Raw genomic sequence first — 136,040 nt, forward strand, 5'->3', positions numbered from 1 at the left:
AATTGTTTATTTCAGTATGCAATAAAGAAAGAAGCAAAATCCTAAAATTCAATTACCCCAAAAGCCATCATGTAACCCTAAACTCACCTGGTCAGGGTGGCTACTACCAGAGGCAGGAAGATAGTGAACAAAAGGCCAGCCTGGGCAATTTAGTGAGACCCTTGGCTCATAAAAACAATCCTCCCAAACACACACACACACACACACACACACACACACACACACACCAAACCTTGAACCCAAGAATTCACTGAAAGCACATTTTTTTGAATTGCCCTTCCTTGACAATTCCAGGCATCCCGTATAGAAATGAGCCCATCTCTTCAGGGGCAGATAGAACCTAATGGCTTTGAACAAAGCCCACCCTGTTATTACCAGTTCATCCCTGAACCTAGTTTAGTTTTCTAGTCTGGAAGAACAGCATCTACTTCTCAGAGCTGGAGTGGGGGTGGAGTGTCACATGACATAATGCACTTTTAGCACCCACCGCCAGCACCCACCCCATTCGTTTGTTATAACTCGGGTACATTTCTTCCTCTCCTAAGCAGAGAGCTGTTCACCTTGGTTAATGACCTTAGACCTTGGACCACTCAGCCACTAATAAACCAAGGAGAAACCCAGCCTGTGCCAGGCCTAGAAATGTCCACCCCCGCCCCCACCCCCTTTAAGACAGGCCGGAATTCTGTTGGTTGATAAATGAGAAGAGCTGAGAAGCCGCTGCGATGACTGTTCCGAGAATCTGATTTGGGAGAAGGCGAATCTCCAGGAGCACCATGGCGATGCTTTGGGAAAGCGGGCCAGCCTACCTGCCTGAAGGAGGACTAGAGAGAGGGGGGATGGCAGAGAGAAATGCTTAAGGGAGATGGCCTGGAGGTGCCCAAAGAGGAACATTTGAAAAGGAAAACAGAGGCCGCATCTCGGGAAGACATCTCCGCGGTGAGTGACATTAAAAGAAGGATTGCGCTTCCCGGGGATACGGATATTGGACCAAAGGCGAAGGACAAAGGTGGGGTATCCAAACTAAGACCGAGCCGCGTAAGCTGTGGGGGATACCCAGGCTGCCCAGGGCTGACGCGGGGCTGGCTAGCGAGGACCGGAAGGCGGGGGTTAAGGGGACACCCACACGGAAGGCGGTGGGGGTCGGGAGCCGGCTGCGGAGCAGCCACCGCGTTGGCCCCGGGGAAGGTCAACGACCCAGGACCGGGAAGCTGTGGGGAGAACCGAGAGGGGCCGCGGTTGCCATGGCGCCGGGCGGGGAGGGGGCGACTCGGGCCCCGCCCCGAGCCCCGCGGGGCCGCGGGTTCCAGATGGTCCCCGGCCTCCCGCGGGAGCCGGCGGCCTGCGGCAGGGGGAGGCTATTGTCCTCCTTCCGCGGCGCCGCAGTCCCGCCGCTCGCGCCCGCGCGCCGCCGCCACGCGCCCGGCCGCCGCCGCCGATCCCGCGCGCCCCCCGCGCCGCTCGCGCCCCGTGACAGCGCCCGCCCGCTGTGCGCCCGCGGCCGGCAGCCACCGGCCGCCGCCCGCAACCGCCCCACGCGGCCGGGCTGCGGGCGCGGCGACGACCGGTGCGTCCCCGTCCGCCGCGCTCCCGCCCGCCCCGCCGGCGCTCCGCACACAGGTAGGTGCCGGCGCCCCGGCCCGCTTTGTCCCGGCCGGCGAGGAGGCGCGCTTTGTGCAGCCGCGTGCCGGCGGCGGGGTCGGGGTCCGGGTGGGTTCCAGGGAGTCGGGAAGGAAGGATGCGGCGCCTGGCCCTGAATCCTGCGGGATACTGGGGACAGGATGCACAGTGTCATGTGCCAGCAGCCAGGTACCAGTGTGAGGACGGTGGGGGTCGAGACTGGGGGGCGCGGGCCTTTCAAGAGCCAAGAGAAGAGTCTGGAAGAGTTGGGGCTTGACAGACGCGCTGATGGATAGGGGTCGGATGGCGCGGAGCGTGTCTGACAGCGCAGGCAGTTCTCCTGCTGAGGCTCCGCAGGCTGACTAGCCGGCGCCGGTCCGGATGCCGAGGACGCGCTTGGCTGGCTCTGTCCCGCGTCTGCAGGCAGTCGTCTCCCTCCCTTATTGAGGGCTCGCTCTGGAGCCGCGTGGGCTTCTCCTGACCCCTTGGGTGCCAGCTCCACGTAGGCTCCCTCGCAGTGTGTGGAAGAGGGGGACACGTTGGCGGCGGCGACCACCTGGCACTTGCAAAGGCTGAAGGAAGCCTCTTCTTTGGAGCTATGGGGAAGCGTCTTGTAAGGTTTTTCGGGGGCCGGGACATTTACAGGGTTGTGGAGTCGGCCTGTCATACAACTACCCAGGGAGGCGTCCTGGCTGGGCCATTCTACCTCCAGCACCACTGTCCATACCACCATCCACTCTGGCAGTGACTAACTTTGCCCTATTAACCTCATGACATTGCTCCTTGTCTGAGATGCAGGCTTGCCCCTGTTCTAACCTGCTACAGGCTGTCTCAGCGGGTTGTTTCTCAGCAGCTTCCCCCTGAGAGCAGCCACAACTCCAACACTGAAAGCTGGCAGATGCCGGCATCTTCCTTGAAGAAGAGGGCGGACTGAGTTCCAAATCTGTATCTTAGCTGGAGGTGTGAGGTAACCTCTTGGCACATTCAGGAGAGCAAAGAATTAGTGAAGGAAAGCTAAAATGGAGCTTTCTGCATCCCATGGAGAAAATGATGTAAACCCAGGATTGGGGAAGGGAGTGAAAGACTCTAAATGACTCTGCAGGAGAGAGTCAAAATTCAGACCCTCTTTAGTCCAGACTCTAAATTCTTCAGAGCAGAGTGAGTCCTGACCTGGGAAATGGTTGGGGGTTTTTGTCTTTCCTGCCTTCCTCCTCTTCTCTGCCCTGGGAACATCTATCTATCTCTTGCCTCCCTCAGAGCCCTGGGTTTCATTGTGATTTCTTTCTCCTTTTTCTGCCAGTTCACCCTTTATACTTTGAAATCAAATAAGATTTTTACTTTGCCAAAGTCCCCATCTCTTCTAATCTATTATTCATCCTGCTGTCATTTATTCCTTTCTGTCTTTCCCTGGCTGCTCCAGCCCTGTCCTCCTTCAGCACTTCTGTGATTCGCTGTGTCAGGGCATCTGCTCAGTTTTGTTAGCTCTAGAGCCCACTCCATCTTCAATCTCCTTCTCATGGATGGGGCTCTAGAGGGGATGTTATATTGGAATTTAGCATGGGATGGGGCCTGAACACACCTAGAAACTAAATCTAGTCACACTCACCCCTGAAAATGTGTCTTCTCAGTTCTCGTAGCTCCCCTAACCAATTCCAGCTGCTTGTCATCCTAGGACAAGAGTGACCCTCAAAGTGTGCTCTCTATGCCAGCAGCTTTAATGTCACCTGGGAACAGGTTAGAAATGCAAATTCCCCATCTCTGGATCAGAAACTTGGGGTAGGGGGAACCATTCAGTAACTGGACCCTCCATTCTAGGTAACTGTGATTCCCGTGAGTTTTGAGAATCCTGGTCCTCCATAGAGCTCAACCCCGAAAGTACTCCAGTTGAGGATCAGCTTTTGCACCCCGGTTTTCATTCTTTCCATGATCCTTTCTCCATCCCTAAGAAAGACATTAATTGGATGGCCAAAAAATAAATAAATAAATCGTACTCAATTCATTCAATGTCTCTTTATTGAATACCTATTCTGCTGGGCCCCCCAAACAAAAAGAAGTTAAGACCCAGCCCTCAATGAGTTAAAATTGGAGCCAGCAGAGAGAAACATAAACAACTGATATAATGTGATAAACGCAGCCATAGCTGCAGCTGAAATGCTGTGCGGAGCACAGAATTGGACCCATCAACTGTCTCTGAGAGAGGAAAAGAGTTAAGCAGAAGCAGGATAAGGTGAGAGGAAGAATTAGAGTACAAGATAGCTTCTAGCCTGGGGGCAGGATTTCTAGCTTTATACACCAGCTAAAACGAGAGAAGAGGGGGAGGGAAGACAGCTGCCCTAGAAGCCCCACATGTACCCAGCTGAGCAGAGTGTGCATCCCACAGTGCTTGGGTGTAAGTTCCCGCAGCACCCCAAGCCTGCATCTGGCGGAAGTTGACATTGTTCTGACACTAACAATATAAGCTACTTGGGCCCAGCTAGAGGTCAGTGGCTAAGAATAAGGGATTGGACAAATTGTAATCTGGATTAGTTGCTGCACCACCCTATTGCCAGAGTTCAGGAATCCTCTGAGAAGAGGGTATAGGGAGAGACGGGGGGTTATGAGGCTGGGGGAGCTCCCCAGCAGCCTATGAGCATAGAGTCTCAGGTCACAGGCAAGGAATGGTGCTCTATGAATGGTGCCAGTGAAAGGGAACCAGAGCAGGATCTGGGTAGGAGAAATTCAAACAGAAAACTATAGGAATCTGGAGATGGCAGCCGGGGACACTGACAGAGAACATATTGTTCAAAAAACTCGGAGGCTGCAGAGTTGGAATGCTCAGAGAACGCAATTTTCAAGGCGCAGAGACAGGGCCTCAGAGCCACAGTGATGAACAGCATTCTCAGGAAGTCTCTGGAGTTACAGCACAATGCTACTAAGGAGATCTCTGACCCCCCATAGTGCTGTCTTGGTTCCTTATCCATATCATGGCATTCTTGGAAACTCAGGTTGCAAAGCACAGATGTCCCTGACTGAACTTTGACAGGAGGAGGTTCCAGTTTCAGGTTTTCTCCCCCAAATGATGGGATTCCACAGAGAATTTGTACCAGCCAGGCCTCCCCTGGAAGGTCTGAATCCTATGCCTGGACCCTGGTAGGTCCTTGGAAGGACCAAGTTGGGTCACCAAAAACAAGCAAGAACAGTGCGTGTTTGGGTTCATGAGGCTTTTGGAGGTCTGGGGAACACACTGGCTTAGAGACAGCAGTCAAAAACTTGCTTCCCTTAAGTGTCTGCTCTTTGTGGAGTACAAAGACACGTGATAATGGTTTGAAAACCTCAGGGGCCTTCAGGGGCCAGGAGGGTAACATAAATATGTAAATCATATTTGCACAGGAGCAAAAGGGAATGGTGAGGTCTGTGGAGAAGGTAGAACCAATCCCACCTGAAAGAATCCAAAATCAGTTATTTTAAAGCCAATGTTGGCCAAACAAAACACTCCTGGGGACTGGCTTCAGTGAGTTTGTGACTCCTGGTAAGAGGGACAAGGTCATATACACTGACCCTCAGGGGTCTTCAGATGTTGGTGTTTTTGTGTAAGGGTCTCTGCATGGGTTGAGAGCTGGAAGTCCCCTTCCCAGAGCTAAGTGTGACAGTGGCTGCTGGTCGGAATTCCCTAACCTGAAGGGCTGGGACGGGACTGCTTTGCCATCCAGCAACTAAGAGTGTTAGGTGACTAGCTCAGGTCGTGCCTGGCCCACAGTGCTCTTTGCTCGGGGTGATTCACCTCTGCCCTGGAATTTACTTTTATATAAATATTTACAGAGCAAATCCAGAAGAATCTGTTGGGGGAAATGATGGGGCAGGAGTCCTAGGCCTAATGGAAATTAAGTTCCCTGTTCTGCTACAGGGATTGAAAAGCCCCAATTGAGGGACCTTAGACCTGAGCTCCCTCACACCTCATTAAGGCTACTCCCAGGGAAATCCTGATGTGCAAGGAAAGGGGAGGGGCTGGCAGCCCTGCCCTTCAAGCAGGTCAGGTTCAGCTTCGTGGAACCAGGTAATGATAGAAGCCAAGTTCTGCCTTTGCGTGCCCTTGGGAACAAACCTTCCCAGCCACCCCAGTCTCACTACCCATTCCTTTTTCCTTCCCCAAACCACAGAAGAGGTTCTCCTTACCTCCTTCCTTCCCAGAACCAGAGATGGCCAAGTTCACAGCCCTGGTCCCAGGAAGTAGAGCTCAGGATTAAAATGTCTTCATATTCAAGAGGTACTAGAAAAATGAGAAATGTAGAATTTGGCATTTTGTTAAAGTTACAGACACCGTTCCCCCACCCCCCACCACCATTCTCTTGAATGGCTGCCGAGCGTCATGTTACACAAGAACTTTGAACAATACTCATTAAATTAAAAAAAAAAAAAAAAAAGTCCCCAGCAACTGATCCCATGCTCATTTGTTAGGTTTGAGGACAAAATGTGTTTGGTTAAGGTCATAAATAATGCTGGCAGCATACATGATCCAGGTTTCCCAGCCAGGCCCTAGAGTGCTGTGGTGAGTGCTAATAACCCACCACACTAATAGGCTCCAGGTCGGTCAGAGAACCTGTAAATCTCTATCTCAGAGACTGTAATTAAGAGAAAGAATTTTGCTTCCAAACCTTGGTGGTGCCAGGTGCCATGGCACATGCCTGTAATCCCAGCAATTTAGGAGGCTGAGACAGGAGGACCATGAGTTCAAGGCTAGTCTCAGCAACTTGGCAAGACCTTCAGCAACTTAGTAAGACCCTGTCTCAAAATAAAAAATAAAAAATGGCCGAGGGTGTGACTCAGTGGTTAAGCACCCCTGGGTTCAATCCCCAGTACCAAAAAACAAAAAAATCCACTAATAACAAAACAACCCTTGGTGGTCCTTTCAGCTGTGTGACCTTGAACCAGTGGCTTATTTCTGTGGTGCTGCTTCCTCATCTATGAAATGGGGACAGCCATGGACCCTGGCCCCACTGGGGGTTGTGATGAGGAGATGCATGTGAACAGCAGGAGCATGTAGCACAGCTGACATTCATGGAGCACATATTAAGCATTCTTTATAGCAAACAAAAGGATATAAAGGGAGAGAACTGTACTGTGTCCTTCTTTGAACTCCGAGGTACTTGGTCCCTACTTGCCTATCAGCTCATCAGTCCATCTAGAGGATCTGTGGTAGATGTGGTAGACCAGAGCAGAAGCTGGGTCTCTCCATCTTCAGTAGCCTACAGGAGGCAGAAGGCTCAGAACAGGAGAAGTGGGGAGGGAAGAACTCTACTTTCCACTCATTACTACCCAAGGGGACTCACACCCGCTGTCTGCCTCACACCACTCCACACACTGCCATTCTGACACATGCTAAGCTCAGGGCCACCTTCAGCCCCCAGCTCTGCCCTGCCCTCCCTCGGCTGAGCCCTTGAAGCCCTTCCTGTCTACCCTGTGCAGACTCGTGTGCTACCCTCCTGCCTCCCTCCACAGGCCATCTGCCATGTTCAGTCTCTCCACATTCCTGTCCCTCATGGTGGCTTCCCCTCTCCCCCTGGGGACCAATTTTCACAAACTAAAACAAACAACCCACCCCTGGCCTTGAGGAGAGCAATGGCAGAGCTAGGGAAGGAAGGACACGATGAGGATGAGGTCCAGAGGCCCGGAGATGCCCTTCACCAGCTTCATCTTCTTGCAGGAGCAGGAAGCCACCCACCACCATGAGCAGCACTCTGTCACCCACAGACTTCGACAGCTTGGAAATCCAGGGCCAGTACAGTGACATCAACAACCGCTGGGACCTGCCCGACTCAGACTGGGACAATGACAGCAGCTCGGCTCGCCTTTTTGAGAGGTCTCGAATCAAGGCCCTGGCAGGTGAGGTCAGGGGAAGACCATTGGAGGTGCTGAGGAGACTGGAGGAGGCTGGTCCCAAGCGGGTGGTGGAGAGTCCTTCACCCCTATGGGAAGACCTCACTTTTTAAGTTGCTGCACTAAGTGGGAAACCCAGAATAGCCCACCAGGCCCCTGGTCCCCAAATCCAGCCTCAAGAGCAAACTTCCTGCAATCCAGAACCTTCCGCAGCCTCCCTTACCCCAGCCCCAGAGATGCCAGCGGAGCTGACCCCTGGACTTGCTCCACTGACTCAACAGCTGCCTTCACTGGCCTGGGCCCTGGGTCATGTCCCTTCCTCCTTTTGCACTCTCACCGTCACTCTGTCTCCGCCCCCACATCCCTGCCTTTCATTGCCTTCCTTGATTTCCACTGTCATTTCCCATTCCTGTTCTCCCTCCCGGCCGCCATCCTCTCTGCACCCTCCCCACCTGTTCCTTCCACCTGCCACCTGTTACTCCCATTATTTCATCTACCTGTTTCCGGAAGCAGGTCCTCTCCCACTGCAGTCTTGTCCGAAGCCCATTCTCCAGGGTTTGCTCTCCACCCACCTGGGTCCCTGCCCTTCCCTGCGGCCAGGGCTCTCCCTTTCGGTGGCTCTGAGCACAAACAAACTCGTTCAGCGGGCCTCCCTGCGTTCTGGGGGAGGAGTTGTCATGGCAACAGTGTGGCTGCCACCTGACACCACCAGCGGCTGGCGTGGGGCTGAGTCACCCACACACCCCTAGGCCACCCACCCAGTCTGGCTCCCCTCTTCCATCCCTCCCTTGTCATTGCCCAGCCCAGTCCAGTGAGAAGTCAGGACTACTCCTAAGAGGTGGCGCCCCAGTGGGTGGCTGCGGAGAGAAGAGATACTGAGGCTGAGGTTCCCAAACCTGGCGGAATGCTTTATCCAGGAACTATTGTCACAGGCTCCCAAGCTCCTCCCTGGCAACAGTGAATCTTTGGCCATATGGGCCATAACTGAGGCTTTTTAAAAACTCCCCAAATAGCTGGGCACCATGGTGCAGGCCTGTAATCCCAGTGACTCAGGAGACCCAGGCAGGAGAATTGCAAGTTTGAGATCAGCCCCAGCAACTTAGCCAGACTCCGTCTCAAAATAAAAAATAAAAAGGTCTGGGGATGTGACTTAGGGGTTGAGTCTCACTGGGTTAAATCCCCAATACCCTCCCAAATCTCCCCACATAGTTCTTCTCAGCCAACGCAGCATCAGTCTAAGGATCCCTGTGTGGTGGCCATTGGTTCTGAAGACCTGGACCCTTTTCCCTTTTGGCAGGGTCTTTGGCTGGCTGTTGAAACTGTCATACCAATGCTTCTCTATCTCAGAGAAAACAGAGGTGTGGGATATGGAAAATGTCCCCTCTTTGAGGGAAAGTGTACCTGGAACCCTAGTTTTTGGTTCATGATTCTCTACTACTGCCATGGTATCTGCACACAGCGCGTGTGCGCACACCAACCAGGACTCTTACCGTATCTGTAATGACACATGCCTCCCAGGACTGTCATGGTGTCTGTGCATGGTCCACAGGCCAACCTGTATGATCGTGATAACTGGGTGCACAGGACATGTGCCACCCGGAACTCTGACCATGTCTGTGTACACACCACCCAATATCGTCCTAACACCTGTGCCCTCGAGACCTGTGCCCCCAGGACTGTTATGAGTCTGTCTGTGCACATAGGCGAGCCACTTGGTGCTCTTTATCTCTCCACTACACGGGTGATGCCCTGAAGAGGCGGCTCCCTATGGCTGTGCTGGTGCACTCTGTGCCTCACACCCCCAGGTGCTCAAGAATACTAAAAGGAAGGCGATGGGGGAGGGGCGAGTGTATGAAGCCCAGGAAGAGGCAGGAAGGAGATGTGGTGGACAGCCCAGCAGTGAGGCGGCACTGGGGACTGGGACATTGGCTGAGGAGAGCCCTCGTGGGCAAGGAAGGGGCTGGAACCATAGATGAAGCTAACTCCCTAGTGGCGAGGACCCTAGCCATACCTATTAGCACAGCTGGGGGCTTGGCTTCTTCCAGGATCTCCTTGTTTCCAGGTTTCTGTTTTTCTGCTTTCTGAGCTAAGATCAAAGCGGGCGTCCTGGAGAGGGACCGCCCAGGGTCACCGGAGAGGGGCCTGCTTGCAGCCCCTGCAGACGGCTTGCTCTGGGGGCCTCTCTCGCGGGTCTTCCCAGTCTTGGGCAACCTGGGGCTGACGGGCAGGTCTCCCGGCGCTGGCAGCTCCCTCCTCCGCCCCCGCGGGCCTGGCCCTGCCGCAGCCCGGCTCCGCCCCGCAGCCTCCCGCCCCTCCCCCGCCACGGTCCGACCTGTTTGTCGGGAGCTGCTGGTGTCTCCTCTCGCCGCAGCCAGGTGTGCCCCGCTCACTGGTTTCAGGAGCTCAGGCATCCCGTAACTCCTTTTTCCCACTCCTTGAAACTCCCAGCATCCTTGAATCCCCGCCACCAGGGACGGCAGCCTCCCGGGACCCCAGGCCCAGGCTCCAGGGGACAGACACTTGCCAGCTGCGAGGCGCAGGGGAGCATGGACTCTGGGCCGCGGGCTGTGTAGGGGCAGCGGGCGGCATGAGCGGGAACGCAGTGGGCAGGGTGCACGGGAACGGCCTGAACGGGGCCGAAGAGCTTTACTACGAGGCTGTGGAAGGGTCTCAGAACCCGGGGGGCCTCCTGCTCTCACCGGCTGCCTTCATCAACCCTGCTCAGTATGCCAGCGTGTTGGAAGGACGCTTCAAACAGCTCCAAGGTGAGTGCCCCCAGGCAGAGTGGAGCCGGTGTGCGAGAGGGGACTAGGGCAGGGGGAACAGCCTGGGCCCAGGAGCTGGAGCCCGCACTTTCTGTGACTCAGATGTTTGTGTTGGGAGACAACGTGACCAGCCCTAGAGGGAATCATTACAAGTGGCCAGAAACTCCAGAGATGTAGACGGAATTGGGAAAGGTTTGGACCCACTGGGAAGGACCATGTGGGGTAGTGGGGGTTGGAGGTTGACCTTGAGGGCCCCACTGGGTGCAAAGGTAAAGAGGATGGAAGGAGCCCTAGGTCAGTGCCAGCAACGGAAGCCTCAGCAGGTTCAGGCAGCTGGCCTCCCAGGGTTTGGCCATGCTCCCCCAGTTAGGGAAGACAGGGAGTGGGCCAGAGGCGCAGAATCTAGAGCTCCTCTGTTTCCATGGGCTTCTGAGTGGGCATCTGAATGTGTGTGAGGGGGCGTGTGTGGAAACTGGGTGTGTGTCAAAGGAGAGGTTGGTAGGTAGAAGTCTGAACAGGCATGTCCGTCCTGGCGCACACATTTAAATATATTTCTGGCAGTCTCTGTTTCATGGTGTGAGTGTGTGTGTGTGTGTGTGTGTGTGTGTGTGTCTAGGGATGCTATAGGCATTTTGTGACGTATGCTTTGGGACTTGGCATTGCCCATGTTTCTAGCCATCACTGTTTCCATGTCTTCCCCTTTTATTCTACCTGTGTGCTAAAGTGGCCTCACCCCACCGTGCCTGATAGCAGGGCAGTCCCTGCTGGATCCAGTCATGGCAGGATGATCTGGGCCATCCCCAGCTTAGGCAGAGCCTGTAGACTCTGAATGGTGTCCAGAGGCACCCTTGGTTCCACAGGTGTTCTGGAGCATCCCACGCGGTCATTAGGACCCCAGGTTTGGCACAGGTACAGGGGCTGGAGGTGAGAAAGACAGGAATAGACATGGGTGTGTTGCTGTTCTGTGGGTGAGGTGCACAGGAATGTGAGATTAAGGGATGAGTCTTTTCAGTTTCTGAGATGCTGGTGCTGAGATGGGAACAAAGGTGACTTTTCACGCCAGGCCACTTGGGCTAGGTTCTCACACTGGGTTCTTGGAGGAGAACTGGCAGGAATCATAGCCACCAGACAGCTTCCCAAAGGCCTGAACCTCTTTCTTCCCTTGGCAAAATTCTTAATTTTCATTTTTCTTTTGGTACTGGAAATTTAACCCGGGCCTGCTCTGCCACTGAGCTACATCCCCAGCCCTTTTTGTTTTTTATTTTGAAACAGGGTCTTACTAAGTTGCTTAGGGCCTTGCTAAATTGCTGAGGCTGTCTTTGAACCTGCAATCCTCCTGCCTCACCCTCCTGAGCCACTGGGATTACAGGTGTGCACCCCGCGCCCTGCTAATTCTCATTTTTCTATGGAACCTGACAGCATCCCCTGACCAGGAGCCATCCTGTGGGCCAAGCAGCAGGACTTTTTCTATTTCTTTTTTTTTTTAAATCGGCACCTAACTCGGCCTGCCTGCCTCCCTTGTTTTGGAGAGCTCCCCAACTTGCAAGGTCTTGATTCTCAATCTTGGGATGTTGGTGTCCTGGGACTAGGTGCCCTGCAGCCAACTGGGTGACCCCACCCCAGAAGTAGAGTGGCCCATCCTTTCTGTCCATGATCTAAGGACAGTGAGCTGAGGAGGCCCGCAACCTCTCCACTGTCAAGTCCTAATGACCACTTGGTAGGGCCGCTGCTGTAATTTCAGACCACGCCCTCTGCTTTGTTCCTTTATGGCAGCTCCTTACCAGGAAGCCAGCTGTGCCAGGCACCCACTAGGTTTCCCATACTAGTATCTCATTTAACCAACATGATGAGTGTTAAAGTAGATAGTAGCTTGCCCATTTTACAGGTGGGGAAGTTGATGGGTGGAGTAGCCTGCCTAGTGTTCCCCCACTGTTACGTGAAGGAGCCCAATCCCAGCCCCTCCGTGGACAGTTTCTTTTCTCTTTCTCCTCAGAGCCTGCTTTCTGTCTCTCCTTTTTTTTTGTTTTTTACTTTGCTTATGAGCTCATTCCAAATTCCTCACTTCCCACCTGACTTCCTACTCCCCCCCCACACACACACAACTGGTATTTAGAAGCAGGCATACCGTACTCAAAGGATAGAAATGACCCCACGTTGCCACCACAGATGAGCGAGAAGCCGTGCAGAAGAAAACCTTCACCAAGTGGGTGAACTCGCACTTGGCCCGGGTGACGTGTCGGGTGGGAGACCTGTACAGCGACCTCCGGGATGGGCGCAACCTCTTGAGGCTCCTGGAGGTGCTCTCGGGAGAGACACTGGTAAGCTGCGATCATGGGGGTGGGGATCAGCAACTGACCAAAGGGACAAGCCACAGGAGGGGCCCCTAGAGAGACGAGCCACAGCAGGGCAGAGCACAGGGAGCCCCTCTGCCCAGAGGATGGTTCCGCTCCAGGAGGCTTTGCTGCGTGGATTTCACAGGGGCCTTGCTGCGCAGAGCCAGGAACAGTAGCCCCATTGAAAACACTTCTTCTCCCACCCACTCTGGGTGCAATTAATTCCCTTGGGAATCTTAATCTGCCCAAGCCTCATCTATTACCTTAGCGTCAGCTCCTTGACCTTTGCCCCGGCCCTGAGGCTGTCCCTGTGTTCCTGAGGGAGGACATGGGAAGGTGTGCCCAGCACGGCCCTGGGAAGGCTGGGGAGGAAGGAGGAGACCCGCAGCCCCATGCCACTGTGCCACCTCCCCACTGTCCCCCAACAGCCAAAGCCTACCAAGGGCCGCATGAGGATCCACTGCTTGGAGAATGTAGACAAGGCTCTGCAGTTTCTGAAGGAGCAAAAAGTGCACTTGGAAAACATGGGCTCCCATGACATCGTGGATGGGAACCACCGACTGACCCTTGGGCTGGTCTGGACCATCATCCTTCGGTTCCAGGTACCCTCGAAGGTTTTCCTCAGTGAGCGGACCAAGCACCTGTTCTGCACCTGGAACAGTTAAAGCTGGTCCGTGATAAGTTCAAAAATGGAGTGTCAGGAACCTGGCCCAGAGTTGGCCAATGCAGCCACATCTGTGTGCCAGATCAGGGGACTCGCCTTGTTATACAGGGGAGAGACAGTTTGGAGTAGCCCAACTCCCTGTGGCAAAGTTCCCCAGAGCCTGCTCTGTGTGCTGGTCATGTGCCTTGGGACCCCAGGGTGGTTCACAGGGGATTAGGAACTTATAAACTGGTCCGTCATTGCAGAGAGTTTGAAAGTTTGAGAACCACAGGAAAGGTCTGGCCTCCTCCTCCATGGGCTTATGTCCCAGTGTCATCTCAACTCTCCTGGTCACACCTGACCTCTCTGCCTCTTCTAGCCCTAAGCAGAGTTCTGTCGGCTTCACCTTTGAAAGCAGATCTCAGAAAATGTCCACTGATCTGCCCTCAGCTCCCCACCCGGAAGAACCAGCTCTCTTCGCAGGCACTTGTACTCACCGGCTTCCCACCCCTCCTGCTGCCGTAAATTCCTCAGACCCAATGGTTCATGTCACTTGCCCAGGCTGAAAGGGCCCTAGGCTCTGTCCCTTCACCTGTATGATGGCAGTCTAACAAGTCTTTTCCTGCCATTTCTGAGTGTCTCTGATAACGCCAGGTGCCCCTGTCCAGGGAGTGAGGTCCCTGCATTTCTTCCTTTTTAGATCCAAGACATCAGTGTGGAGACAGAAGACAACAAGGAGAAGAAGTCAGCCAAGGACGCCCTGCTGCTCTGGTGCCAGATGAAGACCGCAGGGTGAGGAGGCCCTGGGCATGTGGCAGTGGAGGGCCAGGTGCTTTGAGGCTGTGCATCAAAGGAAGGACGGGCTGTGGGATCCACAACCTGGAACTGTCGTCCTTCCCTTCCAGACCAGGGCTCGGCCCCACTCTCCACTTTTCCCTTTTTCCAGGTATCCCAATGTTAATGTGCACAACTTCACCACCAGCTGGAGGGATGGACTGGCCTTTAATGCTATCGTACACAAACATCGGTAAGACCGGTTTGCAAGCACGTGGGTTAATGACCCAAGGGACACATAGGTAGGCCAAAGGTGATGAGATGAGCTCACCACAGCTGTAAGGAACAAGTGTACAAAGAGGAACTGGAACGTGGGAGCATCGTGCTCCACCAAGAACTTATGTTAGAAGTAGGGGGTGCTATGGGGGAGGGTGGGAGCAGTGGAGATTTGGTTTGGGTTACTCCCTTTTTTTTTTTTTTTTCTGGTACTGAGGATTGAACCCAGGGATACTTAATCACTGAGCCACATTCGCAGCTCTTTTTTATATTTTATTTAGAGACAGGGTCTTGCTGAGTTGCTAAGTGCCTTGCTAAGTTGCTGAGGCTGGCTTTGAACCCACAATCCTCCTGCCTCAGCCTCTGGAGCTACCGAGATTACAGGCATGTGCCTCCGCGCCCAGCTGCAGTGTTCCCTTCTAGACAAAATTGAGTTGGACTCTTAGGGATAAAGGGGAACAGACTGACTTTTCCTCTTTGGGGATCTCATGTGCTTTTCTTTTAATTTTTAGTGTAGATGGACACAATACCTTTATTTTATTTATTTATTTTATGTGGTGCTGAGGATGGAACCCAGTGCCTCACACGTGCCAGGCAAGCACTCTACCACTGAGCTACAGCCCCCAGCCCTCATGTGCTTTTGATATCTTCTATCTCCCCCTGCCCCAGGCCAGACCTGCTGGATTTTGAGTCCTTGAAGAAATGCAATGCACACTACAATCTGCAGAATGCTTTCAATCTGGCTGAAAAGGAGCTGGGATTGACCAAGCTGCTGGATCCTGAAGGTGGGGCAGAGGCAGAAGGCTGGGCTGGGGAGGGGAGGACGTGGAGCAGCTACCCGTGGTATGGGGTTTCTTGGGGCAGGGGAATGAAAATGTTCTGGAACTATGTAGTCAACAATGATGGCCCAACCTTGTGAATATACTGAAAACCACTGAGCTGTGTAAAAAGATGAATTTATGGTATGAAAATTATATCTCAAAAAAAAAAAAAAGTCTGGAGGAAGAAAGGGATTTCTGCAGAAGAAAGATCCCAGGGCTCTTGGGCTCCATCCCAGCTCCTGCGTAGAGAAGCTCTGTGACTGAGAGCTAGTCCTCGTGGTTTCTAGGGGCCCTTCTTATTCTAAAATTCTAGGGTTCTAACTTAAGCTACATGAGCTTGAGGTTCCACTGAGAACTGGCCCCTGGTCAGCTGCCCCTCTGGACTGGCTCCTGTGCTTCTGCTCAGAAATTTGATGAGATCAGTGATGGCCACTCGGCTCTTCCTTTGTACCTGGTGTAGCACTGCACTTGACATGTTTTAATTAATCAAATCCTTACGACAACCCTTGGAAGCCCATACCATTATCATCTTCAGTTTAAGAAAGAGAAAGAACACGGAGCCTATAAAGGTTGAGCACCTGGCTAAGGCCGTGTGGCTGGTGGAGCTGAGATCTGACTTCCAGCAGCCTGGCTCCAGGGCCAGTTTCCTCAGCTGCCTTTGGCAGAGCAGAGAGCAGTCTGGTGCAGCCAGAAAGGGGAGCAGGGAGGGGCCAAGCACCTGCCTGTTGGAAGAGCTCCAAACCTCGCTGGGCAGGTTTGGGTCTTGGTCACTTTCTCCTGCTTCCCACCCCACCTGTGGCCCCATCTCCTGAGCGCTCTTAGTCCAGCATGGTGACATCACCGTCAGTTACCTAGAGACAGAAGTAGGCTGAATTGAGTTCCCTGGAGAGCTTTTGAGAAGCACATGGTTGTGTCCTGCAACTTCCGAGATGACGTCAGTGGCTCCTGCCTGCCTGCGAGTTTTCAGAAGCAGTCAAGGGGCTTCCAGTCTCATAGTCTGACCTTTGGGAAGGATGAAATCTGGCCTAACTAAAGGAGCCCAGGGATTTCAAGTCACGGTCAGCCTTGCTCAGGTGGTGGAAGCTGTTTCTGCTTGAGGGACTCTCGCCGTTGGGTGGCCCATCGCTGAGGTTTGGGACTTAGACTGGAAACAAGGGTGGCCATGTCCCAGGACAGGGCTAGGCACTGGCCTCCGTGCGTGTCTACTGCGCAGCATCCCAGGTCCAGGAGGCTTAGTCTTATGTCCCACTGCCCCAGAATCTGTTGGCTTCTTAGACATCTTTCCAGCCTGCAAGCCCAGGCTCTGACCTCAAATGGCAAGCTCTTTCTTTTCTAGTGTTTCTTCTCTCAAGCAACTAGTTTTCATGTCCAGTGGGCATGCTGGGAAGAAGCACGCTTTGGCTTCTAGGTTGTGTACACTGTTTGAAGGGCCTGTCCTTGTCTAGGAGAGGGGGAAAAGGTGAGCTTTTCTCAGCCTTTTTAGTCTGAACAGTGGAGGTGTCACTTTGCTTGTAAGGGAGCTGAAGACATGCCCGCCATGGAGGGTTGGGAGGCCTGGGCACAGTGCAAGTGGCTCAGGTTTGGGGCCTGCTTCCAGGAGGCAGGTTTCTGAAGCCCACCTGACCTGAGTATTCCCATTTCTCAGATGTGAATGTGGACCAACCAGATGAGAAATCCATCATAACCTATGTGGCTACCTACTACCACTACTTCTCCAAGATGAAGGCCCTGGCTGTGGAAGGCAAAAGAATTGGCAAGGTACTGCTCACCGTGAGACAGGAGGTGGAAAGGCCACAAGAGGCCTGGCCCAGGGGTCTTATTCCCCGAAAGCAGGGGCAAAGTGGAATTGCAGGACTGTGCCAGGGACCCCCACTGGCAAGAACCCTATGTCCTTGTCTCCTGTGGTGCAGGTGCTGGACCACGCCATGGAGGCGGAGCGCCTGGTGGAGAAGTATGAGTCTCTGGCCTCTGAACTGCTACAGTGGATCGAGCAAACCATCGTGACCCTCAATGACAGGCAGTTGGCCAACTCCCTGAGCGGTGTCCAGAACCAGCTGCAATCCTTCAATTCCTACCGCACCGTGGAGAAGCCGCCCAAGTAAGTGCCCCCCAGGTCCCACCCTGCCAGGGCATGCGTGCCCTGAGCTGTGCCCACGTGAGAGGAAGCCTCATTTACGAGTGGCCTTATGGGAGGGACGTTTGGCAGTACATGAACTCAGGAGGCTCATTTCCCCCAGCTCAGCGCCAGAATCATACAAACGACATAGTTGCTCCAAAGTAAAAATTCTCAATCATGAGCCATTTTTAAAAATCTGTGCTGCGGAAATGCTCACCACAGTGTGTCGAGTCATTGGGACAGGTGTTGCAGCACCCCAGTCCCCCCGCAGGGAAACGCGCCACGACCTGACAGGCAGGTCACACCCAGCAGCACGGGGGTGACTGGTGAATGAGCATCACAGAGGTTCCTATCATTTATATATTTTAGCAATTAACTGTTTTCATGTGTGGAATTGCTATTAGGTGATTCTATATGGTACATGCTAAAACTTATGGTTTTTTTTTCTGTTTATCATTAAGCCCTCTTTTAATTAATGTGTCAGCTCCAAAACTAATTTTCATTGAGAAAATAATTGTTTCTGTATAGTCCAGGGATTGATTTAAGGTGTGCCTTTGCCCGGAGAATTCTGGATACGAAACAAAGATGTAACTTCAAGGATGTTCACGAGCATGACCTTTGTAAAAGAAAAATAAGTCAGGAAGTCTAGCATGGTAACACACACCTGTAATCCCAGCGATGGGGGAGGCTGAGGCAGGAAGATTGCAAGTCTGAGACCAGCCTCAGCAACTTAGCAAGGCTGTGGCTCCAAATTTTTTAAAAATCAGAGGGACTGGGGTCAGAGAGCACCCTTGTGTTCAATCCCCAGTACTGCAAAAGGTAGGGAGGACAGGGCAAGTCACAAGGCAATCACTGAAAATAGTATTGAACAAATGTATTTAATGACATAAAAAGATATTAATGAGAAATAATCGAAGAAGCAGGCTATAGGAATTCTTTGTGGACCACAGAAAACAAAATGCTAAGTGTCCAGCTTCCAAGCACCTGAGTTCAAATCTTGGCTCTGCTACTGAGCCGTTGTGTTGGGCAACCTCTTTGGCCTCTCTGTGTCTCAGCTTTCTCTTCTGTAAAATGGGGATAATTGAGAGAATGTAGACTATGGAAAGAGAGAAGCAAGTTAGTGCTTGCCAGGTGCTGGGAGCCTGCCCAACTTACAGCAAGAGAGTCCTGGTCTTGTTAGCTGTGGATACACCGGGACTCTGTGGAAAACAAAAATTAACAATCATGTACAAAGGGGTCACAGTGGTCATCATTTCTGTGTGGCTTTTGTTGCTCTAAAACAATGTTTTTGGGTTTACCGGTTTGTTCTGGCTTTCACACAAAGGCGTGTGTTGCTTTTATGACAAGAAAAGCAACCTAGGTCACTCCATGTTGTAGTTGAGTCCTCACAGGCCCCTAGTGGCCCTTGCCTCTGACCCCAGTTTGGTCCCTCCTCAGGTTCACTGAGAAAGGGAATTTGGAGGTGCTGCTCTTCACCATCCAGAGCAAGCTACGGGCCAACAACCAGAAGGTCTACACGCCCCGCGAGGGCCGGCTGATCTCTGACATCAACAAGGTCTGTAGGCACCCTGTTGTCACTCAGGGGGCCATCCTCGGCAGCCCAGGCCCAGAGCCCTCTTGACCTCCACCAAGCCCTACCACCCTAACTGAATACTCCACCTCACTGTGCCCACCCTGAGACATGACTCTTGGTGCATCCTCTTAAACATCTTGCCCAGTTCCTCTTCCTCTGACTGTCCCTATAGGGTCATGTAAGGAATTATACTCCAAGTCCCTTGTCTTATTCAACAGGTCCCCAACTCACTATTTCTACTTTCTATTTCATTTTTTCACAAACAACACATAGAAGATGAATAAAAGTAAAACAAAGTTTGCCCACACTCCCACCACTGCAAACAAATCAAGCAGTTTCCAGTGATTTCCCTCCAGCCCTGGTGCAGAAGCAGGCATAGTTATTGTGAGGTTTCCCAGCACGTCCGGCGCTCCTGTTTCTCCATACCACCACACACAGGCAGGCGCCTCGCGGACCACATTCCATGGGTCTGCTGGACGCGGGACTTACCTGTGCCCCTGCCCCTCCTCTCTGACCCTCCCCACCCTGGCTCTGATGCACTGATCCTGTCCCCACCATGCAGGCCTGGGAGCGGCTGGAGAAAGCAGAGCATGAGCGGGAACTGGCCCTGCGCACGGAGCTGATCCGCCAGGAGAAGCTGGAGCAGCTGGCCGCCCGCTTCGACCGCAAGGCCGCCATGCGGGAGACCTGGCTCAGTGAGAACCAGCGTCTTGTGTCCCAGGTAGGAAACCAGGGCCTCCAGGGACATCCAGGCTGGTGGGTTGAAATGGAAGGGAGACAGTGATGAGTAAGGAGCCCTGCAAGGTGGGGAGATGATCAAACACGAAATCCATCGCACAGGTGGACAGACCGAGAAACTCAGGAGCAGCCAGGCACAGTGGCACATGCCTGTAGTCCCAGCAATTTGGGAAGCTCAAGCAGGAAGATCACAAACAAGTATGAGACCAGCTTCAGCAATTAAGCACGACCCTGTCTCAAAATAAAAAACAAAAAGGACGCCCCTGAGTTCAATCCCCAGTCAGAACAAGCAGGCAAGAGACAGACTCAGGTCCAGGGGCCAGGAGCTCAAGCAGGAGAAAAGATCGTGGGATAGGGGGAAAGGAAACTGAGAGCCACCTCCAGGGGCTGGCATCTTGCAGCCGGGCGCTCTGGGAGGCAGCCGGGGCCAGCAGAGGTTCTGTCCTTTGGTTCCCAGACTTCCCCTCTCGCCTCTCTGCCACAGGACAACTTTGGGCTGGAACTGGCTGCGGTTGAGGCAGCAGTGCGGAAGCACGAAGCCATTGAGACCGACATCGTGGCCTACAGCGGCCGGGTGCAGGCAGTGGATGCTGTGGCTGCCGAGCTGGCCGCCGAGCGCTACCACGATATCAAGCGTATCGCTGCTCGGCAGCACAATGTGGCTCGGCTCTGGGACTTCTTGAGGCAGATGGTGGCTGCGCGTCGGGAGCGGCTCCTCCTCAACCTGGAGCTGCAGAAAGTGCTTCAGGACCTGCTCTACCTCATGGACTGGATGGAAGAGATGAAGGTAACGGCCGGCGCTAGTGGTGGGACTCCAGTGGTTGAAATCGTGGAGGTGCTGAGATGGCCTGAGTAGATAAAGCGGGGAGCGGCCGGCTCACTAGGTCAAGGAGTTTGAATTTTATTCAAAATAACATGGAGCACTTAGTGATTCAAAGGTTCTGAGAGAGGGAGAGATGCGATTCTGCCTTACCTGTTAAAAGGGTCCCTTGGGCTACTATGTGGAGAAGGCCGTGGGCAGCCAGAGTGGGAGCACGGAGACCAGTTAGAGTTGTTGCAGTCTTCTGTGCCATAGGTGGCCCTAAGGAAGGGCCTAGGAGAGGCACTGAAGGGAGCTGGGCTGCTGGGGCAGAGCAGTGACAATAGGAGGGTGTGTGTCTGTGATTCTGGGGCTAAGGAAATGAGTCACAGCAAAGATTCCAGGAGCAGAATTTGCATAAAGGCCGTTCCATGGGAGGGTGCCTAAACAGAACCGTGGTGCGTCCCTGCATGTGGGTGTGAGCAGGTATGCTCGCCTGGGTGCAACACCTGGAACCACCCAAAGAGGTTGGAAGGGAGACCCCGGGAGGTTGGCACGTGTGCCTGACTGGCAGCGAACAAGAAGGCTCTCAGACGGGCACCAGCATGCTGCGTGTTCCGGCAGGGGCGGCTGCAGTCTCAGGACCTGGGCAAGCACCTGGCTGGAGTGGAGGACCTGCTGCAGCTGCACGAGCTGGTGGAGGCCGACATCGCCGTGCAGGCTGAGAGGGTGCGGGCTGTGAGCGCCTCTGCCCTGCGCTTCTGCGACCCAGGGAAAGGTGAGAACCAGAGGGGAAGGTCCTGGAGATGACAGGGCTGGGAAGGGCAACATTAAGAGCAGAGGCAGAAGACTAGGAAAAGCTGGGGACAGGAGAGCTGATGGTGGATGCTGGGTGAGGAGCTGGAGCCAGGGAGGGGGTCGGGGATTTGTCACCAAGGTGGGTGCAGAGGATCCAGAGCTCTGGAACCCCACATGACTATTTTCAGAGTACAGACCATGTGACCCGCAGCTGGTGTCAGAGCGGGTGTCTACCCTGGAGCGGAGCTATGAGGCCCTGTGTGAGTTGGCAGCGGCTCGCAGGGCTCGTCTGGAGGAATCACGGCGCCTCTGGCGGTTCCTCTGGGAAGTGGGAGAGGCTGAGGCCTGGGTGCGGGAGCAGCAGCACCTCCTGGCCTCAGCTGACACTGGCAGGGACCTGACCGGTGTCCTCCGCCTGCTCAACAAGCACACGGCTTTGCGGGGTGAGATGAGTGGCCGGCTGGGGCCCCTGAAGCTCACCCTGGAACAGGGCCAGCAGTTGGTTGCAGAGGGCCATCCTGGAGCCAGCCAGGCTGCTGCCCGTGCAGCCGAGCTCCAGGCACAGTGGGAGCGGCTGGAGGCCCTGGCCGAGGAACGGGCCCAGCAGCTTGCTCAGGCTGCCAGCCTCTACCAGTTCCAAGCCGACGCAAACGACATGGAGGCCTGGTTGGTGGATGCCCTGCGCCTAGTGTCCAGCCCTGAGCTGGGGCACGACGAGTTCTCCACACAGGCCCTGGCCAGGCAGCACCGAGCCCTGGAGGAGGAGATCCGAGGCCACCGACCCACCCTGGAGGCCTTGAAGGAACAGGCTGTGGCCCTGCCTCCCGCACTGAGCCACACGCCCGAGGTGCAGGGCAGGGTGCCTACACTGGAGCGGCAGTACGAGGAGCTGCAGGCACGGGCGGGCGAGCGTGCTCGGGCCCTGGAAGCAGCCCTGGCACTCTACACCATGCTCAGCGAGGCTGGGGCCTGTGGGCTCTGGGTGGAGGAGAAGGAGCAGTGGCTCAACGGGCTGACCCTGCCTGAGCGCCTGGAGGACCTCGAGGTGGTACAGCAGAGGTAGGGCCTGCAGCTGCCTCGGACCCCCTTGCCTGTGAGCTGGGGCCAGGGTGAGAGGTGGCCACTCCCACCATAAAGCTGCCCACTGCACCTCACCGAGCCTTAATCACATCCTTCTGTCTTAATGGTTGTCTTTTCTAAGTTTTAATGATAATGTTAAACATAACAAAAGTAGACAACATTTCACAACAAAACCCTTCCACCCATTCCCAGGGTCCAACGATGTCAATATGGTGCTCATTTTGATTCACTCCCTTTTTTAAAAAATTATTCCCGGTTATTTCACATGTAGTCTTCAGGACACATCCTTTAAGAAAGAGGAGGAAAAGCCAGGCTTAGAAGCACACACCTTTAATCCCAGCAACTCAGGAGGCTGAGTCAGTAGGGTTACAAGTTCAAAACCAGCCTCAGCAACTTAGGGAAAACCTGTCTCAAAATAAAAAAAAAATAAAAAGGGTTGAGGATGTAGCTCAGTGGTAGAGCACTCCTGGGTTCAATCTCTAATGCTGGGGGGATAAAAAATAAAAAGGAGAGAGAACCCTTACATAAAAATATATTTTTTTAAATTAAATATGGAATTATAATATATATTATAATATAATAATATTATTGACTCGTTTAGGCAGAACCTCTCATGATGTTCACAGAATAATATCTTAAAATCATTTTGAAGAGAATTTTCTTATAGAACCTCAGTACCATTATTACTTAGAACAAAATGAGCAATTACTTGATATCACCTACCATTAGTCCATAATCAAATTTCCTGACGGTTTAAAAAAATATAATTAAACTTTTTTTTTTTTTTTAAGTTTTCAAGATATCCTATTAGAGGTTTTGATAAACTACAACCCTTAGGCCAAACCCAGCCTGCTCCCCGTTTTTTTTGGTAAAGCTTTGCTGGGCAGAGCCATGCCCACAGACAAGAGTGATCCTGTCTGTAGTGACCCTTATCACTACTTCCCCAGAGCTGAGGAGCTGGGACAGACACAGTGACTCTCAGACCTAAAATGTTACTGCCTGGCCCTTTACAGAATAATCCTGCAGACCTGCCCCACTATAAAATATCCCTGAGAGAAGTTAAGAGTTCACGTCTTTGTCACTTAGACACATGCTTTTGGTTGTCATTTCATTTTTTATTGGTGGGGTGGGGCTTGGGTTGGGGGCTAAAGGGTGAGCCCTAAGAGAGTAAGTGAACCTCTGTTAAAGGTCTATCCCTCACCATCTTTTTGAACAACCCCAGAGAGGAGAGTTTCTCCCCTGAGAACCTTGTAGGCAAAGCATCGCAGGGACAGAGCCCTGTGTTGAAGGGAGGCAGTTCTGCAGGCATCTAAGGGAGGTGGCCTGGGGCCTCTCTGCCTCCCATCCTCATGCTCTGCTTGTTTACCCACTCAGGTTTGAGACCCTAGAGCCGGAAATGAATGCCCTGGCAGTGCGAATTACTGCTGTGAATGACATAGCTGAGCAGTTGCTAAAGGCCAACCCTCCAGGGAAGGACCGGATTCTCAACACTCAGAAGCAGCTCAACAACAGGTGGGCTGGGGATGTCAGCCCTGGACACTGAGGGAGAAGGAAGCAGCTGGAGATGGTGCTTCAAAGAGGGTTTGGCAGGGCCTGGGAGGGGGCTAAACACAAGGGGAAGGACAAGCCTGGAATGTGTTGGGGAGGATAAATAGAAAAAAGGATGAAATGGGATCAAAGTGGTCCCAGGAGGCTGAGGATTGGATGGGGAACAATCAAAAAGAGAAGGAGGCAAGGGAATGATGGGGAGCAACCTTCTTACAAAGGCAGAAGTGGGTGGGTGTGCACCATGTGGGGAGAAGCAGGGGTACCCCAGATGTACCTGGCCAGCCAGGGAAGTTGAGCAGCTCTACATGCTACTCCCTCCCCCTACTCAGGTGGCAGCAGTTTCGGTCCCTGGCAGATGGCAAGAAGGCAGCTCTGACATCAGCCCTGAGCATCCAGAACTACCACCTAGAGTGCACGGAGACCCAGGCCTGGATGAGAGAGAAGACCAAGGTTATCGAGTCCACCCAGGGCCTGGGTAATGATCTGGCCGGGGTACTGGCCCTGCAGCGGAAGCTGGCTGGCACTGAGCGAGACCTGGAGGCCATCGCCGCTCGGGTGGGTGAACTGACCCGAGAGGCCAATGCCTTGGCTGCTGGCCATCCGGCCCAAGCCCCTGCCATCAACACCCGGCTTGGGGAGGTACAGGCCGGCTGGGAGGACCTGCGAGCCACTATGCGGCGAAGAGAGGAGTCCTTGGGTGAGGCACGGAGGCTGCAGGACTTCCTGCGCAGCTTGGATGACTTCCAAGCTTGGCTAGGTCGCACGCAGACCGCTGTGGCCTCCGAAGAAGGGCCGGCTACCCTGCCTGAGGCTGAGGCCCTCTTGGCCCAACACGCAGGCCTACGGGGAGAAGTGGAGCGTGCCCAAAGCGAGTATAGCCGCCTGCGGGCCTTGGGCGAGGAGGTGACCCGCGACCAGGCAGATCCCCAGTGCCTCTTCCTACGGCAGCGGCTGGAAGCCCTGGGAACCGGCTGGGAGGAGCTGGGCCGCATGTGGGAGAGCCGGCAAGGCCGCCTGGCCCAGGCTCATGGCTTCCAGGGATTCCTACGGGATGCTCGCCAGGCTGAGGGCGTGCTCAGCAGCCAGGTGAGAGGCCAGGGGACAAGGTCCCACCCAGGAAGAATAGGAAAATAGGGACCAGGGGATGTGTGAGGAAGAGGATAGTGTCAGCGGGTGGAGTAGTTGAGGAAATAACACAGGCAGGAAGGAGTGGGAAAAAAATGATAAACAAAACTTACCAAAGCTGACTTTAGATGACACAGAAAGCGTGGCAAGTCATGTGACTATTTTAAAATCAAATCAGTTGCTACAAGTAAGGTCGAACAGGATTTGGGCCCCAGCTCAGCTCCCTTGGAACTTTCTCGGGTCCCCCAAGTTAGTGATACCCCCCTTCATCTTCAGAGCCATCTGGCTACTCCACCCTTGCTGAGGCTGGCCACCCTTTCATCTGTGTCCCTGGCTGGGTCTGAGGGATGGAATCTGTATGCTTTGAGAAGTGAGCTTGCTCCCTGCTCCCTGCTCCCACACAGGAGTATGTTCTATCTCACACGGAGATGCCAGGGACACTCCAGGCTGCTGATGCTGCCATTAAAAAGCTGGAAGACTTCATGAGCACCATGGATGCCAATGGGGAACGCATCCGTGGGCTCCTGGAGGCTGGGCGTCAGCTGGTGTCAGAGGGCAACATCCACGCCGAGAAGATCCAGGAGAAGGCAGACTCCATCGAGAGCAGGTGGGATGAGGCCGGCGGGTAAATGAGGGGTCTGAGAGAGAAATCAGTGGAACAGAGCGGTCTCAGAGATGGAGATGTGGCATGGGAGACCTGACAGGTGGCAGGAGATAGGGGGCTGACAGCAAAGTAATAGAGGGGGAGAACAGGGTGGTGGGAGAGGGACTGGATCAGGAGCTGGGATGGTCTGCCTCCTGCACACTTGGGCAAAATAGAGCCTACTAGGTGGCAGGCCTGGAAACGTGATACCTGCCTGGGGTGTCTGGTGGGGTTTCTGGGAGGCTTATCCATACAGGAAGAGGACTGAAGCCTCTAGGTTACTTAAAGGCCACATCCTCTCACAGCAAGGCCTAGGGTTCACAAGCACTGTCATTACAGACACAGGAAGAATCAAGAAGCCGTGCAGCAGCTTCTGGGCCGCCTGAGGGACAACCGAGAGCAGCAGCACTTCTTGCAAGACTGTCATGAGGTGAGGCACCCAGGTCCCCGCAGCACCTCTAGCCATCCACCCCTTTCCCTGAGCCTGGTGTAAGAGCATCGCAGGGTTGCTGGAGCCTGCAAACACTTTCATGGCCTCTTCCTGAGTCTTTCACATCTCCTGGTCCCCTCGTCCCTTTCTCTCCCCCCCTCCAAAATGCCCCCTACCTTCTCCATCCTGGCCTGTGCTTGCTCCAGCTGAAACTCTGGATTGACGAGAAGATGCTGACAGCTCAGGATGTGTCCTATGATGAGGCCCGCAACTTGCACACCAAGTGGCAGAAGCACCAGGCATTCATGGCCGAGCTAGCCGCCAACAAGGACTGGCTGGACAAGGTGGACAAGGTGAGTGGCGTGACAGGAGCAGCAAGAAGTGAGCATCTGGGGCCGCCTCAGGCAGTGTCCTTTCAGCGGTGCAGGCCACAGTCCAGGCTGCAGGCCTAGCTCCAGGCCATGGTTTTCAGAATTAGAGTTCATGGGTTTCTGGAGTCACACTACTGAAGTGGCAAGTTGTGTTCTAGGAAATAAAATGTCTTTGGGCTGTGGGAGACAGTGATTTCAGAGCTTTGAGAAAGCCCAGCTTAGTAGGGTACCAGGCTATAGCCTTGGCTTAAAGCCATAACTGTTCCTGGGTCCAGAGCAGATGGCTGTCTTCATCAGTACTCTGCAGACACTCTGTGAAGGACCAGAAAGTGAATATGTCAGGCTTTGTGGGCCATATGGTTTTGCTGCAACTACTTGTCTCTGCCATTGTGGTGCAAAAGCAGTCATAGAGAATACATGAATGAATGAGCATGGCTGTCTCCCAATAAAACTTTATATAAATAGGCAGTGGCCAGACTTGGCCCACCCACCATGGTTCGCCAGTCCTTGCTTTTGAGGATTGCTGTTCCTGATACTTGGTCTCCCACCCAGCTCTTCTAGAATAACTTTATTTCTACTCAGCAAATATTCTTGGGGACCATTGTGTGTGCTCAGCACACTGCTATGCTGCCTGGAATATAAAAAGACACCTTCCCTCCCACAAGGGCATGATGGCTGGGGAGAGGAAACCAGGGTGTTTTCAGTGTTTCCATTTGTTCAGCAAATATGTGCTTGCTGCTGCTGTACAAGATGCCACTGCAGGCTCCACCCTCAAGGAACAATACTGTGGCCAGGATATAGAGATGTATATTCAAACAGCTGAATCAAATCCAGAGCAGATTTTGTTGAGTGCCATATGAGAGTCCAGTAAAGTCTGGGGGCTAAAGAAAGAGGAGATTTGGGGATTCTGGAAGCAGGAGCAAGCCAGGACAGTCTGTGAAGGATGAGCGAATGAGGACAAGCCAAGACATTGAAGGAAAGATGTTGTTAGGTAGAGAAAAGAGTGTGAACAGAAAACCAGAGGTGTAGAAGGGGCACCTTTGTGGACAAGGAGGAAATGGGGCAGGAGTGCAGAATGTGTGAAGGGGCTGGTGGAAGCAAAGGCGAGAAGAGCACGTTTGGCCAGGTCAGGAAAAGCCCCGGTTCCTGGATGTGGAGTGTGACCCAGAGCTACCCAAGCAGTGCTAGCCTTTGACACCTTCTCCTTGACAGTGTTAGAGGCCTGAAGGGAGTGTCTGCCTTGTGTTCCCAGAAGCCAACCTTGAAATCAGGATTCTAGTGCAGGACACTTTCAGGGCAGGTGGTCCCAGGAAGCACTGGTAGGGGAATGAGGAGAAGCAATGGAAGGTCAACCTTCTGGACAGGGTACTTTGGGTCGGGGTATAGCCCAGGGGTAGAGTACGTGCTTAGCATGCTTGAAGTTCAAACCCAGGTATGAAAGAGAGGGTGAGGAGGAGGAAAGGAAGGGAAGGGAGGAAAGGAAAGAAGGAAGAAGGGAAGGAAGGAGAGGAAGTCCTCAACCAAAAGGCAGGGAGTGGGGAGACCAGGTAGGACTTGCTCGCTCCAGTTCAAGTGAGGAGTAACAAGTGGAGAAACATGGAATGAGAGCAAATAACCCAAGTTCATGTGCAGCATAGCAGCAGAAGCCATGAGCACCAGGAAAGATTACAATGGCTTCTTAACTGAAGTGAGGTTTGAGCAGAACTGGGAGGAGGAGCCGGTTTAACCAGAAGCGAGGACTGTGCAGTGAAGAAGGGGCCTCTAGAAGCCTATGCTAATGAGCTTACGTGAGGACCTAGAATGATCGTCCATACTTCAGGTACCTGGTCTGCCATTGGCCTATAACATTCAGTGATGTCTAATTCTTTTTTTTTTTTAACATTTATTTTTTAGTAAGAGGTGGACACAATATTTTATTTTTATGTGGTGCTGAGGGTCGAACCCAGGGCCTCACACATGCTAGGCAAGTGCTCTACCTCAGAGCCACCCAGTGGTGTCTAATTCTAATTCTGGCACTTACACCTTCTTTGTCTTGCCACCTAGGAAGGGCGAGAGCTGACCCTTGAGAAGCCAGAACTGAAAGCGCTGGTGTCAGAAAAGCTGGGGGACCTGCACAGGCGCTGGGATGAGCTGGAGACCACCACCCAGGCCAAGGCCCGCAGCCTCTTTGATGCCAACCGTGCTGAACTGTTTGCCCAAAGCTGCTCGGCGCTGGAGAGCTGGCTAGAGAGCCTGCAGGCCCAGCTGCACTCCGATGACTATGGCAAGGATCTGACCAGCGTCAACATTTTGCTCAAGAAGCAGCAGGTGTGCTGTGGGCCTTCAAGGGGGGAGGGTGAACTGGAGAAGAAAGGAGGAAGTGTCTTTGGATCTTGAGATTGGGAGATCATTCTAAGGCCTGCTGCATGATATCTTTTGGTATTTCTCAAGCTGCTGGGATTATAGGCATGTGCCACTGCGCCCAGCTCTCAGAGTGATTTCTTCAGGCCAACCATGTCAGAATCTCCAGGAGCGAGTTAATGGTCAGAGGAAAGTCAGGAGACAGACTGAACAGGGAAACTTTTGTAAAAAGACGTGTTTCTTAGTAAAAGGTGGATAACATTTTTTTTTTTTTTTTTTGGTACCAGGGATTGAACTCAGGGGCACTTACCCATTGAGCCACATCCCCAGCCCTTTTTTGTATTTTATTTAGAGATAGGGTCTCACTGAGTTGCTTAGGGCCTTGCTGAGTTGCTGAAGCTGGCTTTGAATTCAAGATCCTCCTGCCTCAGCCTCCCAAGCCATTGTGATTACAGGCATGTGTCAATGCGCCTGGCAAAAGGTGGCTAACTACTGAAGATGTTTCTTAGTCTACTTTCTGTTTCTATAACAGGATACCTGAGGTTGGGTAATTTATAAAACATAGAAGTTTATCTTGGCACATGGTTCTAGAAGTCAAGAGTATGGCGCCAGCATCTGTTCAGCTTCTGGTGAGGGCCTCAAGCTGCATTATTGATGGCAGAACAGAAAGGAAGTGATTTCATGTGAAAGAGACAAAACACAAGGGACAGCCTTACTTTATAACAACCTGCTCTTGTGGTAACTAATTTAGCCCCACAAGAACTGTGTGAGTGCACCTTAATGACCTCTTATAAGTGCCTCTACCTCTCAATACTATTAAAACTGGGGATCAAATTTCAACATGCGTTTTGGAGGGCATAAACCACATCTAAACCTACAGGTGTAAAGAGGACTGTACAGCAGGGGTCAGAAAACTTTTTTTGTAAAAGGCCAAATAATAAATATTTTGACTTTGTGAATCAGATTGTTTCTGTCACACTATTAAATTCTGACCTTGTAGGACCAAAAATAAATAAATAAATAAATAAAGGCTCAGACTGTATTACAATAAAACTTTATTTACAAAATAGGTAGTAGGCTGTATTTGCTGATCCCTGTTCTTAAGAATCCTAGAATAGCTAGGTGTGGTGTCACAGACCCATAAACCCAGATATTTGGGAGACAAGGCTGGAAGATATAAAGTTTGAGACCAGCCTTGGGAAACTCAGCAAGACCCTGTCTCAAAATAAAAACTAAAAAAAAGGTAAAGTATCTCAGTGGTTGAGTGCCTCTGGGTTCAACCACACAGCTGAATTTCAGATCTCTTTGGAGAGCCAAAGTGAATAGACTAGAAATTTGCTGGGGTGTCATGGGCCAAAGCAGGTCTGCATCTAGCAAGCCCAGGCTGGCCAGCAGGGAACTACCCTGGGAGTGCCAGCAAAACTTGCTGGAGGAACAGAGTCACAGGATCTCTTGCACACTGTAAGCAGTTTTGCTGTAGGAGACAGAAGTAACCTGGAAGAGAGGCCCTTCCTGTACTGAGTTGTAGCATCCCTCCAGCGGCCTCTACTGACAAGGCCTGGTATTGCACCACCTGGCATAGGAGAGATGTTGACTGGGTCCATCCAGTTCCAACATAACACAGCAGGGAAAATGTGGATTTACAACTGAAGTGGATTTGGGACAGACGATTCCACCTGACAATTCATAACAGACACAGTTATCACACAACCTGGATTCCTCCATATATCAAAGTTCAAGATCAATCTAGGCCACAAAAGGATGGACTTCCTGGAGTAAGACCTGGGGATGAGAAATCGTAATTGGAGACTAGTGTCTCCTCTGAGTTTGAAGGTGGAAATGTGGCATTTACATTCCCTTCCTCCTCCTCATTTGCAGATGCTGGAACGGGAGATGGCTGTGAGAGAGAAGGAGGTGGAGGCAATCCAGGCCCAAGCAAAGGCACTGGCCCAGGAAGACCAGGGTGCAGGGGAGGTGGAGAGGACCTCAAGAGCTGTGGAAGAGAAGTTCAGGGCCCTGTGCGAGCCCATGAAGGAGCGCTGCCAGCGCCTGCATGCCTCTCGTGAGCAGCACCAGTTCCACCGGGATGTGGAGGATGAGATTGTGAGTCCCTGGGGCTGGGCCTGAGAGCATCTTCATCTTGGCAAGCTGCCCCTGCCATGTGGCACTCCAGCCTCCTTCCTGGCTTCTGGGGAGATGCCAGCAGTGCTCTGTTCCCTCTTCCCTTCAGCACTGAGAACATCCCCTCTAAAGATACTTGGGGATGTCCTCTAGATCCCTTTGTCCTGAAGCCAGAGATGACCATTCCCTACACACACACACACACACACACACACACACTCTCACACTCACATCTGTAACTGTAGGTATCCCCACTCTCCTGTCCCCCATGCTGACTCTTCCCTCTGCACCTCCACTGACGTCCTCTTTCTCATCCAGTTATGGGTGACAGAGCGGCTGCCCATGGCCAGCTCCATGGAACATGGCAAGGACCTGCCTAGTGTTCAGCTTCTCATGAAGAAAAACCAGGTGAGGCAGAGGCTGAGGGCAAAAGAAAAGTTCCCAAGAGTCTCCCCACACTTGGACATTTGTTTCTCTAAGAAGGGGTTTCTCTGGCCCCTCCCTGACACTGTGTCTCCCCAGATGTCAGTGGTTTGCTTTTCCCCAAGGGTAGGTTCTCTTGGAGGATTGAAGGGACATCGTCACCATCCTGTCCTGGGGAGAGGGAAATGAGAGGGCTCTGGAAGGAAGAGAGGGAAGAGGGTGAAGGGGGTGCTTGAAGTTGTACAGGTCGGAGGGTGTGGAGGCTCCACGTTCCCTTTGCAAGCCTTATAGTGTCCTCTTCTATGACGGGGACAGACCCTGCAGAAAGAGATCCAAGGCCACGAGCCCCGGATTGCTGACCTCACAGAGCGGCAGCGGACTCTGGGCACAGCAGCAGCAGGCCCCGAGCTGGCCCAGCTCCAAGAAATGTGGAAACGCCTGAGCCACGAACTGGAGCTTCGGGGGAAGCGATTGGAGGAGGCCCTGAGGGCCCAGCAGTTCTACCGCGATGCTGCAGAGGCCGAGGCCTGGATGGGTGAGCAGGAGCTGCACCTGCTGGGCCAGGAGAAAGCCAAGGTGAGAGCCGGGGCTGAGTCGGCTTGGCTGATTCTTTTCACTGCCAGCCTCCCCACCCGCCCCCTACTGCCTGAGGCCCACTGTCCCTTCTCCAGGATGAGCTGAGTGCCCAGGCAGAGGTGAAGAAACACCAGGTGTTGGAACAAGCCCTGGCTGACTACGCCCAGACCATCCACCAGCTGGCAGCCAGCAGCCAAGACATGATTGACCATGACCACCCAGAGAGGTGAGCCCCTAGGAGGTAAAGGGGCCCATCCCCTGGAGGAGAGGGAACTGGTTTTCTGAAGGTACTGGAGTGTGGTGCCTCTGTACTGTGCATGTACAGAACATTCTAGAAAGCTGGAGAAGCCTGGACTTGATGAGCAGTTGGGGGCCTAGAGGGACAGGGCTCAGAACAAGCCGGGCATCAGAGCAGCCATGTCTCCTAAACCCTGAGGTGCCTTCGTCATTCCCTCCAGCACGAGGATATCAATCCGCCAGGCCCAGGTGGACAAGCTGTATGCCAGCCTGAAAGAACTGGCTGGAGAGCGGCGCGAGCGCCTGCAGGAGCACCTCCGGCTGTGCCAACTCCGTCGTGAGTTGGATGACCTGGAGCAGTGGATCCAGGAGCGTGAGGTGGTGGCGGCCTCCCACGAGCTGGGCCAGGACTACGAACATGTGACTGTGAGTGTGGGGAGGATGCCAAGAAGGGACCAGGACCCAGGGGAGACGGGCCTGGACCTGGGCAGAGCATGGAGGGGCAGGGACACAGGGCCAGGCAGAGCAGCTGCCATCTCCTGGATTTTAAGGTTTATAATTGGAAGAATTGTGCGGAAAGAGGAACATGGGGCCAAGTGTGGGCAAGGATAGAAAGGAAGTTAATTACCAATCAGGCCTGTGCCATCTTGTGCCACATGACAGACTGCATCATCTTAGCCCTCTTAGTTTGTGTGGTGCATTTGTCAGGATGTGTCCTTGTTGAGTGGCACACACTGAACAGGTGGGTGGGAAGCTGCTGCAACTGCTTGTTGACTCGAGCTGGCACACCTGACACAGGGAAGAGAAGTGGGTCCCCAGTTTGGGGGAAGAGGACCCACTCCATCAGTCAGGAACCTCTTCCCTCAGTGTCACACCTTGTCCCTTCAACTGCTTCCTCCATCAGATGCTCCGGGACAAATTCCGCGAGTTCTCTCGGGACACAAGCACCATCGGTCAGGAGCGTGTGGATAGCGCCAACACACTGGCCAATGGGCTCATTGCGGGGGGCCATGCCGCACGGGCCACCGTAGCTGAGTGGAAGGACAGTCTCAATGAGGCCTGGGCTGACCTGCTCGAGCTGCTGGACACACGGGGTCAAGTGCTGGCCGCTGCCTACGAGCTGCAGCGCTTCCTGCACGGGGCCCGCCAAGCCCTGGCACGGGTGCAGCACAAGCAGCAGCAGCTTCCAGATGGGACCGGCCGTGACCTCAATGCTGCTGAGGCCCTGCAGCGCCGACACTGTGCCTATGAGCACGACATCCAGGCCCTCAGCGCCCAGGTCTGAGCCAAGCCGAGGAGGTGGGGAAGGCTGAGGGGAGACTGTAGGAGATGGGAGCAAGGGGGTGTCCTAGTTGCTGGGATGGATCTCAAGAAATGCAGGAGGATGGCCCCTCTGGAGGGCCATTCACAGATGAAGTTAGAATCATTCCAGGAAAACATCCCAGCCAAGCAACATCTAGCCACCATATTCACTGACTTCTTCACAAGCCTCCATGAGGGCCATGACATTTTTAGGTGGTCTTGATGGCTGGACTATTCTTGCTGCCTGTTGGTACCACCCAGACTACAGCTCTAGATCCAGTGAAATAAGCATGAATTCTTCCTTCATCTATTATACAGCCAGTCAGCCCCACCAAATCCCTTCTGCAGGCTCATCGTAGCTACCTATGAGGTCCCTCACATCCAGAACAGGCCTTCGAAAGCTCTACTGGCCAGTGGCCCCCTTTAGAGCCCCACCTCCTGGGCTAAGCCCAGGCCCTTAAATGAGATGCACCAGAGCAGCATTCGGCCAGGCATCTGCCTTCATCTTTCTCGCCCCACCCCTACCCCATTCCTCCCCTTCCTTTGGCTAGTGAAATGGGCAGGAGGTAGCAGCTAGGTCCAAGGGAGGCTGCAGCTCCTTCAAGTCTCTCTGCTCTGCCTGACTCTCAGTTGGGACCCTACAGGTCCAGCAGGTGCAGGATGATGGCCAGCGACTCCAGAAGGCCTATGCTGGAGATAAGGCTGAGGAGATTGGCCGCCATATGCAGGCTGTAGCCGAGGCCTGGGCCCAGCTTCAGGGAAGCTCTGCTGCACGCCGCCAGCTGCTGCTGGACACCACAGACAAGTTCCGTTTCTTCAAGGCTGTCAGGGAGCTGATGCTGTGGATGGACGGCATTAATGTGCAGATGGATGCCCAGGAGCGGCCCCGGTGAGACACCCAGTAGCCTCTATGGCTCCTGTGGGCTGGTGGCTGTGATGGGACTGGGAGCAGTAGGAGAAGATACTGTGTCTGTATCCTCCCAGGGACGTGTCCTCTGCAGACCTGGTCATCAAGAACCAACAAGGCATCAAAGCAGAGATTGAGGCCAGAGCAGACCGTTTCTCCTCCTGCATCGACATGGGGCAGGAGCTGCTGGCCAGGAGCCACTACGCAGCCGAGGAGGTGGGTGAGGCCTGGTGGGGGTGGGCCAGCCTCACCAAGCAGAGCTCAGTGCTGATTTTTTCGGAGTCTTCCTACTTCCTCTTATTCTTTTTCTGCAAGAACTCTTTCACTCTCTGTCCCCTTGGTGCTGTTCAGAGAGTTCTCATATCCCATCCTTCCTCTAGATCTACCAACCTCTTGACATCAGAAATCACTAGTTTCCCTCAGTGAACCCCTGAGGACTCTGGAAAGGCCCTACTGGGTGCTGACTCTCGTCTCTGTCCCCCAGATCTCAGAGAAGCTGTCTCAGCTGCAAGCCCGGCGCCAGGAGACAGCTGACAAGTGGCAGGAAAAGATGGACTGGCTCCAGCTTGGTGAGCCTCTGCGGAGAACCAGGCCAGGACAGGGGGATGGGAGAGATCAAGAACCCTGGGTGTGAAACTCCAGGCACCCACCCTTGGCAACATCTGGCAGTGCTCTGGGGCAGTGGCTTTCTCTGTGCCCTCTCTGACCAGCCAACTCTCTGCAACCCCTAATCCTGGCAGTTTTGGAGGTGCTCATGTTCGGGAGAGATGCAGGGATGGCAGAGGCCTGGCTGTGCAGTCAAGAGCCACTGGTGCGGAGCGCAGAGCTGGGCTGCACGGTGGATGAAGTGGAGAGCCTCATCAAGCGGCATGAAGCCTTTCAGAAGGCAGCGGTGGCTTGGGAAGAGCGTTTCAGCGCACTGGAGAAGCTCACTGCGGTGAGGGCTCTGGGCCCCTGGGCGCCTACTCCCTGGCCCAGACCCATCCTCTCTCTGCCTGAGAAGACAGTTCTTCTCTTCCCTCTGATCAGCACCTCCTGTGCGTGAGCTGAGAGTGCCCCATGACACCACAGCCTTCATTTCCCCCAGAGGATGCTAAGACCCCCATCTCCCCTGTTGCTCCTTGTCCCCACCTTCTTGTCAGATTTCTCTTCTCCCTCCTTCCAGTTTCAGACCAGAGCTAAGACATTTCAACTTCCCTTGTGCCCTGCTCCTCTTAAATGAGCCTTCTTCACACTGACCTCAGCATTTCTTGACAGCTGGAAGAGCGGGAGAGGGAGAGGAAGAGACAGAGGGAGGAGGAGGAACGGAGGAAACAGCCCCCTGCTCCGGAGCCCACAGCCTGTTTGCCCAAAGGAGACGTGGTGGACAGCCAGACAGCTCCTGATGCTGCCTGGGACGGGTGAGAGCCAGGACACCTGGGCCAGCAGGATGAGGCTAAGCCCAAGCAAGCTAGGAACTAATTCTGTGTCATCTTTGGCTGTTCCAGAACCCATCCACGCCTGCCACCATCCACACAGGTGCCCAGCGTTAATGGGGTCTGCACAGATGCTGAGTCCTCACAGGTAACCCTGTCCCCAAGCGTCCCCATCAACCCTGCCTACCTCACACACCCTCTCACAGCTTCTTGTCCTTGCAGCTCCTGTTGGAACAACAGAGACCTGAGCAGGGTAGCCTCCCAGAAGGGCCTGTGAGTCCCCCTGCAGGTGTGGGTATAGATACCTGAGATGAAGGGCTAAAAAGGGGGGCAAGGAGTCTGAGGATGGGAGAGGGCAGAGACTCAAGGAAATTTGAGGCAGCCAGGGAGTTTCACAACCCACTGAGGAGACACCTTCCATCTCATCCTGTTTTCCCCCGCAGGGATCTGGTGCAGGGGATGAGGCCAATGGGCCACGGGGAGACAGGCAGACACGGCCCCGCGGCCCAGCTGCTCCTGTGATGCCCCAGAGCAGATCGTCTGAGTCAGCCCATGTTGCCACCTTGCCCACTCGAGGCCCAGAGCTCTCTGCCCAGGAGCAGATGGAGGGAATGCTCTGCCGCAAACAGGAGATGGAGGCCTTCGGCAAAAAGGCTGCCAACAGGTACACAGCCTGGCCGTGCAGTGCCTGTGGCCTCTCAGGTTCCTGCATCTGGGGAGGCGTCCTGGAGGGGATGTTTCTGGAGGCAGGAAAGTTATTCAGAATGGGGCACTTCATAGGACTGTGACCTTTGGAAAAGGGATGGGGCTCAGGACCACTATGGCCCTTAGGGAACAGCCTGAGGGGGTAAAGACAGGAGAGGAACTTCAAGTTCTAGGACATCCAAGGGGACCCCAGAATGTAGGTCCCACCCACGCCAGTCCATTTGACCATCTGGCCTTCTGACTGGCACAATGTCCCACCCAGATCCTGGCAGAACGTGTACTGTGTCCTGCGGCGTGGGAGCCTTGGCTTTTACAAGGATTCGAAAGCAGCCAGTGCAGGAGTGCCATACCATGGAGAAGTGCCTGTCAGCCTGGCCAGGGCCCAGGGCAGTGTGGCCTTCGATTATCGAAAGCGCAAACATGTCTTCAAGCTGGGGTAGGAACTGCACTGTGCTCTCAGGATGGGAGGAGGAGTCAGGAGTGACACAGGTGGGCCCAGTGGGAGCGGTCACCTGTTAAGAAGTACAGGAATAGAGCTGCCAAGCCAGGACTTTGGGGACACCTGTGCATGAGGGAGAGGCAGGGATTGTACCGCACACTAAGGAGGGGGTGGGTGGGGTGGGGGATAGGTGGGTAATGGGGGGGGTTAAGACACAGGCTGATGACTGATGATGTCAAGTTAAAAAGCCATCCTGGTGAGAAACCCCAAGGCAGCATGCCGGCACTGCTCTGCCTCAGGGACCTTCAGAGGCATGGCTCTGCCTGGCAGCAAGCAGCTGGCAAGGCCTAGGATGGAAGCGAGCTCACCCTGGCCCTCTGCAGGCATTCAGAAAGGATTTGGTTTTGCACATCTGCAAAAATCTGGGAATCTGAAAATGTGCAATACCTGTAGATACGGCTCTGGGGGCTGCCTGGATGTTCTCCAGTTCCTCTTGGGTGATGACTGAACTCTAACATGCACTGACCTGGCACATACAGATTCTCATCTCTGCTCTGTGACTTTTCTCTCTCAACAGCTTACAGGATGGAAAAGAATATTTGTTCCAGGCCAAGGATGAGGTAAGATTTCCCCTCCCACCCACATGTTCCTGGAGGAAAAAATCCTGCAGTAGCAGATTTCCTTCCTTCCCTCCCCTCTCTTTTTCCTTGTCCACCTCTCTTGTTCTTTATAATAACCTAGCCCATGACATGCCCACTGGTTGTCTAGGAGGCCCACACCAAAACATGATCTCCAAGATGAAATAGTTACTTTTTTGCCTTTTCCTTTCACATTTCTCTGCTGTCTGCCACCAACAGCCCCCACATAGGGTCCTTGAGGCTGAGATGTTGTCTCCCTGTCACCACAGGCAGAGATGAGCTCGTGGCTGCGGGTGGTGAATGCGGCCATTACTGCTGCATCCTCGGCCTCTGGAGAGCCAGAAGAGCCAGCGGTGCCCAGTGCCACTCGTGGCATGACTCGGGCCATGACCATGCCCCCAGTGTCACCAGCAGGGGCTGAGGGGCCTGTCGTGCTGCGCAGCAAGGACGGCAGAGAACGGGAGCGAGAAAAACGTTTCAGCTTCTTCAAGAAGAACAAGTAGATAGGGGGACAAGACTCCCAGGTCAGCTCCCTCCCTCTGTTCAGGAAACTGCCAGGGACTGTTGACAGGGACCACCCTTTTGTCAGGACAACTGCCTGCTGCTAGGGTCTGTTGCCAAGGTCAGCCCATCACCAGGAACTGTCACTGGGGACAAGCCAATGTTCCCAAGAACAACCTTCTCTTCTATTTAATTCCAGACTGGTGGTGGGACTCGGGCAACCCCCAATCCCACTCCTCCCATCCCCTTCTCCCTTCTTCCCCAGACTTATGGTCCCATCCCCCCAGCACAGTGCGGATAGCACTGCATCCCGGACATAGGCCATGTGGGACGCGGCTGCCCCACCTCAGGGTCGTTCTCTTACCACAACTAGGGCGCACTGTCCACCACTGGTTCCTTGCCCCTGGGGACCAGCCAGGAACCTCTCAGAGCTGAAGCAGGCCCCAGGGGCAGGAGCGCCAGATGATGGAGTCGGAGGCGCTGCAGCTGTCCCTTCCCATCCTGCCTCACCCTCTGACTCAAGTGGCCATTTTATCTTCAGTTGCTCTCAGTGGCTTCCAGGTGTGGGTTGTTCAGGGGCAGCCACAGCCTTGATTCTGGCCAAGGAGGTGATTAAACGGCTCAGCTTCTCTCACTGCCTCTGGGTGTCTTTGCTTTCCTGACCACAGCCTCTGTGCCTAAGTCCATGTTCCTCTCTTAGGCTCTGATCTCCTGCATGCCACATTTCCACTCTGGTCCCCACCTCCAAGCCCTCAAAGAACCATATGGTTCCGAGAGCCTCCCTAGCAGGTCAGGATGATGCTAACAAGCAGTATTTCTGTCAAAACACAACATTCTTCACTCATGAGTCTCTCAACTCTCTTGACCACAGCCCTGATGGTGGGCAAGGGGTCCTCTGTTCTCTGCCCTGTGACTTTTATCTCCCAACAGTTTAAGGGATGAGCACAGAGGGTGACTACCGACCCCATGCCTATTTCCTCCCCAGAGAGCTTAAGCAAGGATCAAAGGAGTAGCAGTTCCTAATCCACTTGCCATGAGGTACACCCTAAGCATGTAAATAAAAAACACACACAGGACCATATAGTCTAGATCCAGCCAAGTATCTTAAAAAGAGCAGGCAGCTTCTCCCTTGACTCTGGCTTGGCAATTGGAGGTTGCAGGGCAACCGCATTTGACTCCAGATGTTGACAGCAGCCACTCCTTGCTGACCTCCTGCAGAAAAAAACCTGTGTTCTTGCATTGTTTTCTCTACACAAACAACCATCTTTCAGGAAAACTTCCCTATCTTTAGCATAATTGGTTAGGAGCCTGAGCAGACCCCTGACTGAATAACATCAGTTAAGACAGACAGGTAATGTGCAGTCCTAGGACTAGCACAGCACAGTCCCGGACTGAGCTGCAAACATGAGATCTGGTGGACCAGATAACCCACATGATAATTATCCCTTTCTATTAAGAAAGGGAGGTTCAGTCTTCCTTGGTAAACATGTGGGGATATATATATAACTGCAAGAGCATGTCCTGGGACTAAATGTGTAGTGCTGCTCTGTTATTCCATTTAGTCCCAGGACATGCTCTTGCAGTTTTATATAGAGCAGCACTACACAGAGACCGTCTTTTGTGCTTCAAGCACAGTGGTAAAACCTCCACTGTGTGAAGGAGACAGTCACACAGTATGAGTGCTCAGGGAACCTGGATATATGTACCCCAAAGCAGCAAACCAATCGTTGGAAATTTTTACACGGGGGAGAAGAATTAATGGAGAAATGATCATTTGAATGTAAAACATAAGTGTAAACAGGGCAATTGAAGTGACCCCTAAAGAACATTATTGTTCATGGAAAGGTAAGATGGAAAATGTGGTCTGAGAATCATCTGCACACACCTGGCAGCTGAAGCTATTTGAGAGCATAATTCAGTAAGGACGGGTTGGAGAAGAGGGTAAGCCAAGGGTCAGGGAGAGACTTTGAGCTGTGGGTGGAGGAAAGGCAAAGTTCTAGGAAAGAGAACAGGTGGAATGGGGCAGTAAAGGATTCAAGACAAGTCAAAGCAAAAAAAAAAAAAAGCAAACAAAAAAAACCATCAAGGCAGGCAATGGGAATATGGACAGATCAAAATGGATGAATTCTCTAGAGATCAACATGTCTGCATTCTTACTAACCACCACCTGCAAGGGTGGACCTGAATGATCCAATATGGCAGCCACCAGCCACATGGCCACTGAGCACTTGTAGTGAATACAAGCCAAGATGTGCTGCAAGTCCAAAATGCTCACTGGATTTCAAGGACTTCAGGGGAATTTTTTTAAATCTCATTTTTATATGTTGAAATGATGAGTCAAAATATCATTAAAGTGGATTTCAAACTTTGGCTTTAGTCTTTTTGATGTGTTTACTGAAATTTTTCTGCTATTTCATGTTTATTTATTTATTTATGGTGGTGCTGGGGATTGAACCTAGGGCTTTGTGCATGCTAGGGAAGTGTCACACCACTGAGCTACATCACCAGCCCTATTGGACATTTATATTTTCTATTATTATTATTATTATTATTAGTCATTGAAGTGCTAAGAATGGCACCTGGGGCCTCATGCATCCTAGGCAAGCACTGTACTACCGAGCAACACCCAAGCCCTTTTAAAATTACTTATGTGGCTCACATTATATTTCTGTTGGACTGCATTTCTCTAAATGGATTATAGACCTCACTATGAAAGGTAAAAAAAATTAAAACACTGTTAATAGAAGAAAATGCAGAATATCTTTGTGATTTGGGGGTAGAAAAGACATGAAACTTCAAAAACAAATTTTTTTAAGATAAAAATTGATTTCATAAAAAAATAATTTTTGACCGATGAAGGACACTGTGGCCAAAGTTAACATGGTGAAATGAGAAGATTTTTTAAACCAATGCAGAGCAACATCCAGAAATATGCAAGAAAATCCTACACATCAACAACAAAAAAGAGACTGCAATCTGAGACACAGACAAAAGACACAGAAAATTCATGAGAATTTTCTTAAAAATTCTTAAAATCATTAGTAACCAGACAAATGCTAATCAAAGCAACAAAGAACTATGGCTACTGAGCACTTGTAATGAATACAAGCCAAGATGTGCTGTGAGTCCAAAATCCTGGCAAAAATTAGGAACCCAGATAATGTCAAACATTATGGCAGAAACAGAAATAACAGGGCCCCTTGTGCCCTGCTGGAGGAAGGGTATACCAGCACAGCTTTTCCAGAGAACAACTTGGCACTACATAGACAAGCTACTTTTCTGTATACTCACCAAGCATTGCAGCAATATCCCCCCACACACTACCATGAGAATTAGGGCACACACATAAGGATGTTAATTAAAACCTTGTTCATAATGATGGGGAGCAGAGGCAGTATTCTATATCCAGAGATGGTAGATAAAATGTGTGGCTGCACAGCATGGAGTATTACTTAGGAGTTAGATATCACATAGTATAGATTGCTTAATGGAGAAAAATAAGAAACAGTGAGCTATACACACATAATTTACATAATTTATGCAAATATACAATGGGTGAACTTTGCTTAGGTCCATATTAGAAGAGGCCAACTGTGAAAAGACATTTGTTAACAATCTAGGCAAAACTTGAATACAAATATAATTAACACAGCATATGGGCTCAGTAGGTAGTGTGCTTGCCTAGAGTATATAAGCCCTGGCTTGATCCCCAGCATCAAAAAAAGTGCTGATGTTCTAAATTAGAAGCAGATAATGAGGTGCTTATGGGGAAATTAGCATTATATCTTGATATTTGTTTCAAAATACTCCAGGGGAGGGGAATAAAAGGAAAGGCTGCTTGAAATAAGATCAGCAAAATGTTGATAATGCCAAAGCTGGATAAAGTGTCCAGAGGAGTTCATTAACCTATTATCTGTACATTTGCACTTTTTTGACAATTTCTTCAACAAAAAGTTTTTGAAAAATAAAAAAAAACATGAATGAAAAATGTCTTCCAAGAGCACAAAGTAATATACATTAAACTTATTAGAATTGTTGCCTATGGAGGAATGAGAATGGAGATAAAAGGGAATAAATTTAAAAATGGGGGCAAGGTAAGGGAAGGAGATGGAATGGTACAGTCAGCTAAGAGAATAAACAGTGTTAAGAACACAGAGGAGACTGGGCATGGTGGTATGCACATGTAATCCCAGATACTCTGGAGGCTGAGGCAGGAGGATTGCAAATTTGAGACCAGCTTCAGCAATTCAGCAAGACTCTGTTTCAAAATAAAATCTTAGAAAGGGCTAGAGATATGGCTTAGTCTTTTCCTAGCATGTGTGATGGTCTAGTTTCAATTCCCATATGATAGTCAATTCTTCCTCACTGGGACCAAAATATCTGACAAGAACAATTTAGAGGAAGAAAAGTTTATTTTGGCACACAGTTTCAGAGTTCTTAGTCTTAGGTAAGCTGACTCCACTATTGTGGCCCTGAGGTGAGGCATTGTGGCAGAAGGGTATGTGGAAGGAAAGCCACTCACCTCATAGTAGCCAGGAAGCAGCAAGAAAGAGACAGAAGCCAAGGGGACAAGATGATTACATTTTGAGACTACTTCCTCCAATCACACCCTGCCTGCTTATAGTTATCACACAGCACAGTAGTAATATTTTCATTATTAATCCATCAAATGAACTAATCGACTGCTTAGGTCACAGCTCTCAAAATCTAATCATTTCACTCTGAACATTGCTACATTGTCTCCTGAGCTTTTGGGGGACACCTCATAGTCAAATCACAGCACTCAGTACCAAAACACACACATACAAACACCATACAAGGAAAGGGATGGTGAGTGAAATGAACGTTTTAGAAGGATGAAAGTTACTAAGGAAATATTAGCTTCAGAAACCTCAGAAAATTGGAGAATTGGAGTGAACAGAATCCAAAAGACACTATATGAAGTTTCAGACTATCTCGAGAAGTCTCTTCTGGAGCATCAGTGGAAAAGGAGAAGGGAAGGAGACAGGTAAATAGAATTTACCTGAAATAGCTTTTGCTAATATGGAAGATAATAATAATAATTATTATTATTAGTCTAATAATTAAAATTATAATAATAATTATTATTATTAGATTAATGAAAGCTGTTTCAGAAATGGTGAAGGAAGCTTCTAGAGATGTCCAAAAGTAAAAAGTCTGAATACAGAGAGAAACTGGAAATGTCCAGAGAAAAGGGAAAGGGACAGGAGAGGTAAATAGAATTAGCTGGGAGCCAAGTACCAGTATGGGTTATTAAAATTGTAAAGACAGTGCATCTTCGGAAATGGCTGGGAAACAAAAAGAATTCAGTGAAGCAAACATAATCAAGTAGTTGGGTGGAGGAGGGCAACTGAGAGAATTTGTGCCTTGAAAGTATCAGAGAAGCTGTTACGGAGACTCCACAGTGAAAAATGGTGATTGACAAGCACCCGGCACCTCTACTCTGAGATAAATTCAACCCATCAATCTCCATAAATGTCTCTGCTTTGTTGGAGGATGACAGAGAACCCACCTAATAGCTTCCCTTTTGCCACCAGGAGGTGCCCTTAGACCGCAGCTGAATTTTGAATGCCAGAAAGTCAGTCGGGAGACTCACAGTTACCTTCCTCCAGTATCTCGGTGAGGACTTGGAGACCTGTCCCACCCTAAAGCAAGGAATTTGTCTCGTTCTCTGTACCAAGTATTCTTTTGGCGTGTCCACCACCAACGACACACATTTTGAGCTTATACTCTGGCCAGAGAGAGAAAACCAGCCACGTATATAGATGAATAAATTGTAGTTTGGGTAGATACACCTCCTAGTCCTCTCCCAGCTCTATCGCAGATCATCTTTCTGTTCCTTGGTTCTGTTTTCTCACTAATGAATAACTCGTTTGCAATTAAAAAAAAATTTAATTGTTTAAAGCGCTACAAAAAAATAAAAGTCAAGGTTTGCTGTGTTTCTGAAATGTTGCCCCCAGCTGCTATAAAAACGGACCAGCCCACTAAGTAACCCCCTTCTAGAGGACCCGGTGAGATAACCCTTTGTCATCAGCAACCCCTCTGCAAGGGCCCAATAGCGCGACCCATTGTGATGGCTAGCGACTCCCCCGAGCTTCTGAGTTTACCCACACAGTGGTTGCGTCCCGAGCCCTTCTGACGCGGAGCTGCGACCCCCTCCCAGGGCGGTGATTGGCTAGCCGGGGCTGGGGGCTGACTGACCTCGGACCCGCAGCGCCGTCCCCTGCTGGCCCCGCCCCCGAGCCGGGCGACCATTTGTGTGCGGCCGCGGGATTGGTCGCCCGGCTCCCGCGAGGGGGAGGGGAGGAGGCCGCGCGCACCCGCGCGTGCGTGAGCTGGCGCGCGAGAAAGGGCCCGGTCGCGCCGAGGCTCGAGCGGCCGTCGCCATTTTGTCGGGTTCTCTCTGACGCGGGAGCCGCCGCCACCGCCGCCGCCACCGGGAGGTACGAGGGGGTCGTGTGGGTGTGCGGGGAGCCGGGGGCGGGCGGGCCGGGCCTCTTGCGGACGGGCTTTGGGCTCCTGGTGGCGCTGTGGGCAGCCCCGGGAAGACAACGAGGGGAGGCGGGGCCGGACGGAGGGGGCGGGGCCGGGGTCGGGCCGAGTCTTTGTTGGGTGAGGAAGGCGGAGGTCGGGCCGCAGCCGGGGTCCTGGTTTGGCCCCAAGCGGGCCTTTTATCTTAGAGCGTGTGGGAAGGCGATATCGTGCAGTGCAGAGGTACACAGATTTCCCTCCAAAACCGTGTCACCCGGGACACTCGGGTGCCTCTTGCCTACGCTTGCTTTTTCCTCGCTGTTTAGACATGCAGCTCCAACCCGCCTCCTCTCCGGGAGATGCACTGTGTTGTGCATGCTGACCTCCGACCTCCTATTTGCTTGTCACTCGTACCTCGCAATGCTCATTGTCAAACCTTCCCGCCTCCCTCGAGGAAGAATAATGAACTTCTCTGGGAGGGTCTTGAAGGTGCCTAGAACTTTGGAGGATTAAACAGAAATGTTGCAGTGCACTTGAATTTCCCACGCATCCGACTTTTGAAATCTTGTTTCTTCTCTTCCAGGCTCTTGTCAGGATGGTGAAGCTGTTCATTGGAAACCTGCCCCGGGAGGCCACAGAGCAAGAGATCCGCTCACTCTTCGAGCAATATGGGAAGGTGCTGGAATGTGACATCATCAAGAACTACGGCTTTGTGCACATAGAGGACAAGACGGCGGCCGAGGATGCCATACGCAACCTGCACCACTACAAGCTGCATGGGGTGAACATCAATGTGGAAGCCAGCAAAAACAAGAGCAAAGCTTCAACCAAGTTACATGTGGGCAACATCAGTCCCACTTGTACCAACCAAGAGCTTCGGGCCAAGTTTGAGGAGTATGGCCCAGTTATCGAATGTGACATCGTGAAAGATTATGCCTTTGTACACATGGAGCGGGCAGAGGATGCAGTCGAAGCCATCAGGGGCCTTGACAACACAGAGTTTCAAGGTGAACTGCTTTGGGGCCTGGGTGGCAGAGCTTAGTGGGGTCTAGCTCAAGACAGGTGCAAGAACAAGACCATGGGGCTGGCAGGATCTTTTTAACTGGAAATGATAGATTATGTCTACTGCTCTTAAGCATAACTTACTCTTGGGGAAGCAGAACACTTCCCTTGTTCATGTTTGCTGACATATTCCTCAACAGCTGTGTAGGACCACAAAGTGAGGGTCATTTATTCTCTGGTCTTCATTAATTCAAATGCTGATGAAACTGTTTGCTGGGGAGAGGGGAGGATAAAGGTCTGTGACTTATCTACTTATTTTGTTATGCCTAAGAAGCCTTTGGTTTGAGGGTTTAAATGCTTAGGGTTTATATTCCACTGCCTTAGGTGAGGGGTAGTGAAGAGGAAAAGGTAGAGGAAGCCCTATATTATAAATCTGAGTTGTGAGTCTGGATTTGGGGAAGTGTCTTTTGGGTGAATTTGTTAAGTCTTTGGACTATACAAGCACAACCAAGAAAAAAGTAAATTTTTCTAAAAATTCAAGGTTAAATGGAAATGATAGTCTTACTTCTATGATAAAATTTCAGTTAAGCATCATAGAGTGTATCATTGTTTATATTGATAATAAAGTTATATTTGTTGTCATTAATACCACAAGAGGATATCTGAAAACTCTAGAACTGTGCTAATATGGTAGCCTCTAGCCACATGTGGCTGGTAAGTTTAAATTAATTGAAATTAAATAAAACAAAAAGTTCACTTTTTCAGTTGTCCTGGACACATTTCAAACAATAGTCATATGAGGGTAATGGCTACTGAATCAGCACATGTATAGAATATTTTCACTATCACAGATAGTTCTGTTGAATAGTATTGTACAGCAAGGTTTTTGTAAAAGTATCATGTTGGACTACTCATTCACAGCCACTTCTGGTTCTTAAAATAAACACCCTTTTTGCCCTGAGTGCCACTAAAAGAATTGTTAAGTACTTCGAGTTCCTCTGCTAAACCTAGAAAGCAGAATGGAAAGAATAGGAAAAATATAGAAATTGACCAGAAAAAAATGAGAAAGTGTGCAGATAGTGGAGTTTAGTGGTTGAGGACCATCAAGTATATGTGGCTTCAGCCAGTGATGCTTTGGTCTTTAGCTACTCTTAAAAACATAGGGCAAAAGTTGCTGGTATTAATTACCAAGTGGTCAAATGTTTTAACCTCTTTCTGCTTCATTTGCCCTACTTACAAAATAGAGTTAATGATCCCTGTTGTACCATCCCCACAGTATGGTAGTGAGACTAGGATGAGGTAATAGTTGTGAAAATGTTTCCACAGTGAAAGCACTGTATGATGAAAGGTGAGTGCTGTTTGCAACCATGAGTGTTTGTATTGAGAGAAAGTTATTTAAAATGTGATAGGATAGTTAAGCTTTTCTTATTTGTTTTTTAAATTTATGTTTGTTTTTCTTTTATTATTTTGGGATGCTGGTGCACTTTACCTTTAAAAGTATTATTGTTTTCATTCAATGGTGGAAGTAGATCATGGATGGAGAATGGGGAAAGAGGGTTCTCTCTTAACAGGTAATAAGCAGAATTTAAAAGAATGTAAATTCAGGTACAGACTCTTCAGAGGTGTTGTAGCAGTAATACTACATGCCCTTACCTTTTAATGTGCAGTTGAATAAAAGGGAAAGGGCAAAAATATGTATAAGGAAAATCAGTTAACTGGAGGAAGATGGCTTAGAATGACTATTTTTTGTTTGTTTTTATTTTTGCAGTGTTGGGGATTGAACCCAGGGCCTTGTGCATGCTGGGCTTGTGCTCTACCACTGAGCTATGCCCCTAGCCCTGAGTGTTTTAATAAAACTGGTGTTATTACTTATGAAGTAGATACCTGAATAATGCAATGGATCCCATAAGACATTTAAAAGTGTTATCATTTCCTTAGAAGCACAGACACTAAACTGAATTAGGAAAGAAAAATCTTTTACTCTGTTTTTATGTTGTGTGCCTTTGCCTTCTGGAGAGTGATCTTTGAGTTACACATTTTACACAAAAAATGCAGACATTTTTGTAACCTTCTATATTTTCCCAAAATGACAAGTTTATTATTGGAAAATAAATCAGTTTTGCAGAAAACACAATGTAGATATCAGTTTGCATAATTTTCTAATAAAAGCCTTTTCAGTCATCTACTAATGAAGATAGTCTCTGGAAAATGCCACTTTGGGCATCTTCTGAACCTTTTTTATGTACTTAATGGTTGGCATTTGGGTTTCTGCATTGTATGATTTCTAAAAGGAAGCAGTAGAAGCTGAATTATCTGTGCCTTTCAGATTTTGTTCTCTCCATAAGCACCAGGGGAACATAGTTGTATTGGAAAGGAAGGTGTTCTCAAATTTATGTGTCTTGTTTTTGGATATACTGCTGTATATCAACTACATCTCCAGCCATCTCTGGATCTTGGCACATAATAGGAACTAAAAAATTAGGACCCCATTTTTCCCACCTCAGCATTTTAATATTCTCTTCTGATCCAGCTTTCAAGATAAAATAGTATTATTGCGCTAATTTTGTGAGAAATTTTGGCATATTTCAGTAACTTTGAGGTCTCAGAAAATCTTTTAAACTTCCGGCCTATCTACATGTAGTAGAATAGAGTGGTAGAATTTGTCTTTGCCCTGATTCTGAAAGATAATAGAGAAACACAGTACTTTTTAATTATTACAGGAATTTTAGGGGGTTTAAATTAAAAGCTTGGTTATGACTGTGTTGTAAAGACTATTTTAAAAAAAGCCTATTATCACTTTATTATAGATGTTTTTTAGTTCTAGATTTTTTTTTTTTAAAACTGGTATCCTTTTCACAACTACACCGATAGATTTTGATTTTGCTACAGATGTTTATACACTTAGGAGTTCCCACCCTCTAAGAAAAACAGAAATGAAGATTGGATTTAGTATCAGAAACATCAAGGTAAAATCACTGGATTTTGTTTCTTTAAAAAACAGACCCAGAATCTATAAAAATAAAATGCAAGTTTAATTGGATTTTTTTCCCCTTACAAATGTTACTTCTAGGTCTCTGGATTGGCTACTTTTTAGATTATCATTGTTACTTTGACTTCAAAATTAGAGCACAGTTTGTGTCTGTCACATAGCATAATGTGTATTTTTGAAAGCCAAGTAATTTATAATTTTATAGAGAATTCTATATTTGATACGTAAGAGAGTGTGTGTGTGAGAGAGTGAGTGTGTATGTGTGTGTGTGTGTTTGTGTAGGGGCAGAAATCTATTTCTTTTGTAAGCATAGGTAACATTGAATAACTTGTAAAAATTAGATGCGAGTATTTAAATCTCTGAAAACTGGGATGGCTCACTAAAATGCTGCTTGCAGAGTTATTGCTGCTTGGTGTCTGCTAATTGAGTCTGGTGATGGTGGATGCTGCCTGTTAGCAGCTGGGGGTCAAAAGCCTGAACATCTTTGTTTCTGCTGAAGAGAGTTCTGGGGCAGAACCAAGTTAGACTAAAGTGATAGGACTGCACTAATGCACACCCCTCTCATGGTTAGTGCATGGTGCTGTTTTGGGTCCCATCCTAAATCAGGTTGTTCCCAAAAAGATAGTGGAAGTACAAAGCTTCCTATTGCACAGCTGTATTCAGACCAAGACTATTAAAAGAGAGCAATATGCTGATGGCAGAGGGGAAACTGTTCTGAGCAGCCCTTAAAAATGACAAGAAACCCATTTTCTTTATTTTTACTGGCCTTATGGCCACAATTTTTTTTTAAGTATTGACTTGATCTCCAGAATCTTAATGCAGTTCAGTACTAAATTACTGCCACTACCACTCCCTTTTCCTGAACTGCTTTTAAAGACTCCAGATGCTTTCATCTATCAGTAAGGGACCTTCAGTTTGGCTGCACACAGCCTTGAGCAAAGGAGCAAAGGTGATTTCTTCTCAAAGCTGTTCCTCAATGCTAGTCATTTCTTAGAAGCATGGATGTGAATTGTTTGAATAGGGGCCCAGAATCCTTTAAGCAAATGCTGTAATTTTCAAACAGAAAATCCCCTATAAAGAATTAAAAGCACTGAACACAGTGACATAAGTCTATAATCCTGGCTTCTCAGGAGGCTAAGGCGAGAGAATTGCAAGCTCAAGGTTAGCCTCAGCAATTTAGCAACGCCTTGTCTCAAAAACTAAAAAGGGCTGGAGATGTAGCTTAGTGGTAGAGCACCCATGGGTTCAGTTCCTAGTACATTAAAATAAAGAGGGCTGGGCTTGTGGCTCAGTGGTAGAGCGTTCACCTAGCATGCATGAAGCACTGAGTTCCATCCTCAGCACAACATAAAAATAAAAAATAAAGTTATTGTGTCCACCTACAAAAAAAGATACATATATACATATATATATATATATATATATAATATATATATATATATAATTTTTTTTTTAAAGAAAAGAATTGTAAACTAAGTGGCAAGTTGAAATCCTGATTGTTCCATTACATGGGAACACATTATCCCTAAGCAGCTGGTACTGTTTTAAGATCTTCCTAATTCTTATTGAGAGGCCTTGGTCAGAGTTTTCTGCAGTAGACATGGATTAGCCCTTGAGGATAAAAGTGAGGATGAGGTTAAAATGTCTTATTTTCTTAGAAATACAGGGGATGAAGCAGATGATGAGCCAGATATGTGATTTGGCATCCAACATAGCCTTCCCCTGCAGAAACTGCTGAAGGAAACAAGGTGGAAAGAAGACTGCTGTTGGGTTTTGTTGGTGGTGATTGAACCCAGGGCCTTATGCATGCTAATGAGCACATGCTCTTCCCACTGTGAAACAACCTGACCTATTGCTGGGGTGGTCCCCTCCCCACCCCTCCAGCCATACTGGGGATTGAAACCAGGGGTACAATACCCCTGACCTATATCCCTAGCCCTTTTTATTTTTTGAGACAGGTTCTTGCTAAATTACTGCAGCAATTCACTGGGATTACAGCATGTACCACCATGCCTGGCTGTTGCTGTGGCTTCTAAGCTGCAGAAAGTGCTCAGGCCTTATATGGCCTTCAGTAAATCAGGGAGAAAGAACGAAGATGCCTTCCAGATCTAGCATAACTGAGGTTTTGTTGGATGTATCGTTGAAAAGTATTCAGGTTTTAAATCATTATAGTTGATAATAGCCTTTAAGAATTAGAAATTTTTTTACTTTTGTGTTTGGGGGAAAAGGAAAGTTGCAGAGACAGAAGTAGGTAGGAATTTGCTACTGGGGTAAGTAGATAGGACTAACTGGTCTCTGAGGACTAACGTTTTCTGGCTGTCATCTGTATTGAAACTTCAGCTATTTTTTTAGAGGGCATTGCTGAAATAGGGTCACAAGAGTGTGTGTATGTATGTGTCCTATGTTTACTTTCCTTTGGGGGAGGATAAAGAGTGTCAATGAGTTATAATCTTCTTAATCTATTTCTTCAAGGCAAAAGGATGCACGTGCAGTTGTCTACCAGCCGGCTTCGAACTGCCCCCGGGATGGGAGACCAGAGTGGCTGCTATCGGTGTGGGAAAGAGGGACACTGGTCCAAAGAGTGCCCAGTAGATCGTACTGGGCGGGTGGCAGACTTTACTGAGCAATACAATGAACAGTATGGAGCAGTGCGCACACCCTATACCATGGGCTATGGGGAATCCATGTATTACAATGACGCCTATGGAGCACTCGACTACTATAAGCGCTACCGGGTCCGCTCTTATGAAGCGGTGGCGGCGGCGGCTGCTGCTTCTGCATACAACTATGCAGAGCAGACCATGTCTCATCTGCCTCAAGTCCAGAGCTCATCTGTGACCAGTCACCTCAACTCTACTTCTGTTGATCCCTATGACAGACACCTATTGCCGAACTCTGGTGCTGCTGCTACCTCAGCTGCTATGGCTGCTGCTGCCGCCACCTCTTCCTCCTATTATGGAAGGGACAGAAGCCCACTGCGTCGTGCTACAGCTGTGCTCCCCACAGTTGGAGAGGGCTACGGTTATGGGCCAGAAAGTGAGTTGTCTCAGGCTTCAGCAGCTACACGGAATTCTCTGTATGACATGGCCCGGTATGAGCGGGAGCAATATGTGGACCGAGCACGGTACTCAGCCTTTTAAAAACTGGAGGTGAGAGTGGGGTGGGTGTGATTAAGAGATTCCATTTAGTTCCCTTGCAAGAGACCTTCATAGAGAAGGCTAGAGGTACTTGTTTGCTATTAGAACAGAATCCAAAAAGTACTAATTATGTGTTATTCTTTATTATTTCTGTAGCTTAGGCCACAAGTTCACTTGGCCTGTTGAGGTTTTAGCGTGTGACTTCACATACTAAAGGAACAGTTTGTTAGGAATAATATTCCTATAATCAGTTGTAAATCCACTTGAGTTGCAGAAAAACATTTAAGATAACTAATGTTTGGTGACCTGTGTATATTAATATCTAGACAGTAAGAGATATTTCTTTATACAGGAAGGGAACTAAGGCTCCAGAGATTCAGTAATTTGCCCATCATCATTTGGTAAATGAGGTAGGTGAAGCCAAAATTCAAATTCAAGCCTGACTCTTAAAATTCCCACTAACAGTCAGTATGGTATTAAGCTGAAGGGTACAGGTTCAGGACTTAGCAATGAAAATCACAGAGTATTTGCTAATAAGATTGTTTATTGGGTCACTAGCCTTTATCATGGAAGCTCTTCAAGTATGATATCTGCAAGCCAGATAAAGTCCTATAAATGTTAAGTGCCTAATTCTAAGATACTTGTTTGCTGAATGTTTGATGCTCTGCCCCATGTAGTTTTTTCCTTATTCACATCTAGAGCATTGGAGTGCTTAACCCCTATTTTCTTGTAACCTATGATACATTTCCCATTTCTTTCAGCATTTTGGGTTTTTTGTGTGGGAACACTACTTAAGGAATTAGAAATTGGCAATCTTCTGATGTACATAAAATCCTATAGGTTGTGACTCTGAAAAGTTAATGTTTCCTATTTCTGGAATTGTGTATCAAAGTTGCTAAGTCACTGCAAGTCACTGGGGTAGGAAATATTGAGTATTGAGTTAATCAGAGTGGAAATAGCATCATGACATTATATTTTCATGGTTTTACTTATACTGTGAAATTGGGCACCACTTGAATTTGAGCCCCAGTAGCAAGGTTAAACCGAATTACTACTGAGCTTCCAAGATTTCAAGTTATCCCCTCTTTGGTATAGGTGTAGAAGAAAGAAAAGCTACAGAATTTGCTTTTTGTGAAGTTAGAAGCACTGTGTCATGAACCTGTGATTTTATATCTTATATGACCATGTCAGTAAGACTTGGGATTTCCTGAGACCACTGTGCAGCAGTGTGTGCATGTGTGTGAAGTAGATTAAGCTTAGAAGCTATGGAGTTTGCCATTAATTTTTACAGCTGGATCTACCATGAGTTGAGATGCCTCTGAAGTGAAGTAAGTTGTTCTCAATCTGTCAGATAACTTCTGTTTCTTTTAAGTATGTTTCAAAGTTAATTTTTAAATTAATATATTGTGGTCTTTAAAGGGTATTGATACATCATTTTAAAAGTGAATTTTAACTGAGAACAGTGGTTGTTCAACTAACCTCTTTGTAGTGATGACTTTTAAAGAAACTTACCTTCCAGGTGTGAACCTCAAATGGACTGAATAACCCTGAGTTGGTTGCAGTCCCAGGAGCCTGATGTTAATGAGGCTGCCAGGAGGAAATACTACAGAACTGTTGGGGATCCAAATTCGGGTCTCACTAGCAGAACTGATCCAAGAACGTCACAGCTTTTGAAGTCGATTGGCACAGATCAAGACCAAGATTTGGCCCTTTGTCTGTAATAAGTAGAGGAACTTGGTGTGAGTTAACTTCTTTTTTCCCCCAGCCATTGGTGTCTGGAGTTTCCATCATCAATGGAAGAATTAGAGAATTCTAGCAGAGATTTCTTCTTTCGATTTGGCAAGGGAGATTTGGTCAATTAGAGAAAACACTGGAACTGTGGTTCTAAATCTGTGACAGTGTGACATGTAGTTGTGTTAGAGATTGGTGAATGACCCACTGTTCCTTGAGAACTGTACCTTTTACAAATGTCATTTCTAAAAGTTGTTTATTATGAAAAATTAAAAATGGGTGTGGTTATTTGCGCCTATAGTTCCAGCTACTCAGAAGAAACACTTAATAAGCCCAGGAAAATTCAACCAGAGCAACATAGTGAAATTCCATATCATTTTTTTAAAAGGGGAAAGTAGAACAATTGGCCATATTTGAGATCTCAGTATCTTCTGCTTTTCCCAGATCCAAAAATTAAACTGTTATTTGTGTTGATATATGTTTGCCCTTTGTTGGAGCAATAGTAGCCTTCTGTTAAAGAGGTTATTTTGCCAGGCGCCGTGGCACACACCTGTAATCCCAGCGGCTTGGGAGGCTGAGGCAGGAGGATCACAAGTTCCAAAACAGCCTCAGCAACTTAGCAAGGCTGTAAGCAACTTAGTGAGACCCTGACTCTAAATAAAATATAAAAAGGGGCTGAGGATATTGCTCAGTAGTTAAGCTCCCCTGGGTTTAATCCCTGGAATCAAAAAAATAGTTATATTGTTTAAAAGATGGCTAAGAAAATGAGAAAGTTGAATTTATCATTAACACAGCAGACTTTCACCTAGATTACATCTGTATGTCCTATATAGCTATTAGTATATTCTTTTATAGACCTATTTAATAGAACCCTAGATGATTTTGTGGAATATAAATTTGATCCAATCTGACTTGGTTTTGTTTTGTTCTTTGTTTTTTTTTCCCCCCCTGGAATACAGGACGGGACCAGGGCCCTTGTACTCGGAGCCAAGCTGCTCTCCAGGCATTGTGTAAGCCTCTTGTGTTGTGCTCTCTTTCAGGTAGGATAATTGCGGACTGAACCCTCGGGCTGCGGTCATATATGAGAACTTGCTCCGCGCGGTCCCCTTTGCCGGGATGTTTCCATTGCTTCATGTTTCAGTAAACAGAGGAGTTTGAGACCAACTATGTTTTCTTTCTTAATTTAATTCTTCTAAGTTTACTTTTCTTTCCTCCTGATACTAGTCTTAGTAGCCTTTCACTTTGTTCCTTATATTCTCAGCCTCAGATCATCCCTAGGTAAGGATTATGCTGGCATTCCCTTTTTTCCTGTACAGTGGAACCCCTCTTATCTTGCTTTCCCTAGGATTTGAACCCTTCCTCCCTGCCTACCTACAGCATCTCCCTTTAAAATGACCATGTAGTGGCAAACAGCCTTTTACTCTTCTCTGTTAGCTCTGGACTCTTAACATTGAAGCTAATCTTCTGAAATTGCTAGGACCATTGGGGGTTTTGTTGTTGTTTTTGTTTGTTTGGTGTTTTTTTGTTTGTTTGTTTGGTTTTTTTTTTTTTTTTTTGGTCTGACCTGTGATCGTGGTACAGCATTAGCTGAAATTTAGCCTTGTTTTAACTCCACTCCTCCCACTTTTATTTTTATTTTTTTGACAAATAAATATTTCTAACACTGAAGTATCTTTTTGTTTGTATGATTGTTTTTACCACCAGAATCTTCTCATTCTTGTCCAGTGTGCTCAAACTACAAAATTCTAATCAATGAATGTCTCACATGTAGAAGGAAGGAACTAGTGAGTAATATGGCTTCAGAAATAGGTGATAGTGAGAAATAATGCCAGAATATTGAGACACTGATGAATGTGTAAGCTGGTAGTCAGGCCTTTCTCTAAGTAACCAGAATTGCTCTTGATAGTTTAAAGGCTAGAACTTAGATTAGTAGTGATAGAAACCCCACAGGAAACTTTTGAATCAGGAAAAGGCTCAGCCAGAATATCTACAGGAACCTATCAGGTGACTCAATTTGACTTCATAGTTTGCTGGGCTGGTATAATGAACATATATTTGAGAGGCTGAGGCAGGAAAATCAGAAGTTCAAATTGCCAGCCTTAGCAATTTAGCAAAGCCTAAGAAATGTCATGAGATCCTGTCTCAAAAAAATAAAAAGGGATTGGGATGTAGCTTGGTAACGGAGTACCCTTGGGTTCAATTCCCAGTACCACACCAAGAAAAAGGGTGGGAGGTAGGCCAGTTGCAGTGGTACACACCGGTAAACCCAGCTACTTAGGAGGCTGAGGGTGGGGGATTACAAGTTTGCAACCTGGGAAACTTAGCAAGATCTCATTTTAAAATAAAAGGACAAGGGATGTGGCTTAGTGTTAGAGCACTTTTGTCTTGCATGCAAGAGGCGGCCCTGGGTTCAATCCCCTGCAGTAACAAAATGTTTAAAGTGTCATAATACTTAGAGCAGAAAAGCAAATAGTCGTCTATGGACATACCAAAAAAAAAAGAAAAAAGAAAAAACAAATAGTGTTTTAATATACGGTGATAATATTGTATAGTAAAGCGTGTCTATATTTGAGGCTTTTTTCCTTTTCTTTTTGTTGTTGTTTTTCTGGATTTGGGATTGAACCCAGGGGTGCTTTACCACTGAGCTACATCCCCAGCCCTTTTTACTTTAATTTTGCTAAATTGCTGAGGCTGGCCAAGAACTTGGAATTTTGCCTTAGCCTCCCATATAGCCAGGATTTCAGGTATATGCCACCATGGACAGCCTGGTTTTTTGTTTTCTTAAAAAAAAAAAAAAATCATTGTTCTGTCTCCATAAAATGAATTTTAATGATGGATTCAACCATGCTTAAGCTTTATTGTGACATATTACTTCTGGCTACATGTGAAATTTTACCTACATTCCCATATCCTCCCTACCTTGGGATCAAACCAAGGCCTAGAGCATGCTAAGGACACACTTCACCCCTGAGCTACACCCTTCAGCCCTCCCATTTTATGCTTAAAATAGTTCTGACAGGGTTCAGTGAAACAGAAGTTTTCCCTGATTTGGGAGACAAGGGCCTAAGGATGTGGTGAAATAAAGATCCATGCCCACATTTCCAACTAGTGTATTTCACACAGGGCCCAGGTTAGCTTCGATGGGGATACAAGACTGACAGGACTGTCCATGTAACAAAAGAAGGCAAAGATATGCTGGGATTTTCTCATGATTGATGTGCATGATACCAGGCATAGCCAACCACCACAATCTGATGTTAGGTTAGGTTTTGACCAACATGTTTGCCAGATGTGGTGGGTGCATATCTGTAATCCAGTAACTTGGGGCTAAGGCAACAGAATCACAGGTTTCAGGACAGCCTCAGCAACTTAGATCCTATTTGAACATTTTTTTTTTAAAGGGCTGGGGATGTATCTCTGTGGTAAAGCACTCCTGGGTTCAGTCTCCAGTACTGAAAGGAAAAGAGAAGGAAGGTGGGGGAGCGAGGGAAGGAAGAGAGAGAATAGCCCTGTATCCCTCAAAGGATTAAGTTTTCAGCCAGTTAAAGAACTCCTGAGGGGCTGGGGTTGTAGCTCAGTGGTAGAGCACTGGCCTCACAAGCGTGAGGTTTAATCCTCAACACCACATAAAAATAAAGATATTTTTAAAAATTTACTGAGGTAGGGACAAATGTATTTATGTCTAAACCACAGTTCTTCCATGAGAAATTGCATGTTGTAGAAATCCTTTTATTCACCAAAACCAAGTTTCTTGTTGTAGACTACACTTGAGAGTTCCATGACTTCTCACACTAAAAGCTCCTAAATTCCTTTATCAACTGTATGAACTCCTACTGTATGCCAGAATCTGGGGATATAGTGATAAATGGAACTGAACATTCCTAATAGGAGAAGCAAACCTTAATTACTTTTTTGGTAAGTACTATGCAGTGAAAACTATTACAGTGATATAGCAAGCCTAAGCAACTTAGCAGGACCCTAAGTTTTTCAAAAAGGTTGAGATATAGCTAAGTGGAGAGCTTGCCAAGCATTCACAAGGCCCTAGGTTCCAGATCCCCAGTACACCAAAAAAACAAATCACAAGGACTGACGTGGGAGTGTGGTCACAACAAAGTGGAGAAGGCAGCACATGTGAAGGCTCCTAAGTAAGATGCCATTAGGATCCAGAAAGGCAGTTCTGTGGCAGGGAAAAACTGTATACAAGAAATCTGAAGAGGTAAGTTTATGGCAAGTCTTTAAGCTCTGTTAAGAAATTTCATTTTTAAGCTTAAAATAACTGGAAGCTTCAGGTTTTAAGCTTAGGAATAACAGGCTGATTCTCAAAAGATTATGCTGGGGGGGCTGGGATTGTGGCTCAGCGGTAGAGCGCTCACATAGTACAACCCCCTGGGTTCGATTCTCAGCACTACACAAAATAAATAAAATAAAGCTATTGTGTCCAACTATAACCATATATATATATCATGCCAGACAATGACACACACCTGTAAACTCAACTGAAGCTGAGGAAAGAGGATTGCAAATCTGAAGCTAACCTGGGCAACTTGGAACTTAATGAGGGCTGGGGATGTGGCTCAAGCGATATCGCGCCTGCCTGGGTTCGATCCTCAGCACCGCATACAAAGATGTTGTGTCTGCCGAAAACTAAAAAACAAATATTAAAATTCTCTCTTAAAAAAAAAGTCTTTGTGTTTAAAAATAAATAAATATAACTTAATGAGAAAATATTAAAAGGGCTAGGAGTGCAGATCAGTGTGGAAATCCCTGTGTTCAATCTCCAGTACTTCCCCCCACCAAAAAAAATCACTGATTGGAAAGAAACAAAAGTGAACAGCATTTGTCTAATGTGTGAGAGGTCTTCTCCCTGAATCAGGAAGTCAGCAGAATTGATTCTTGTTTTTCTGGTACTAGGAATTGGAACTCTGGGGTGCTCTGCCACTTAAGCTACATTCCAACCATTTGCTAACTTGCTATCTTCCTGCCTCAGCCCCCCACATCGATGGGATCACAGGTGTGTGCCACCACACCTGATTTAAAGTTTTACTTTAAAGGAAGAAAAGATACCTTTGTAGACAGGAAATGGACCATTCATGAGGATGTGAGATTCTGGGTACAACCCTGAGGCTGATCAAGTCATAAATAAGAAGACAGGCTGTTTCTCCAACCTAATATTTGCTTAGTACCTGGTATAGGTCAGGGTTTGCTGGAAGGATTTGCAAAAAGCAACGTTGAGTGCTAAGGGGCAGAGGAGATGAGATGGGATCCCTCAGAGATCTTCAGAGACTACTGAGATTGAGTATAGTGGTTAGAAACAGGTCTGAGGTCAGAGTTCTGGGATTAGAATCTTATCACTACCACTTAAACGAGACCTGACACAGATAATTGTAACAAACAGGATAAAATGGTAATTGTGATGAGAAATCTGAAACAGCTGTTAGAGTTGTGCCTTAAGATTGACTTTTGCCTATAATACCACCAAGTCAGGAGGCTGAGGCAGGAGGATCACGAGTTCAAAAGCAGCCTAAACAATTGTGGGAGGCCCCAAGCAACTCAGTGAGACTTTCTCTCTAAATAAAATATTAAAAATGTGGCTTACAAAAGATGTGGCATAGTAGTTAAGCACCCCTAGGTTCAATCCCTAGTCCTAGTAATGTGCCCCCCACCTCCAAAAAAAAAAAAAAAAGACTTCTTTGAAAATGTGTGTCTTGGAATAGAACTTATCTGTCCTACATAGACAGTGAATGTTTCTAAGGGATGGATGAAGGCTAAGGGGATGTCCCTGGCCCAGGATAGGGTTTATTTTCCCTTGGACTTCAAGTACTTCTTAGAAAATGACCACTGTGCCTGGCCCTTGCTTGGGTGGATGCCCAGAACCCTGCCCTAAGTGGCTGACTACTCAGGAAGAAATTCATGAAGGCTTGGGTTACTGTTCTCCAAAACTGGGCCAGGGACATCCCCTTGGCTTTCATGATCCCTCACAAACATTCACTGCGTATGTAGGACAGATTAGTTCTATTCCAAGACATTTTCAAAAAAATCCCAGGGTTTTTTTTTTTTTTTTTTTGGAGGGTGGGGGAGGGAGCATATTACCAGGGATTGAACCTAGGGGTGTTTAACCACTATTAACCTGCAGTCCTAAGAGGACCTACCTGTCCACATAGAGGGGAGGTTTCCCAGCTCTTCATATGCTAAGGCCAACAAGGTTACCAGTGTGGTGGCCCTGGATGGTCATTGGAACTGGCATCAGGACAGTGGCTGAGAGAATAGGGAAAGTTGAGTGGCTAGCAAAAGGACTTCCTACATGTGCTATGAGCACAACTGTCTTCCCCAATGTTGAGGCATGGCCAGTATACTTCATTGGCTGTGAATCATACCTGATTGTGTGGACATGAGTTCTGTGAAGTTCAGTTTAGCTGAACTTCCAACCCTGTTTAGCTGAGCGTGCATCCAACACTCTACATGTAACTACCTTAAACTGCACAGCACTGAAAAGGGTAGAGAAATGGATTACTACTTCTGCCAGGCAGCAAAGGCAAGCCAGCATTCTCTGTGTACCTACTCCTTCTCTCAAGACCTTGGGGACAAAGGCAAGAAGCAAGAATCTAAAAGTTCAGAGCCTAGGTGCACTAGCCATGGAGTGAGTGCTGCTAATGGCCCTGGACCTACTCACTGCTGGACTAATGGTTCAAAACTCAGGTTCTGCAGGATACCAGAACTCAAATCCAAGCCCTTACTGTGACCTTGGGTATGCAACTTAACCTCAGCCAGTTTCCTCAGATGTCAAATGCAAATTACACACCTCCATCTCAGAGTTGTTTGGGCCAGTAAATGCAAAGCACTCTGTAAATGTTGGCTATTGCTATAATAATTTGTGCTAGGCCATGAAGAGCTTGATAAGTGCAAACTAAAGACAGGGTCCCAACCCTACTGGAGCTCACCAATTAAGTAGACCCTCACATACACAAATCCCAGCAATTTGGGAGGCCAAGGCAAGAGGATCAAAAGTACAAGGTCAGCCTCAGCAATTCAGCTAAGTAGAAAGGGGTGGGTGGGGCACCAGCATTTTAGTTAGCAATGCCCTTTAGGATCACATCTAAACTACAGGCCCTCCTCAGGCATGACACTTCTACCATCTATCTCTGCCCCTTTTTTTGAGAATTTTAATATTTTTGTTTTTGGCAGACACAACATCTTTGTTTGCATGTGGTGCTGAGGATTGAACCCGGGCCAAAAGCATGCCAGGTCAGCGCGCTACTGCTTGAGCCACATCCCCAGCCCTGCCTTTCTTGATTGCTCAACTTTTTGAACTCAGGGGACCTCTACCACTGAGCTACATCCCCAGTCCTTTTTAAATTTTGAAATAAGGTCTGTTGTTAAGGCTGGCCTTGAACTTTCAGTCCTCTTCTCAGCCTCACAAGTCGCTGGGATTATAGGCCTGCTCTACCATGACAGCTAGGTGGCTGAACTGCAGGATTCCAGCCCATGAACTCAGGTTCTATGCTAGCCTAGCCATGAGCTGACACCCAGTTTCTCACATGACTCATGGCTACTGAAGCTGTGAATGGAGCAGTATATTCTCAACAAAAGCACATCATTTCAAATAATAGCTTACATATATTTGTTCTTAAATACCCATTACAGGTGTCTCATGTTGTTTCTTGGCACTGGGCTATGTATTAGTAAGGTAGATAATTTCCTCATCCACCTCTACAATTTCAAGAATATTTAATAAATGAGTAAAGAAATCAGGATAAATACCACAGTATATACAAACTAGAAAGATGGAGGGGGGGGGCTTCAAATTTGCAACAGGTGGTCTGGGAAGGCACTCTGATGCTTGGTCCTAAAGGACAAGTGGGCCACTGAGCTGAAGATGTAGCTCAGTGGTAGAGCACTTACTTAGCAGGCACCAGGCTCTGGGTTTGATCCCTATTAGTGGGGGTGGGGGTAAGTAAACCCTAAAATGGTCAAAAGGTAGGTCCTTCCAGGTAGAAAGGAGACCTTGAGAGAGGAAAAAGTTTGGTAACGAGGCTTTGAAAGGTGGGCCAGTGTGACTTAGAAACTAAGGTGGGTAAAAAGGGTTATTTTGTCCCAAGACAATGGTATGAGGGGTAGAGGCCAAGCCTATAATGCCCAAAGAAAACCTTTTACTTTAAATAGGAAGTTGCTGAAAGGTTTTAAGGAAGAGAGTAATCATCTGGTTTTTATTTGACAAGATCATTCTGGCTCCTGAAGAGACAAAATTGCAGACAGACCACTGGAGGAAAGAAGGAAGAGAGACAAGGAGAAGGCCACTGTAGTAGTCCTAAGTGGGAAAGAAAAGTTCTATGGCTGTGGCAAAGACAAGGAGACATTTAATATAAAATGTGCTGAAGAAATTATTAAGGGAAATAAAAGAATCAAAGATGAGGGCTGGGATATAGCTTAGTGTAGTACAGCACTTGCCTACTACATGCAAGGCCTTGGGTTCAATCCCCAGTACTATGAATCTGACTACAAGAGATAGTCATTAACATTTTGAGATGGTGAGGACTGAGAAGTTCTGGTGTGTGGAGACTTGAGTTCCACTTCAATCATAACTAATTTTGATGTGTATGAAAATAACTAAACATCAAGGAGATCTTTGAATTATTGAATCCTGAGCACACAGGAGACTTGGGACTGGAGATATCTTTTAAGAGTCTTCATCTACATCAGCATTATGGTACAGAAATATAACGTGAGCCACATAAGTCAAAGAGTTAATTGAAAACGTTTTTAAAAATATTTTTTAGCTACACATGGACACGATATCTTTATTTTTTTAATGTGGTGCTGAAGATCGAACCCAGTGCCTCACATGTGCAAGGCAAGCGCTCTACCACTGAGCCACACCCCCAGCCACTGAAAACTTTTAAATATTTTTTTTTAGTTGTAGTTGGACACAATACCTTTATTTTTATGTGGTGCTAAGGATTGAACAAAGCACCTTGCAAGTGCTAGGCAAGCACTCTACCAGTGAGCCAAAACACTAGCCCCAATTGAAAACTTTTAATAACCACATTTGAAAAAAAAAAAAAAACAGGTGAAACTATATTAATGTAAATGTATTTTAACCTAATATATGCAAAATATTATCTCAACAGGTAATGAGCATTAAAAATGAATGGGGGGTGCTGAGTTTGTGGCTCAGTGTTGGAGTGCTTGCCTAGCATGTGTAAGGCACTGGGTTTGATCCTCAGCACCACATAAAGACAGTGTCCATCTACAACTAAAAAAATGAATGAGGGGCTGGGTGAGGTGGCACAGGCCTATAATTCCAGTGGTTTATAATTCCAGTGGTTAAGAGGCTGAGACAGGAGAAACAGGAGTTCAAACCAGCCTTGCGCAAGGTGCTAAGCAACTCAGTGAGACCCCATTTCTAAATAAAATACAAAATAGAGCTGGGGACATGGCTTAGTGGTTAACTATCCCTTAGTTCAATCCCTGGTACAAAAAAAAAAAAAGAAAAGAAAATGGTTATAACTCAGAGGTAAAGTGCTTGCCTAGCATGTGTGAGGCACTGGCTTCGACCCTCAGCACCACATAAAAATAATTTATTGGGTATTTTATCCATTTATAATTGTTTTAAAAAATGAATTTGGGCCCAGGTACAATGACACACACACCTGTAATCCTAGCAAGCTGGGAGGCTGAGGCATGAAGATCTCAAGTTCAAGACCAACCTCAGCCACTTAGTGTGAAGCTCTACACAACTTAATAAGGGCTGGGGATGTGGCTCAGTGGTTAAGTGTCCCTGGGTTCAATACACAGTACTAGGAAAAAAAAGGAGGGGGAGGGAGGGGGGACAGCTCAGTGGTAAAGTTTGACTGGCACACGAGACCCTGTGTTCAATTACCAGCATCATCAAAAGGGGGGAAAAGGCATTTTATATTTATTAAACTAGCTTTTTGAAATTCTGTGGATATTTTGCATTCAATACGTGGCTATAGCTATCATACCTAGACAGCACAATTCTAGATGGTATACAATGCCCAGGTAATTGATGAAATCACAGGATTTTAATCTCAGCATTATTGATATTTGGGTGTGTGGATACTGTTCTATATATTGTAGGGCATTTATTAGTATCCCAGACTTCTACCTCCAGATACTGGTAGCAACCCCAAGTTGTGACAACCAAATATGACTTCAGATATTGCCCATGTCCCAGTAGGAGTAGAGATAGACAAGTAACTTCTGCCTTAGGATGATGTGAGCCACTCCACTTAGTACTTCCTAGGCTCTAGAATGACAAATTCTGTTATAGCACCACAAAACAGATCCCATTGGAGGGAGGGGAAGGTCATAGCTTTTGAACACCCAGAAATTAATGACATCTATTAACACACAACTTGTAATTTGACCTACCACCATTACAGACCAGTTGGGTATGGGTTCAACAACTTTTTCCCCACAGCCAGCAGGAAACTTGGGGGTTAAGTCCTGCATTTGGCCCAACATATTTTAAATTTTTTTATAGTTCTACATGAACAAAATGACTTTATTTTTATGTTGTGCTAAAATCTGGATCGAACATAGTACCTCCCATGTGCTAGGCAAGCACTCTGCCACTGAGCTATAGTCCAAGCCAGTCAACATATTTCTGAGCAAGAGTTTAAGGTGTCCTGAAGAGACCATCTATAGTCTTGCAGCCTAATTCAAAGAAAAGGTCATGGGACCTGAATGAAGAATAATTTCTAGGAGGGTAGACAAAAATTAAGAATAAGCCAAATATGAAAATGTTCCCAAATGGAACTGGGGTACTGCAAAATCAAGTATAACAGGAGCTTTCACCAAACATAAATAAGGAAGTTCTCAACATCACAAATAAGCTTTGTCTTGGATTGTCAATGGGGCTACTTTGCCAAAGGAAAAAAAAATTTCATAAGTTAAAAGATTAAGCCAGATGCACTGTTGCACACCTATAATCCCAGTGACTGGAGGCGGAGGCAGGAAGATTGTAAGTTTGAGGACAGCCTCAGCAATTTAATAAGACCCTGTCTTAAAATTAAACAACAAAGATGGGGTTTCCATCCAGGTACTGAGGGAAAAAAAGCCACTAATTTAAAGATGAATCATTATTTTTTGTGCTACTAAAATATAAAACTATGGATAAGATGAATGCATAACTCAAATTTCAGATAAATTTTAAAAATTTGTCTAATAATTGACTTATCCATTTCATTCCCAAATTAATCCTTAAAAAAAAAGAAAAAAAAGGAGGAGGAGGAGGAGACAGGGTCTTGCTATGTTACCCAAGTTGGCCTCAAATGATCCACCTGCCTCTAATCCTTGAGAATGGTTGGGTTTATGGGCACACACTACTAAGCCCAACTTTTTTCCTTTTCAGTTGAGCCATGTATCCAAAATCTGGCTTCACATCTCTGAGCCTTCTGCACTTCATACATGTGCCATACTGAAATTCTGCAGGAAACTTTGTTTTCCATACATCATAGTTCCCAGGCTGCTTGTCTGGCTTTCTAGGAAAAACTTCTATTGTTCACTACAATTGTCTCTTTCTTCAAACAATTTAAGACTATAAATAAATCAGGATATCCTAGTTCAACTCAAAAGGTAACTATTCTCAAACCCAGTGCCTCACACGTTAGGAAAGCTCTCTACCACTGAACTATAGTCCCAGCCAGAAAGGTCACATCTTGTTGCATACCTAAGGAAAGACAAGCACTTGGATACAAAGGTACTAAAGGAGCAGGCACAGCCCTTAGTGGAAACACCAGCACCTAGTGGATAGAGAACTCAAGCTTTCTGTTGGCCTCTGACAACTGAGGCAATCCTAGAATAAAATGTTCAGCTCAGTTTTGAAGGTTCACTTACAAAATCTTAAGTCTTCTGCCCCAACTTCCCTAGAAGCTACTATTTTTCTTCGGCCTGTTTCTGAATAAGATGCTCCTAATTCTCCATTTGTTCCCCACCCCCGCTTCAGTGGTTAAAGGTGAACACAACACTTTTTATTTTTATGTGGTGCTGAGGATCGAACCCAGTGCCTCACACAAGGCAAGCATTCTACCCCTGAGCTACAATCCCAGCCCCTCCATTTGCTGCTTTTTAAAAGTTACTGATTTCTATTATGTAAAATGAGAATTGCTATTACACACATTACCTGCCCATCTGTAGTTCATCAATTAAATACAATTATTTTTAGTAAGTACTGCCATCATTATGACCAAGAAAATGTCAAAGTTGAGCCCTGCTATGGTCTGAATGTTTCCCCCAAAATTCCTATGGTGAAATCCTAATTCCCAAGGTGAGGGCTGGGGATGTGGCTCAAGCGGTGGCGCGCTCGCCTGGCATGCATGCATCCCGGGTTCGATCCTCAGCACCACATACAAAAACAAAGATGTTGTGTCTGCCGAGAACTAAAAAAAATAAACACTGAAAATTCTCTCTCTAAAGTAACTCTATACTTCCCTAATCACTCCATAATTAAAAAAAAAAAAAAATTCCCAAGGTGACAGTATTGGGATGTGATCAAGACATGAGGGCAGAGCCCTCACAAATAAGATTCTACCTGCCGTTACAAAAAAACCCCAAGATTTCTCACTGCTTCTGCCCTGTGAAAGAAACACAGAAACCAGACATCAAAATTTGCTAGTGCCTTGATTTTTAAATTTCCAGATTCCACAACTGTGAAAATATTCTGTGATATATAAGTTACTCATTTTGTTTCTTACAGCAGCTCCAACTAAGACTAACTCCATATTATAGTACCAAGTTTCTGTATCCTCATCAACTTTTTTTTTTTGGCCTGGGGATCTAAGTCAGGGGTGCTTTACCGGAACTACATCCCAGCCCTTTTTACATATTTTGATATGGCCTGACTAAACTGCTGAGTTTGATGTTGAATTTGAGATCCTTTTTCAACCTGCACAATTGCTGGGATTACAGGTGTATACCCCAGTGTCTGGTTCATTTACTTTCATTGTTCTTGACCAATAAATTCAGCTGTGAATTCTTCAAATGAACTCAAAATTTCATTATCAACGTTTTGGTCTTTGGGACATGGCCTTCTGGAACTCTTATTTTCTCCTGCTTCAACCTGGACTACTGTTCTCCAAACATAATACAGAAAGAATCCTGGGACTTCCCATCACAATCATTCTAGGAAATCTCTGCAGGACATCATGTTCTAAGAACTCGGAGCACTAAGTATATTGATCCCAGCAAATTGAAGTGGCAATACACACCTGCAGTGGAACCACCAGCACCTAGTGGATAGAGAACTCATATTTGGGCCACTACTATACCTCACTACTCCATCCTTGTAAGGGTCTACTTTACTTCTACCCCAATGTGGAGAATGCCTAGAAGAACTTTTAAGTCAAAATGAAAGTCCCAACACAAGGGCTGGGGGTGTGACTCAGTGGTACAGTACATGTTGGGTCTGTGGGAAGGTCCTAGCACCAAATCCCAAGCACCCTCAACACCCCCCCCCCAAAACAAAACAAAAACAAATGCAGGCTTTAACAACACATCAAACTCCCAGATCTCCCTCACAGGTCTTTTGACCTTCACAGAACCAGGCTGGGTCATGCCATCATTCCAAATTGTGTGACTACTCCCATCTCCACCTGAATTCCAAGAATTTGCACACCCAAGGCTCAGACAGGATAGATACTATGCCTTTACCTGCATATATTCTCTGCATAATCAACACAGTAAGCAGTCAGTACTTAGTGAAACACAAAGCCAGCTCACAGATGACCACACATGTAACAGAATGAATCATAAAATCTAAAGAAAAATTCAGTGTATCAAAGTATTATTCTTGGGGTGAAGCTGTAGTTCAGTAACAGAGCACTTGTCTAGCATATGCAATGCCCTGGATTGGATCCTCAGTATAATAAAAAAAGAAAAAAAAAAAAACAAAAAAAAAACAAGGCTTTACTCTTGAAAAACCAACTCCTGAGGTTAAGTGATGGCAGTACAACCTTGTCCATTTAAGCAGAATAGCCTCAACCCAGAAATATCCTGGATCAGCAACTTAAAATTTTCAAATCACTTTTAACAATGAAAATCAGTGTTGGGGCTAGGACTGTAGCTCAGTTGCAGAGCACTTGCCTAGCATTCGTGAGGCACTGAGTTCAATCCTCACACTACATATAAATAAAGGCATTCTGTCCATCTACAACTACAAAAAAAAAAAAAATTAAAACAGAAAATCAGTGTTGGGGCCGAGTTTGTAGCTCAGTGGTACAGCGCTTGCCTAACAGGTACAAGGCCCTGGGTTTGACCCTCAACATCACATAAAAATAAAGGTATTGTGTCCAACTACACTAAAAAATAAGTGTTTAAAAAAAAAGCATACCAACACCCATAAATTTCTCAAAAATTTGTTATTTACATTTAAACTTAAAAGGTTTTTAAAAAATCAGTGTTTTCTTTTCAAATCATCTCTGAAAAATAATTTTAGAATTCACTATTTTGGGGCACAATGGATTGAATCCAGGGGTACTTTACCACTTAGCTACAACACAATCCTTTTAATTCTCAAGATAGGGTCTCACCAAATTGCTGAGGCTGGCCTCAAACTGAACTTACCATCCACATGCCTCAGACTCCAAAGAGGCTATGATTAGTCATGCGTCACCACACCCGGTACCCCACTATTCTTTTTTTTTTAGAGAGAGAGAGAGAGAATTTTTTTGATATTTATTTTTCAGTTCTCGGCGGACACATCTTTGTTGGCATGTGGTGCTGAGGATCGAACCCGGGTTTGCATGCATACCAGGTGAGCGCGCTACCGCTTGAGCCACATCCCCAGCCCCCCCACTATTCTTTAATATGGTATTTTCGTTCAGCAACTTTTTAAAAGAGCTCTAGTATGGAATGTAGCATATTAAGCCAGTTCAGACTGAGCCATGAAAAAAACTTGTCTGTTACATGGAAATCAGGCTCTCAAAGCAAAAATCTTCATTTAATAGAACCAAGGAATTAAAATTTTTAACCAGATCAGCTTCTTTCATAAGGCAAAAATATAAACTGCATGGTATGCACCTGTAGCCTGTCACACTTGAGTCTAGGAATTTGGAGTCAGTCTGGGCCACAGAATTCAATCAAAAAAACAAATTATGCCCAAGTCTACTATGACATGTCATTTAAAAACCTTCACTGACTATCCCCATCTAAACAGACTACTTGACATGTAAATACTAACTTTCAAAGTACCATTCAGTAAAGTATGTGTTCAATGAATACCATTAGTTCCCATCTTTTGAAACTTTCCAACCCCACCCATCAGACCAAGGGGTATAATGGTTAAGAGTATAAGTACACATCATCAATGGGTCTCTCTTCAGAGAAAAAGGGACCAAAGTAGGTATGACTTCTCCAAGAGAACTGGCAGTGGTAAAGAGAATAACCCAGCCAGGGAAGGAAAATTAACAGAAAAATGTTTGCTGGGGTTTAAATGAAAACACACAGAACATCTAGCACAGAACCCATGTATAGAAAATAATTCATTCCATGTTTTATCAATAGAGCTGTTCCAATCTCAGCCATTTATGAATTAGAATGAATCAATAGGGTAGAAGTTAAAAGAAAATTCTTGAGAAATCACCCAAGTAAATAAAACCAGCTGCTACATCTCGTTCAAAACCAGCCTCAGCAACCCAGTGAGAACCAAAGTCAGCAAGACCCTGTCTCTAAATAAAATACAAAAAAGGGCAAACATGTGGCTCAGTGGTTAAGCACCCCCTGGGTTCAATCCCTGGTAGCCCCCCCCCAAAGGCAATGGCTCTTCCTTGCATTCAGCCCCCATCCTCATTGTTCAGTATCTGCCAGGTTTAGCACAAGCTATGAGATTCGAGCAGCATCATCATTCAAACATGCTTCAGATTTTAGCAGAGCTATACAAATTGATGATAAAAGGAATCACAAAGCATTACTGGCTTCTGGAAGTAGTGAAATGTTCTCTGATAGGAGCCATCGCTCCATTTCCCATATGACATGAAAGGTAAAAGCTAACCCCTTGTTCCCCCAAACCACTTCCTTTTCTTAGACCTGAATGAGTGGTTAGAATGGCAGTCATAGGGTAGGTAATGACTATTTCTCTAACAGGGAAAAACCTACACCTCTTAAACTAATAGTAAATAGTTGGAATTTTTTTGTTTTTAACAAGGATAGACCAATGGAAGAAAGTCTTCATTGGAATAAGGTGACCTGCCTGGGTTCTTCAGTATAACCTTTTTTTCTCTTTGGCACTTGTTAAGTCCTACCTACAATAAAGTGATGATGATGTTCACCTGAAACTCAATATATTAACAACTTCACACCCACCCCTTCTCTTTAAAAGTACAAATTAAGAACCACAAAACAAGCCAAAGCAAGAACTCTCTCAAAGCACACAAACCCTAAGTTGAAAAACCATTTATTTCACCGGAAAGAAAAAAAAGTGATTCAATTCTATAAGGTCTATCCTCTGGGTCAAAAGAAACCCAGGAGCAGTGACCCTCTCATCAAGGTCATTCCCAAATCCAACACCCACAGTGTTGGCAGGAGGTGGGGAGGAAACAGCATAGCCCCCACCATAGTTTCTGCATACAATGAGGCCTGCTGGGAGAACAGAATGTGAACAGGAAAGCTACAGGAAGTACTGAACAACAGGAAGAACAGGAAAATGGGCAGGAGAGAGAAAAACAAAGGAGAAGGTCTGAACTTAGCAAGGTAAATTAAGGTCCAAGGTTCCTGAGGACTGAACGCACAGAGCCGAGAACGTCCCGGAGATGGGGTACCACGAAGGGTGTATTCTCATGCACAACCGCAGCTCGGAATTTCAGCCCACATACATCCCACCTGAAAGAGAGCACAATAAGGGGCTTTACAGCAAAGCTCAAAGGGATTTCCCAATTAAAACTTCAAAAGAACATCTTTACAAAATTTGGTAATTTGATACTCTTTAAATTTACTTGGACTAGTTCCCCAGTATCATTATCTCCAAAAGAGAGCTTGAAGGACAGAGAATTGGGACTGCTAAACAATCCCAGATTAAGGTTTTTCTCTAAACAGTAAATCTTCTTTCATAGGAGGCAAAGACACTTCATTGCTCTTAATGTTAAAATTAGCATCCCCCAGAAATGGTAATTCCACATCACAAACTGTCATCAGCACAGGATAAAGGGAAAGGTTTTCTTCTAGAGTAAAAAAGTCACCAGCATGTTTCATTCAGGGAGTTACTGCCAAGGTCCAAGTTAAAAACCATTCAAAGTCTAGACAAAGGTAGTTATTATCAACTGAACAAGTTCTAAGATCTGAGGGCATCCAACTTCACCTAGGGAAGAAACTAACCTTTGAAAAGAAAAGTACTAGGAGGGTATGTGTAAGCTATATCAAGTCACTCAAGTTTCTATTCTAGCCGAATCAGTTATTTTCTAGCCAGTGAACCCCAATTGGTTCTTTCCTAGCCAGTGAACCTGGGCAAATTGCATACCTTCTGCCCTAATTGAAAGATGACAAAATATCACCTGCACTGTTCCTACAATATTAAAGATATCAATGGTAATGTAGGGAACACTCTAGGGGCTACCCAAAACTAAGGGGCATTGGGAATTACCCTTAAGTGTAACAGTAATCTCAAAAACTGGAGCCCAAAGGGGGCAAACATGTAAAGAGAATATATTCAAATAGAGCCAAATGAATCATGAGGTTCAAAACATTTTCATGGAGAAAGCCAGGACTCAAAGTAAAGCTGGTAGCTCAAGAATATTAAATGTCCACAACAACCTGTGGGAAGATGAAGGGAGTGATCTGCTTATGGCAAAGCTCCCAACCCTGGTTTTAACGTTATCTGAGAGTAAAATTAACAGGTGTGTAGTATATTAACCATATACCTTGAGGAAATTAAGGACATTAAACTTAGCACTATGGGAACAGTTTAAAAACAAAAAACACTAGAATGAACTTAACATTTATTTCAGGAATAAATCTTGAGCTGAGCAGCTAAGATGGATTTTGGAGTCTGGGCACTTTTAAGAGATGTTTTCTACTTCTTTCTGCTCTTTCAAGTAACTTCTATAAAACAAACAAACAAACAAACAAAAATGGTTGAACTGTTCCAGAATTCAGAAATACACTTCAAGATTTAAGATGATGCCATCTTCACAGTTAACTGGGACCTGAGCAGTGATGATCAATTAACTATAGTTATGGCCTTTATAGAGGTCATATCAGACCTTTCAAATAGCAGGAAGCACACAGGAAACTTGGAAGACCCTCAATAATGTCACACACCTAGGAAACTCAACAAAGCCTTGGAGAAACAGCATATCCGAGTCTGAACATCTGGGTCCCAGGATCAGTTCAATTATGGCACATAGGTGTGACCCAAGAATCACCAGCACACCATTCTTTGTTCTTCCAGGCACAATCTGAAATGACTCCCACTGCTAGGAGCCATGGGAAAAAAAAAATAGCCAGGAGGGCCAAGGACATTTACTTACTTCAAAGTTAAAGCATTTAGGACTTCTCTAAACTGTGAACCATGCTTATTAACCTCACCCTAACCCTGCAAAAGCAAGCAAGCAGGCAGCCTAATTGGAGCCCTTACAGGCTGCAGGAGAGATGGCAAACCAGAACAGGGGACACCCCACCGCTCTCACCTCAAGCTTTAAAAGGCTGAATACCGCGCCCGATCCGCATACTGCTCCCGCTCATACCGGGCCATGTCGTACAGAGAATTCCGCGCGGCTGCTGAAGCTTGGGACAACTCACTCTCATGCCCGTAACCGTAGCCCTCTCCAACAGTGGGGACGGGGGCTGTAGCGCGACGCAGGGGGCTCCGATCCCGCCCGTAATATGAAGTGGAAGCTGCAGTAACAGCAGCGGCAGCTGCTGCTGCTGCAGCCGCAGTGGCAGCAGCAGCTCCTGAGGTCGGCAACAGGTGTCTATCGTAGGGATCGAGAGAGGTGGAGGTGAGGTGACTGGCCATGGCTGTGTTCTGGACTTGTGGCAGCTGGGACAGGGTCTGCTCTGCATAATTATATGCAGAGGCAGCTGCAGCCGCCACTGCCTCATAGGACCGGGCAGCTCGGCAGCGCTTGTAGTAGGCATCGAGCGCTCCGTACGCGTTGTTGTAATACAACGAATCCCCATAGCTCATGGTGTAAGGCGTACGCACTGCTCCATATTGCTCATTATATTGCTCGGTCAAGTCTGCCACGCGGCCCGAACGATCTATTGGACACTCTTTGGACCAGTGCCCCTCTTTCCCGCACCGATAGCAGCCGCTCTGGTCTCCCATCCCGGGCGCAGTCCTAAGCCGGCTGGTGGACAACTGCACGTGCATTCGTTTGCCTTGAAGAAACAGACGCAAGAAGGGTTGCTATCACTCTTAGTCATAGCCCAAGCCCCTACACCCCAGCCATTGATCATAGCAATGACTTTACCTAGACAACTCTTAATGTATCACTGCCAAAAAAAAATTTTTTTAAAAAGGGTCCAACATATAAATTCAATATAATGATCTGATTTCCAGCAAAGATCAACTAGATGAAGAAATGTTACAGCAATGCCACGATTTACTGCTTACGAAACTACTCTCGCTCAAAAACAAACATCTCATCCATTACCAAATAACACGGGAAAAATGTATTTCAGTCAGTGGCCAGACATAAAAGATATTCAAAATATGTACATCACAGGTTTCTGACATCTCCAACCTTCACTATCAAGGCGAATTCGATTTGAGCAGGAAGATGCAAAAGCCAGTTCCATATCCCTACCACCACCACCCAAAATTAGAGAGAATTAAAAACTCTAAGTATGCCACCATTTAAGATTGACCAGGCCAGGCACGGTGGTGCTCGCCTGTAACTCAGGAGGCGAGTGACTTGAGAGGCTGACACACAAGGATCGCGAGTTCAAAGCCAGCCTCGGCAATTTAGCAAGGCTCTAAGCAACTCAGTGACAACCCGTCTCTAAATAAAAATACAAAATAGGGCTGGGGATGTAGCTCAATAGTCAAGTGCCCCCTGGGTTCAATCCCTGGTACCACCAAAAAAAAAAATGACCAGGATTTGATCTAGGACAATGGTAATTTGGGAAAATTGGGAGCTCGGGGGACACAATACAAATTCAAGGAAAGTCTTCCTTCTTAACTGGGTGCTTTAAATTGCTGGTTTTAATCATCATTTTAATAAGAATTCTTTACAATATGACAGCTAATTTTAGTGACCCTCTACTTGGGTGAAAGGAAAACAGGCCAAGTTGTTCACAAAAACTTCAATTTCTAGAAAGAATTACAAACTATGGAAGAAAAGGGGGATAAGAAAAGTGGAAAATGGAGAATAAATTAGTCAGCAAGATTAAAGTGCTTTCAGCAAGATTAAAGTGCTTTCTCTCCTTCAAGTAAGACTGAGACTAATATACACCTAATACTATTTTTCTTTGAAAATCACAATTTGAATTCTGAAAATAAAAAAACAAAAGCGGAAAGTTTTTTGGAAAAGTTAAAACTTCTAAATCGCTTCAGATATGCAATTCCCACCTAACAAGATCTACCTATTTACTGATAAGCAAAAATTCAGAAGGGATCCAAGTCTAGTGAAAAGTCTCCAATGCAACTAGCTACAAGCACCCAAACATACAGATAATGAGGTGAATGGTTAGAACCAAGGAGGAGTCAATAGATGGGTCTTCTAATGAGGAAAAATGGTAAATACATAATTTTACCTGCAAAATTAAAGTCAGATTACAGGAGACTTCTAGGTGGAGGAGGAACCCAAATAAAAGAAAGAAAAATCTGTTTTAACATTACATCTGGTTAAGCCCACGGTCATTAAAAGAATTAAGGCAATTAAGTACTTAAATACCTTGAAGTGCTAGCCTGTGTCTGGCATTTGCCCAGGCGGCCACTTTGGCAGGTAACAAATACAGGGAAAGTAAGTGCAATCAAGAAACCAACTATGTAGTTCAAAACATAAAAGTTATTAACAAATGCACTGATGATCTGTGGATTTGTCAATTCTAATGCCAGAAAAAGACCTAAATCTTAAAAAATATCTAGAATCAACTTCTTTGAGTGGGCAAACAATAGAGGATATACGCAACACTGAGAAACTGAAATGGAAAAAGGCCAGTCTAGTATTTATCACTACTCAACACACTCACATAACTTACTAGAAAGAGTAATGCCAGGCAAAATGACTGCTTGAGCCCAGGAGTTCCAGGCCAGTATGAAAACACAGCGAGACACCCTGCACCTACAGCCCACCCCCACACACAAAAAAAAGCAAAGAAAAAAAGAAGGACTGGGAATGTAGTTCAGTGGTAGAATGCTTGCCTAGTGTGTATAAAGTCCTGGGCTTGATCCCCAGCACCACCAAAACCAAAAAGAAATGAATGGGTTACACTAAAGAATATACAGAAAAAATAATCATAGATTACATCAGAAGTAACCTAGAGATCAAAAAAAATCACTTGTCCTGAATAGATCACATGTCCTCCCCTTACCCATGGAACTGCTACTAGGAGACACTGCTTCTATGGCTAGGTTAAAATGTGGAAATGTCCAAAAATCACACATAACATCACAACCCTTCACAAGAGCAGTCTTTGTTCCCAATTAAGTTGTTGACAAAATAACTCGTAACTAGCCAATTAAAAAAGGAAAGCAACCTAGACCCAGGAGACCTGTGAAACTTTTCTTTAATAATGCATAGTAATGCCCATGACACAGGGAACCCATTATATGAGGGAATGATTAGACCTCCAGCTCTAAGGCCCAACTTAAGTAAACTGAACACCAAAGATAGCAGTACTTGTTTCACAATAAGGCAAGTACTCAGGAAAAGAATTAGCCCTTACAGTGTTCATGTTGATATGGTTAAAAAAACAGGCTTGAAATAGTCATGAGTTATGGGAATGTACTACCAATTTGGAATTTAATTACAACCAAAGGGAGGCAGCTTTTGACACTGGAGACCCAAAGAGATGGGAGAAGAGTTGAGAATTCAGCTGACAACTCACCATAGTTACTATCTCCTAAATGCTACTCTTGCCAAAGGAATTAACAACATAAACCAAGAGAATAACAATACCTCTGAAATACACTGATAATTCACATTACCACCCATGCAGTCTTCTAGGCACAAAAACAACTCATCTAATCAAGGCTCCAATGTAACACTCATCTAAGTACTCTACGCACCAAAGATGTTAAGTCAGATCATCACCCCTTCAAACCAATTTTAAGACATGCCCTTACTGCCCCCAAATTCCATGCCTCCTTCCCAAGATTCCCAAAATCAGTCTTAATCCTAGAGTGTTTTTCAGGATTACTACAAACACCATGCAAATGGACTAGACCTTTTGAAAACTAGCTACGATGGGCTGGGGTTGTGGCTGAGCAGTAGAACACTTGCCTAACTCGTGTAAGGCCCTGGGTTCGATCCTCAGTACCACACACAAATAAATAAAATAAATAAAGGTATTGTGTCCAACTACAACTAAAAAAAAAAAAAAAAACCCAACTAGTTATGGTTACTGTAAAGGTAAAAGCTGGGGTAAGGTGGGGAGTTTAATAGGAATTCTGCCCTAAACTGTTGCTTTAACTAGTTCTTCTTATGTCAAATAAGGCATCATGGTGATACTGTGGTGCTGAGGCAACACAGTGAAATTCTCTACAATGTGCCCTGCTACTAAAAGAAGAAAACGACACAATAACTAGAAGTCTTCAAAAGAAAAGGATTTCTATATTGAGAGGCACAAAAGCCTTAGGGGTTCCAAATGAAAACCAAGTTTTTCCCAGGAGACTTTCTTTGCCTAAGATAAAGCCCTTAAAACTCATGCATTTTCCATTTCATTTTAAGTGCCTCACCCATACTTAAATCCATCATCACCAACCAAGCAACAGCTGTTATCTCTACCCCCAAACTCTCCTTTTATTTACCCAACATTTTTCTGCACAGAGCCTTGTGTTCAGCTCTCTACCCAAAGACAGTGGTTCACCTTGAAACTCTGTGTTATCAAGGCCCCTGATGGCCTCCACTGCATCCTCTGCCCGTTCCATGTGTACAAAGGCATAATCTTTCACGATGTCACATTCAATGACTGGACCATATTCCTCAAACTTGGCCCGAAGCTCCTTGTTGGTGCAGGTGGGGCTGATGTTGCCCACATGCAACTTTGTTGAGGTTTTACTCTTATTCTTGCTGGCTTCCACATTAATATTCACCCCATGAAGCTTGTAGTGATGCAGGTTGCGTATGGCATCCTCAGCTGCAGTTTTGTCCTCTATGTGTACAAAGCCGTAGTTCTTAATGATGTCACATTCCAGCACCTTCCCATACTGCTCGAAGAGTGAGCGGATCTCTTGCTCTGTGGCCTCCCGGGGCAGGTTTCCAATGAACAGCTTCACCATCTCGATACAGCCTGAGAAAGAAGAAACAAAATTTCTAACAAAAGACCTTAGGTTAATTGGGGGGGGGGGGGGCCTCACCACTGCCATCTTCCTTCACTAGCATATGTTTCCAATTTTGTTTCACACTCATCTCCACACAGTAATCAAAAGGAAATGGGAGTGAAGTAAATAGGCCTGCTAAGGAACCCGCCTGAGAACCTCTAGGAATGAGAACACGTCTAACAGGTCCTTAGTAGTTAAAGAGTTTAAGAGTTAGATACCTTCAAAGAATGCGAATAAAAGTGAAAATAAATGGACACCTGGGGATACTGAGCTTTTCTGCCCACTAGGTGGTCAATCACACGACAGAAATCTAACTACTGGGCTTGTTGGTTGATTGCCTGCAACTACAATTTGGCTCTTCCTCCCGCAGTAACATTAGCAGCCACCATTTCCGGAAAAGTGGGCTTTGGAATAGCTGTTTAGGACCTTCCTTTAGAAGTAACGAAGGCGGGAATGAGACCAGATAGCGCGGCGTGCAGAGTACCGGAAAAGCGTCCGAGTGGGGAACGCCTCTCTGAAGGTACCAGCCTACAAGCGCCTGCAGAATGGAGAAATGCCTGGCCAGAGGGGGGCTTCAGGTTCATTAACCAGTCAACAATGTCCCAGGTCCTGAGAAACTCTCAAGACGGGCTTGCAAATGCTCCATCTAAGGACAATGGGGTTATCTCAAAGAAAACTTCGCGGCAGGAAGCCGAGCCAAGTAGGGTAGGGGGCAGGGTGGGGGAAAGCCAGGTATTCTCGGGCGGGAGGTATTGGGGGAAGGGCTGCTTCAGGCTTACCGCGCAATGCCGAGGACCGAGGTCGTCTCTCAGTGACGGGCGCGCAGGCCGCGACCCAACCAGGACACCCCCGACGCCCAAGGTAATGAGACAAGATCTTACAAAGCAAAGGAAAGAAAGTGGAAGGGCTCGGAGTCTCTCACCGCACAGAAATCGGGAGGGCCTCTTCCTCGCGGCACGGACGCTTCTGACAAAACGCTAAAATGGCGGCGGCCGCAGCAGTGACTCTGGGTAGAGAGGGGGAGGTGACCTATCCACCGGATTGGTCGTTCAATAAAGTAAATGGCAGGCGTTCCCGAAGATCCTCCTCTTGATTGGTTACCGCGAACGCCAATTACCTGAGAGGCCGGGAAGAGGTGGAAACGTCAGTAACCCCAGAGCTTTTATGCAAAAGCCAATGAGCACCAACATTGAGAAGCCGAAGCCACTGATTGGGTAAGAGGTCGGCTTGAGGGAGGAACCACAAACGTGGGTTTCACCGGCGACTGGCGGCCCGCCATTAGGCGGAGTGAGCGAGGGCCCCGGTGTGGCAGTCGGTAGCTTCATGGCGCCAACTTTGTTAAGCTTCCACGTTTCGACACTTCCATGTGCACAACGCGAAAGCATTCTGCACTCCACTTTGTCCCCTACTCCAAGTTTCCCCCTCTAAACTCCCAAACGCCACCCACCTCGCATCCTGGATGCTGTGGACAGTAGCTTACTCAGACACAGCGCCAGGTAAGAAAACAGCGAGGACTCCCACCCGAGAAAATCAACCTTCTCAGGCTAGTAACTCGCACTGTAGCCCTGAAAGCCCCGAAGCTGCCCGCAAATTTAAAACTACTTGTAGGCAGTGAAAGGAACTCTGCAACAGTCTGTAGGTCCCGCTTGACCAGGTGTGATGGCCCAAACGTAGGCCGGCCAGAGGCAGCACCATCCATGAGGGGAGACCAAGTTCCCTCTAGCAAGCAGCCTCCCAGGATCCAAATGAAACACACCCCCACACCCCCTCCCTAAGAAAAAACGGGAGCAGCAAAGTTTTTTTGTTGTTGTTGTTTTATTTTATTGGGTGCCATCAACCAGAGCTGTAGGTTTAACACCCCCCACCCCAACCGACCTTAGAGGGAAGAGCATTGTCACAATCAGCTGTAAACAAATACAATCAAGAACATTCTTCACAGGATCTCACTCCCTCATCACATTTTCTTCCTCACCCTTTCTTTGGCTGCTTCATTTGATCCCCTGTTCATTAAGCAAGCAACTTCAGTCAAGACCCTTTGCAAAAGCAGCTTTTTTGAAGAGGAAGTTAAAGGGGAAAGGGGGATGCAAGTGCTGGATGTAAAAACTTAAAACATGAACAAAACAAGCCAAAGCAGTGAATTGTTGATGACGAAAGGGATCATCAGGAGTGGAGATGACACAAACAGAATATACTACCACCCAAAGCAGCCACAAAAGAACAAGATTAAGGAATTTGTAAAGCAAAAGGTGAAGTCAGAGTACTACACAAAAAGGTGGATTTTATAACCCAACATGATTCAGGAATCCAACAGAAGAAAACTGGTGGAGCTTATTCTAGGGTAGAAAAAGGCAAGGTCCTTAAAAATCAAAAACATGACTTTTGGAAATGTGGTTACTAATCTTGTTCCTTCTCATCTTGGACTGTGATTCACCACCAAGACTGTTAACCCACAGGTTTGGTAATGAAGAAAACCAATTCTAGTTAAAGTGTGTTGAACATGTCTTTTCCAAGGGGACCAACATTTGGTGGTAATCACAACACAGATACACATCTCTCATCTCCTTTCAGTGTGATCTTCCAATTTTTGTGTTCCAGAAACCCTGCAAACAAAACTTTCTTCTAGAGTACCAAAGAATATGAAGTCAACTCACTTCAATCGCTACAAATCTGAGACAGGAAATACTCATCTTTTGGGTTGTTTTTTGTTTGCAGTGATACGGATCAAACCCAGGGCCTCAAGCAAAAAGCTCTACTGCTGAGCTACATCTGCAGCTGGAGACATCATTTTAGGACCACCATTCATGCCAGTGTACAGACACCCAAGGACACTCAATCTAATTACTGGATTTGCCTTCTGAAATCTCACCAGATCTAGTCATAACTTGCTTTTGCAAGTCACCCAACTAACCAATTAAAACATCCCCAGGCTTTTTAAAACCAATTACAACTGGGAGGGAAATCCAAACTCCTCTCCCTGGACTCTAATACCCTATCAAATCAAGTTCTTCCTGGAATCTCTCAATCTGTTTAATCACTATCCCCGTCTAGACACAAGAGCCTTATTGTACCAAGCTCAGACTGAATATTCTTTCTGCAGATCCTTCATTGCCCCCCCCCATTTAAAGGCTTCCTCTACTCCAACCTTGCCTTGCAACTGTCTCATAACACAATGCTATTTTTCCAAATGCTACTGCTTGAAATTCTATCTTTTCATTTTCTGTCCCTCTCCTGTTCCTGGCAAATACTTATTCCATACCATATTCCCAATGTTAAAACTGCACCTGGCACCTTGAAGACACTCCAATATTTGCTAAGTTAAAATATAAAAGAACGAATGCATGTGTTAATTTGATTACCAAAAGGAGGTGAGTTTGATTTCCAGTCAGTATTAGGTTAAGAACCTGAACCAGGCTGAGGATGTAGCTTAGCATTCAAGTTTTTGCCCAGGATGTGCAAGGACCTGGGTTCCATCCCTAACACTGCAAAGAGGAAAAACAAAACAAAATCCTGGACACTCATCAGTACTGAAAAGATGTATCTTTATTCATAGTAGCTAGTCTAATTTTCCAATCTCCCTCAACAAAAAGTAGATGGCCAAAAGCCAGAGATAATCTATGCTAAGAGATTTTGAGCACTTTGACAAATGAAGCTTTGGGAAGAGAAGTTTGTAGCTTGAGTGTCTTCATATCTATGTTTATTATTTTACTGAAAATACAGCTTAAATTGTGTGTGGGGGGAGACAACTAATCCCTTATTCATCACTCTGAGAGAGAATGACACAATGTTTAACAGACCCTTGTCTGGAACATTGTAGATACCATTTTAGTGATTCGGGTTTTGTTTGGTTGGTTTAGTATCAAGGATTGAACCTGGGGGGCACCTAACTACTAAGCCACATCTCCAGTCCTTTTCATTTTTTGAGTCAGGACCTAAGTTTCTGAGGCTGTCTTTGAACTTGCGATCCTTCTGCCTCAGCCTCTAAACTGCTGGGATTACAGGCATGCACCACCATGCCTGGCTTTTTTTTTTTTTTTTTAAGATGGGGTTCTCACTTTTGTTGTAAAACTGACCTTAAATTTCTGAGCTCAAGTGATCCTTCAGCCCCTGATTCCCAAGTCTGTGGTCTATATAGGCCTGTACTACCATGTCCAGACATTTTGATGATCAAGTTTGCTAATTTGGGAGGGAGGTGGGGGACTGCAGATCAGGCTACCAATTTACTAAAAGGTAAAGTAACTTGTCCCAAGTCATCCAGAATGACATTTTATCAAAAGCATATGTATAAATAAGCACCTGGCTGCAAACCTTTAACAGGAGGGATAATATTACATGCATATAAATGAGAAATGAGCCTAGACTTTTGAAAGGGAAATGGACAAAATTCCACATGTAAGGGTAAACAGTAATGTCAGTGAAAACTTAGATACAAATAATCTATATTAGCCTCACACCCTTAGGGGTGAAAATTACAATTTATACTCTTAAAAACTCTGGTTCCTGGACCAGAAATGAATTACAGATAGGATAAATGCCCAAATTCTCTATGAATGGTCCTAGGGAGCCAGTAAGCCAACCAAAAACAGGCTTCTCAGGCCTCTAATCCCCCTCCAGCCATATATCCTTAGCCGCCTATAAAGTTCTTAACCATGCATAGTAACCTTTCTTCTTATCCAACATAGAGTAGTACTGCCAGAGAATAAAGGTAGCCAAAACTGGTGTAGTCCATTGGCCTAAGTCAATCCCAGGCATAACTCATAAAAATTCACTGCCTTCACTGTAACTCAGGTGCTGCACTCACAACTTCATCCAAAGTCTTTGCTCAGAGCTGTGTGCTATAGCCATCTCAATCTATGATGGCTAGCATTTAATGAGAATTTGTCACGTTTTTATTTGACCCTCTCTCTACACTAGCATACCATAAAGATAACAAGCAAAGTCCTGGATGGTTCAAATGGTGGTTCAATTCCTCGATCAAGCACTTTGTTAGCCATCTTCAGTGCTGGGGGTAGAACCCACATATGAGCTGAAGAAAAATTATTTAATCTATAGCCTCAACTTCCCCTCTTATAAAGTAAGTTTAGAAATATCTAGCTTGGGCCCATTAGTGTTCAACTATAATCCCAGCAACTCAAGAGGCTGAGATAGGAAGACAAAATTCAAGGCCAGCCTCAGCAATTCAGCAAGACCCTGACTCAAAAAATAAAAAGCACTGGGGATATAGCTCAGTTGGTAAAGCATGCTTGGATTCAATCCCCAGTATCAAAATAAAACAAAAACCTATAAAAATATCTAATGTATTTCGGTTGTTATGAAGACTTAATTAACACAAAAAGCATTTTGTGTGTGTTTGTTTTGTGTTTGCTGAACTGAATACAGGGCTTTGAGCATGCTAGGCAAGCGCTCTGAACAACTGAGCTACATTCCCAGCCCTGAAAAGCACTTTCAACATTTTACAGTGAAATGTTAGATGACCAAAAGGAGGCAGAATTCCTGACATCCAAAATCACATGGCAAAAAGGTAGCTCCAGGATTCAAACTCAGGAAACCTGAGACAAAAGTCTTATTCTCTCAGTAGTTAAAGCTGGTTTTCAAATCAAGTCCCACCTCCAGAAAGTATTCTCCAACAACTGGGGATACCACATCCTCTCCTTCCTAACCTAATCACTTGTCTATCATTACTTATTAACTAACTGTTTCATCGAGGTAGGTCATTGAAACTTCCACACTGTAACTTTCTCTAGGTCAGACCAAGAGCTCAGCTACCTGAGCACTGCATTTCAAGCATTATAGACAGATATTTCAAATGATTTACAGCTAAACCTGAAATCCCATTTTATAACCTTTTTAAAGGTATAAATTTTCCATATGCTGTCCTCCTCTATTACCTAAATTCCTATTATTACACAGCATACTCGTCCATAAATCCAGTAATGAATATATTTTCATTATGATTTCACTCAACCATGGGAGTCCACAGACTTGACTTGGCTGGACAAAATGCCTGAAGAACCAATAGACTATGCAAGAACTTTGCCAGAGCTTAACTAGGGGTTATGACTAGTAGGCAACCTACCTGTAGAGACTGGCCCCTCAGTGATAGTCCCATTCCTCCATTACAAAAGATGGGGCCCCAGGCCCACCCTAAACAGAATTTAAAACAAGGTCCAAACTCAAGAGAGAAAGCTGGCAAGGCTAGAAGTCTCTATGTGGCCTTGTTCCAAGAATAAATCAACTAAAACTTCTCCAATGACTGCAAAGTTGTAGAGGTGACAGGTGTAAAGTTGAATGATCAGAAGACAGACTGAGAGCACATTTCCTAAAACATACATCAAATGTCCCTTCTCTCATTCACTAAATCCAACTTTTCCCAAGTTATAGGACCTTGGAAATCAAATTTAAAAAATCAAAGTAGGAGTGCAATATGGGATTAACACAAATGGTACAATTTAAATTTAAAAAGGGGAGATTTTAAAACATCTGCAAGAGAAAGGAAAATGACAAAATGATTTAGCTTTGTAGCTCCTTATGGCTTGAAAGCCTGAGGGCTGAGACAACAAGGGCATCAGGACCTAAAAATGACAGACAAAGTTAAGAGTGATCAAATAGGCCAGGTCACTCTGAAGAGTTGGGGCTGCAATAAAGAACCTCAACACTGGCCCTGAAAGCACATTAAGCTTTTTGCAGGAATCATGGGATTGAGACAGTGGCAGAACTCTCACTGAAGATAAAGGAAGATGACAGAAAGCCACATTGACAAAGAAATATTGCAAATAACAGAGGCCACAATCACAGCCCTATAATTGACCCTCAATTTTCCAGGGTAATTAATCAAAGGTCAGCTTGTTAGCATGGCCCTCAGATCATTCCACCGTCACACAGAAAAGTAATAAGAAACTTATGAAACTTCTCTTCCCATTCTTCCCCAGTCCTGCAAAGAAATAAAAAGGAGCAGCAAAGCACCCAAAGGCAAAGCAATGAGCAGAAAGAGAAGCAAAGAAAAGAGCTATGGCCCCCGTACCCCCTTGACCCCATTTAGCATCCACAAATACAAGCTCATGGTTTTAAAAGCATATTATTTTTTTGCACATTTGGCAGAGGCAAGAGGAGATCGAGGGCAAACTACTCTTGTCATAGGCATGTTCATATGACGCTAAGGAGGCAGACAACCCATCTGGACTCTTCTTGACACACATACCTCCCCAGTGAACTTTGCCCTAGCAGCCTCCCAAGTCAAAAATCTCTTAAAGCACCCTTTCCACAGGAGCATGAGTAGGTTTTCCTGATATAAACCCATCCAGCCAGTCTTATTTCATTCACCCATCATTACCAAGCCTCCATCTTGTTCTCTCTTGAAATTGTCATATTTTTTGCCCAGGTCCTCAACTCCCAGCTCTGGAGTAAGAGTATAGGCAGAATCCTCAATTTCTCACCCAATTCCAGCATCCCCATAGTTCATTTTACTAGCACCTCACCCACTTCCCAGTCTGTTATGACACCTCCAAATATAAACCCAGCAAGAAGACATCTGAAAACCATTAACAGATGGGCACAGGCAAAGAAGTCTCAGGTGCTGTGATGGGTTGGCAGGATGCAGGAGGACATTCCATGGTGAAATTCAACAGGCGAAGTACCAGGACACTCTGGCCAGAATGCCTCACAACTGCTTCAAATTTTCCCTGTACCCTCCTTTCTCCAACCACAGGGCAGCATCAGATAGGGACATTACCCCCACCGGACTATGGCTCCCTTCCAGGTCCCAGCCCAGGTGCTCATTAGAGCCAACTGTCTGAAGGATATACCCCACCTTGTGAACACCACAGCAGCCCATTCCCCACTTAATATTCGAGAAAAGCCAACCCCTACAACCACCCTGCTGGAGCTCAGGTTGTTTCTGGAGAAAAGGCAGGGCAAATAGCCAACCATAGGCAGAGGAAAATGGGTATTATATTACTGCATTTTGGTGTGACCAAATTGAGGGCTAAGAAGTCCAACCACTTGGTCTGGACTCTCCTGCCCTAAAGATGGCTGAAAGCTAGTAGGACGCCGATGAGCTAAATCCCACTGGGCAGCAGAGAAATCATTCTAATTCCCACATTCAAACCCCGTTCCAAACCCACCCTGGTTTCTGAGGCTACCTGCCCTTTAGTTGTCATGACTTCCTGGATGTCAAACTGGCTCCTCTGACACTGAGTGCAATCAAGACAATGACAACCAGGTTTCCAAACTGCAAATCGCCCCAAGTTTTATTTGTAGTCCATACAAAAGGGGGGAAAATTAAGGTTTTCTAACACCACCTACTTGGGGAGATGGGGAATTGGGACTGTGCTGCTCACCATCGCTAGAACATCAGTGGTGAGCAGGGATTTGGACACATACCAACTGACTGTCCCAATAGGATCTCAGTCTCAACAGTCTACAGAGGAACAATCAGGGCCCCCTGGACTGCTGGCACAGCTTGGCGCACAGGAAATGGTTAAGCTAACCCTTTCCTGGCCTCCCTCACATCTAAAAGAAAAAGGCGCCGCCGACCTCAGCTGCAGGTTGCTTCCCCATCCACACGACCTTAAATATCGCGCACAAAAATAAAAGGGAGCCAGGAAAAAATAAAAACAAAAGTGATTCCCATTCTGGAGAGATGGGAGGCAGGGTAGAGGGGAAACCGCAGATCTAGAGCCAGTAACAAGATGTGATGCTGAGGCGAAGGAACAAAGTAGGTTACTGCCAAACACTCAAAAGGATGGTCTCCTGGGGAAGGCCCACATGGTAGAGGGAGGGGATGAAAAACCACAATGGGAGAGGTATGGGCCAGAGTGGTTATAACCTGGGTCTGCACCCTACCTACCTCTCCCTCCCTCCCCGTGGTGCCCCATCCCCAGGATGGCCCTACATGCGGCGCTGGTAGCCAGAGTGCATCTGAGCTGCCCGCAGGTAATCATTATAGGAGCCCGAATAGCGTGCGTAATCGGAATGGGCATCGGGCAGGCGACGGTAATCCAGCGAGGACTTTGTCGGCGAGCGGCGGAACGAAAGCTGCGACTCTGATAAACGGCGGTAATCAGAGAGCTCGGCTAAACGCCGGTCGGAACCATACCTAGTCGAGAGAAGAAGACAGTTGGTGAATGAGACAATTGAGGGGAGGGCTCCAGATGGGCATGGGGGAGATGCCAATAGGGACAGGGAGGGTGTGATCAGATTGGTCTCCAACAGTTTGGTTTCCTTTTGTCAGAAGGTTCTTCACCCTATCCAGGCCAAGAAATCAAGCCTGGGTTCAACTCATTAGGAAACCAAGCCCTCCACTGAAGCCCTCCTTTCCAAGTGGCCAAGGTGAATTTTGGTCTATAGTCCCAAACCACAAACAAAATATCCCCACCCATGGGTCCTACACAAAGACTTTGGTTGTTTATCAACAGAACGGCGGATGAAAGCAAGGTCCCCAACTTCCCAGAGTGTGGACGCATCTCATAAACTTGCCTTCAGCCATTAAGTGCCAAAAGGACTACTCTTTCACGCCCACCCCCACCAACACCAGGACAACAAGGTAACAGGCTTAAGAATCCCTGAGACATAGGGAAAGGGTATGAGCCATAATCCTGCAGGCAGTGGCTCCTAAGGCACCTGGGCTAGTCTAGAATGGTGACATTTTCCCAGCCTGACTGGTACCACCCCAGGCTGAGCTGTGCTCCACCTGAACCCTGGTGACCAGAAAAGTTCACAGACACCGACCCCCCTCGGCCTCTGCACACCCCACAGGAGTAAAGGAGAAAAGACCGAGGGAGGGGCCTAAAATTCCCCTCCCATGCCAACCTCAGCCCCTTGCCCTAAGCCCCAGCTGGGGGCAGAGGCGGGGGGGCATACAGTACCTTTTCGACATGGCGACAGCCTTTTTGTAGGGATCGTCGTAGCTGGCCCGGGGTGGGGAGAGGCGGGTACGCTCATAGGGCGGCGGGGTGCTGTTGGCGTTGGCAACGGCCCCCTGGGACATGGACAGGTAGGCTGCAGACGGCTGACCTGCCCCATCGTAGGCATTGCCCGGCTGGCCACGGTAGGAGGCAGCAGCCTGGGGATGCTGCTGGGCAGCATAGGAAACAGCCAATGAGGCTGATGACTGAGTGCGGTAAGGAGCTGCCAGGGTGGCAGAAGGCTGGGCCCCGTAGGCAGCTGCGGCACCATAGGAGCCAGTGGCCGCAGCAGCCGACTGAGCCCCATAGGAGCCTGACAGGCCCATCGATGCTTGGGCCCCATAACTATTCAGTTGGGTCTGGACAACTGGCTGGGCCCCATAAGAGCCAGCCATTGGGGTAGTGGCTTGTGCAGCATAGGCGGCTGGCTGGCTGGCATAGGCAGCAGCTGTGGCTGGCTGTGCCACATAAGCAGCAGGCTGGGAAGAGTAGGAAGCAGCCTGCTGTGCAGCATATGGGGCAGACTGGGCATTGTAAGAAGCCGAGGGCTGGGCACTGTAAGAAGCTGCCTGGGCTCCATAAGCTAGCGAGGAGGCTGCAGACTGGGCCCCATAGGAGGCAGCCTGAGCCCCGTAGGAGCCTAGGGAGGAAGCTGCTCCCTGGGTGTTGTAGGAGGAAGCAGCTGCACGAACCCCATAGGAAGAGGCAGCCTGGGCGCCATAAGAGGATGGCTGGTTACCATAGGAGGCAAGGGAGGAGCCCTGAGCCCCGTAGGAGTTGAGCGAAGAAGCTGCCGCTGCCTGACCCCCATAGGAGGAGAGGGCTGAGGCTGAGGGTTGGGCTCCACCATATGGGCCGAGAGAAGAAGCTGCGGCAGACTGGGAGCTAGGGCTAGCCAGCTGGCCCCTGTATGGGGCCCCAAGGGAGACAGAGGGCTGAGCGCGGTAAGAGGCTGCCTGGGCTGTCATGGGCTGAGTCCGATAGCCGACACCCAAAGAGGCAGAAGGCTGGGCCCTGTAGGCAGCTCCCAGCGACACTGAGGGCTGGGCCCGGTAGGTGGCTGGCTGGGCCGTCAGAGGAGCCACATAAGAGGCTCGGGGAGGTGAACGGCGCAGGGGGCTTCGGTCGCGACCAAAGAAGGGTGGCGTGGGCTGACGGGCTTGCCCATCAAAGCCACCAGTGCTGTTGCCAAAAGCCTGTTGGTAGTCGAAGGTGGCAGAGAAGCCACCAGTTCCAGGGAATGCCGTATCCCCAGCCCCTGGTTTCTTGGTCTTGTCCCCAGACTGGATAGCCAGGCCAGGCCCCTTCTTCTGACCCTTGGTTGAGAGTTCCACGTTGATGCGCTTGCCCTTCACTTCTTTGCCGTTGAGCTGCGCGATGGCGGCTTTGGCATCTGCTTCCTTCTCCATGTGAACAAACGCGTAGTCTGATAAAGCAGCAGACAGAGGGTTAGCAATTAGGGGGGCAGGGCATGCTACCAGATGGGTCCCAAATTGGATACAACAGCACCCAGCTGTTGCCAGTTACCTCTAGGCCACCAAACCCTCCTCTCCAGGAGTATGTCATAAAATATTGGCTCCCACATAACAAAGCTTCTGACTGTCCCAAAGAGTCACCTTTGACTAGGGCTTTTTCCCATTCTCCCTTTTCCCCCTGCCACTTCACCCAACTCCCTGGTGAGAAAAGAAAGAGTAAAGATGAACTGCAACACAGGATAAAAATCTTCACAGCTACTTTAAGACTAAACCAGCAGACAAAACAAAGAAAGGGTTTCTGGATCACTCAATTATTCAGTGTTCTCATCCCATGCTCACCAAACACCACTGCTCACCTTTGACGCTTAGCTCTCAAGCACTAGCCATTTCTCAGCCTAGATCAATTAAGGTGAAAGAGACTCAATTCAAGCAAGAGCCTACAAAGAGCAAGCAGTTCACAAAATTCCTCCAATGTAATCTCCCCTCTTTTCACATTACTTTCCAACTTTCAAAGTACTTTCATGCACACAACCTCACTTGGGCCTTATAACAATCCTGTAAGGTGGCACAACAAAGGATCATCATCTCCACTTTACTGTTGGGCAAACATGTTCAAGAATTTTTATGTGGCTTACCCTTGCCCAAATCAAAGTATAATCAATGCCAGGACCAGTTTCAGCTCTTCTATGCCCCATGCATGCCCCTTTGCTACACCCATCTGTCCCTGGGACAGATTGGTGTAAGGTATAACTGTGTAGTATGAAAAAAAAAAAAAAAAACGTAAACTTAGAGAGATGCTAGACCCTATGTACATCTACAAGGTAAGGGAATGGAAACTAAGACCCCTCCCCCTCAGGCATATTACATCCTCTACCACTTCCTCTTTAAAGGACAGAGAGGTATACCTTATCCTTTGGAGTTCTGTTCATAGGACAGAATGCACACAGGAAAGACCTGGTTTCTCAGCTATGAGGCAAGAAGCTGCAATCACTACAAGCTAGAAGGTCACCCCTGAGGCTTTCATTCAAGACCTAAATGAATTGTGTGAGGAAGAGGAATTAAGACAGGCTATAAATCTCAAAACTGAACTATTCATCTACCACAGAAGAAAACTTTAGAAAGGAAAAAAAATTCTCAGGGTTGTGTCCATACAAGAAATTGTAGAAATTGCAATGGTGCAAACAGGACCTGAAGAACAATGAGAGGAGCTTGTCCCTGAGAAATAAAGCCCTGCAGTTAAAGGCCCTGTGGTTATTTTAAGAAAAAAATCCAAATGCTGGGATCCAATCTCTGTCACATCAGTTTAAAAAATAAAAAGATACCTCGAAGAAGTTCCCAACATCCCATTTTCCAATAAAAGATATCCTTTCTATGACCTTCAAACAAGTGTCCTTATTTTTAGAAATTTTCATTTTAAAAAATAATGGAGATACCCTCACTTGCATACCCACAGATCTATTTCTCCTAAAGAATATTATCTTTCATCTCTAATAAAACACAATGTCATCTGCACACACAAACTTGGAACTTTCTAAAGATGATAAAAGAACAAAACGAACTATCACAATTCTCAAGTCTTCAACACTCCCACAGAGAAAGCCTGATTCCTTATTTACCAATTATGAAAAGCTAAGCATTCCATTTCACTTGGCCACACAGTACTAGAATTATCCTCTGATCTCTCATCTTCATTCTGGGTAGCTAGCTAAAAAACAGTAGCAGGTGGTCTAACGTCTCTAAAAGCAGAGACTGTGCTGACCCTCAGGAATGGCAAAACCACCTAGAGAATGCAATGACAAGCAGAAAGGCTCACTCAAGGTAAAGAGAAAACAGGAAGATCTGCTAGAGCCTGTAGGCAGACTGGGGGAGGGGGGATGAAAGGGGATAATCTCCAGGCACTGTGAGGGATTAAGGAAACACACCACATTCCTGATTATTTGGTCTACAAATTCCCCCAAACATCCATTGTCTACTCCCTACATAGCTGGATTTTATTAAGAGACCAAGAAGTAAAATTTAAAAACTGAGATTTCAGGTCTGGAGATGTAGCTCAGTAAGCTGAGCTCATGCTTAATATGTGTGAGGCCCTAGGTTCAATTCCCTGCACTGCAAAAAGAAAAAGCAGGGTTGGTTTGATTTCACATGTTCAGTTCAACTGACAGCCCAGATGAACTATGTAACTGTTGGTGGGGGAAGACACAATTATAGCCAAATTATATCTAAGTTTCTAAACCTGATATCTGAAAGGAATTATAACTAGGTTGTCCAAATGACTGAATCACATTAGGGTTAACTGTGTCCCATCACACTGAGTAGCCAAATTCAAGCCTAACCCCATCAAAGATGCCCAGAATCCCAACTCCTTCCCAGCCATCAGAGTATCAGAGGTTCGAAGAACTCCAGGGACTCTTTTGCCTGGATAGTTAGCTCAAAGTAATCTCTCCGTTAAGACTAGCATTAAACCTAACAAGTAGTTCTGCAGATACCTCCTAATGGTCTGATGACATCACAATCCCTCTAGTACCAAAGTTAAGAGAATCCAGAAAAACAACTTTTCCTATCCCAAGATGATTTTTTAAAAACTTTGAAACTATAGAGCTCGGTATTTAAAGGATGGCTACCCACAAAAGAGAAGGGATAATTTTCCTCTTCTGACTCAGACCTCCCCTGAAGTATGCAATGGCCAAAGTCTGCAAGTGGTTCTTGAAGCTATTCATCTTTGAATACCCAATAGGACACAGCTGCAGAGAGTGGTTACCACTGTTGCTATGGAGATTTTTGGTCTACAAATCATATCTAAGCTCCTAGAGTAACCAAGCAACCATGTTTTTCTCCTGTGAAATAAAACAGAGCTAGCTGTCCTGTGCTTTTCAAAGATTTGACAGGGCTGAGGGTGTGGCTCAATGGTAGAGTCCTAGCACAGCATGTAGGCCCTGAGTTTGAACCCTAGAACTGCAAACCAGAAGACCTGACAGCAAATCAAAACGCTCATTCACAGTCAAGAAATGAGTAAGCTATTTATTGAGCCAGTCTCTTCTACAAATTCCCAACTTTAAATCCTAAGTTTTTTCACCCTTAAGAACTATAGATATCAGTGAAGGATATCAGTGCATCAGGTGCTATTGCATATAAGCCTAACAACAATGGAAGACACCTCCCTGAGGAAGTCCAAGCATTTCTGCTAACAAATGTTTACAAAGGAACAAAATGCACAAACTTTTCTCTCTAACTCTCACAGGGAATCAGCCAGAAATTCTAAAACTCATGTGAAGTTATCATGCACTTTACCACTACCACCACCACCACCACCCTTCCCCCGGTCACTTAGTGTTGATCCCAAACAAATTGAAGAACATTTTTGGCTTTCTCTACCACTTGAGAACAAGCTTCTTGATCATGAGTTCCATAGAGATTGCCCCAAGTACTGATTCTAGACTTTCAATCTACCAGACACCCTGCCTAACAACTACAAAAGAAACCTAACAGATTAATTAAACACAAAACTCTCATACCCCTTGCTGGCCAAGTACCCAATCTGACACCCTCCCACTCTTTCATTCTAAACAAAATCAAAAATCCATGCACCATACATCCTGCCTCAGAGCACCCAGCAGGAAAGCCCGATTCCGGATAGTCTCGTGGACTTGCATAACCTAAGTTGAGGAAAATAGAATGGAGTATTAATGCAGAATAAGAATTTGTTCCTAGTAAGGGACACAATAACATTTCCCCAACTTGTGGAAAGGACAAGGAATGGCCAAAGATGTGCCTTTACCGGACAACAAATGAAATATCTTTGGTGACCATTAACAAGCAACTGCACCTATTTATTTCTCATCCTCAAAGCGTCTCACACAGGGTATGAGCAGGCATGAATCCAACACCAGGAGGGCATCACATACTCCCAGGTGCATCCTTGAAAATAACAGGGCAAAGTTAACTCAGATCTGTTCCCAAGTGGAACAAAGACAGGCCACATATATACAAGGGCTGACCCATCAAATCTTCCCCAAAAGAGAAAGAACTTAGGGGATAAGAACTCAGAATATTAAAAAAGAAAAAGAAAAAAAGAAAAAGAAAAAGTCGACTGGGCTCCAAAAAGGAAATCAAGCCTAAATTATGGTGACACATTTTTCTCAAAGAAAAGGCAAACTAGGGATCTGCTCTGAGAATTCAAGCAATGACAACTCTCAAGTAAATCGTTTTCAGCCAATGTTTAAGGAAGACCTCTCACACATCTCTCCCCATAATCCCCTCAGCCAAAGTATGCCCCCTTGCAAAAGTCTCCAAGCTTATGAAAGAATGACACTGCCCTGGGGCATCAGTTTGGCAAGTAAAGCTGTACAAAAGGGGCCCTCATAAAACAAATCTCCTTCCACAAGCAAAAAGGTCAGGGTTTCCAGCTAACAGATCTAAAATCGAGCCCAAAGGGTGGGGAAAGAGGGAAAACAGGTTTAAGGGAGTTGGACCACAAAGCTGCCACATCTAACCCATCAAATACTGAAAATACCAAAGTGGCTCGGAAGGGGCCCTTCCTGTACCCATGAGGAGACCCATGCCAAACAATACTAAGAGATCCCAGCCCGAGAAACGTCCAAGGGCCCCGTTACCTTCCGCTTGGGAGCATTCATCGGGAGGGAACACGAGGGCGGCCTTGGGGCGTCAGCCCCCACCTTTTCCCTCTTCCCTTGCTCTGACCGACGTCTGGAGAGGAAGTGGGGAAGTGGCGAAATCTTCCCCGCTCCATGATCCGGCTTGTGCCCGTCACTTCCCAATTTCCGCTCGGTGCCAGGCCCAGGAGACCAGAAGACGCGCCCCCGGTACACTCGCAAGTCTCTGGCGCGTCCCCGGCCCCGTGGCTCGGCTCGCAGTGGCCGCCGCACCCTCCCAGAGCCGCTTCCTCCCACTTGGTGAACGGTGCCTGGACCGCAGGGGAGGAGGGTGGCTCTGCCCAACGCACCCCCAACACCTCTGGCCTCGCCCCAGCGCACTTCCCCACCCTGCCCAACCGCGCAGTGACCGACCCCCGGGTAAGGGGCGTGGCTAACAGGCAGAGTGCCCCGAGCGCGCCCCCGCCCCCGAGCGTGCCTCCGTGTTACCTTTTACCACGTCACACTCGATGACGCGTCCGCGGCGCTCGAAGAGGCTGCGCAATTCCTGGCTCGTGCATGCAGCCGACACATTGCCCACGAAAATCTTCCAAGTGTTCAGCGGCCTTGGGCGCGACATCTCCACCACGAGCGCGCGCCCCGGCCGCAGCTCGTGGCCGTGCAAGGCCTCGATGGCGCGCAGCGCGCCTGCGTTCTCGCGCATGTGCACGAAGGCAAACTGTTTCATGACGGCGCAGCTCATGACCGTGCCGTAGGGCGCGAAGAGGGCTGCCAGCTCCTCCGGCGTTGTATCCGCCCCGTCGACGTTGCCCACGAATATCTTCATTTTGCCGCCGCAGCCGCCTTCCCGGAGAGCCGGGACCGCTCCTCCAGCGACAGCCGAGACGTCCGACCGACCGGCAGTCCTCCCCAGGAATGGCTGGCGACCGAGAACCCTGCCGCGCAGGCGCGCTGATCTAGCCAATCGGGACGGGCATCCCGCGCGTGCGGCAGCCAATCATAGAGACTGAAAGAAGATGCGCTCGGGCGCAGCCAATCACAGAGGGCCTGGAGCCCGCTCGTTAGCGGAGGGGGTGGGAGAGGGACGACGACGCGCGACCAACCGCCGCTGCCGGGGGGAGGGGAAGGAGGGTTGGAGAGGAGGGAGCGCGCGCGGGTTGCGCGGGCGGCAGAGGCCTAGTTGGAGAGGCGGCCTCTGGCCTGGGTGGGGCCCCGACTCCAGGGCCCAAAGGAAAACTTTGTTCAGTCGGAAGTCAGGGCTCCTCCCATTCTGGCAGTCTTAACTAACCCCGTGCCTGGAGACTGCAGCGTGAATGACCCGAGGAAGGCCAGGCCTGGCGGGAGAAACCGGGACCAACGCCTCTAGTCAGCAGACCGCCCCGGGACTGTGCAGGGCGTCCGCTGGTCCTCAGGCGTCTACCCCAGGAGTCCTGGTGCCTTTAACTCAGTCTTTGCAGGCACATTCCCCCGGGTAGACACTGCAGACAGCGAAAAATTAGAGCCGGTCCCTGCCGTGATGGAATTTTCAGTCGAAAAATAAGGAAATGACTCTTGGATCTTTGACGATTTCCACGATTAAAACATTTACAAAATGGAAAATTAAAATAATCCTTGAAGAGGCAAAAATTGAGCCTCACAAAAGAAAGAAAAAGTTTTAAACCAACAGATTTAAGTATGTACATGGCAGAAGACACCAAAAACAAAGTCATGTGACAAATTCGCAAATATTCTTCACATGTTCATTCAACATACTGCATGGAACACCTGCCATGTAGACAGCATCAATGATATAGGAGTTAATGTTTGGATCTGAACCCGAAGGCTTATATGTGGAAGTCTTGGTCCCCAATATAGCACTGTTAAAAGGTGAGGCTTTGGGGAAGTGAGTGGATTATTTTTTTTTTTTAAAGAGAGAGAGAGAATTTTTTAATATTATTTTTTTTTTTTAGTTCTCGGGGGACACAACATCTTTGTTGGTATGTGGTGCTGAGGATCGAACCTGGGCGGCACGCAAGCCAGGCAAGCCCGCTACTGCTTAAACCACATCCCCAGCCCGAAGTGACTGGATTATGAGGACTTCAATCACATCAATGGATTAATCCATCTGATTTGTACCTGAATGGGCTACTAGGAGGTGGTGAAAACTGTAAGAGGTGGGACCTATTTAAAGATGTAGGTTTTTGTCTGCCATCTCCACAATTGATACTCCCCCTGCACCCTCAACCATCTCCCCATCCCTACCTTTTCTGTGGCCATGGGGATGAGCCACTCTGCTCCACTATGCTCTTTCCCCCATGATGCTTTCCCTTACTATAGACCCAAAGCAATGGAGCCAAACAACCATGGACTGAAATCTCTATAATCTTGAGCCAAAATAAATATTTCCTTAATTAAGTGGATTTTCTCAGGTATTTTGTAACAGTGATGAAAAACTAACACAGCAGTGAATAATAACAACCAAGATAACAAAATCTCAATCTTGGTGCTCATATTTTGGTGGGGAGAGAGAAAATAAACACAGCAGGTAGATGGTGATGAAGAATTCAAGTAATCAAGATGCCATCCTCTGAGGAAAGATCATTCCAGCTGGAAAGTATAAGACAAAAAGTCCTGGAGCAGGAGCAAATCAGGCTGGTTCCAGAAAGAGCAAAGAGCCAGTATCCCTGGAGCCTGGAAAAGGGAATAATAGGAAGAGAAGGAAGGGGGAAGGATAATGCCACACCTTGTGGGCCATTGAATTACTTTGGTTTTCATTGTAAGGCTGGAAGTCTATGGAGGGCATAGAACATATGGGTTGATCTGATATGACATCTGTATCTGTTTCATAGTTTTATAAGTATTGTACCTCCTCTTAAGGTGAGTAAAAAGACTATAGAGGAAACAATTGTTTCCTCAGAATAATTATCGCCACTGCAAAAGTCCAGGAGAGAGATGATATGAACAAGGTTGAATTAAGGAAAAGCAAACAGGTTGGATGTAGTTTGATGTCAGCTATCACCGCTGTGATTGGATGTGAGTTGTGAAAGGGAGGAGTTAAAGATGACATGGAGCACATGGAAGCATGAAGTTGCTATTTACTGAGATGGGCTACATTATGAGAAACACTTGCTATAAAAATCAGAAATTCAGTTTTAGAGATTGCTATGATCTGAAAGTTTGCATCCCCCAAATCCTCTAGTTGAAACCTGAGTGATGGGGTTAGCACGTAAAGCAGGTGGTACATACCTGTAATCCTAGCAGCTCAGGAGGCTGAGGCAGGTTTGAAAGTTCAAAACCAGCCTCAGCAATTTAGTGAGGCCCTAAGCTATTTAATGAGACCCTATCTCAAAATAAAAAATTAAAAGGGCCGAGAGTGTGGCTCAGTGGTTAAGTGCCCCTGGGTTCAATTCCTGGTACCAAGAAATAAAAAGACTGAAACTCCTGCCCTTTTGAAAGATGCCCCAGCCAGGTGTAATGGCACAGGTCTAAAATCTCAGCAACTTGGGAGCTGCGACAGGAGGATCGTAAGTTCAAACCAGCCTCAGCAACTTAGTAAGATCATGTCTCAAAATAAAAAGGACCTGGGATATAACTCAGTGGCAAAGCACCCCTGGATTCAATTCTCAGCACCAAAAATAAATAAGTAGATACCCCAGTAGCCAGTTGTGACTCAGGAAGCTGAGGCAGGAAGATTGCAAATTCAAGATTAATCTGGAAAAATTAGTGAGACTCTTGTCTCCAAATAAAATTTAAAAGAAGGACTGAGTTGTGCTCAGTGGTAGAGCAGTTGCTTACATGTGTGAGGCCCTGAGTTCAGTCCTTGGTGCTGATAAAAAATTTTAAAAAAGGAAAAGAGCATCTTGGGCAATTGAATGGGTCTGGAGTTCAGGACTGAAGGTATAAATTTGGAAATCTTAATAGTTAATATCTATACTATACAAATAACCGCAACAAATTGATGAAGAAAAATTAGGCAAATGATCAAGCATTTGAACTGACAGTTTTATAGAAAAGAACTGCAGGGCTGGGGATGTGGCTCAAGTGGTAGTGCGCTCGCCTGGCATGCGTGCAGCCCGGGTTCAATCCTCAGCACCACATACCAACAAAGATGTTGTGTCTGCCGAAAACTAAAAAATAAATATTAAAAATTCTCTCTCTCTCTCTCCTCACTCTCTTAAAAAAAAACTGCAAATGGCCAATAAATAAACTGCAGTCACAGGGAAATTCAATTTCCCAAGAAAAAATATTTTTTCACCTCTTCAGATTTGCAAAAGTATTGTCATCTATTGCTGAGAAAACCACATTCATATACGGATGATATCATGAATTCTACATCCTTCTTGAGAAATATTCAGACAGTATCAAATTTTGTGCTCAAGATTTTGTGGGTTTTTATTGGTTTTTTTTGTGTGTGTATGTGTGTTTTGGATTTTTCATTTGTTTGTTTTGTTTTGTTTTGTTTTGTGTTTTGGTACTGGGAATTGAACCCAGGAGCATTCTACCTCTGAGCTACCATCCCTAGCCCATTTTATTTATTTTTTTTTTATGAGAGAGTATATGGCTAAATTGCCCAGGCTGGCCTCCAACTTGTGATCCTTCAGCCTCCCAAATTGCCAGGATTACAGGCATGCACCACCATGCCAAGTTTGTCTTCTTTTTAAATATAAGATTTTTTTATTGTAGTAAAAGATATAACATAAAATATTATTTAAACTCTACTCAAGTGCACAGTTCAATGGTATTAAGTACATCCTCATTATTGTGCAACCATCACCACCATGCATCTATTTTTATATTCCCCAGCTGAAACTCTGAACCCATTAAATACTAATCCCTAGAGCTGGAATGGTGGTGCATGCCTGTAATCCCAGCAGCTCTGAAGGCTGACACAGGAGGATCGGGAGTTCAAAGCCAGCCTGAGCAACAGAGAAGCACTAAGCAACTCTGTGAGACCCTATCTCTAAATAAAATATAAATAGGGCTGGGGATATGGCTCAGTGTTGAGTGCCCCTGAGTTCAATCCCAGTACCAAAAAAAAAAACCAAAAAAACCACCTAACTCCTTTCTCCCCCTGCCTGGAAACCACTATTCTGCTTTCTTTCTCTGCGAAATTTGACTACTCTAGTTATTTGATATAAGTGAAATCATACAATTAATTGTTCTGTTACTAGCTAATTTCACATAGCACTTCAAGATTGATCTATGTTGGAGCAGGTATCAGAATTTCCTTCTTTTTAAGGCTGCATAATATTCCATAGCATGTATATACCACATTTTGTTTATCATCCATCAGTATACTATTGGGTTGCTTCCACTTTCAGGCTATTATAGACAATGCTACTGTGAACATTGGTGTACAAATATTATTTGAGACCTTGCTTTTACTTCTCTTGGATATTAAACAATATCCTGTAACTCCACCCAGTAGTGAAATAGCTGAATTTTGCTTGTTTTTTAATGGAAGTATAATTTATACAGTGATACTTTCCCTTTCTAGTGTATAGTTCTTTGAGTTTTGACAAACACCCCTATGACCATCATAATTGAAGTATAGAATGGATTTTTCACCATAAATAGCTTCCTCATGATGTCTCTTTGCAGTCAACTCCCATGCTCAAGCCTCTGGCAAACACTTATATGTTTTCTTTCACTATATTGTCTTTTCCAAAATGTTGTTTATTAAATAGAGTCACATATATGTCGCTTTCAAGTATAGCATCTTTCACTAAACAATGCATCTGATATTCATCCATGTCATTGCTTGTATCCATAGTTGGTTCTTATTATCAATGATTGACATCATATGAATGTACCACAATTTGTTTTTCCATTCCACAGTTGAAGGACATCTAGATTGTTTCCATTTTTTGAAGGTTATGACTAAAAAGTTTGTGTACAGGCATTTGTGCAAACAGGTTTAATAAACCTTGGTAAATATCTACAAAGCACAAGGTCATTTTGAGCAATAACAAGATTCTATAAAGTGTTGAGCAGTATGTTGAACACTCTGTTAAGCCCAGTAAATGGAGCTATTAGGAAAATTTGCTACAAAATTTCATTATCAATTATTATCAAATTAAAAGAATGTATACAAGTGGGGACATATTGCAATGGTGGAGTGCTACACACAGGGGACCCTGGGTTTGATCTTCAGCACCCCCTACCACACATACATAATAGAGGAGAATTTGGGGGGACTGGAGGATAATCCTGAATCCCATTTTTACAAAAAAAGGACACACCTCTCTTCTGTTTTGTTTTGTTGTTGCTAGGGATAAAACTCAGGGTCTGATGCATACTGGGCAAATACTACCACAGAGCTATACCAAGCCCCATTTTTTTTTTAAGTTGGGACTTAAAAAAACTTTGGCATGCTTCAAAATCACCTAGAAGACTCTTAAAAACAGTTTCTAGTCTTTAACCCAGCATTTCTTCCAGGCATGGTGGCAGGCACCTGTAACTCCAGCAACTCAGAAGGTTGAGGCAGGAGGATTGCAAGTTCAAAGCCAGCCTCAGCAATTTAGCAAGGCCCTAAGCAACTTAGGGAGACCCTGACTCAAAATAAAAAATAGAAAAGGCTGGAATGTGGCTTATAGGTTAAGCATCCCTGGGTTCAATCCCCGTTACAAAACAAAACAAAAAAGTTTCTGGGGCTAGGGATGTGGCTCAAGCGGTAGCGCGCTCGCCTGCCGTGCGTGCGGCCCGGGTTCGATCCTCAGCACCACATACCAACAAAGATGTTGTGTCTGCCAACTAAAAAATAAATATTAAAAATTCTCTCTCTCTCTCTCTCTCTTTAAAAAAAAAAGTTTCTGGCCAGGTGAGGTGGCACACGCCTATAATCCCAGTGGCTGAAGCAGGAAGATTACTGTAGAGTTCAAAGCCAGCCTCAGCAAAAGCTAGGCACTGAACAACTTAGTGAAACCCTGTCTCTAAATAAAATACAAAACAGAGCTGGGGATGTGGATCAGTGGTTGAGTGCCCTTGAGTTCAATCCCAGTATCAAAAAGAAAGGGGTGGGCTGGGGATGTGGCTCAAGCGGTAGCGCGCTCGCCTCACATGCGTGCGGCCAGGGTTCGATTCTCAGCACCACATACAAACAAAGATGTTGTGTCTGCTGATAAATAATAAATATTAAAAAAAATTCTCTCTCTCTCTCCCTCTCTTTAAAAAAAAAAAAAGAAAGAAAGGGATGTGGGGAGAGGAACAGGGATAGGGAAAAGGAAAGAAGGAAGAAAGGGAGAGAGGGAGGGAGGAGGAAGGAAGGAAGGAAAGAAGGAGTGAGCTCCATATCTAGCCCCATGCCGTGTCACCTGTAATCTACTACTACTCAGGAAGCTGAAGCAGGAAGATCTCAAGTTCAAGGCCAGCGTGGGCAACCTAGCTAGACCCTGTCTCAAAAAAATAAGAAAGGCTGGGGATATAGCTCAATACTTGCCTAGCATACATGGGACCCTGAATTCAATCTCCCAGTACATAAAAAGAAGGGAGGAAGGAAACAAGGAGGGAGGAAGGGAGGAAAGGGAAAAGGAAGTGTTTATAACAGAGCCTGGAACTTAATACAATTATATAATAAGCACAATACAGGTATTTGCTAATATGATGAAAATTTCCTTTTTAAGTAAGTTTAAAAGAGAATCAATTTAAAGAAAATTACTTGGTAAATTATGGCACAGATGATTTATAGACATGGTGAAAACTGAGCGGTAGGGCCTGAAGTTGTAGCTCAGTGGTAGAGCACTTGCCTAGCATGTGTGAGGCACTGGGTTCAATTCTCAACACCATATAACAATAAGCAAATAAAATAAAGGTCTATCAACAACTAAATAATGTTCAAGAAAACTGAGGGGTAGCACAGAAATGCTTGAGTTTACAAAGAGTTTTTAAATATATTTTTTAGTTGTCAATGGACCTTATTTTATTTATTTATATGCAGTGCTGAGAATGGAACCCAGTGCCTCACACATACTAGGCAAGCACTCTACCACTGAGCTATAACCCCAACCCTTGAGTTTGAAAAGATTTTCAAACTGTACTCCCTAAGGTTCTAGGGCTTTGGGGGAGTCCTGTGACAGGACTCAGCATCTTTGGTTGCAGATATACTTCTGTTTTGCAGATGTGGCTTCAAGGCATCTCAACAGTGTTCTGCAATATGCAAACAATTTAGAAATCACATAGCTCAGAGTTCAGAAAGAGAGCAGCTAATGGGCATGTTGATCTCTTAAGAGTGTTAACTGAGTGGTAGGGAATGGTGAGTAGTTCAGCTCAAAACAGTTAAGCCCTGCTGTAATTCCAGAATGGAGGTGTAAGAAGGTCAGGGGTTGGCTATGGACAGAACCCAGACATTTCTGTAATGGCCAGGAGGTAGGGAAGACATCCTGGATCTCAGGCTTAAAAGGATTTGGCTCCAAGGACCAAGGGGAATAGGAATACAACCAGCGTAAGTTTGGTCAGAAGGAACAGAGTCCAAGGCTGGCACTGGAGGTGGTGCCAGCAACCTTGAAGTGGAAAACAGGCAGGGCCTAGGGAATGGGAACAGAGCCAGGAGCCTCAAAGCCAAAGCCAACTAACTATAAAGCCCCCTCCTGATTCCACGCAGGTGGCACAGGGACAAAGTTTGTACTTTACCAGGTTGAAAAAGCAGTTTTGTTAAGGATGGGAAAGCCTAACGTGGCATGGGGTGGGGGTGTTGGGGGAACAGCTGAGGGGAGCCCCAAATCCAAGGCCCATGTGCTATTTTGGTTAATAGCCACTGGCTGAGAGAGGAATTTTGCTGGGGTTATCTCCAGAGGCCCATGTGGCTTCAGAATCACAGCTTCAGCTCCCTTAACTTAGCATGTACCAGGCTTTCTGCCAAGCACACACTTAGTAATTAAGACTTAATTAGGTTAATTAAGAGGTTTTTTTTTTTTACTTGTGAGTTGATAAAGAAATCAACTTGAGCCAGATTAATTTTAAAAGAGAATGGGGTCCTAAAGTTCCTACATTCTTATGAGTCCAACCACAGGGAGAAACTACAGCTAGATCTGCTCTGATTTCTCAAGGAATACACGGGCTAGCACAGATGGAGTTGATTTGATTCCAGTCAGCCAAGTGAGGGGAAAAGGGAGGCCACACACAGAAATACAACTGCTGTGCCCCTTCACTATTACCCTAAAGAGGAAGAGGGGCCTGAGGCCTGGTGTGTGGTTTTTTTTTTTTTTTTTTTTTGGCATTAGGGTAATAGATTGACCCCACCTTTTTTTTTTTCTTCCAGTTGTAGTTGGACACAATACCTTTATTTTATACATTTTTATGTGGTGCTGAGGCTTGAGCGCCTCATACATGCTAGGAGAGCACTCTACCACTGAGCCACAACATCAGCCCCAACCCCAGCCCTTTTATTACTTTTTATTTTGAGACAGGGCCTCGCTAAATTGCTGAGGGCCTAAGTTCCTGAGGCTTGCTTTGAAATTGTGATCCTCCTGCCTCAGTCTCCCAAATGGCTGGGAATACAGGTGTGTGCCACCACTCCTGGCCAGTGTGTGGATTTTAATCCAGGTTTTTTGGCTTCAAAGCTAAGGAGTAGCCCTGGGGCAAAACATAGAGCAGAAAGACTATGTTCACCAAGTCCATTAAGGGACACAGAGAGACAAAATCTATGTTCCATATGAAAATAAAAGTTTAATTTGCCAAAGGAACCTCACAGTGACCCCTATATGCCCTGTGCCCAGTCCTCCTGGGCCTGAGCAAGCACAACTCACTCTTCTTCCTCTGTAGGGGGAAGGTGCTCAGCTGGCAGGACAGAAGAGAATCAAGGCGAGGTCCTGCTCAGAGGTGAGCAGGAGGCTGGGCTGAGTCCTTTCGGCCCTCACCAGCGATGGGTCGGCCTCGCTCCTCCCAGATAGTGAGGCCGTCACAAGAGCAGATCTGCTTGGGGTTTTGGAAAAGGCCAGCGGAACGTGCAATGATGCCACAGGCCAACCTGAAGAAGGATGTATGGTCAGAGTAGACCCTTGTCTGGTACCTCCCAGAGTCCCATGTGTGCCACTGGCAGAGAACAGCCTCCTCTTGAAGGCAGTTACCCACCTCTCCCCAGAGTTTCCTGTGATCTTGGATAAGGGATGGCCACCCCGGCCCAGGTCATCTTCTCTCTCATCAACAACCAGGCTGCGACCAATCACGTCCCACACCTTTGAAGGGTGACAACAGTCTCAGAATCACTGTCCCTTTGGGAAGGGCCCAACCTTCTTCCCAGCTCACCTTCAGCAGCTCATCCTCTATCCGGAAGACAGCTCGGCCATCAGCATCAGCATGGACATTGCCCAGGTCTCCGCGGTGCTGGTTTGAGACACAGTGGGAAGAAGGGTTACATGGGGGCACAGGTGTTGTTATATTCTGGCTTTGCAGTATCTGATTTCTCTTCCCACTTCCCAAAGCCACCAATTTCTTCCTGTGGGCCCAGTGAGTAGGATCAAGGAATATTCTGGAACTCAAGGAAGGCAACTGGACACTCCTTCCCTGAATTCAAATCCTAGGGGAAATGCCAGCACCCTGGAAAGGGCCAGCATCCCTATTCTGGGCAGTCACCCCTGTTGGACCAGGCTGTCTTTCCTACATTGTCCATCCCTACTTGCAGCCGTGATAGCCCAGTTCTTGCTTCTTTCCAAGCCCAGTTCTCCAGCCTCCTTTGGTTCTGCAGGCCCTTGGCAGTCTTCAATTCCCCTAGGCTTAAGTTGCAACAGTTGGCTTCTCTAACCATCACAGGAGCCAGCATCACTTCCCTGACTCCTGGCTCAAGGAACAGAAAGAAGAAACATGAGAGGGCAAAGGGCCTGTCCTGGCTCCAGAAGCTGGGTTTTCCCCTTCTTCCTAGAAGGTAAGAAAAGCATCTAGCAAGGCATGATGGCACATGCCTGTAATCCCAACAGCTCAGGAGGCTGAGACTGGAGGATCGTGAGTTGAAAGCCAGCCTCAGCAAAAACTCAGTGAGACCTTGTTTCTAAGTAAAGTACAAAATAGGGCTGGGGATGTGGCTCGGTGGTCAAGTGCCCCTGAATAGTTCAATCCTCCCGTCCAAAAGAAAAGAAAAAGCATCCTAACACATCTCCTGAACACCTGCAGTCAGATACTCTGGCAGGCATGGTGGGGTACATATATGGTCTCCACCCTCAAAGGCCTCTGATATGAAATAGATGTGATCAAGAACATAGGTGAGGGGCTGAGGATGTGGCTCAAGCAGTAACATGCTCGCCTGGCATGCGCGGGGAGCTGGATTCAATCCTCAGCACCACATAAAAATAAAATAAAGATGCTGTATTCACTGAAAACTGAAAAATAAATATTAAAAAAAAATTCTCTCTCTTCTCTCTAAAAAAAAAAAGAGGTGAGGCTGGGCATGGTAGTGCACGCTTGCAATCCCAGTGACTCAAGAGGCTGAGGCAGGATCTCAAGTTCAATGCCAGCCTCAGCAACTTAGCGAGACCCTGTCTCAAAATGAAAAATGAAAAGAGCTGGGGGCTGGGGATGTGGCCCAAGCGGTAACGCGCTCACCTGGCATGCGCGGGGCGCTGGATTTGATCCTCAGCACCACATAAAAATTTTAAAAATAAAGATATTGTGTCCACCTAAAACTAAAAAATAAATATTAAGAAAAGAGCTGAGGATGTAGGTCAATATCAAAGCACCCTTGGGTTCAATCCACAGTACCCAAAAAAAAAGGGTAACACAAATGAGGACAATAGCTGGTATGTGCTAGGGTGATAGGACCTTATTGGTAAGCCATAGAAACCTACATCTGTGCAAATAAATCATCCCTGACCTGACACTTGGGCAAAAGCAAGTGCTGGAGCCAGTGTGGGCTGGTCCACAGGCCCTGCTGCTGCATAGCAAAGCACACCAGCATGTGGTGGCTGACAGAGCTGACAGCAGCAAGAATACTGTTTCTGCTTTATCTTCATGTTCAGAGGGGCATCTGTGGCCAGCATCTGTGGCCAGCACCTGGCACTTTTTGTTATACTGTCCTATGTTGGGGACTCTAATGGTAGAAACCACCATCAAGGTCGGGGAGGTATCAGGGCTAGGCTGGGAGCAGGCTGGGCATGACCCTGCAGGGGGTAAGGGAGAAACTGTCTTCCCAGTCCCTACCCTCAGCACACAGGAAAGTGGAATTGGGCCAAGGAGTCCTTGAACATCACACCAAGAAGCTGGGCCCAGTCTGTACCCTCAGGCACTGGAAGGCCAAGAAGGGTTTCAGGCAAGAGCGTGGCATGGTCCTTCCATGCTTCAGAGCAACCCCTCAGTACATTGTATGAAAAGGAAAGACTGAGGAGGGCTGAGAGAAAAGGGATAGAAGCTTAGAGATCATTAGGAGAGATGTGAAGGGACAACCAGCTTGGACACGAATTCCCACAATGAATTCATTTCCAGTGGCGCAAAACCAAGTGCTGTAACCCAAAAGGAAACTGGAGATCTCATGACAGCCTTGGCTGCTCAGTTTTTACTCACTTCTTCCTGGGGCGCAATGTGGCTGCCAACTCCATCCACTTTGGGGCAAAAAAAACAGGTGACAAGATAGTTTCTTGCCCTCCAGAAACACTCCTGCTGTGCCATACCTCCTGGCTGGCCTGGCCTTTTCCTTGCTGGATCTGCCTTTCCCACGCTCATGCTCTTCACCTGCCCAGCTCCTGCCCACCAGCTTTCAAGGCCCAAGGAGGCAGGCAGGGTGGAGATGCACCTCCCCTACTCACGGCTGTGTGATTTACCCCCTGGAGTGAGGGCTAGACTGAGTGTCACTTGCTAGATTAGGTTACAACAAGAACCTGGCTTCAGTCTTGGAGGCTTTCACACTCTTACTCATGTACTCAGAAGGAAGCCAGCTACTGCCCTAGCGAGAGACCCATGTGACAAAGCACTAAGTATCTGGCCAACAGCCAAGGAGGACCCGAAGCCTGCCAACAGCAACTCTTGCAATAGCAAGCTGGGAAACTGATCCTCTCCATGTTGAGCCCTCAATGATTGCAGCCCCATGAGATCCTGAGCCAGAAACACCCAGATTCTGGCCCAAAGAAACTGAGATGATCAAAGTCTACTGTTTTATGTGCTAATGCTGAGTCATTTGAGGCAGAAGATCACTAATGCCCTGGACACTGAGGACATTTTGTCTCCCCAACTTTTCAGGGGCAAAATTAGAGATTTTGACCACTAGAAACAAGACAGAGCTGTCCCAAATCCAAAATAATCAGTTACATGAAATAATAAACATATAAGTTGAATAAACCTTATCCAAAATGCTTGAGGTCAGTGATTTCCAAGTGTTTCAGATTTTAAAAAGGTTCTTATACACTTTACTGGTTGAGCAACCCTAATACAAAAATCCAAACTCTTAAAAATACACCTCACTCTGCAGTGGAGTACTTACCTAGCATGTTCAAACCTCTATACCTCTCTCTCCCCCAAAATAAAAAGGACTACACTCAAAGTTCCAGATTTAGAGTATTTGGATTTTGGATTTTGAGGTTAGGGATGCTTACCCTGTACCATGGTTTCATTGGTTTGTGTCAGAGGTTGAAACTGTTCATCAAGATAGAAAATAAAACTGGGCATGGTGGCACACACCTATAATCCCAGCACCTTGGGAGGCTTAGGCAGGAGGATTTTAAGTTGAAGGTCAGCCTCAGCAACTTAGTGAGTCCCTAAGCACTGTCTTAGTGAGATCCTGTCTCTTTAAAAAATAAATAAATAGATAAAAGGGTCTGGGGATGTGGCTCAGTGAATAAGCACCCCTGGGTTCAAGCCCAAGTACCAAAATAAATAAATAAATAAATAAAATCATATTTAAAGAAAATGTAATATAAAAATAAAAAATACAGGCAGGAAAAGGTATTTTATAAGGTAAAGAAGTTTTGAAGATCTCATAAGTAATGAGAGACAGATGTGAACAAAGGAAAAAAAATAAAAACAAGGCCCTGAGTCCTGCCACATTAGAAGGAGGTGGCAGGTTTCCAGCACCAGGAACCTGCCTTTGGCTGTTATCTCCAAGAGCTGGGGGGACACACACCCCCAGAAAGGAGATGATAAGAGGTGTGACAGGGCATTAAGGAACATGCAGTCCCCCCTTCAATGGCTTCCAGCCCCTGGGAAGGCATCAGGAGGAAAGTCTCAGGTTAGTGTGAACAGGTATTTTACACCACTTTCATGTCCTCTAATCTGTACTTTGACAAAGTGACCTCAGTCCCCAAGCCTGTCAAGCCAGTCTCTAGCAGGACTTTAGCAACTTTTTTCTTTTATTGATTTTATGTGGCAATATCAAGTTTCTAGTTAAAAATACATTTACCTCAGCTATGTGTGAGCCTGCAGTCCTAGCTCTTAAGGAGGCTGAGGCTAAGACCAATCTGGGCTTAACATAGCAAGACCCTATCTCAATCAGTCAGTCAATCAATCAATCAATCTTCCTTAGTGATATGAAATGAGGTCTTGATTTGCTTCAAAATACTGGTGGAGAAGGGCCAGGGATATAGACAAAATAATGGTGACCATGAAATGGTAACCTGAAGTTAGATGATAAGGACATGGCAGTTTGGGGTTTTTTAGAATATTTTGTAGCTGTAGATGGACATAATGCCTTTATTTTATTTATTTTTATGTGGTGCTGAGGATAAAACCCAGTGCCTCACACATGATAGGCAAGTGCTCTACTACTGAGTTCCAGCCCCAGCCAGCCCCACATGGCTGTTTTTGATATTTATTGCTCTACTTTGGAACATGTTGGAACTTCCTGGGATTGATTGAAAATAATACTAATAATGACAACAACAACAACAGTAATAATAATACAACTAAATTTATCGAAGGAAAAAAAATGAGTCAACTTAAATAATTAAGGAACGTACAAGCCCGACTCAGATAATTCGAAAATCTTTGAGGTGGCATGTGATTGACTCCCTGAAGTCAGGGAAACAATCTTCTGGAGAGAACACAATACCAGGACTGGGGTCCTAGTGTCAGGGGCAGCCTTTTTAGTAAAACCTTCAGTTTCCACACCCTCACCTGCTTTGCTGGGAGGCGGTTTCCCACTGGCCCTTGGATTGGATCAGGTGTCAGCCTGGGTTCCTGGGGCTCCAGCAAGGATTATACCACTAGACTGTGAGCCCCCTGGAGGCAGGCACTGGACTATGCAGTGTTATTTCCCAAGGCCTTGCTCACAGAAAAGAATTAACAAATGTTCTTACACTGAACAAAATGAAATGAGAGGAAAAGACCCCACCACACTCCAAGGCCCCAGGAGCTGCCTGCCCAGCCTCTGAGACCTGGGTTTTCTCTATACCCGAGCCCAGCCCAGACGAATACTTACCCGTTCAGGGTCCTCTGGTCCCCCATGAGATGTTCCATCAGGATTAAAGTGGTCCCCACAGCTAAGGAGGAGAGGGAGCAGGTGGGCAGCAGAACAGCAGCTCACAGGCCAAGTTGGTCCACTTTCTTCTCTATCTACATTTGTTTCATTCATTCAACAAATAGGCCTACTCTGTTCCAGGCTTTGGGGAGATGGCAACAAGAAGGAAGAGTTTGGATAGAAGAATGGGTTTGGGTTTTGCCCTGAATGAGCTTCTGGTCCAGGAGAGACATAAAGGAGTAAACAACTAATTATATGACAGTAGGACAAAAACTCTGTCACAGACCCTGCCCTTCATCTGAGAGGCAGTCCAGTGGTTCCCAGCAGGAGCCTCAGAATCAGACCTTGATTCAAATCCCAACTCTACCTTTCACATTCTCTGGGATCTTTTGTAAACCATTTAATCCCTTTGAGCCTCAGTTTCTTATCTGTAGGCTGAGCCTCTTGGGGTTCTTGTGAGGATCAAGTGTGAAAGCACACAGATGAAGCCACTATCAGGGACATTATGGATGATATACCTGCTGCAGTTCCTCGTGAGATCACCATACTGATGGACGTGGAGTCCATGCAGCCCAGGCTCTAGGCCGTCGATGGTTCCCTCGATGAGGCAGCGCTCAGGGGTCAGCTGTAGGAAGCGCACCACGCCCTGCACGATGCCAGGACCCCCCAGAATGGCCACTGCTGCCCCCAGATTCTCTGCAAAGTATTGGACACTCAGGCTAGTTTGCCACCTTACTCTGCTCTACCTCTTCATCAACTCAGGAAGGGCAGGGAGTCTCACATGACTTTCACATTGTCCCCAAAGCCACTCCAACCAAGAGCATGAGAATCGTCTGGGTAGATTTGAACCAGTAGTGGGCTAGCTCCCTCCCAGAGAGTCAGAGGCCAAGGACACAGTGGTCACTCACGTAACTGGCTGCTGCCCATGCCCTTGAGTACGGCCTGCCGCCCAGTGCCTTCCAGGAGCGCCTGCACCTCCTGGCTGGGCAGAGTGGTCTGCACCAAGACCATCTGGTTCTCCAACTGTACCTCCATACCCTGGATACCTGGGAGGAGATGGAGGGTAGAAGACAGCAGAGGAATGGCATCCGTGCTCACAGCAGGAAGGAGACAGACATCCTTAATGTCACCAACCTTCCCATGTTCAGAAGTCAACGTGGAGGCTTTCTTCTAGCTGGGTGAACTTGAAGAAGCTTTCTGTGAGTACTTTCTACATACTAGGTATTATTTATAACTTTTGAAACAGAAAATTCTTCTTCAAATATTTTTATAAAAGTGGGCTATCCAGGTGAATTCACAATAGCTAAACTGTGGAACCAACTTAGATACTCATCAATAGTTAAATGGATAGAGACTGTGGAATATTGCTCAGCATTAAAAGAAAAAAAAATTGTGGCATTTGCAGGTAAATGGATGGAGCTGGAGAATATTATGCTAAGTAAGCCAATCCCCAAAAACTAAAGGCCGAATGTTTTCTCTGATTAGTGGATGTTGATCTATGATGGTGTGGGGGGGGGGGCATGGGAAGAATGAAGGATCTTTGGATTGGGGAAAGGGGAGGATGGGTTGCTGAGGGCCATTGCCAAGTAGGAATGATGCATCGAAATTTCCTTGCCAGCGTACCCCATGTTGCTTAGAGAAAGGACTCGTGGAAATGGACTTGCCTTGGACATTCGCTGTGACATTGCATGTATGTTTGAGAAAGGTGACCCTGCTCAAGGACCAGGGTGGATCCAGGTTTAGGGTGTATCCTGCAAGTTTTAGGAAGTATCCCGCTCCTTGGGTTTAGGGCGCGTTCCGGGTTTAGGATAATTTGAGTTTAGGGTGTTCCCGGTTTAGGACAATCTGGGTTTAAGGCAGTTCCAGGATTAAGGTTATTCCTGCTGGGAATAGGGTGTATCCTGCTGCCTGAGTTCCCGTTGAGTTCTCGTGGAATTGAGAAAGTATTTGGGATGTGAATTGCGCGGCAGAACTTGGATTTCCCCAGAACGTGTTTGTACAGGGCCGGTGTGAGTTCGGGAATAAAGGATTGCTGTTTGAATTTACTAAGTGTGAGTGGCTCGTGATCTTGTGCCCAGCCAGACTTCAGCAATGGGTAGGGGTTATGAGGGTAGAAAAGATAGTGGAATGAGATGGACATCATTACTCTAGGTACATGTATGATTGCACAAATGGTACATCTCTACACTGTGTACAACCAAAGAAATGAAATGTTGCGCTCCATTTGTATATGATCAATTGAAATGCATTCTGCTTCATGGAAAACTAAGTACAACAACAACAACAACAACAACAACAACAACAAAAAAAAAAAATATATATATATATATATATATATATAAAGTGGGCTATCCATAGCAGCATTATTTGTGACAGCAAAAAGGTGAAAACAACACAAATACCATCAACTGACAAAAGGATAAACACAAACAATATCCATGCAATGTGGGATATTAGCTATAAGAATAAATGGAGTCTGGATACCTGATACAACATGCCTGAGCCTCGAAACATTTTGCTATGTCAAAGCCAGTCTCAAAAGACCACGTTATATAAGCCTCTTTTTTTTTGGGGGGGAGGGTTACTGGGAAGTGAATACACAGGGATACTTTACTACTGAGCTACATCCCCAGTCATCTATCTGTGTGTCTCCTTTACCACCAGGGATTAAACCCAGGAGTATTTAACCACTGAGCCACATGAGCCACATCCCCAGTCCTTTTTTTATTTTTTATTTATTTATTTATTTTTTTTTTAAAGAGAGAGTGAGAGAGGAGAGGGAGAGAGAGAGAGAGAGAGAGAGAGAGAGAGAGAGAGAGAGAGAAAATTTTTAATATTTATTTCTTAGTTCTCGGTGGACACAACATCTTTGTTGGTATGTGGTGCTGAGGATCGAACCCGGGCTGCACGTATGCCAGGCGAGCGCACTACCGCTTGAGCCACATCCCCAGCCCCAGTCCTTTTTTTATATTTGAGACAGGGCCTCCCTAAGTTGTCGAGGCTAGCCTTGAACTTGTGATCCTCCTGCCTCAGCTTCCCAGGTGCCTGGGATTATAGGCATGAGCCACCATGCCCAGCCTATGATGCTATTTATGTGAAATGTCCAGAATAGAAGACAGAAAAGTTAAGGGTCAGGGTTGGAAAACAAGTTGATACAGGATTAAAGTTAAAGGATACAGGATATCTTGTATAAAATCATGAAAAAGTAAAATTGATAGTGATAGCTGCACAACTCTGCGAATATACTGATTGAATTGTACACTTTAGATAGGTGAATTTATGTCAATTTTATCTCAGTAAGCCAGTTACATGCATTTTAAATGGGGGCTTATCACCACTATCTTGAGAGCCATGTCAACTGAGCAGGCACCATGGGCCAGATCCTCCTTGATGATTTTACCAGTATTGACTCATTTGATACCTAGAGTAACCCTGTGAATTAGGTGCTATTATTCCTATTTTCAGGTAAGGACACTAAGGCACAGAGAGATGAAGAAACTTGCTTGAAGTCACACTGTGGTAAGTTATGGAACTGGGAATCCCAGGCAGCCTTGCTCCAGATACTTGGCTCACCCCAAGAAACAGCCGGTCACTTCCAGGCTGGGCTGAGCCCTTACATACCTGTCCTACAGCAGCTCATACTTCCCCTGAGAAACTCACTCTGCATTGATTATAATCCTCTGTTTTATTCTCTAGGCTGCTAGCTCTGTGAGGGCAGAAGCTCTGTGTGGATCACAGGGGTCAAGTTCAAAAGTCAATGTGTCAGAAAAAGAGCCTATGGAGTCCTCATTCCCCTTGAAGTCCCTGCAATTGTCTTGTATACATAAGTCTGCAGAAGGATTCTTATATACTCATGAAGAGAGCCTCAAGTAACTAATGCATATTATCTAGTTATGACTTTTAAAAAATCACCTTGACTTTAACAAGGAAAAAATACTAGAGGGGAAATAGAGGCAAAAGGGAGCTCAAAGCTGGCTTCTTGTATAGGCGAGGGAAAGGTGAGGGGGGCTTGCCTTAGTACACAGGCCCAAGTGTGTTTTGAACAAACAGCAGATAAAGGCCTGGCCTAGATGTGTTTCCAGACCCTGGGGTCTTCCAAGAAGAGCTGATTCTCTGCTTCTAAAGCTCCTGTAGCTATGTCCCTTTTTAATTTCTGACCCAAGTCTGCACCAGAAGTCTCATTATCCAGCCAGGCAGAAGTTCGCTTTGGCTGGTGCACCTCGGAATGTGACTAGGCCAGGCTTTGGTTAGCCCAGGGCCTAGAAGGAAAAAAGAGAGACCACAGGAACTCCAGACCAAGTGATAGGAGCTCAAGGAGCTGAGTTCCTTAGACTCACCCCTGTGGGAAGAGCAAAGCGCTCCTTCCCAAGGCCAAGCAACATTCTCTCTCTCTGTATTCTGGAGACTGTGATTCCCCTGCCCAGGCCATGAGAAACCCAAGCTGGTTGAAGTTACCCAGACCAGAAAACACAGGGTCACCAGATGTCTCTTTCTGGTACCTAAAAAAACCTGCTGAGGGCCGAACACAGCCCTCTATCTAACAAAAACTCCAGCTGTCTGCTTTCCCAGCAGGAATGTTTTATAGGAAATGGAGGGCACTGTGTCCTGGAAAAGCCATGCTCAGACACTCTGCTCTGAGTAGAAAGGCTCAATTTCCATCAGACCCTCACCTGACATCCCAAAAAAGGAACCTAAGCAAACTCATCTTCAAGATCTGCCCTGTAGGGGTTGAGGATGTAGCTCAGTGGTAAAGCACTTGCCTAGCATGCATGAGGCCCTGGGTTTGATCCCAGCACTTTGCAAAAACAAACAAAAACTGTTCCCTCACACCTCCCTCCAAGCAGATCACCACCTGTAAGCCCTTCCTCTAATAATCCCCTGAGATTTTCTGGGCTCTTACTACCTGGCCAAGACTTTGCTAAAGTACTTTACAGGTATTAGCTAATTTACTCTTTATAATGATCCTTCAGGGTAACTTCTGCTATCATCCCCATTTAAACACTGCAGAAATATAGACACAAAAAGTCACATGTATGAAGTCTCCAGTAAGTGGCAAATAATGGATTTGAACCTAAACAGCTCTGATTCTGGAGTGCACCCTGCTAACTACAACACACACTGCCAACCTAGGCAGGATGCAGGGCTACCATTTTCCTGGCTTCAGAACCTACCTCATCTCCTTCTCTCTCAGAACCATTTTTCCTGTTCTGTAAATGCCACCTGAGCAAGGCTTACATGCTCATCTTTACCAAAGCACAGTGGTGACCTTTCTCTCTAAAAGCCTCCCAGTGTCTGGCCCATACCTACAGAATGGCTGGAAGAACATTTAACAGAATCAAAGGAAGCCTGTTCCCAGGGACATGCCAGTGGCTCTGCCTTCAAATCTTTCTGATTGTGCCAAGTCAACTCCAGACCGGCTGGCTTTTTAAAAATGCACCAGGGCCAAGGTTGTAGTTTGCTTTGTCAGGACTGTTGACTAAGCAAGAACAGCCTGAGCTTCAGGGAACTCCCTCATTAGGAGGAGCTGTACTCTGACTAGCTCCTCACTCCAGGAAATGGGAGGCTCTGGCAGTTAGAGCCTTTAGAGGGCTCTGACAGGATAAACTCCAGACCTGTATGCTAGGCTCTGCCTCTGGGTCTCCGTGTGCCTAAGAATATTCCTTTCACTCTCTGGGTATCCATTTCTGCATCTGTAAAATGGAAGTAGGGCTGGACTAACACACTAGCCTGGTTCTTCCCAAGGGACCAGAAAGGTTTATCCAGCTCTTACCTGCTACCCCTTGCAGGGACTTGCGCACCGCTTCCACACAGCTCTGGCAGGTCATCTGTACCGCGAACTCCAACTGCAAGGGACGCAGAGACCGGCCGATGAGGACTGGGGACCTATTATCTAGCCTGACCATATTTCACCACCTGACCTACACTGTAATCACTCCACGACCTGGAGTCATGCCTCATTTGACCCTTCTTCGAGTCTTTTTTTTTTTTGGCGGGGGGGAGGGGTCCTGGGGATTGAACCCAGGGACGCTTAACTACTGAGTTACATTCCCAACCCACTTTTTAATTTTTTTTTTATCTCGAGACAAGATCCAGCTTAGCTGCTGGGGCTGGTCTTGAACTTGCGATCCTCCCGTCTCTGCCTCCGACTCGCTGGGATTACAGGCGTGCACCACCAAGCCCGGCTAAAGCCCCTTCTTCGTCGCCTCTCCTGATCATTCTAGGACCCTGGTTTCACCCAGCAACGCTCAAGCCAGGGGCCTTGCTACCCTCGCGTTCAGTGGTCACAGTCGCTGCCCCAAATGCCAGCTTTCAGGCTTCCCAAGACAACGATCACCCCAGGGGCTGCGGCTGTGCCGGGCGAGGATCCACTCGAAGCTCCGCTCTCACCGTGCACAGGGTCCCACTGTCCCCGGAGTCCGAAGCCATCCTGGTCCTGCTCACACCACCTGGCGGAACGCAACCACTCAAGTCCACAGGCCAACTCGGCGCAACGCCGCGAGGGACGGAGCCCCGGGGAACCACACTCTGCCCCGCCTCCTGGCGCGTGCGCACGCTTGGGCCTGGCCCGACGACTCCGGAGCGGCGGGCACTGGCTACGCAGGCGCACTCGGGCCTTCGGGCCCTGGTTACCTTAGTAACCATTTGGCGTCCTCTGCCCGGACGGAGGGCTCCGCCTGCGCTAAGATGGATCCCCCGAAGGTAGAGTCCGAGTTACAGCGGTTTTATCACCAGTTGCTGAGCCCGCTGTCACTCTTACCCCGCAGGGTGACGCCCCCAGAGCCTCAGAAGCGCAGCCCGCAGGTCTCGAGAGTGCAAACCGTGTCTCTGGCAAAGCTGAGGGTGGCGCCGCTGTGCCGCCAGGTGGCCAAGCTGCTGGCCAACAGCGGGCTGGCGTCCTGGGTGCCTTCTGAAGGCCGACTCCGTCTCACCAAGGTCATCCTGGACGAACTAAAGTGCAGCTGGCGGGAGCCTCCTGCTGAACCTAGTCTGAGCTACGAGAACAACCAGAAGCTGAGGAAGCGACTCGAGACTTACGTGCTGCTCAGCTGTGAGCAGCTCTTTTTACGCTACCTGCACCTGCTGGTGACTATGTCGACCATGTCGAAGGTCTTCACTGAATCAGCCACCCTCACCCGGTTGGCTGCCAGCCTTGCCAGTGATTGCACAATCTTCCTTACCAGTCCCGACGTCTACCGTTGCCTGCTCGCGGATTTCCAAACCCTTCTGAAGGCAGAGCACACCCACAGCAGCATGGACAAGCGGCGCCCACCCTGCCCCATTGGGCCTTTCAAACTGTGCCCGATCCCCTGGCCTCACAGCACCGGCTTCGCGGAAGTGCCATGCTCTAGCCTCAACCTGAACTACCTTGTCCAACTCAGCCGCTCACAGGAGTTTTTCACTGAGCCTGAATTGGATCCAGTGAAGGAATTGAAGTCCATCCCTCAGTTGAAGAGTAGAAAGCCTCTCCGCTGGCTGCCTACTATAAGAAAAGAGAAAGAAATCGACTTCAGTTCTAAACAGATGGTGTCAATTCCCAGCCACTCTGTGAGTCCCACCAGTAGAGGTTCCCTCCCCCATTCTTTGCCTGTCCTTTCCCAGCCACAGAGAAGCCAATCCATGCCTTGTCTTCGTGAAGACTGGAAGCTGGCAGATAAATTGGGTCTTTCTACACTCCCTTCTCGTTCCTTTACCCCTCTGGTCTTGGCTCCAGGAGAAAGCAAACCAAAGCTGACTAGGGACATTGTGGCTGCAGATCTGAAGCAGATGATAAAGAACATGAAGTTGGAGTGGACTCACTACTCAGCATTGGACTCTGGCTTGCCCCCACTCCTGGGGGTTGTGACCTACCACCCAGCTGCCAGGCATCACCTGGAGGAGCTGCAGAGAATGTTAAAGAGCTTCCAGGAAAGAGAAGCCTTTGGACAGTGGGACCACCTGCACCTCAAATCCCCTCCACTTTATCCACAGCCAGTGACTACTACTTTGAAGTTGAAAAATAAAGTCGTGGTCCAGGCAGCAGCTGTGCGACTTTCTGATAGAAACTTTTTGGACTCTTTCCATGTTGAGGGGCCCAGAGTCTTGTACAACCACCTGGCTGGTGAATTGGACTCCAAAGTTATAGATGAAATGGATATAGAGCGCCTCATTGGCAGTAGCACCAAGGAGGTCTATGAAGAGTTGATGAGCCGTGTCTCTACTGACCATTTCTGTTTTGACCAAGGACCTCTGGTTGAACCTGCAGCAGATAAAGACTGGTCAGCCTTCCTGTCCTCAGCCTTTCTGCGCCATGAAAAACAATTTCAAATAGTCAACCCTGATCTGACTGGACTTTACCAGAGAACAAATGTTTTGCAGTCGGACGCTGAGAGGATGCCTTCTCCCCCATCACCCCAACCAAGCAAAGGCTGGGAAAAGCGGTCAAAGAAGATCTCCTGGCTGACCTGGTGGAAAAGCACCCTGTCTGTGGATGACTACTTCAAGTACCTCACCAACCAGGAGACAGATTTCCTCCATGTCATCTTCCAGATGTTTGAAGAGGAGGCACCTGTGGAGGTTCCAGTATGCATCAAAGAGTCCCCAGTTATTCAGCGGCCCCCTCCCTTGTTAGAGGATGAAGAGCCAGACTTTGTGCCAGGAGAGTGGGATTGGAACACAGTGCTGGAGAACAGACTGGAAGGTGATAAGAACCAGATCCTGAGCCTGCAGAAGCGTCTAGAACGACTGTGGTCTGTTCTCGAGGTCCCTCACAACGTCCGGCTGGACATGGCCATCAAGTACAGCTCCAAAGCCCGTCTGAGGCAGCTGCCCTCATTAGTAAGGGCCTGGGAACGGGCCTTGAAGCCCATTCAGCATCGGGAGGTATTGCTGGCGAGACTGGAGTGGTTTGAACAGCGAGCCTCTGACCCCAACCGCTTCTTCCAAAAGTCTGAATTGGGCCTGAGTCATCTCCTGCAGGAAAATCAGTTACGCAGCTATTTCCACAGGAAGCTCAATCAAATTGAGGCTTCTTTGGTTTCCCTCCTGAAGGAGATTGAATTAATCTTTGGTGAACCAGTCACCTTCAAGGGACAGCGCTACATAGACAAGATGAAATGGGACAAAGTGGAGATGCTCTACTGGCTGCAACAGCAGCGGCGGGTTCACTACCTGGGCCAGGACAAAAAGGCCTCCCAGCAATCAGCCCGGTTCAAAAGGCATAACAGCCAGTCTTTACTCGTTCCTGGGAACACGCCCAATACCCTTTAACCAGACCAAGCATCCTCAAATCTCTCCCTCATCTCCAAACACTCAGCAGCTTATCCAGACCTCTTGATGGCTTTGGAAGAAGAAATATGGGTATCTCTAGCTGGGGGTGCAGGTCTCAGGAGCATTGCACTTCGAACTACAAAGGCCTGAGATTTAGTCTTTGAAAGTGAAGTTCTCACAAAAGAATTCCCAAGTCCAGTATTCCCATTTATGTCAACAGCCTGGTAGAATATAACCAAAATCTCTTATCAAAAGAACTGAGACTGTCCCTTACAAAACATCAGACAGACAAACCATAATCTTTGGAACATTCTTGTCCTTTAGCATTTCTATCTTAGAAATAAATTGGTTGATCAGAGCCCTAATTAATGGCGTAACAGTTAAGAACTAGGGCTCAGGAGTCAGATATGGATTTAAATCCTGGCATGTGATCTTAGGCAAGTTACCTAACTTCTCTGCCCTTGGATCATCATGTCAAATGAAGGAGTTAAGTTCAGGTTACCCCTTCCAGTTTTTGCATTTTATTGGTAGGGCTCAAAGTTTTAATTAAATTTTTACCAGCTAATACAAGCATCTGGTACAAAGTATATCAGGGTGTGTACTGAAACGTAAATCTCACTCCCATGGCTCCTTTGGATCCCTGCTTTCCTCTCTGGTATAACAACTATTACCAGTTTCTCATATTTAGGAAATATTTACTGAGCATCAATTAGGTGTTGGATGCTTGGTCTACATCAGTGAACAAAACACAGACCATTACAACCTTTGTAGAGTTTATATCCAGTTAGGAGAAAACAGACAATAAGCCATAAACATGGCACCTAAGCACATTGAATAACGGAACATTTGAAGGTGATGAGCACTATGGAGAAGAGAGTAGGGTAAGAGGAATTCTAGAGGATGGTGGGCTAGTTTTAATTACAGTGGCCCGGTACAGGCCTCACTGGGAAGGTAAGACTTGAGCAAAATCTTGAAAGAGGTGAAAAGTGAGTCCTGTGGACATTCAGGAGGAGAACTTTCCTAACAGCTGTGGCAGACCCAAAATAGGCCATACCTAGGGTATTCTGGCCACAGCAAGGTGGTCGGGGGCTGCAGAGTGAGGGGGAGAGACAAGTCCAAGGGTCATGACAAGGTGTCATTGGGCAAATTAGAAGTGGTAAGGCCTTTAGATCACATATGAACTATTTCAGAGATAGCCTGTGCATATATGAGCTTATTTGTACACATCTTTGCAATTTATAACTACACCAATGGTCTCAGCCTAGACTTCTGTTTTGTCCTTCCTTTTTTTTTTTTAATCACTGCATATACCTCAAATTCATTTATACGTGAATTTAATATACATCCAACTATACAATTATTCTTTTGACAGCTCCACAGTATTCCACAGTGTGTGTGTGTATCTCATTTAACCAGTCCCTTGTATCAGACAATTTCAACCAAAACAAAAATGTTGCTCTAAAAAATTCCTTGTTCAGGGATAGGGATGTAGCTCAGTGGTAGAGTGCTTACCTTACATGCTTGAGGTCTCAGGTTTGATTCCCTAGCACCACAAAGAAAAATCCTCAGGGATGAGGATTTATGTAGCTCAGTGTTCGAATGCTTACCTCACATGCATGGGTTCGATCCTCAGCACCACATAAAAATAGATAAAGATATTGTATCAAAAAAAAAAGGAGTTTAAAAAGAAAAATACTTGTTCATCTATTTAGCCTGTGCATCTCTAGCTCTAGTTGAAGTCCCTGGAAATGGAATTAGGTTGAGCATAAGATTTTGTACTTTAGATATCAGCCAGTACCCTCCACCCTGATTACAACACTTATGTTCATGCATCACTGCATGAGGGTGTCTCTTTTTCTATGCTCACTAATAGAGTATGTTATCAAATTTTTGTTTTTAATTTTATGTATTTTTAAAATATTTTTTAGTTATACATGGGCACAATATCTTTGTTTATTTTTATGTAGTGCTGAGGATCGAACACAATGCCTCACATATGCGAGGTAAGCACTCTGTCACTGAGTCACAATCCCAGCCCTTTATGAATTTTTAATTAATTTTTTTTTTTTTGCAGTGCTGGAAATAGAACCCAGGGCCTCATATATGCAAAACACTCTCTCAACCACTAGGCTACATCCCCAGCCCATATCCAATTTTTATTTTTTTTTAATATTTATTTTTTTAGTTGTAGTTGGACACAACACCTTTATTTGTTTGTATGTGGTGCTGAGGATCAAACCCAGGGCCTTGCGCTTGCTAGGCGAGCACGCTACCACTGAGCCACAACGCCAGCCCCTCCAATTTTTAAATCTTTGCCTATCTAGCAGATGCATCATGGTATCTCATTTGTGTTCTCATTACTTATGCATGAAATTCATCTTTCACATATTTAAAAGATTTTTGTGTTTCCTTTCTGTAAAATGTCTATGCCCTTTGCCCACTATTTTTTTTTTAATGATCAGTTCTCATAACCTGTGATACCACCATGCTTAAGGAATTTGAGAATATCTTGGTGCCTTGGTCATTAATCATCCCTTACTCTTGTCATGCAAGGCCCCTGTGCTGCTACTAGCATAGGAACTATCAGGCGGGTTTCAGGTATGCGCTCAGAGGCAGTTGAGGCATTGTAAAATGGTGTGTTTCTTCCTCAATAGCTGGCAGCTGTTACAAGATTGGAACGTCTTCTTGGATATCAGATAAATACTTCAAATCTGTCCTGGGATGATTTGCTACAGTCCCTTTACTGCCTAGGAGAGGAAGAACCCAAATATCTAAGAGCCCAATATCTTCTATATTTATTACTAGTTTAAAGGGAAAGCTTGTTTTTTGCATATTTAAAATATTTTTATTCAGTCAGGTGTAATGGTGAACGCTTATAATCCCAGTAGCTCAGTAGGCTGAGGCAGGAGGATCGTGAGTTCAAAGCCAGCCTTAGCAAAAGTGAGGTGCTAAGCAACTCAATGAGATGTTGTCTCTGAATAAAATACAAAATAGGGCTGGGGATGTGGCTCAGTGGCCAAGTATCCAAGTTCAATCCCCAGTATACATATGGCTTGGGGGTATAGCTAAATGGTAGAATGTATGTTTAGTGTGTATGAGGCCCTGGGTTCAATTCCCAGCCCATACATAAATGTATATATATATGGGCTGGGGATGTGGCTCAAGCGGTAGCGCGCTCGCCTGGCATGCGTGCGGCCCGGGTTCGATCCTCAGCACCACATACCAACGAAGATGTTGTGTCCGCCGAGAACTAAAAAATAAATATTAAAAATTCTCTCTCTCTTCTCTTACTCTCTCTTTAAAAAAAAAAATTTTAAAAATAAATAAATAAATAAATAAATGTATATATATATATATATATATATATATATATATTTATAATATATATCCACTTAAATTAACAGAAATCACATTACATCATTACAGGTTAACAGAATTATTATATTAGATGACAAATAACTATATTTTCAAAAAAAATAAGAGTTGCTATTACACATGTTTACAAATCTCTTTAATGTCTGGCTTAATAGAAGACAAGTGATTCTCTACTTCTGCAAGCCATCTGCTACAGTATCACACATCATGAAACCTCTGGGAGGCACTCTATATTTTGGGAAAAAAAGGTACATAATATCTTAGCAGTATTATGAACATAGTAATGGCCCCGGAAAACCCCATAAAAGAATTAGGGGACTCTTTGTGAGGTTTTTTTTTCCAGAACTGGGGATCAAACTCAGGGCCTGCTTAGCAAATACTATAACACTGAGCTACATCTCTAGTCCCTGTTTGTGTTTTTTAAGGAGGAGCAGAGTTGGAGGTAAAGGCAGAAGTGGAGGTGGTGGTACAGGCAGTGGGAGGTGCTGGGACCAGGACAGGAGAAGAGAAGGAAGGGTGGCAGACTAGGAAAGCTTGTTAACTTAAAAAGTGTCAAAGTCAAGGCCAGAAGTAAAACTACAACTTAGAAAATGGTGGGCAACCTGCCAATTGTCATCTAGCTGGTAGATGAGCAGACTGAATTTTGGTGACCTGGTTTTTCTGGGAAGGGGAGACACATAGAGCTAAAACAGAGTGCCAAAGGCCACCTGGGTGCTGGTGGAGAGTAGGACGGAGCCCACCTGTCACTGGTTCCACTAAATCACCAAGTCACAGGCTCCACCCCTTTGGGCCCCAGGAATTTCCATGATTGAGCCACTTTTACTTTGTACTATCATTTTCCTTGAATTGATCCACTTATTAACTGTTTTGAAAAGATTTTAATCACATTTGTTCATATCTGTTTGGTGATTATTGTTAGGCTCTGACCTAAACACTTAACATGTAGTACTTCATCTCATCCTCATGATAATTCCACAATGTAAGTACTATTATTTTTTTTTAGCTCTAAAAGGACACAATTCTTTATTTTTTTAATGTGGTGCTGAGGATCTAACCCAGTGCTTCAGATATGCAAGGCAAGCACCCTACCACTGAACTAAAAACCCCAGCCCACCACAATGTAAATACTATTAACATTTTAAAGTCCAGGGCTGGGGCTGTAGCTCAGTGGCAGAGTGCTTGCCTTGCATGTATGAGGCGCTGGGTTCAATCCTCAGCACCAAATAAAAATTAACAAATAAAATAAAGGCATGCTGTCCATCTGCAGCTACAAAAAAATAAAAAAACATTTCAAAGTCCAGATGAGGAAACCAAGGCACAGAGTGGTTCTGTAAATTGCCCACCCAACTTGGAATGTGGCAATCTAGATTCAGACCCAAAATGGTCTGGCTCTAGGTCCACCTTCTTCATCTCTGTAGTGTTTCTTAGCCTAAAATATGTAAAACAAGTCATCTCAGTTGAAGCCCCCAGAAGAAACTGAGTATGATCAAATTTTTGCTTGTCATTAGCGTTGCACGTGGATGAAATCAGACTCGAGGCTCACATAATTATTCTTTCGGGTTCAGAGTACATTCATGCCACTCCAGAGTGACATGTATGGGCACAGGGGAGAAGGGGACCAGAGAAAACAGACACTCAGCCCATGTTACTAAGCAGTTTAGGTTTACTGAGGAACATAATTTCAGTAATGAGTTAAGTGAGGGGTGCAGTGGGAGCCCATAAACAGACCGTCAACAGGCCTGGGCGACCAGGGAAGAGGGTAAGAGAGAGCTTCCTGGAGGAGGTGGTGCCCAAGTGGAGTCTGGATTCCAGAAGGCTGAGCTGGAGTTGTTGGACACTCACTGGCAGAGCAAAAGTATCCATCTGGGGCCTAAAATATGTATCCGAATGATCTGCTTACCATTTTAACCAAAGCTAACCTTTAAAAAAAAAAAAAAAGCCATTAGTCACTAAATAGAAAGTTCACCTAGCATCACTGAGTAAGACATTAGGGAAGTGTATCCTGGCCAGGGAGCTGGAAGTCCCAGCTTTCACATACTTTGTGTGACCATGGGTGAGAAATTCCACCTACTTTTCATTCATTCCGTGTGTATATGTTGCTGGGCTGAAACGCAGGGCCCCCAGGCACACTAGGAAGATGCCCAGCATGGAGCTACAGGCTCAGCCCCATTCAGCATGTAGTGTATGGGTGCTGTCTGTGGATCTGGCACTGTGCCAGGCAATGAGGCTACAGCAGTGGGTACAGCCAACAAATCTGTGCTCCCAAGGAGCAATTCAGATAGAGACCACAGTGGAAGTAAGAAGGAGAGCGGCATGGAAGGCCTGGGGATCCCCTGGGACCCCAAGCTGAGACATACTACCTCCGTCCTCCGAGGGGCTCAGCAGGGAACAGGTTCCAGCCGGCCAGACCAGGCCTATAATCTGAGTGTTATCTGCCTCATGTATTATAATTTTATTCCATACCTACAAGGTACCATGTTGATGCTGCTTGCTTTACAGATAAAGAATCCTCAGAGAAGCAGAGGGATTTGCTTCAGTGATAGATCAAATTTTAAAACTTGTACTTCCATGGATATCACTAACTAGAAAGTGAAAGACATCACAGAATGGGAGAATATGCTTGTGAATCATATATCTGATAAAGGAATTGTATCTAGAATACATTAATCTTACTATTGAAATTGACAATTCAACCAGGCACAGTGGCACAAGCCTGTAATCCCAGTGTCTTGGGAGGCTGAGGCAGGAGGATTGTGAGTTCAAAGCCAGCCTCAGCAAAAATCGAGTTTCTAAGCAACTCAGTGAGACTCTGTCTCTAAATAGAATACAAACAGGGCTGGTGATGTGGTTCAGTGGTTAAGTGCCCCTGGGTTCAATCCCTGGTATAATAATAAAAAAGCTGTTACATAAAAAAAAAAAATAAGTAGTATATGCTGGGTAAGAGCCTGTGTCTTTCTGTGGGGAGAACAAAACACTAAAAGGTCCTTTTTGACACTGGTGTCCCCTGACCTGTCCGGGTTCTGTGCCCACTAACAAAATGAAAATGATCACATGAGTTGTTGTTGTTTTTGGTACTGGGGATTGAATTCAGGGGCATTCAACGACTAAACCACATCCCCAGCCCTATTTTGTATTCTATTTAGAGACAGAGTCTCACTGAGTTGCTTAGTGCCTCACTGTTGCTGAGGCTGGCTTTGAACTCGCGATCCTCCTGCCTCAGCCTCCCAAGCTGCTGGGACCACAGGTGTGTACCACTACACCTGGCTTATGTGAGTTATTTTAAAACAATAATCCTTAGTGAGAAGGATGAGTAACAAGGGTGGGGTCAGTCCAAGGCTGGACAGGCAATTGCTGGGCAAATGTCCTCATAGAAGTATTTTCTGAGCAGGGCTGCAGTGGCGGTGCGAGGTGGGGTTCTGGCAATCTTTTTCAATAGTTCTTGTTGTGGGGCCTGCATGAGTGAGGTCACTCTTCCATACTTCCCAGTTTTATTTATTATTGTTAGGATTTGACGCAAGCGGCTCCATGATTCTGATTTTTGATTCTGGCAACTTTTATAGTAATAACAACAGCTCATATTTTAAAGGAAACCCTTCAAATACATGCCAGGTCTTGCTCTGAGGACTTTTCTGCCATTGACTCCTTTATTCTTCTCAACAACCTACTTAAGGACAATGAACCCCTGTCCTATAGCTGTGGCACTGAGAGTGGGGACTCTCCTGGGTTTAAGTGTGGATAGCATGGGGTAGAGGAAAGGACAAAGGCCTGTGGAGTTAGATGTGAACCGGGCAATTTACTTAATCTCTCAGTCACTCAGGTCACCAGGAAGTAAGCTTTGGCAACTAAGGAGTTCAAGTGAAAGGAAAGAATCAGCTCACTTTGGAGGTCTACTTATTTGAAGTGAGACACCTGCCAAGGACCAAGCATCTAGCCTCTGGGGAGTGGGATGGGGACACTCTGGGCTTATGCCCAGCAGATGAGGAGGTAAGGAGGCCTTGCCAGCTGCTCATTCTCCGATTATCATGGCTCATGGTTCACATCCCCTGCCAAGGAAGGGCCCATGTGCCACCCTGCCCCACCCCACCCCAGCTCTGGAGGCTCACCACCTGGCCTGTGGCTGGTTCCTGTTAGAGAATGTTGGGCTTCCTTGGACAAACTGAGACTCATGCACTAGAGGCTTCCATACTTGCTCTCTGCCCCTGCCCCACAAATGGTGGTACCAGTCCAGACCGGGGTCTAATTTCAAGTTTTAAATTGCCATATCCCCCACCCCACACAGGACAACTTGCTAAGGCAGAGATTTAAAAAGGGTTCCATTGAGGGAGAAAGAGGTCAGCCCTGCCTATTTCTATGACTGAACATTTCGGATAATCTGAGATGAACTTTTTAAATTAAAAGACAAGTTCTGATAAAAGTTTACGATTAAGCACGGAGTAAACCCTGGCTATGCATTATTATTGCTGCTGTTCTCAAATAACTCCTCTGAGTTATGCAAAGGTGAGGTAAATTGGAGGTCATTCTGGGATTAGAATGTAACAAGACTCTTCTTTTAAATTGCTGTGACCTGAGATCTTGGCACACAAAGCAGTGGGGATGTGGCTCAGTTTATGTGTGAGGGCCTGGAATCTTTGGGGATGGGAGTAGGGATCTAATGATTAAGGAGGAAGACCTGGAGGTGGAGCAGAACTATCCACCAACTTTAAGCAAGAGCCCCTGAGACAAATTCACTCCAAGAAAGAAATCTGGGCTCAAGGCCTAGGTTCCAGAATCTCCATTCCATCCATTCATCTACACACCTGCTTACCCATTCATCCAGGAATCTATCCATTCAGGTATGAATCCATGTTTCCACCCATGCATACATTCATCCATGCATCCATCAATCCATCCATCCATCCAGGCATCCATTCATCCAACAATATAAGGGGAGCCAACAAAGGGCCAGGCATGACCATTTTTTAACCTTTGTTACCTCCTGGGTGGGTTCTCAAGTTCTCCATCAGAAGAATCAGATAAAGGTACAGCTGCAACAGGAACAGATCCTTGAGACTTCTTGTTTGAGCAAAAGGAAAATGCAGAATTGGCTGAGAATGTCAAGCTGGCTCTCTGGATAAAAAATGGAGCTAGGTTTTCCTTCTGTGTAAGGATTGCAGGGTTGGACTAGAATCTAGGAATTTTAATTGGTTTGGGGCACATTTCCTAAGGTATTTTCTTTGCAAGGCCTATGCAAGCACTTCAGCCTTGAGTGAGGGGTGGGAAGCCTGGAGCCCAATATTATGTCTCTCTGTATAATCTCTTCCTCATGATGAGAATGAGTGGCAGCTATTAAGAGAACACAAGGGACTGGAAAAAAATATAAATCATTTGAGTAGTGAGCCAAGGGTCCTGGGAATTATTTACTGCTTTGGTTCCTCTGCAACAGTGTTATCCTTCATGTTATTTGTCCTTGGAGAGCCAAGGAAAGAGCTCTTGGCTTTAAAGATGCACTTGGCTTCTAAGGCTAATAAGATGGTTTGAGAGTGAGTGAGACGCTAGGGAAGGGCACATATCATATTTATCATTTATGTTTTTAGAACTGGGGGTCTCATGCATGCTAGGAAAGTGCCCTATCACTGGGCTACACCCAGCTCCATATCATGCTCTCAATGGGGAGCAAGCCATGAGTTAAATGGGAAAAGCAGATGGCATGGGGCTGAAGCTGTAGCTTAGTGGCAGAACAGTTGCCTAGCATGTGTGAGGCCTGGGTTCGCTCCTTAGCACCACATAAAAATGAAACAAATAAAGGCATGTTGTCCATCTACAACTACAAAAAAAAAAGAAAGAAAAAAAGAAAAAAGAAAAAAAGCACATAGCACCTTTTTAGTAGCTAGCAAGCCATGAGTTAAGGTCCCTGGAGCATACCTGCCAATTTCAGAAGGGAAGGGCTAGTTGTCTCACCTTGTTAGCCTCAGTCTCCCAAACTTTTGAGGGCTCCAATCTTATATCTAATAAAAATCATCTTCATCTCACATTAAGTAACATGTTACTATAATATTTAAACATTTTTCTTTAGTGCACAATAATTATACATAATAGTAGGATTCAACTGTAATATTTTTGTAAGGAATGTTTTTAACTTTTATTTGCATTTGTTTTAGCTGAATTTATTTCCTTGCCATAAATTTTTGTTTCTTTGGTTTCTTCTGGGATATTTTTTTTTACTCTGTGCAACCTTCTCTTCTGGCTTAGGAACAATTTGTTCCTTTTCTGTGAGGATCATCTCAATGTGGCAGGGGGAGCTCATGTATGAGTATCAATCCGAATGTGAGCTCTGTAAGTATGAGGGTGCGTCTTGAGTGCTTTGTTTACCTGGGTGATGACCAGAGAATCTATATCTAAATCCTTAAGTTCAGCATTACTCCGTGCATTTTTAAAGCATGAGCAGCAAAAATTCAGCACTCTTTTTGGGCCAGCAACCCTGTTTCTGGCCCCACTGTTTGGCCTGGGCATACCTCCCAAATCCACCCCTGTAACACCAGAATGGCACACATAGTTTCTTTAAAATGACATTTTCAGATACCTGGTGGCTTTTTGAATATGCATACCATTGATGGCCTGTTCAGTTTCACTGATGTTCTTAAAGTAAACACAAAGACTTGAACCTCTTGATTTGCATAATTTTTTAGAGTTTTCCAGGTCAAGAGAGTAATGAACTGCTGAGGGCCATTGCCAAGTAGGAATGACGCATCGAAATTTCCTTGCCAGCGTACCCCATGTTAAATGGACTTGCCTTGGACATTGCATGTATCTTTGAGAAAGGTGACCCCGCTCAAGGACCAGGGTGGATCCAGGATTAGGGTGTATCCTGCAGGTTTTAGGAAGTATCCGGATTTAAGACAAGTTTAGGGCGTTTGGGGTTTAAGATAATCCGGGTTTAGGGAAGTTGCAGGTTGAAGGTTATTCCTGCTGGGAGTAGGGCCGTTCCTGCTGCCTGAGTTCCCGCTGAGTTCTCGTGGAATAGAGAAAGTATTTGGGACGTGAATTGTGCGGGCAGATTTTAGATTTCCCCTGAACGTGTGGTGTGTGGAGGCCGGTGTGAGTTCGGGAATAAAGAATTGCTGTTTGAATCTACAAAGCTGTGAGTGGCTAGTGATCTTGTGCCCAGCCAAGACTGCGGCAATGAACCATTTTTTAACAGATCACTACAGGACACTGGACCTCCTCAGTTGGAGGAGATGCTGAGCACAGTTCTTTTTCAAGGAATTTTATGTTTGTTTTAGAAATCATCTGACTTCATGTAACTCATTTAAATTTCGATTTGCTACGGTTTGTGTGTGTGTGCATGTGTGTGTGTTTGGAACTGGGGAGGCAAATGCTCTACTACTGAGCTACATTCCCAGCCCTTAAAAGTTTTTTCTTTTGAGGTAGGATCTCACTAAGTGGCCCAGGATAGCCTTGAACTTGTGATCTTCTTACCTCAGCTTCCAGAATAATTAGGATTACTGGTGTATTCAGCCATGTATAGCTTGTTTTTTTTTTTTTAAGAGAGAGAGAGAATTTTTAATATTTATTTTTTAGTTTTCAGCAGACACAACGTTTGCTTGTATGTGGTGCTGAGGATCGAACCCGGGCCGCACGCATACCAGGCAAGTGCGCTACCACTTGAGCCACATCCCCAACCCAGTATAGCTTGTTAAAATGTTTAAAGTGATTATCTATCTTGGATTTAAAAATTCTGATTTACAAATTCTTTTTGATTGTACCAAAATATTTATCAATATTAAATTGAATAATCACAAATTTATTCAGGAGATACTCAACTGAATTCATAGCAATTTAAAACTTTTTTTTTTTTTGTACCAGGGACTAAACCCACCCAGTACACTTAACTACTGAGCCACATCCCCAGCCATTTTATTTATTTATTTTTAAAATAAGTTTTATCGGGCTGGGGATGTAGCTCAAGCGGTAGCGCGCTCGCCTGGCATGCATGCGGCCCGGGTTCGATCCTCAGCACCACATACAAAGATGTTGTGTCCGCTGATAACTAAAAAATAAATATTGAAAATTCTCTCACTCTCTCTAAAAATAAAAATAAAAAAACAAGTTTTATCAACATATAATTCACATACAATAAAATTTGCCCCCCCTTTTTAAAATTTATTTTATTTTATTTTATTTTATTTTTGACACAATAGTTGGACACAATACCTTTATTTTATTTTTATGTGGTGCTGAGGATCTAACCCAGGGCCCTGCACGTGCTAGGCGAGCGCTCTGCCACTGAGCCACAACCCCAGCCCCATGCCCCCCTTTGAAAAAAACAATTCAGTGGTACTTCACATATTCAGAGTTGTATGAACATCACTACTATGTAATTTCAGAACATTTTCATCACTACCCAAAACCCCTGTATCTGGTATCAGTCATTCTTCCACTGCAACCCCCTACTGGCCTCTTCCACAGCCATTTTTAAATTTTGAGACAGGGTCTCGCTAAATTGCTGAGGCTGGCTTTGAACTTGCCATCCTCCTGACTCAGTCTCTGGAGTCACTGGGATTTCAGGCATATTCCATCACACTTGGACTTTTTTTTTTAAGTCAGTAGAGTTTTTTCCACAGTCTTCTGTGGCATTCCATGAGTAAAACTCTCAGGGTCACTCCAGGTGAACTGGGCTGCACGAAATAATCACACAAGAGACAGAGATACCTTTATCTCTGGGTCCTGTGACAGCTCCTCTGACCTTAGGGGTCTATGGAAAGAGAGAGCATGAGAGAGCACGCGCTGAACCCTTTTATAGGGAAGAAGCCATTCAAATGAGGCAAGGGGTTGATGTCTTCGTGATGTCTGCTGTCAGCGGGTTGACTGGCATCTGGGGAGGCCTTGTCCATCTCATGAGCTCTGTGGGGATCGAGGCAGAGCAAGCAAAAAGACCAGGGTGAGGCCCGCCCAAACAGAGGGGCAAAGTCGGTTCAGTCCACTTTGTGCGCTCCGTGCCCATAGTTCACACACACACACAGCCCGCGGCTGGCTTTTGACACATCTCCACATTCTCATCACTCAAGGCTAAGGCGCGCTCGGTTCTTATGTGGCAGCTCCCGACAGTCTTCAATATTTTCACATCCCCTAGAAAGCCCAGAGGTTGTGCTCTCTGCTGGATAAAATGGTCCTGAGGGTCAGGCAACGTTCCTATATTGGAGATAGCAGCAGAGGAGGATCAGGTCCAGCACAGTGGTGCAAACCCGTAATCCCAGCTACTCAGGAGCCTGAGGCAGGAATGATGGCAAATTTGAGGACAGCCTCATCAACTTAATAAGACCTTATCTCAAAGGTAAAATTTAGAAAAGGCTGTAGATGTAGCTCAGTGGTGGAGACCTGGGTTCAATCCTCGGTACCACCAAAACCAACCAACAAACAAAAAAACAACAATCAAACCCCTGTTCTCAGAAGTTTACAGGATAGTGGTAAATAAGAAAAATAAGGACGGGTGTGATAAGTGCTGAAATATATAAAATATTCTGAGCTAGGGAGAAAGATCATCTTTAGAAGAAGGGTCCCATGACATTCAGGCTGAGCTAAGTGTCTAAGAAGGACCCTGAGTCTTACAGAGCAGAAAAAAATCTCTCTGGGAAACAGGCAGTGCCCATTCCCTGAGATAGAAAAGCACTTAGAGTGCAGAGAGAAGGCAAGTCACTGCGGTGGGGGAAATGAGAGGGCCAGTGAGAGAAGCATGAGATGAGTTCAGACAGGAAGGCAGAGTCCAGATCATGCCCACCCTTCCAGGCCACAGTGTGACTGAGTGTGCATTTCATTCTAAGTGCAGGGAGGGCTGTGATCTGACCTGTATTGGGATCCCTAGGAAACAGACTCTGAGATGGAACGTTAGCAGGCAAGTCTGTTGGGGAGAGCTAGCCAATTGGGGAGGGCTCTCAGGATCGACACCTGAGGAAGAGAAGAGAAGGAAGCAAGGCTGGGGGCAGGGTTGAGGTGCCAAGGAATCTCAAAGGACACCTCCCCTGATCCTGGAAGGATGTGGACAGAAGCTGGGATGGCCTCTCGGATACCGGGGAAGGGGGTGTAGCTCTTCAGCCTAGGCAAACCACGGCAGGGAGCACGCTCACTGGGTGTTACTGTCCATTTCCTAATGGGGGATCTGGTTGGCCATCACAGCCCACAACTGGGCCCGATTACCTTTGAGGCAGTTCCTTGAGCTGCTGTGTGGAGCACAGACTGCCGGAGGCAGGAGAGGATGGCTTGGCCGTGAGCAGTGGCCATGGGAAAGGAGAGAGGTGGTGGGTTTGGAAGACACTGGAAGATGGGATCCTGAGCATTTGAAGATGAGCCAGATGGGAGGCATAAGGGTAGGGGGGAAATCAAGGACAATTCCAGATCTCTGAAGGCTGAGGCGATAGTGGTGCAGAATGCAGGGTTGGGAGACTCTTGAGGTGGGGTGGGGATGAAAACATGTGCCTCTGGCTAATTTTGAGATCTAGGAGCTGATGTTAAGTATGAAACTCAGAGGCTTGACCCGTTTTACTTTTTATCTGCACATAAGGAACTTATGTGATTTTCATCCATTGATGCCTACCTACTCTTCCAGGGCTCCTAACATGCAGGAAGGTGCAGGATCAAACTCAAACTCAACAGTGCCCCCGCGTGTCAGTGAGAAGTATAACAGCAGTGGACTCCCAGACTAGTTGCCCTGACTGGAGAGGAAAAGTTCAAACTAAATAAAAAATCACTGCCGATTCTGGAAAACTTAGAGGTAAGAGGGAAAAGAGGGATCCTCAAAATAAAAATGTAGTAGCTAGGAGATGGGGTTTAAAGAACTAGTTAAGAAAAATAAAAGATCTTATTGTACCTGTGCCATAAAGAAGTCAGCTATCGCAGCAACAGGGTTGCCAGCTGCCATTCAGGGAGCATACATTGCATTGGCAGATCTCAGATGATCTTCACAAATCCATACAAGAAACTGAGGCTCAGAGAGATGAGAAGATGTGTCCCAAGTCATATAGTGGGGTCAGGGGTCCCAGTGCATCACAACTATATCAGATCCAATATGCCCTTGGAACTACAAATATTTGTGTTTTAAAAAAAATTTTTTTTTAATTGTAGATGGAGACAATCTTTATTTTTATTTATTTATTTTTTTATGTGGTGTTGAGGATTGAACCCAGTACCTCATGCTTGCGAGGCAAGCGCTCTACCACTGAGCTACAACCCCAGCAGGGGATTACAAATATTTGACAATTCCCTTTTTACTTTCCCAGCATCTAGGCTGTGCCTGATGGGTCGGGTTGGATGCATGTGGACAATACTTGTCAGATGAAAAATAAAAAATAATTTTATTTACTTTTATTTTTATTTAAACATGAAATTATGTCAACTTGTTTATTTATTTATTTTATGTGGTGCTGAGGATCGAACCTATGTGCTAAGAAAGTGCTCAGCCACTGAGCCACAAACCCAGCCCTCCTTCATAATTTTAAAAATCAAGGAAAAATGAAAGGAATTTATGCTAGAGAAATCTGCATTTCTGCATGCATGTGCTCCATCAGATCACACGAGTGATCACTGCAAAGAGGAATTGCTCTAAGTCCAGGCTGATAAGGACATGGTGCCTTCAGAGACACCATGGAATGGTGTTGTCTTCTACTTCTTCTTCTGGAATGGTGACGAACCGTTCATAAAGACCTGAAGTCATGCAGGGAAAATTTTGCCCTTGGTTGACACTTTAGCAGCATTCCTGGAGAATTCAGTGTTTACTAAAACTGTGTTCATAATATCATGTTTTCACTTACATAACAGAGTAAGGGTTTTCAGCTCAGGTAATTATAAACAGGTTTTCCATTTATGTTAACAATCAGTGGGGCATTAGAAGGTCATGCAGGATTCGGAATAATTATTTTATGTGGGACTGTCCCAAACTGTCAAGCATCCCTGGCTGAAGATCAGAGCCTGATCAGAGTGATCACTCCAAATGCCTGTATCCTTTGCCAAATCCAAATTTCCAGGGACAGGAATCTCCCTTTAAGACCTCTAGTTTGAGGCTGGGGAGGTGGCTCAGTGGTAGTTTGTTTGCCTAGCGTGTACAAGGTCTTGGATTTGACTCCCAGCACTGAAAAAAAAAAAAAAGAAAAAGAAAAACAAAGACCTGTGGTGTGTGTCAAAGTATAGCTTCCCAAGCTGTGCTTTCTGGGCCCTCACCTCCTACAGGTCTCCCATGACCTGGGCTTCTGCATCCAGGACTTCCTTTACAAGTGCTTTTTCCTTCCTATAAGGTTACAACTGACATGATAAATGAGATACATGTCTACCCTCTTCTTAGTTTTTTTAATATTTATTTTTTAGTTGTAGTTGGACACAATACCTTTATTTAATTTATTTATTTTTGTGTGGTGCTGAGGATGGAACCCAGGGCCTTGCATGTGCTAGGCGAGCACTCTACCGCTGAACCACAAGCCCAGCCCTCCTCTTCCTATTTCTATTTCTTCAAAAAGGCCCAAAGGGAGGACTGGGGTGAAGCTCAGTGGTGGAACAAGTGTATCACATGGGTGAAGGCCTGGGTTTGAGCCCCAGCACTGCAAAACAAAACAAAGGTCCGAAAAGGCAGAGTAACTTGTTCGTGCTCACACAGCCAACTTGAAGTGGCAGAACCAGAATTAGAACCTGGTTGGTCAGTGTGACTCCAAAGTCTATGATTTTGCCCTCTTTGAATCTCTCCTTATTTCCTCCCATGTCCCAGTCCTAGAAAAAGATTTATTATCCGAGGAAGCTAAGGCTTAGAAACCTGAAGTAGCTCACTTACTGGGTAAATTTTTTATATGTTGTTGACCTTTCTTGAAGGACAGGAGGTACACACACAGATAGGTCTGGAATGAATTCAGACCATCAATCATAAACTGCCACTCACATGAATCAGATGAACATTCCCAGAAATGAAGGCCCTGCAGTTCACCCTTTCTTGTTCTGGTTAATTCTGTCTGGCTACCATCCGGGTACTGGCCCACCCACTACCCTGCCTTTTTCTTTTCTTTTCTTTCTTCTGTTCTAGGTATTGAATCCAGAGGCACCTTAGCACTGAGCTATATCCCCAGTCCTTTTCATTTTTATTATTTGATTTACAGAGAGGGTCTCATTAAGTTGCCCAGGCTGGCCTTGAACTTGCAATCCTCTTGCTTCAGCCTCCTGTGTCACTGAGATTACAGGAATGTGCCCCTCTGCCTGGCTCTAACCATTTTCATTCACACACAGCAATTACCCTATGTAAATGAGGCAAAACCTTCTTGAACCCTTGTGGCAAAAGAGGGTGAAGTCAGCCCCTTGCCCTGAAACCTAATGATGAGCAGCAAGCAACCACCATTTCACTGCCATTTCAGGTCTTAAAAGAAGTACTCCAAATTTCGCAAACTATCCCAAATATTTTGGAGATGCGTTCTAATAGAAAATAAATTAATAATAAACTGCCCATCTGTGTTTGAATCTCATGTTCCACCAACAGATCTGGGCACTCAATCCCTATATAAAAATTGATGTCCAAGGGTATACTTTTCTGACACAAAGATTCACCGGCATATTCTAAGGTCCTTACCGAGAAAAAACTGAAGCAGAAGCCAGGACCATGCACTGTCAACTACCTCCCACTACCCCCTGCTACTTCAGTGACTGGGTGACTGATTTACCTAGTCCTTTGAGTGTGCTTGAAGGAATGGCTCCTGTTTATCCTCCAGCTTTCAATGGCACTTCCTGCCTATACCTGGGGCGGGGGGAGGTTTGCAGAGGCCAGCTTGAAAAACTGGGGATTGAACCAGGGGTGCTCTATCACTGAACTATATACCCAGCAAACCCCTCACCATGCTTTTTTTGCAGTGCTGGGGATCCAACTCAGGGCCTTGCTCATTCTAGGCAAATACTTTATTGCAGAGCTACACCCCTAGACTCCTGACCCAACCCTTTTTTTAAAATTTTGAGATAGGATCTTGCTAAATTGCTGAGGCTGGCCTTGAACTTGCAATCCTTCTGCCTCAGGCTCCCAAGTGGCAGGGATTACAGATGTTAGTCATGGTGCCTGGCTACCACCCTTAATGAGGTCTCTGTGACCTACCTGTGACCTAACTCCTCTCCTCATCTTACCTGCCCTCTGGATGGCATTCAACACAGCCAGCACTTCCTCTTTCTAGAAAAGCACTCTCTTCTGCTTCCACGCATTGTTCTTTGCCTCCCCATCCTCCGTGTCCATTCCTTCTGTCATCTCTGCTGCTCGCCTCTTTTCAACCTAGACTCCAAACACGGACATACCTCTGGACTTCAGTTTCCTCTTCTGTAGTTGCATAATTTGTTTCTGGCAGGGTTGTGAGACTAGCCCAAGATAATATATTTGTGACTTTAAAAATCTTCCTTCTCTCCACTCTGTTAATCATAATTACATTCTTGGCATCACTCTGGCAAGAAAATGAGCCACTTTTCCACCCGACACTTGTCATGTGACTCCAGTGTCAGACATCAGACTAGGGGGAGATGACTCTTTCCCACGAAGGCTTTTAATTTATCCAGCTTCAGACCTTTCAGGAGATGAAGTGTGTGCAAGTGTGGGTAAGTGCTCTTATAAATACATGGCCAGGATCCTGGATCAATGACAGCAGGTATTTTTCTTACATTTTCCTGCCAGGACTTTGTGGACCATAATCACAGTCTTCATTCTTCTAGAAAGTGAAGCTACTCACAGAACAATAGTTGGGAGACATCACGCTCCTTCAGGGCAAGCTGAAGGCGAAGTGGCACCCCCTTTCTCCACTGAAAAGTCTTTATTGGGCCTCTTCCCCCAGACTGATTTTAAGACTGTCAGCAAAAGGTCTGCAAGAGTCCAATGTAGATAAATTTCCTATTTTCATGTCGCCTTGTTTACTTGGCCACTGACCAAGAAGGCACCAGCACTCCAGGTGCTGGACACCCCCTTACTAGTTTTCACAAACATCCAGTATAGTACTTTGTGGTTTTTTTTCTTTTCTTTTTTTTTTTAAAGAAAGAGTGAAAGAGGGAGAGAGAGAGAATTTTAATATTTATTTTATAGTTATCGGCAGACACAACATCTTTGTTTTGTAAGTGGTGCTGATGATCGAACCCAGACCACACGCATGCCAGGCGAGCGCGCTACCGCTTGAGCCACATCCCCAGCCAGTATAGTACTTTGTAGAAATGGGCAAACAAGGCCTCTGGCCTTGAGCTGGGCTTCACAGAGATGTCTACATTTTTAAGATAAGTTACAATTGGGCTCCACGGTAACAGCTGGCAGGGGGAGGAAAGAAAGGGGAGAAGAAGCTCTCCCCTTCTCAGGTGTTGTCCTTGAAGGGTTAACTTGCCCAGAACAGTGACAGAAAAAGCTGCTTTTATGTGAACTTCTGCAGACTGTGAA

The 136,040-nt window shown here is 46.6% G+C and overlaps 5 protein-coding genes and 1 long non-coding RNA gene across 29 annotated transcripts; 4 read left to right on the forward strand and 2 right to left on the reverse strand.

The window, feature by feature from the left end:
• Positions 1-494: 494 nt before the first annotated feature.
• Positions 495-38,538, forward strand: Sptbn2 (spectrin beta, non-erythrocytic 2). 7 transcript variants are annotated; one of them, XM_040284051.2, is made up of 37 exons: positions 495-936; positions 7,298-7,476; positions 12,402-12,553; positions 12,997-13,170; positions 13,912-14,003; positions 14,158-14,238; positions 14,931-15,046; positions 16,728-16,840; positions 16,993-17,180; positions 18,636-18,753; positions 19,334-19,492; positions 19,994-20,296; positions 20,933-21,086; positions 21,295-22,165; positions 23,561-23,698; positions 24,064-24,820; positions 25,264-25,466; positions 25,842-25,932; positions 26,139-26,285; positions 28,347-28,610; positions 30,522-30,746; positions 31,083-31,172; positions 31,503-31,763; positions 31,859-31,989; positions 32,222-32,426; positions 32,905-33,279; positions 33,947-34,191; positions 34,287-34,425; positions 34,694-34,778; positions 34,950-35,146; positions 35,467-35,609; positions 35,697-35,772; positions 35,847-35,915; positions 36,068-36,288; positions 36,592-36,765; positions 37,346-37,388; positions 37,676-38,538. In XM_040284051.2, the coding sequence occupies exons 2-37, from the start codon at positions 7,320-7,322 to the stop codon at positions 37,907-37,909; spliced, it is 7,191 nt and encodes a 2,396-aa protein (XP_040139985.2). In that variant the 5' UTR covers positions 495-936; positions 7,298-7,319; the 3' UTR covers positions 37,910-38,538. The 7 variants fall into 7 exon arrangements, with proteins under 7 accessions (XP_040139985.2, XP_077901653.1, XP_040139986.2 ...); XM_078045527.1 differs by having other exon boundaries at positions 35,847-35,897; XM_040284052.2 differs by lacking the exon at positions 495-936 and adding an exon at positions 989-1,006.
• On the reverse strand, positions 18,058-93,627 carry Rbm14 (RNA binding motif protein 14). 13 transcript variants are annotated; one of them, XR_013437400.1, is made up of 6 exons: positions 77,475-77,792; positions 76,242-76,664; positions 71,894-72,587; positions 71,526-71,680; positions 71,202-71,306; positions 69,651-70,091 (listed from the first exon to the last, which is right to left on the reverse strand). XR_013437400.1 is itself a non-coding variant. In XM_078045530.1 (4 exons), exons 2-3 carry the CDS (start codon positions 76,651-76,653, stop codon positions 71,902-71,904), a joined length of 1,098 nt encoding a protein of 365 aa, XP_077901656.1. In that variant the 5' UTR covers positions 76,654-76,664; positions 77,618-77,792; the 3' UTR covers positions 69,651-70,091; positions 71,894-71,901. The 13 variants fall into 13 exon arrangements, 8 of the variants coding, with proteins under 8 accessions (XP_077901656.1, XP_013217444.4, XP_077901657.1 ...); XR_013437402.1 differs by lacking the exons at positions 69,651-70,091; positions 71,202-71,306; positions 71,526-71,680; positions 71,894-72,587 and adding exons at positions 18,058-20,357; positions 20,483-25,497; positions 26,109-26,615 and having other exon boundaries at positions 77,475-77,790; XR_013437401.1 differs by lacking the exon at positions 71,526-71,680.
• On the forward strand, positions 44,995-54,926 carry LOC101977116 (RNA-binding protein 4B). 6 transcript variants are annotated; one of them, XR_013437404.1, is made up of 4 exons: positions 44,995-45,406; positions 50,863-51,539; positions 51,880-51,937; positions 53,047-54,926. XR_013437404.1 is itself a non-coding variant. In XM_078045533.1 (3 exons), exons 1-2 carry the CDS (start codon positions 44,995-44,997, stop codon positions 51,528-51,530), a joined length of 1,080 nt encoding a protein of 359 aa, XP_077901659.1. In that variant the 3' UTR covers positions 51,531-51,539; positions 53,047-54,926. The 6 variants fall into 6 exon arrangements, 2 of the variants coding, with proteins under 2 accessions (XP_077901659.1, XP_077901660.1); XR_005733425.2 differs by having other exon boundaries at positions 54,299-54,926; XR_005733422.2 differs by lacking the exon at positions 51,880-51,937 and having other exon boundaries at positions 53,047-53,266; positions 54,218-54,926.
• Positions 93,628-93,677: 50 nt separating the features above from the next.
• LOC120889523 (uncharacterized) lies at positions 93,678-95,073 on the forward strand. The gene is made up of 2 exons (XR_005733428.2): positions 93,678-94,545; positions 94,629-95,073. It is a non-coding gene; the product is annotated as an uncharacterized LOC120889523 (long non-coding RNA).
• Positions 95,074-102,297: 7,224 nt separating this feature from the next.
• Ccs (copper chaperone for superoxide dismutase) lies at positions 102,298-114,670 on the reverse strand. The gene is made up of 8 exons (XM_021731761.3): positions 114,416-114,670; positions 113,799-113,871; positions 108,937-109,074; positions 108,547-108,724; positions 107,990-108,050; positions 102,901-102,978; positions 102,727-102,830; positions 102,298-102,622 (listed from the first exon to the last, which is right to left on the reverse strand). The coding sequence occupies exons 1-8, from the start codon at positions 114,668-114,670 to the stop codon at positions 102,469-102,471; spliced, it is 1,041 nt and encodes a 346-aa protein (XP_021587436.3). The 3' UTR covers positions 102,298-102,468.
• A 42-nt stretch (positions 114,671-114,712) lies between these two features.
• On the forward strand, positions 114,713-120,548 carry Ccdc87 (coiled-coil domain containing 87). The gene has a single exon (XM_005333553.5). It carries the CDS (start codon positions 114,713-114,715, stop codon positions 117,272-117,274), a length of 2,562 nt encoding a protein of 853 aa, XP_005333610.2. The 3' UTR covers positions 117,275-120,548.
• Positions 120,549-136,040: the final 15,492 nt, after the last annotated feature.

Source organism: Ictidomys tridecemlineatus, chromosome 4, assembly GCF_052094955.1.
Source record: "Ictidomys tridecemlineatus isolate mIctTri1 chromosome 4, mIctTri1.hap1, whole genome shotgun sequence".
Classification (NCBI taxonomy): Eukaryota; Metazoa; Chordata; class Mammalia; order Rodentia; family Sciuridae; genus Ictidomys; species Ictidomys tridecemlineatus.

Excerpts from the sequence above, each read along its gene's own strand:
- Sptbn2 (XM_040284050.2), top strand. The coding sequence starts at position 10,058 with ATGAGCGGGAACGCAGTGGGCAGGGTGCACGGGAACGGCCTGAACGGG. Across the intron at positions 10,236-12,401 it reads ACGCTTCAAACAGCTCCAAG|ATGAGCGAGAAGCCGTGCAG; the intron begins GTGAGTGCCCCC and ends TTGCCACCACAG. Across the intron at positions 32,427-32,904 it reads AGGACTACGAACATGTGACT|ATGCTCCGGGACAAATTCCG; the intron begins GTGAGTGTGGGG and ends TTCCTCCATCAG.
- Rbm14 (XM_005333369.5), bottom strand. The coding sequence starts at position 93,505 with ATGAAGATATTCGTGGGCAACGTCGACGGGGCGGATACAACGCCGGAG. Across the intron at positions 88,021-93,168 it reads CGAGTGTGACGTGGTAAAAG|ACTACGCGTTTGTTCACATG; the intron begins GTAACACGGAGG and ends CTGCTTTATCAG. Across the intron at positions 85,787-86,555 it reads GCTGTCGCCATGTCGAAAAG|GTATGGTTCCGACCGGCGTT; the intron begins GTACTGTATGCC and ends TCTCTCGACTAG.
- Ccdc87 (XM_005333553.5), top strand. The coding sequence starts at position 114,713 with ATGGATCCCCCGAAGGTAGAGTCCGAGTTACAGCGGTTTTATCACCAG.
- LOC101977116 (XM_078045533.1), top strand. The coding sequence starts at position 44,995 with ATGGTGAAGCTGTTCATTGGAAACCTGCCCCGGGAGGCCACAGAGCAA. Across the intron at positions 45,407-50,862 it reads TGACAACACAGAGTTTCAAG|GCAAAAGGATGCACGTGCAG; the intron begins GTGAACTGCTTT and ends TATTTCTTCAAG.
- Ccs (XM_021731761.3), bottom strand. The coding sequence starts at position 114,670 with ATGGTTACTAAGGTAACCAGGGCCCGAAGGCCCGAGTGCGCCTGCGTA. Across the intron at positions 109,075-113,798 it reads GTCCCTGCAAGGGGTAGCAG|GTATCCAGGGTATGGAGGTA; the intron begins GTAAGAGCTGGA and ends ATCTCCTCCCAG. Across the intron at positions 102,831-102,900 it reads TAGAGGATGAGCTGCTGAAG|GTGTGGGACGTGATTGGTCG; the intron begins GTGAGCTGGGAA and ends CACCCTTCAAAG.